The sequence below is a fragment of the Diabrotica virgifera genome, chromosome 1 (assembly GCF_917563875.1).
Source record: "Diabrotica virgifera virgifera chromosome 1, PGI_DIABVI_V3a".
Taxonomy (NCBI): Eukaryota; Metazoa; Arthropoda; class Insecta; order Coleoptera; family Chrysomelidae; genus Diabrotica; species Diabrotica virgifera.
Window position 1 is genome coordinate 79,192,181 of NC_065443.1, and position 121,896 is coordinate 79,314,076.

A 121,896-nucleotide genomic window follows, 5' to 3' on the forward strand; every position below is an offset into this window, starting at 1 on the left:
TTATCTCTATTTTTAAGTATAGGACAAAAATATTAAATTCCTGCCCAGTGTAACGAGCCCAAATTTTTAATCTACGGTATATGAAAGCTCATAAATATCTCGTAGTTTAGCGCTATTTGTATTTTAGTTTCTACAAGATGGGAGGCTAGCTCAACAGTGGTGAAATAGAAGGAAGTTTTTCCGCGTATAAACAATTATTATCAGATAGACGGTACAGTTTTTCTCTAGAAAATTTAGGAAAGCATTTAATAATATATAGTTTTAACTTTAATAATAACATAATAAAGAATGATGATGAATATAAAGAATACATGAATGTAGGTGATAGAAATTTCAGACTGATGTAGGAGAACAGACAACTTGACCAATTTCTATCATACATTAATTCACTTCATAGTAATATTGAGTTCACAATAGAAACAGAACAGAATAATTCCATAAACTTTCTAGATGTAACGATTACCAGACTACACAACAAACATGAGTTCTCCGTATATCATAAACCTACCCATACTGACACAACTATACACAATTCATCAACCCATCCTACACAACACAAATTAGCAGCCTGCCATAGCATGATACATAGACTGACAGAAATTCCTATGACAAAAAATAACTTCGAGACAGAACTAAATATGATTAGACAAATAGCAGTAAACAATGGCTATAACGAACAAACAGTTAACAACATTTTAAACCAAAAACTCCATAAAAAAGCCTTAAAATTAGTGTATCCACCACCACAGAAAAAACCCAGTACCTTCTGCTCTCTCACATATACTGGCAAAATAACAACAAAAATAGCCAGATACATAAAAAAGAAAGGAATAACACCAGCTTTCAGAACTAACAACAACTTAAGCAAACATATTAAAAACAATAAAAGCCGAAAGATAAAGCAACTACAGAGTGGTGTGTACAAACTAACTTGTGGTGACTCTCCGAAAACTTACATCGGTCAAACTGGCGGAACTTTTGACAAACGGATAGCAGAACACAAAAGGGCTTTCAACAATAGAAAAACAGACACTTCTACATACGCACTTCACCTTCTAGATCATAATCATTCTTTCAATGAAAAGTTTCAAATTCTACATATTCAAAATAAAGGCCTTAAGCTATCACTTTTAGAATCAATGGAAATTAATAAATTGAAAAATACAGATATAATTCTGAATGACCAATTCGAGACAAACAGCGCCCCACTCCTCAACCTCTTCAGTTAAAGACTTAAAAAGACAAACACATTGTAAAATATATCACTTGAGAAAGGCACTTTGCCGAAACAGCTGTAGTAATAACATAGTTGTAATAAATTTTGTGGAAGTATAGAAAACAAACGTTTTTCAGTGTTTTATTGTAGCAATCTTTGTATTGAAGGTATTGAATATAATTGAATTTATTTTATGCCAAAGTCCCAAAAATATTTCTTGAAATTTCTATCACCTACATTCATGTATTCTTTATATTCATCATCATTCTTTATTATGTTATTATTAAAGTTAAAACTATATATTATTAAATGCTTTCCTAAATTTTCTAGAGAAAAACTGTACCGTCTATCTGATAATAATTGTTTATACGCGGAAAAACTTCCTTCTATTTCACCACTGTTGAGCTAGCCTCCCATCTTGTAGAAACTAAAATACAAATAGCGCTAAACTACGAGATATTTATGAGCTTTCATATACCGTAGATTAAAAATTTGGGCTCGTTACACTGGGCAGGAATTTAATATTTTTGTCCTATACTTAAAAATAGAGATAATTAGTCGATCTTTGCAGAGGAATTACGAGCTATTTATGAGCTTTCGAAGGGATATAGGTATATAGTTTAGATTTTTGAGCTTACTCCCTTAACCCTCAAATAGCCATTTAGTTGATTCAACTCAAGGGAAAAATGTCGAGAAAAATTAAAATATACCGTATCGCGGATATAATTCGTATACCGTATAAATTCTAAGAATAAACTTTTAAAATACGCGCATTTCGATTATTGAGCTATTACCCCTTAGCAAGAAAACCTCCCCATCTTCCCGGGTTAAGAGAGAGTTGTAATTAGAACTAATAAAATTAATTATTTTGCGGCTACATACTTAGCGTTTACTAATTTATGAGCTTGCAAAATACGCGCATTTCGATTATTGAATTGCAATTTCTTTAATATAGTACGGTCACTGAAGGTAAAAATCAACTATTATCTTTGATTTCGGTAAACCTCCATCGATTTTCACGAAAACTGATGAAAACTTACGTTTTTGCCCTGGGGGTAAATGGCACCCCCTTTTCGTGTGTGAAAATTATTTTATTAAAAATAACCCCATAAATTGATATAGGGACAAATTCTAAGGAAAATTTGTTATAATATAAAGTTATTAAAATAAATCAACGCTTTTTAAGTTATCAAAGATTTTGATTTTTGGTGATAAAATGCATGTTTTAAAGCGATTTTTCCTAAATAACTCAAAATATGCACTTTTAATAAATGCATATGCACTTATAAAATTTATCCAAAATATGCAAATATGCACTTAATATGCATTTTGCATATTTCCCGAGCTCTACAGATTATACATGTGGAATGAAATGTTTTGTGCTGCCTTCCTTGGCTACCCAGTGTCACAGGAATAGTATTTCTTTTCCGAATGCGATGTTTTAAAGTATGACATAAATGGTATAATCGGATTTAAATCTGATCTGGGCTATATTCTATCCAATATAATTTTAAAATTGAATCTAATCAAGGTAAGTATTCACTATCATAGCGACATGAAGACTTACATTAGCGCTAATAAATATCCATATACAAATAAATGGCATATCCAGTAAAAGTAAAAGTAAAGTAAGCACTATGCAGCCACCACCAAAACTAACGTTCTGTATGATGTTACAACTGACATACTGTTCGCCAACTCTTCTGTAGACGATGTTTTGTCAATCTTGCTTCCATATGATGAACGGTATGCCAGATGTAACATCATACAGAGCGTTAGGTTTGGTGGTGGCGGCATAGTGCTATGGAGTGGTATTTCTTGGAAAGGAGATATCGAACTTGTAGGGGTGATTGGGTGAATGACAGCTGATATTTACATTAAAAACATTTTAGAAGATCATGTTTGCCATTTGCCAGCCATATTGGATAACAAATTCGTGTTAATGCACCATAACGCAGGTCTTTATGTCGGTAGAATAGTGAATAGGTACTTACCTTGATAAGAATCAATGTAAAAATTATATTGGCCACCATACAGCCTATATCAAATTTAAATCAGATTATACCATTTATAGCATACTTTAAAACATTGCATTCGGAAAGAAATCCTATTTCTATGACACTGAAGGCGGCACAAAAAATTTCATTTCACACGTTAATTTCAAAATATGCAATATTCTTGTCCATGAGTGTAGAAATAAGTGAAATGCGGTGGCCGGGATCAGGAGTATGTGACGTAGATGGATATCAAGTGTACCAAACCGGAAATACCGATGCCAATCACTATAATGGAGTTGCAATCGTAGTAGCAAAACACTTAGCTCAATCAGTATTAACTTATATCCCCATATCTGACAGTAATGCTAGTGAAATTTAGTTCAAAGCCGTTTATTACCAATGTAATTTAGGTCTATGCCCAACAGATAAATTAGAAGCATTTTACAAAGATCTTACTGATGCTCTAAATCTTGTCAAAGCAGCAGAAATACCATAGTCCTCGGAGATTTTAAAGCTAAAGTCGGCAAAGGACGCTGTTTCAACATTGTGGGGGATTATGGCTTGGGAAACAGAAACGAACGTGTAGATCGACTTGCCCAGTTCTGTCAAGAACACGATTTCATTATATCGAATACTCACTTTAAACTACCACCGAGAAGACTCCTACACCTGGAAGTCAAATGCAGAATCAGAGGACAAAATTATATATATATATATATATATATATATATATATATATATATATATATATATATATATATATATATATATACATATATATACAGTTTTTGGTTATTATATATATATATATATATATATATATATATATATATATATATCGGTTTTAAAACGTTCTCCTACGTCTTCCGATGCCTAGTCGCCATTCACTTCGGTCCATCCAAAGGGCTTCATCCAATTCTCTTTCTCTCATTTCTCGATTTATGCCTTCTCTCCAACTAAGGCGGGGTCTTCCTCTTTTTCGTCTACCATGAGGGGTCCACGTTAGGATTTGTTTCGGGAGTCGTTCTTCGGACATTCTTTGTACGTGTCCATACCATCTAAGCTGTTTGGTACTAATGTCATCTACTATTGTGTGTTTCACATTCATTATTTCCCTAATTCTGTTGTTGGTTACCCTTTCTAATCTTGATTTTCCTGCTGAGCGCCTCCAGAAATCCATTTCTGTTGCTTCAAGTTTTCTCTTGTATCTTTCTTTTATTTGCCATACTTCACTGCTGTAAGTGATTATACTCTTAACAATTGTATTGTATATTCTATGTTTGTTGTTGTTTGATATTGACTGGTCCCACAGGATGCTATTGAGAAGAGTAATTGCTTTTCTTCCCTGGTTGTTTCTTTCTTCTATCATCCGGTCTACGTTTCCTTCTTGTGTGATGGTCATACCCAGGTATTTATATGCGTCGCAATGTTTAATAATTTCGCCATTCCCCAGTGTAAGGTCCTGCTGTGTCCCACCGATACACATATATTCGGTCTTCTTTATGTTTATTTCCAAACCGCCTTTTTTGTACTCCTCTATTAATTTCCTTGTCATATATTCTATATCATCGTAGTCTTGCGCTAGTACAAGTTGGTCGTCTGCAAATGACAAAGTGTATATTGTATTGTTGTTGATCGGTAATCCCATGTTTTTGCATTTGCGTTTCCAAAGTTTTAGAGTTTGCTCGAGGTAGATCTTAAATAATGTCGGTGAAAGGCAGCACCCTTGTTTTAGGCCTTTGCTAATTTGGAATCCTCTCGATAGCCTGCTTCCAACTTTCACCCTTGCTGCAGTTTTGGTATACAATTGTTTCGTCGCTGTTATTAAATTTGCGCTTATATTGGTTTTCTCTAATGCTTCCCATAGTTTGTTTTGTGGGATGCTATCATACGCTTTTCTTAAGTCTACATATAACAGATGCACCTCCTGGTTGACGGCCAGTTTCTTCTCAATAATCTGTGTAATACAAAACAGATGGTCAACCGTTGATCTCCCTGCCCTGAATCCTGCCTGTTCTTCAGCTTCTATATCTTTATATTCGGATAAATTATAGGACAAAATTATTAGGGACCAAATCGACTGCATTCTAATAAAAAATCGATTTAGAAACTGCATCAAATCAGTTCAAACTTATCCAGGTGGTGACATTGGGTCTGATCACAATCCCATAGTAGCTGTAACCCAATTAAAATTAAAATAGGTGATCAAAAAGAAGTCTCACAAAAATATTGATACAGCCCAATTACAAGACGAGAAAGTTAAGGAATCAGTTCAAAGGTTTATGATATACGGAGAACTCATGTTTGTTGTGTAGTCTGGTAATCGTTACATCTAGAAAGTTTATGGAATTATTCTGTTCTGTTTCTATTGTGAACTCAATATTACTATGAAGTGAATTAATGTATGATAGAAATTGGTCAAGTTGTCTGTTCTCCGTATATCATAAACCTACCCATACTGACACAACTATACAAAATTCATCATCCCATCCTACACAACACAAATTAGCAGCCTACCATAGCATGATACATAGACTGACAGAAATTCCTATGACAAAAAATAACTTCGAGACAGAACTAAATATCATTAGACAAATAGCAGTAAACAATGGCTATAACGAACAAACAGTTAACAACATTTTAAACCAAAAACTCCATAAGAATGCCTTGAAATTAGTGTATCCACCACCACTGGCAAAATAACAACAAAAATAGCCAGATACATAAAAAAGAAAGGAATAACACCAGCTTTCAGAACTAACAACAACTTAAGCAAACATATTAAAAACAATAAAAGCCGAAAGAGAAAGCAACTACAGAGTGGTGTGTACAAACTAACTTGTGGTGACTGTCCGAAAACTTACATCGGTCAAACTGGCAGAACTTTTGACAAACGGATAGCAGAACACAAAAGGGCTTTCAACAATAGAAAAACAGACACTTCTACATACGCACTTCACCTTCTAGATCATAATCATTCTTTCAATGAAGAGTTTCAAATTCTACATATTCAAAATAAAGGCCTTAAGCTATCACTTTTAGAATCAATGGAAATTAATAAATTGAAAAATACAGATATAATTCTGAATGACCAACTCGAGACAAACAGCTCCCCACTCCTCAACCTCTTCAGTTAAAAACTTAAAAAGACAAACACATTGTAAAATATATCACTTGAGAAAGACACTTTGCCGAAACAGCTGTAGTAATAACATAGTTGTAATCAATTTTGTGGAAGTATAGAAAACAAACGTTTTTCAGTGTTTTATTGTGAGATAAAATGAACTTCCATCAAGTAACGGTCGAATCCATCAATTATTTAAAGATTGCTGCGTTTTATATTTATATGCATGAAATGTATAAGAGCATATTTTAGTGCATATTTAAACTGTTTTTTGTGCATATTTGCATGCATATTTTAGGGTTTTTTAAGTGCATATTTCCCGAACTCTAATAATCTGCAATATTTTTGTCCGTGAGTATATTTAGGTCTGGATCCCGCGTATGAAAAAAAAGTTGATTAATAGCAAGCTGAAAATTTGTTAATAGCTTAAGGGTGTCTAGTCGAATAAACTTTGATATGTGTGAACACTGGAACAGGGGCAGTTTTAATTGTGGAACAGGTTAAAAATTTGGAACGGTCACAGCACGAAAACGGCACATTTATTTTGTCCGACAGAACAGACTTAAACTCTTCGAACAGAGATTAAACTCTCATGCAAAAATCAGACTGCTATTTATCACCAAATGGGCGTTTTAATGAGTGGAACATGCAGAATATGTCAAATGACAGGAATTATGACAGGTAATAAATAGCAGTCTGATTTTTTCATGAGAGTTTAATCTCTGTTCGGAGAGTTTAAGTCTGTTCTGTCGGACAAAATAAATGTGCCGTTTTCGTGCAGTGACCGTTCCAAATTTTTAACCTGTTCCACAATTAAAACTGCCCCTGTTTCAGTGTTCCCATATATCAAAGTTTATTCCACTAGACTCCCTTAAGCTATTAACAAATTTTCAGCTTGCTATTAATCAACTTTTTTTTCATACGCGGGATCCAGACCTATTAGTCCAATCCACAGGCCATTTTCTCGTGGAATTTTCAGAACCAAGGTCGATTTCCTTGAAAATTTGGATTTAGGTAGTAGGTAATTATAACGTGCCTAATCTACCCTATGCCGAACTGCGCTTTTGCCCTGGGGGTGAAAACCACCCCATCTAGGGGATGAAATTTTTTTAATCAAAATAACTATGGAAATCGATATAGTGACCAATTCTGAGTAAATTTTGTTCGATATTTTTTGCAAAATTGACACTTTCCAAGTTATTTGCGATTGAAACTATGCATTTTTTCATTGAAAAAACTCACGTTTTATAACCGTTGTTCAAGAATAACTAATTTTATAGAAAAAATCATTAAGAACCAAATTGTAGCTAATAAAAAAACAAAGAGATTCGCGTCTGAAAGACCTATGCAAACCCAATAACGACTGAGTTATTGGTTATTGCTCTTTAAAGGATGGTTATTTTCGAAGAACATCGAAATGAAGAACCTTTAATCTCAAATAACTTGAATATGGTGCAATTTTTTGGGAAAACTTAAAAGGCATCTTTTAAACATTATTAAATACTTTTCAAATAAGCTCTGACAAAAGTTTTTTGCGTAAGAACTGACGGACTTATGATGAAAATAAAGTCGCTCTCTGCTTTTTCTTTTTGAAATGTAAAAATTAAACCCTCGTCGATACAATCCTAATAGAAATGAACAGCGTGCCACTTGAAATTAACTTTATTTATAATTTTAATTAGGTATAATTGATACGATCTATGTGATTTGAACGGGTTGGATTGCTTACTTTAGAAACAGTAGTTGATTAAATCGAAAATGATATTTTTTAAATTTTTAAAAAAGAGGATTTTCCTTAAATAAATCTAAAAGTATTCATAATATGAAAAAATGTTTCAAATATTAATTGTACAATTTCTTTTACTGAAAATTTTAATTTTTTTTGTTTTTGTATCATGAACACTTTTAGGTTTATTTAAGAAAAATGCACTTATTTTTAAAATTATAATAATGTTATTTTCGATTTAATCAACTATTTTTTCTCAACTAAGCATTCCTAATCGGTCGAATCAAATGGATATTTTTCTCAACTAAGCATTCCAAATCGGTCGAATCAAATGGATAGTATCAATTATACCTAAATAAAGTGAATTTCAACTGGGAAGCTACTCATTTCTATTAGGATTGTAACGACGCCGACAAGCAGATTGTAAAAAAGCCGAGAGCGACTTTATTTTTGTCATAAGTCAGTCAATTCTTAAGCAAAAAACTTTTGTCAGAGATTATTTGAAAGATTTTTTAATGGTTTTTAAAATATGTCCCATAAGTTTTCCTAAAAAAATTACATCACATTCGAGTTATTTGTGAGATTGAAGGTTCTCCATTTCGAGTTTCTTCGAAAATAACCATCTTTTAAAGTGCAATAACTCAGTCGTTATTGGGTTTACCTAGGTCTTTCCGCCGCGAATCTCTTTGTTTTTTATTAGTCACAATTTGGTTTTTAATGATTTTTCTATAAAATTAATTTTTTTTAAGTTATTTATGAAAAACGGTTATAAAACGTGGGTTTTTCAATGAAAAATGCATAGTTTCAATCGCAAATAACTTGGAAAGTGTCAATTTTGCAAAAAAATGTTATAGAACAAAATTTACTCAGAATTTTCATTAAAATCGGTGTTGATTCTCAAAATTCCACGGTTTTACAGTTTTTTACCGCTGATGAATGGTCTATATACAGTAGAATTCTCGATCAAAAAAGACAAAATTTTATGTTTGAGGTTATATTTGGCTTTTTAAGTGGTTATTTCCTAACATTTCAAACAGCTTACACCAGTATTTACAGCAACTATATGAAAGCTAATAATTCTAATAGCTTCTGCAACCGATTTGGACAAGGTTCGCTGCCACTGAAGACAATCTGCAAAAGTAACACAACAGTTTGAACAAAATCATATAGGTATAATTCAGTCATTTTCGGAGAAGAGAGAGTTACTAATTGAAGACAATAGTGACAAAAATCTATTGACAATCAGAACGATCGGTTTGTAAAATGTAAAATGTAAAATGACAATTTGGTATTAAAACAAAATATTCAAGTACCTACTTCAATTTCTTTCCTTCAGCATAATTTTTAACATTCACTTAAATTTATCCCAAAAAGGTATAACTTAGAAAGTGTAGAAAGTGTACAAGAATTCATCTGTACTCAGTAGATATATCTTAAAAACACCCTGTAATTATCTACGATAATTACTTTCAGTTATTTATGTCATCATAACAATATTACAACCTTCATTCGATTATATAAATATTGTTATCCTAGATCTTGATTCACTAATAATTGCAGAGTCAAGTATAAACACTTTTCATGGTCGATGCTGAATAGGCATTTCTAAATATATAAACAGCAAAACTATAACAAGGGAATTCTTATTATTATATGGGACATTCGTCATTCTATTTTGGTGATCAGACGTAATATTTTCCACATTAAAGATAGTGTCTCTTTTCTTCACGAGACGTTCTTTGGGTGCGGTGCTACCAGCTTATGCTCATGCGAGTGTAAATAAAACAACTCAACAAGTAAAAGCGTATCAATTATTCCACCCCTCGGATAAGGGATAACCACCCTCACCGGGAGAAGATAGCCTTAATGCCAGGGTTGTCATATGGCGATCCAGACCAGACGTGACCTGATGGATCAAGGATGGGAGGAAAGTCATCCAAGGATGAACTCCAGGAGAACGGAGTGGTAAACAGCAACTTTATCGTCAAGAATAAGGACGTCAAACCCGATACGGAGCTGAAGGTGCTGCTTTACGTAATTACGGCTGTTCTGATTCTTAGATTGGCGTGGTCGTTATGGAAGGCCCACAGGAGGAACCTCAAAAGGAACATTCATCGTGGACTGGCGAGATCAACAGCGAACATTGACGTGTAAAAGTGGTAAGTCCATATTAGCTATTTTTATGGTATTTCCTGATTAATATAAAGTATAAAGTATAAACATTATGTGCTACCTTAATTACATTAATATATGTTTCAAGTTTACCTATTTTTACTTAATTATTCTATTCTGTTACCAATATTTATCAATATACAAAGACTTTTTTTACCCTCATATTAAGTTATTATAGGACGCAATGATACAATTTTATATGATTTTTTTACATATTTATCAACGTATACTTTATCCTTGCTGACTTTTATTCATTTATTATTTGACTACTGATTTTTAGTACATTTTTGCAATTTTTATGATTTTAATATTTGCTATCGTAAATATACCTATCAAAATAAATATACGATATATAACAAATATACGCTATATGCATAATACATTTAAATTATTATTCTAACTACTTATTTACAAGGGTTAATATAACGTTATTTATTTTTGAATTTTTTATTACCACTGCAATTTTTACATATTTTTACCATATATTGACGTATTATTTTATCTCCATATTTTTTACTATATATCTATATACTACATATCTATATACACCGTAAGACTATCGAATTTATATTTTCGCTAAGAAGTGCAGAAGCTGGAAAAAAGAAAAAAAATATGTATAAATGAGTAGCAACAAAGTTACTTGGGAAGATTTTGTCAAAATAGTTGAGGAAATTGCACAAGAAATAGACAGGCAAAGCAGAAGAGTCTTAAAGAAAAAAGTTCCGAAATCTAAGGACATAAAGGAAGAAGTGACGACACAGCTAATTAAAGCTTATAACAAGTTCACGCAATTGACTAGGAAAAACTGGGAAGCACTTTCGGACAAACAAAGGGAATCGTGCAACAAATATTTTGGAAAAATCAGAGACAAAGTTATACGATCATTTCAAGCAGTAAATGTGAGAACAGTGGTTCCAAGTTCAATACATCAACCAATCGACAAGGAAGTTGAAGAGGAACAAAGCGATGAGGAAATAGAAGAAGGAAAAAGCGACGAGGAAGGAGAAGAAGAAATAATTAACGACGGAATAAAAGAGGAAAAAGGTGACATAAAACAAGATATAACAATATTAAACATGGCTTTGACAATCAATGAATTTTTGAATATCGCAAGCAAGATATTGCCCAACGAGTTCGATGGAAGCGCAGGGAAATTACAACCATTTTTAGACGCATTAGAACTACTTGGAAAATTGGCAGAAGGTCATGAAGACACAGCTGTAACGCTAATAAAAACGCGACTCACCAATAAGGCTAGGAACCTAATAACCACAGAAGATACGATTCCACGGATAGCTGAAGCACTAAAGAAAGAATTAAAAGGTGATAATCCGAAGAATTTAATAGCCAAATTAGCCAAAAAAAGGCAAGGGCATAGAGATGCAGCAGTGTACGCATCTGAAGTGGAAGAGTTAGCAGAACAATTAAAAGTAGCATACATAGCGGAAGGAATGCCACTTGACTTAGCAAAGAAATATACGACGGAAGCAGTAGTAACAACAATGAAACGAAACGCTAATGCAGAGAAAGCTAAGCTAATACTGGAAGCAGGTAACTTTACATCACCGCAGGAAGTAGTATCTAAATTTTTGTCGATCGATACGACTGAAGAAAATGCACAAGGAAGAGTCTTAAATTATAGGACAAACTACGAGAATAGGAGAGGACAGCAGCAATACAGAAGAGGATACCATAACAAATATGACAGAGGAAGAAGAAATAACTTCGGACAACGGAACGAAGGAGAAGCAACGGACAATCAACGAAATTATTCGAACAGAGGATACAGACAATTTAACAATCAAACATACAGAGGAAACCAGAGAGGCGGACGTAACAGGAACGTAAGGTTACTAGAAATAGAGGACAGTCAAGAAGAGCAAGAAAACCAGCAGTTGGGGTTTTGAATGAACAAGAAGTTGGAAGCACACAGGCAGAAATAAAATATAACATTTACAACTTCGACCTAAACCTAACGAACTTTGTACGAATGAAAACAGGAATTCTTGAAAACACAAGCACTTTTATCATAGACACAGGAGCTGACATTTCAATACTAAAATGTTCACAAGATTTTATGAAGGAACAGGTGAAACCAAACACAAAGGCGAAAATAAAAGGAGTCACTAAAGGAGAGTTGCAAACAATGGGAGAAGTTGAGACAACACTCGAAGTAAAAGGAACTCGATTCGAACACATCTTTCAATTGGTAGAACCTAACTTTCCAATTCCAACAGACGGAATCATTGGGAGAGACTTTATTTCTAACTTTCAATGTATACTAGATTACGCAAACCTTAAAATGCACATTAAAGAGGACAACGATTGTTACATTAGTACGAAAATTCTGGATAATATAGACAATGACACCATAATAATACCGCCTAGATGTGAAATTTACAGAATCGTAAAAATTTTTCAAACGTTAAAGAAAGACAGGATAGTGGAACAGCAAGAAATACAACCAGGAATATTCATAGCAAGAGCAATTATTTCAAGTAATAATCCATACATCAAAATTTTGAACACAACGTACGAAACAGTAAATGTAGACGCAAGCACAATCAGGACGTTGGATATTAAACTATTCAATATATATAGGCTAGTCAACGACAGCAAGGGCAGAAAAAAAGAATTACGAGAATCACTGAAATTAGACATACCAGAATACATACGAGACAACTTAGTATCGTTATGCGAGGAATATTCAGACATATTCGGCCTAAGGCATGATATGTTAACCTGTAACAATTTCTACGAACAAAAACTAAGAGTTAAAGACCAAACTCCGGTATATATCAAGAATTATAGGACACCTCATGCGCAAACAGAGGAATTAAATCGACAAGTACAAAACCTAAGAGACCAAGGAATCATAGAACCATCTACATCCGAGTACAACAGCCCAGTAGTACTGGTACCGAAAAAAGCTATAGATGGAGGAAAAGCATGGAGATTATGCATAGATTTTAGACAACTGAACAAGAAGATAGTTACAGACAAATTTCCATTACCAAGAATAGATTCGATATTAGATCAACTAGGAAGAGCAAAATGGTTTTCAGTTATAGACTTAATGTCAGGCTTTCACCAGATACCATTAGAAAAATCATCGAGAAAATACACATCGTTCAGCACAGAAAATGGAGCATTTCAATTTACCAGATTACCTTTTGGATTAAATGTAAGCCCAAATAGTTTTTCAAGAATGATGTCAATAGCATTTTCAGGATTAACACCAGACAAAGCATTTCTTTACATGGACGATATCGTAGTAATTGGAATATCCGAAAAACATCACTTAGACAACCTGAAAAAGACATTCGAGACATGTCGAAAATTTAATTTGAAACTTAACCCAGGAAAATGTCAATTCTTTAGAAGGGAAGTAACATATTTAGGACATGATCTTTCTCAAGAGGGAGTATCACCAGACAAAGCGAAGTATGCAGCAATTGAACAATATCCGGCACCTAAGACAGCGGAAGAAACAAAGAGATTTGTAGCATTTTGCAACTATTACAGACGTTTTATTAAAAATTTTGCGGAAATATGCAGACCACTCAACAAATTTTCGAGGAAAGGAGTAGAATTTTCGTGGACCGAGGAGTGTGAAAAAGCATTCAAAAAGCTTAAAGCATCTCTGACGAAACCACCAATTTTAAAATATCCTGATTTCAACAAACAGTTTATCTTAACAACAGACGCATCCAATGAGAGTTGTTCAGCAATCCTAAGTCAAGATTATAACGGAATTGACCTACCTATAGCATATGCATCAAGAAGTTTTAGTAAAGGAGAATGTAATAAACCTATAATCGTTAAGGAATTACTAGCGATTCATTGGGGAATTAATTATTTTAAATGTTATCTATATGGAGCACCAACATTCAAAGTAAAAACAGACCATAAACCTTTGACACACCTATTTGCAATGAAAGAACCAACCTCAAAACTCACGAGGATCAGATTAGACCTAGAAGAATATGACTTCGAAATAGAGTATATAACAGGGAAAAGTAACTACGCAGACAGCCTTTCAAGAATAACATTGCATCAACTAAAAAACCTATACATAGACAACGCCCATATACTAGCTATAACAAGAGCTCAAGCAAAAGAAAAGGAGAAAGAAGCAAGACAAACAAAGGCTGAAAGTGAACTCGCACTACAGCCAGAAGCCACCAAACAGACAGTAAGGAAGGTACTAAATAATTTTGGGGCGCATAGACTACCAATTTTGTCCTTTGGAGCAGAACTAATCTCACCAAGACTGAGCATTAGGGCCAAAAACAAAATAAAATGCAGCAAAAGCATAGCCACAGGATTGAATCGTTTCGATTTAAACCAAGCGTTGGTACAGCTTGATAAGCTGGCGGTAGAGAATGCAGTACGTAAAGTAAAAATATACGTAAATGATATTATTTTTAAAATGTGCACAATTGATGAATTTATTAAAGAAGGAAATAAAAAATTGAAGAATATAGAAATATACATATGTGAAGTACCAGAAACAATAAAAGATGACAAAGAAAAACACAGATTAATAGGAGAATACCATAATCACCCGATGTTCGGAGGACACGTAGGGAATAACAGACTAATTAAGAAGCTAAAGGCAAGATTCCGATGGAAAAATTTGGAAAAAGACGTAAGAAAATACGTAAAACAATGCCACAAATGTCAAATTAACAAACCGAAAAGAACACATGTCGAAGAGTTCGTGATATCGGACACATCTTCCAAACCATGGGACATAGTATACATAGATACAATAGGTCCATTCACGAGAAGTAATGAAGGTAATAAATACTGTATCACAATGTTGTGTGAACTGACAAAATACGCGGTCAGCATACCAGTGTGCAATAAAGAAGCAGAGACAATAGCAAGAGGAATCTTTGATCATTTCATACCAACATACGGACTCTTGAAGCAAATAAGAACAGACCAAGGCACAGAGTATAAGAACGAAGTAATGCGGGAATTAACAAAGCTATTAAAAATAGAACACAACTTTTCAACGGCATACCACCCACAGTCCATTGGAAGTTGCGAAAAACTGCACAGAACGTTGAACGAGTACGTAAGAGCATTCATAGACGAAGACAGAGAAAATTGGGATGTGTGTTGCAGAATGTTCACATACTGCTACAATACAACCCCTAACGCGTATCATGGATACACAACGTTCGAACTGTTATATGGCAGGAAGGTTAACCTACCGGAAGACCTTACACATGAGATTCAACCATGTTACAATATAGATGCCTACTACAATGAGTTACGATACAAACTACAAAGCGCACACGAGAGAGCCAGAACCTTCTTATTAAAACACAAAAAAGAGCGGCAAGAAAAGAATAAGCTCAAAGCAACACCACAACACTTTAAAATAGGAGACCTAGTCCTTGTAAAAAGGGAAGAGAATGGTAAGTTTGATAGTCTTTATGTAGGTCCTTTCACGATAACAGAAGTAAATAACGTTAATTGTAAAATCAGAATAGAAAACAATAAAATCAAGGAAATACATAAGAATAGATTATATGCTTACAATCCGAAAACACAGTGAGTGACAAGTGTTACGAAACAATGTTGTTAAACGAACATTTTATATTATTTATCTATTTGCGTAGGCTTAGGAAGTTTGTATATAAAATAAATTTTTTGTATTGATTACAACACAGTATGGGTTGGTAGCACGACTTGCAAATTTCCCTCCCCGTAGTCGGAAAATTCCTAAAAAGGGAAGGTGTACAAGAATTCATCTGTACTCAGTAGATATATCTTAAAAACACCCTGTAATTATCTACGATAATTACTTTCAGTTATTTATGTCATCATAACAATATTACAACCTTCATTCGATTATATAAATATTGTTATCCTAGATTACGATTCACTACTAATTGCAGAGTCAAGTATAAACACTTTTCATGGTCGATGCTGAATAGGCATTTCTAAATATGTAAACAGCAAAACTATAACAAGGGAATTCTTATTATTATATGGGACATTCGTCATTCTATTTTGGTGATCAGACGTAATATTTTCCACATTAAAGATAGTGTCTCTTTTCTTCACGAGACGTTCTTTGGGTGCGGTGCTACCAGCTTATGCTCATGCGAGTGTAAATAAAACAACTCAACAAGTAAAAGCGTATCAATTATTCCACCCCTCGGATAAGGGATAACCACCCTCACCGGGAGAAGATAGCCTTAATGCCAGGGCTGTCATAAAAGTACACAGTTTTATATATAAAAAAAAAAATTCTTCCAGTGATGAGTGCCCGAATAAGCGGCAAAATGACGCAAAGGATGAAAAACATATAAGGTTTGAGATAGTACGAGATAAAGCTACTAGTTCTTATACATAGCTAGTTGACTTCTCATAATTATACGTATGCCATTGAAAAACATTTTATTTTAATGTTCCATGTTATTCGTTTCGGCTGGCACAAATAAACGTTGTATCAAATCAGCCCCTTGCGCGCCTATGTAAGCGTCTATGTAAGGAATGCGTCGGTCGGTAAGGAACCAGTGGGATATATGCCTTTCCGGGAACCGATACTTGTGTGGGGCTAATGCCTTAAAATATGTATCCCTGGAGTGGCGTGTTTTATCTTTAATGTTTTTTTAGTTTAGTTAGCATTCAGAATTTGTACCGTAAAGACAAAAATACACCATTTGTTCGATTATCGTGAGTTTCACTGTAATAAACCCTAAAACTTGAGATATTTACCTAATTTACCTTTACAACGTCAAATATACTTAATTTCAAACTAAAATTGTTGATTGTTAAAGCAGATTGTGTAATGGTTGGCATTTATCCCTCAGCGAGAAAAGTTTTTACCTTTGTTGTATTTGTCCAATATCAACTAAGTTAGGTATAGGTGAATAAGGGTGTTTTGCTTTATTTCGAGACGATGAGCTGGCCAAATACCCAAGTAGGTGGTGGCCAATAAACCAAAGAAGAAGAATAAGACATACATAACCTAATAAAACTAGGTTAGGAAGAACGTCATACGTACAATTATTATGTCTGAAGTCAATTAACTCTTAAACTAACGTCGAAATGTGGAAACTCTCGATAGTGTTAATGTAATTTAATTCAAATTATAGGTTTCTACCGATATTTTCCCACCTTAACTGGTTTCAATCCTTTTTACTTCACAACGTATTATGTTTTCTATCTTTTATGCTTTATGCATATGGGCCATTCCACGAACATACGCCTGTTTTGGATTACTTCGACAACGAATATTTTACTGTGCAACATAAGAAGTACGAAAGTAAATGGCGCTAATAATTATTCCAATAAACAACAATGTAATTTGAAACTTACTTTCGTTCTTCTTATTTTGCACAGTAAAATATTCGTTGTCGAAGTAATCCAAAACAGGCGTATGTTCGTGGAATAGGGTATACGCTGTGAGCTCGTAGGTAGAGTGGATAATTAAAAATTCGCGAGCGCCAGTAGTGACAAGTTTGTAAACCTTTACTGGAAATTTGCTTTTTGACGTTCTGCATTAAGAGTTGCATATTATAGCTTTTAAATGTCTCACGAAAGTTGTTGTATTAAAGAGTGTCGAAATACTGGTTACAATATTTACTGTGTATTCTACAACTTTCCTACAACTAAGGTGATTCAACGACAAAGATGGATTGATGCGATTAGAAAAAAGTAAGTACAGTTGAGTCTGCGAGTCTTTACCCGTGCGTCATCACTTAAAGCATACGAAATAAGTCGGAAATCTATTTCACGCAACAACAACTGACAGAAAGTGGCTACTGTTCCGATTACGGGTTTATTATAAAATTTGACTTTATCAAATATATAGAATGTCAAATGTAAGTTTTGCTTCAAAATTTTTGCGCAGAATTACAGCTACATTTGAAGTAGCTTAATAAATTCTTTTATTATTATTGATTAATAAATAAATAAACAATTTATAAAAAAATCCAATAACATATTTTATTTTTGTTATTTTATTCACTTTGACGGAAATCTAAACACAGTCATTTCTTCACTGTGTGAATGACGTTAGCTTTGTATGTTTTAAATATTAATTGCCTAAATATAATTATTTACCTTAAAATTTCAAAGCCCAATATAAAATTAGTTGTGAAAACAACTGTTTGTGTAATATAAAGAAACTTCAAAACGCAAAAATTCGACAAAAACCGCAAAAAGTTCAACCGACTGACAGCCACAAAATTAAACAAATCAGAAACGTCAAACAAATTGTGCTTAAAATATGAAAACATACTGAATCGTTTTTTTTTGTACCTATCTCTTTTCAATGCACTGAGTCTAGATGGTTCATAAAAATAACATGTGTTGTTACTTAATAACAAACGGCAGCTGGTTTGTCATGAGTTTCATGCATGGAAGAGAATGATGCTAGATAAAAAGTATGTGTTTTATCTCGCCAGGTATAGGGCTTTTCATCGACTGTCATTTGTTTCGAGCTTCTGTCATATGTTGTATAATCTATGTATACTATTAATATACACGGATTATACGACATATGACAGAAGCTCGAAACAAATGACTGTGAATGAAAAGCCCTATTAATGACGCACGGGTAAAGACTCGCGGACTCATCTGTAAACACAATTTTAATTTTAAAACGGTAGAAAAATTTGAGCTAAATGATCAGTTAGCACACTCTCGAATTTTGACGGTTTCAATTTTACAATCCAATCCTGAAACAAAATTTTAATGCGTGAAGATAACGACCAATCACAGCCAACGTAGGATGCCGTTACCTGTCATTCATAAGTTATTATTTAAGAAGTATTATATAGTATTTTTACTACAAAAACGTTATTACGTAGGTTAAAATTTTTGACGTAAGAGAACTGTCAAAACATTAGAATGTGACTTTTCATTATTCCTATGTTTATTATAAACACGGCAATAATGAAAAGTCACATTCTAATGTTTTGACAGTTCTCTTACGTCAAAAATTTTGACCTACGTAATAACGTTTTTGTAGTAAAAATACTATACTATAATTATATATTATATTAAGTTATTATACTTTTTATTAATTTTTTCTAATATTAGTTGTCAACATAAACGTCAAAACGACAGCAAAATCGTAAAAATAATCATAATGAATAATAAATTCTGTGCTTACTGCTATTAATTATCAATTACAATCCAATTACTTCTTTACGTTGTAAATATTACACGATAAAAATTAAATAATAAGTTTGAAACAACTATTATTTGCTTTTCTACTGTCCTCTTTAAAATTCCGGCCGAAATAGGAACACTAGTCAACCGTTTACATGGCGATAGCAGCCATACTAGAGAAACTCACAGAGTATAGGCAACACTTTTTTCTTTCCAGAAAATTTCCGGTAAAAGTTATACTAGTAATCCTGTAGGTAGGTGGCGATACCAGCGAAGCTCGGAGCGGATAGCTAATGCTTTTAATATACAGTCCGTCCAATGTAGGTACTTACCGTTGAACGTCATTATCTACGTCAGAGATCTAAGTTGACATTCATAGAGAAATAACAACAATGTTGTTATTTCTCTATGTTGACATTGTTGCCCAATAGGGCTTTCCATCGATTGTCATTTGTTTCGAGCTTCTGTCATGTGTCACATAATATTAATATATCTACGTCATACGTCTTTGGTTTGTATCATTGGTATGTAGCACGGTTATTAGACTTTATTACGGTTGTCTTGTCCGACGGTGGTGGGGAGACTTATATTTTTGACTTTACGTCACAAGAGTTTACATTCCCATATTTTTAAATGATTTTCGATCATTGAATGTGTGTTATTGTGTATATATGTGTATTATTTGTGTTATTAAGAAATAATTAGACAAACAGTACACATTTTATCTTATACCGGGTGGTGAATCGTAAAAAGGGCCATAGGAAACTCAATGTAAAATTCTGAATTGTTGAATTCCTGCTTCCCTAATTATTTTACATCAAAAGTCATGAGAGAATACTTGTAGAGAATTAAAATCTGCATTAAAATCAAAAGTTAAAATTGTTCTACGATTTAAATGCATTCCAATATTTTGAAAAATATGATACATTTGCAACAATAGATATGCGTGTAAAAGTAAGGCCACACGTTACTATTTAACTGACAGTGCTCACACCATTGACTGAATAAAAAAATCTTTATTATTAATCTTTTCTCCGCAACTGAGGGTATCTTATCAACTGTATTGTTTTTAAACGATAGATGATAAAATAAAAATATTGACAGCTCAAAAATGTGAACATTATTGCATTGTGTGTGGCCTAAGTTTGGGCTGAAAACTAAAATGTATTACATTTTTACAAAATTTTGGAATATGTTTAATTACGTAGACCAATTTTAACAGTTATTTCCAATACAGATTTCAATCCTCTACAAATAGTTTCTAATGTCTTTTGATGTACAATAATTATTAAGGAAGCTGGAATTCAACAGTTCAGAATTTTACATTGAGTTAATCCAAAATTTTGACGCATGTCAAAATTCTCAATGTGTTTTAATTGTATTCATTTTTTTCGAATCCTGAGAAAACTAATAAATATTTTAAAAAAATTTAAACTCAGAATGAAAGACTACATTATTACCGAGGGCTGAAAGTCCCTGAAAACTTCTATAATGTTTATTTTAGTAAGTTACAGGGCTGAATATAAAAGAGAAGTGTGATATTTAATTTCAAATATTTCATTCAATAGAATCTGCTTGTTTATTCTAAGGGGCTTTCCGCCCTCGGTGATAATGTAATATTGCATCCTGCGTTTAAATTTTTCTAAAATACTTGGTTTTCTAAGGATTCGAAAAAAATCATATTACGATTCAAATGAGAGTAAACTCTCGTGACGTAATCTCACCCTTAATGTTCATTGGTTAGTCGATTTAGGCAACCGTAGTAATGTCTAAGAACCGTGGGTATGTAGTATGTACCAATAACGTATGACGTAGATAAATTAATATTATGTGACACATGACAGAAGCTCGAAACAAATGACTGTGAATGAAAAGCCCTATTACAAAAAATTCTTGAATTGGATAGTAAAAAAGTTAGGTACTTTAACAACTAGCCATGTTCTTGATCAATACAGTGTTTTTCTAAATAAGTGTGACAAACTTTAAAGGGTAATTCTGCATGAAAAAATAATTACCGTTTGCTTTATAAACATATGTCCACAAATGCTTCATTTCCGAGATACGGGATGTTGAATTTTTTCTTACAAACTGACGGTTTATTTGTTGCTCTAAAACCGGTTGAGATAAGCAATGAAATTTGGTAGGTTTTAAAACGTAGTTATCGGGCATTTTTTGACATACAATTAAGGTGATACAGTAGCGATCAACAGGTAGCCAAAACGCGTTCCAAGATTGCGGCTGTAATTTTGAATATTTTTTCGAGATGTTTGGCACACGTATTCATAATATAATAAAGAATGGCGGTACAGAGCCCAATTTGAAAAATATATTAATATGTGGAAATTACTCTGTAATTAAATAAAATATTAAAAAACGGGCCTGTACCGCCATTAAGAAGAACAAAAAAATAAACTTTCTTCAAATAAATTTTTTTATCTGATGCCTAGATTTTGTGTCATTTTGGAACTACTAATGAAATAAAAAATTTTAGTAGTTCCAAAATGACACAAAATCTAGGCATCAGATAAAAAAATTTATTTGAAGAAAGTTTATTTTTTTGTTCTTCTTAATGGCGGTACAGGCCCGTTTTTTAATATTGTATTTAATTACAGAGTAATTTCCACATATTAATATATTTTTCAAATTGGGCTCTGTACCGCCATTCTTTATTATATTACGAATACGTGTGCCAAATATCTCGAAAAATATTCAAAATTACAGCCGCAATCTTGGAACGCGTTTTCGCTACCTGTTGATCGCTACTGTTTCCTCTTAAGAATTTTATATTCACCATTGGTGTGCATACGGGATGTATCTAAAATATTTATACAAGTATGCACGCCAATGGTGAATATAAAATTCTTATTTGCATGTCAAAAAATGCGCAATAACTACCTCTTAAAACCTACCAAATTTCATTTGCATATCTCAACCGGTTTTAGAGTAACAAATAAACTGTCAGTTTGTAAGAAAAAATTCAACATCCCGTATCTCGGAAACGAAGCATTTGTGGACATATGTTTATAAAGAAAACAGTCATTATTTTTTCATGCAGAATTTCCCCTTAAAGTTTGTCGCACTTATTTAGAAACATCCTGTATTGATGAAGAACATGGCTAGTTGTTAAAGTACCTAACTTTTTTATTATCCAACATAAGCAAATGAATCAAAAAAGAAAATCTGTTCCACAGAGTGTTCCGAACTTTAAGGAAAAAACGTAGTATGATTGTTACACCCGGTATAAAATGATATTTACCTGTCTAGCAACAATATTAATACATTGAGATTATTAAATAATAAAGCTATAAGATACTAAAAAATCACTCAAATCGGAAAACAGCTTTAGGAAGTTCGAGGCTAAATTTTTTGCCCGCCAGTGTATAATAAAACAAATACTTATAGTAAAGAATAAAAACAAATATGAAGTATTATCACCACAATTGTCAAATAAATGTTACCAATTTATGCCAAAATGTCGCCTTTGTTCGATCGCAGTTAGAATGTAATCCGAACAAGTGTGCTTTATACAAACGCTTTATATTTCACTAATACAAATTAAATGAAACAAGTTAGGGTACAGTCGGAAAAATGAGAGAATACTCATGAACGATCACATCAATCACTTATTTTGTATTTGCTGCCTTTTTCTGCAAATAACAACCGTTTGTTAAAGAAAAAGACAGCAAATACAAAATAAGTGATTGACGTGATCGTTCATGGGTATTCTTTCATTTTTCCGACTGCATGTTTCTTTAAATGTACATTAATAGAAATCTTCCAATACTATTTCTACGCGTATATAATAAAATATGTCTAGTGGCTGTAATTCCCGTGTACCCGGCTAAATGATTCTAAAAAGGAACATACCTACCGCCTAAATATTTCGTGTTGGTATCATGTGACGTCACGGGCTATGACGCGGATGACGTGCAACGGTAAGTATATTGGACGAACTGTACCTACATCCAAAAACAAATTCGACACATTCGAAAGGAAAGTACTGAGGAGAATACTAAGACCTGTGAGGGAAAACGGAATCTTCAGTATTCCACACAATAACGAGCTTTATAAACTTAATAAGGAAACGCCCCTGTCACAGAATACACCCCTGACTTCATTAGAATACAAAGATTCCAATGGGCCGGACATGTGGTAAGAATGGGAAAGGATAGGCTACCAAAAAGAACACTGGAGAACACGGAAAGTGACCGGTTGGAAAGTCAAGAAAGCACTGGGAAGACACAGTATAAGCAGCGACGCACTAGCACTTTTAGGAGTCCGTGTGTGGAGGGGTCTAGGAAAGTTGGTCGAGAACACTTCGTCGACGAAAAATTAGAGGTAACACAGACGGGGCGGCGTACGTCGACTGAACCCCCGCTGAGATGTCGAAAGCGACGCATCCCTTACTATACTTTGATGCAGTAACACACACCAGACGCTCTTAAGATTTTCGATTAAGCGACTTTCTGGCGACATATCCTGGAACCCATCCACCGCCAATCGGTTTTATGACTTCGACGGCATATCATAAATGCCTGTATCGTGCTACAACACAGACGTTTGAGCTGTTTTCTAGCGAATTCTGTAGTGAGTGTTGTCAGATCGTGTTTTTGTGATGGGAAATATAGATGTAGAAAAATTAATTAATGAAATTCAAATGAGACCAGCTATTTGGGATATGCGTATTGATGAATATTCAAACAGAATAATAAAAAAACAGGCCTTATTTATTATTTTATTTATTATGCTCTACAGGCTTTGTATTTACAATTTTAGATAATACAGTTTATGCTAATAATTTATATATAATTGTATTTGATGTCTATGTAAAAATTGCTGAACTATGGTTCTCCACTATATCCTATTTTTCACCTCCTCTTTCCAGTGTGTAATTTCCATCGATACTATACCTTCCTGAATCTTTCTTACCGTCTTTTTCTTGGTCTACCTCGTCTCCTAGTCCCAACTGGTCTTCTGTGCAGTACCATCTTTGGCATTCTTTTCTTATCCATTCCCTCGACATGACTTGCCCACCTGATTATTTATGACTTTGTGTATCTTGTTACACTTGGTTCCTTGTAAAGCATCCTTAATTCTTGATTGGTGCTTCTATGCCAGCCGTCTTCTGTATCTGTATTCTTTCCCCTGAAAATAGCTCTTATTACGTTCCGTTCTCAACTCTATATCATTTTTTCTTCTGTTTTATTTAGCACCCATGTCTCACATCCGTAGGTGACTGTTGCTCTTATTACGGTTTTGTATATTCTAGTTTTCGTCATTCTCGATACGTACTTTGGCTTTAATTTGAATAATTTTTTTGTTAATATTCATTTGTGAAACATCACTATTTCCCAATAGATGGGGTATAATAGAGGGGCATCAATTTAACACCTGTATTTGCTCAGTGGCGTACCATAGAATGGACAGTCTCTTAGCGTTATAAATAGTTTTTCTTAGGTGATATGCTTTTCCTCATAACGGTGTTATTTCTTGAACACGGCTCTTTAATACTCACTAATAACTCCTGAAAAGATTTTTTAGACATTCTTGTAAAATTAAAAAACATCTCTGGGCCTTTATTATATTAATTTCGTTAATATAATGTGTAAACCATCCCTTATAATTTCGTTCCTTTATGATGGGATGTATCCAATATCTGCGTTTCTTTTTTTCTTTAATCTAAGATAAAATAAACTTGTATTTATTACAAAAGACAAATCGTCATAACTTTCAGACATCGTATCGTACAACAGCTAACACGCGACTAAATTTGGCAACAATGAACTACAAATACTTTAAATCGTAGCATAGCTGCCGCTTTTATACCGCGCCATGTGTTTTACGCTGCCTCGACGTCGATTCGACGCGCGCCGCCTGATGTGTCCTTGCTTTAGTCCACAACATTTGGTCGACAAACAGTTAGTCGAATGCACAATTCATCGAATGTACAATTCGTCGACGAACATTTGTTCGAATGGATTTTTCGTCGACAAACTGTTATTTATCTTTAGGATAAAGGGATTAATGGTGACAAACGACGGATTATTGGTTTTTATTTTGATAACTGGAATATTGTATTATACATATGTATCTGATTTTATTTTTTTTGGGGGGCTTTGTTAATTTTTTTTCTAAATCTTAAATATTTTTAAATTTAATGAAAAAATTGGCTGCGGTGGGAGAGTAGACAGCAAATATAAACCGATATTTTAATTAGTGATGTTGTACCATTCTTCTTTTTGGTGTCGGCGCACTTGCGAACGGAGCATTTCCGGACAAGTCAAATTTGGGGGCACTTGCGGACAAGACGATATATGTGAGATGCTGAGGTAAATAAATTGTTAGGGAATCGAGGCATTTCCGTACAATATTTTCGACTGCAATAATCAGTCAATATCAATAAAAAAGTAAAGAAATCGTGAGAATAAACTTCCCTTCACACTTTATCCAAGGCTTAGGACTGGCAATCTATAAAATATTTTTTTTTGGTATGGTACAAAGAAACTAACTTTATATATTGACGCGTTTCCGTCATGTATTCCTTTGGGTCTTTGTCGACGAAAAATCCATTCGACCAAATGTTCGTCGACAAATTGTACATTCGATGAATTGTGCATTCGACCAACTGTTTGACGACCAAATGTTGTCGACTAATTTTCCGTCGACCAAGTGTTATCGACCAACTTTACCACACCGGTGTGGAAAAGAGCAGCCATAGGCAAACAAGAGTGGAGGCAAAAAATAAAGGAGGCCAAGGCTCAATTTGGGTTGTATTGCCGTAGAAGAAGAAGAAGAAGAAGAAGAAGAAGAAGAAGAATGCTTTGAATATGTTTAAGATTTAACACCGTTAAACACATAATTTTTATTATAGAACGTGCTTTAAAAAAGAGTGTTGCGAATTGAATTTACTTCGCTTTGATAACTTAAAACTAGTAACAAACGTCCTATGCGCAATACTAAAACAAATTTTCAATAATTTTATTTGACATAAAAAAAACATTTAAAGAGAAGTACCAGTTAGTGAAGGAATGACAGTAACCAGCAAGGTAGGCTTTTGTATATTTGAACAACAACAGAAAAAAATCCTGAATGGATCACAGCTGAGATAAAAGAAATGGAAAATCGAAAAAAGGTAGGTACCTACCTATATAATACCACTTAGTTAAGAACAAAAGATCCAAAAGGCAGAAAAAATGGTTTCATGACAGAAAAATTATTATGCTTCTTTTCATGAGCATTTTTTCAGTGCGTCACAAATGATAGAAAAAAGGTAAGTCCGTGATAATATACATTTATAACATTTATTCTGACCCCCTCTGTGGCTCAGTGGTAAGAGCACCTAACCTTTGGATCGAAAGTTCCGAATGGTAGTGAGTTCGAATCCCACCAGGGTCAGGATTTTTTTCATTTATTATAAATTAATAAATGAAAATAGTTTCTGTCCTTGTGGGATCGGTACTCACCGGAGGGACCGCAGAAGTTCGGATACAATTAGCGTCTCTTTGCAAAGACAATGACGTCGACTTTGCAAAGTAACAAGACACTTACTCAACACACACACTACACATTACACCTGAGTTAGTGATAAGTTATACAATTACGTGGCTAAAGGTTCTAGTTCTAAACCAAGGCCGGAATCAGAAAAAAAAACATTTATTCTAACCTGACATTTTAGTTTAATCTGACAGTTGTCAAATTTTATTTGCAATTTGGCATAAAAACAAATCAATTGTGTTTATTGCATTTATAAAATGGTATTTTCTTACTTTTCATAATCATTTCTCTATCCAATAATATCCAAATATATTTATTTGTAGTAACTCCATCTTTATGTTGTTCTGAAGCTATTTCCTTGTGGCATTTTTATAATCAACTATTTTCAATGGGAAATAAGCCACAATTTTACCAAAAAATGATTTTATTAACGTTTCGACGCCCAAGTCGGGTGTCGTTGTCAAAATACAAAATAATACTAAATTAAACAAAAATGTTGTTGCTTAGTAAACAATTATTCTAATAATTTATTTAATCTGACTCATTTATATCGGCAATTCAGACATGTATTATACATTTTAAAGTAGAAGACTTTAAAATGATATTGCCCATATTGATGAGTTGCGTTCCTGGGACGACTTTACTAAAAGATAGTTAATTCGATTACATGAAATCAACCCAACTCAAGAATATCCGCCACAAAAAATCATAGCATGTGATCTGTCTTTAAAAAGACAACCAAATGCAACGGTGGCGAAAACCAGGAAAAAACCTCGTGATATTATTAATATTATTTATAATTTAAAATAGCATATATTATACATATATATATATATATATATATATATATATATATATATATTAAAGTCAGAATTTGGTATTAGATATGAGAGTAAACTAAATGTAAGCCCAAATACTTACGATGTCGGGATAGTATCACAAGGTTTTTTCCTGGTTTTCCCTCGTGATTTAGTATGGAATCTTTAGTGCGAGAATTTTACTGCCACCGTTGCATTTGGTTGTCTTTTTAAAGACAGATCACATGCTATGATTTTTTGTGGCGGATATTCTTGAGTTGGGTTGATTTCATGTAATCGAATTAACAATATTTTAGTAAAGTCGTCCCAGGAACGCAACTAATCAATATAGGCAATATCATTTTAAAGTCTTCTACTTTAAAATGTATAATACATGTCTGAATTTCCGATATAAATGAGTCAGATTAAATAAATTATTAGAAGAATTGTTTACTAAGCAACAACATTTTTGTTTATTTTAGTATTATTTTGTATTTTGACAACGACACCCGACTTGGGCGTCGAAACGTTAATAAAATCATTTTTTTGGTAAAATTGTGGCTTATTTCCCATTGAAAATAGTTGATAACTCCATATTTAAATAAACATTCCAAATATGAACTTTATCTTTGACCTACCAAGTTTTAAACCTTTTTCCTCAAGAACTCTTGCATCGACTGTTTCAGTTTTTGTTCTACAGTGGATGATCATATTATTGGAGCCACCTAGTAAAATTCAATGTTTTAGGAGGAAGGGTACATAATTGAGCTGTATCATATATTAATGGATTTGTTTCCATTTGGCTGTCTTGTTACACTTTATGAAAGTGCAATAAATAGTCTGACAATAGTGGCAACACGCATGTGTGACAATGCGTGACCCAGATGCCATTGTTTGTCAGTGCTGCCCAGCCTAGCTTGCAACTCGTGTGCCTATTATTTTGTATTCTTTGTGTTTAGAGTTATAATAAACTTTGCGAGTTTCCATTGCTCTCTAGTGATATAGAATAGAATAGAATAGAATAGAAATATGCTTTATTGTCACTGAAAATTATACAAATTTTATGGATAAAGCTTAATATAAAGTCAGAAAAAATAAATAAATAATATCTAACAATAACAATAACAAATACAATTTTCTGAAATTTGATAAATCGTCAATATAAAAAAAATACAAAAATACAAAATATTACAACAATTTATACTTAGAAATTGCAAAGTGAACATACAACAAAGTAAACTATAGACATAGGAACTAATCAGTTTAAGCTGCTGCATGTGACACCCAAATATAGATAAGTTTGGTTACTTGTACATTACTGTAATTTCTTAGTTAGTCATTAAGAAACTCTTCTACTGAATAATATGGACTTTTAGATAGATGAGCTTTTGTCATTTTACGGAACTTGGGGAAAGATGTTGCAGATTTGAGTTGTAAAGGAAGATAGATGGTTGTATAGTTTTTTTGCGGAATATAATATAGATTTCTTTACTAACTCAGAGGACGGGATCGGTAAATAGACATCAAAATTTGAATTTCTGGTGGAGTAGTCATGATGAGGCCTTGCTGGAAAGACATGCATGTGTTTACGAATTAAGCAAACAGTTTCTAAAATATATAAAGATGTAAGGGATAAAATTCCGTGATCTTTGAAGTAACTTCTGCAATGTGTTGTTCTTCTGAGGCCAAACAGATACATTATTGCTCTTTTTTGTAATTTAAAAATAACATCTAATTGGGCAGCTGTACTAGAACCCCAAAAAGGAAGACCATATCGAAGATGAGACTCGAACAAGGAAAAATATGTTAGTTTAGAAGATGCTAAATTGAGTTCTTTCGAAACAAATCTTATAGCATAGCAGGCTGAGGCGAGTTTTTTACTTAACAAATCGATATGAAGGGACCATTTGAGGTTGCTGTCTAAAAAAATACCAAGAAATTTTACAGAATGAACGGTAGAGATCTGGCTGTTATTAACAAGCAGGGGTTGAAGAGCACTTTTATAGGATAATGCTACCGTCTTATTCACGTTAAAAGAGAGTAAATTAGAGTCAGACCAGGTTTTTATCGTAAGCAAATCAGAAGTTATAGTTGCATGAAGAGATGCAATAGCTGAGTTGCTCCAAGTGATACTGGTATCATCAGCAAAAAGAAAAATTTTTCCATCGATTTTTAAGTTAGTGATGTCATTTATAAAGATAAGGAACAGTAGAGGACCCAATACTGAACCTTGTGGTACTCCACATACAATGTTTTTGAGACTAGAGTCAGCATCATTTGCTCTAACTAGTTGTTTCCTATTATTTAATTAAGATTGGAACCAATTCAAAGAAATACCTCGAATCCCATAGAAATTTAGTTTTTTAATCAAAATGTCGTGATTTACACAATCAAAAGTTTTGGCATAGTCACAGAAAACAGTGGCAGTATAAAGATTATTGTTTAGTGCTTGGTAAACCTCATGAAGCACAGAAAACATGGCATCAGTGGTACATTTATTAGTTAAAAAGCCGAACTGATATTCTGACAGGCCTATACTATTTTTTGTGAATGTAGTAAAAATTGCGCGTTTGTTACACTAGTGGTACCAGAATGTCATGGGAAATCCAAAGACATCTCACCAAGGAAAATAGCAGAAATAAAAACTTTAGTATTCAATACTAATCACTCCAATAGAAACATAGCATCCATTTCTAAAGTTTCAAAGGCAACCTGGACCGTATATAAAGAAAAAACTTACATACCATTATTAAACAAAAGTAAAATTTTCTGAGGTAGCTCTAATAATATGATCACCCACTGTAAATTGCTGTCACTATTTTCCTACTAATACTACATTATCAGCATAGGGAATGTTATATATTATTTCTCAAATTGGGCTCTGTACCGCCATTCTTTACTATATTATGAATATGTGGGCAAAATATCTCGACAAAATATTCAAAATTAAAACCGCAATCTTGGAACGCGTTTTCCGTTTTGACGACGCTCTACTGGAGCCTCTTGAAATCAATGGTTCAAAAGTTATTTAGGGTGGATAGTTTTATCTGAAAAGCACTGTATAATGTCGCTAAAACTAAATTAAAAAACAAACTATATTGTATTAATAATTTATTAACAAATCGAAAAGTTTTGGCTCATTTAATGTCATTGTGTTTTTTATCGGTTTATACTAGCTTTGTGCGGTATCTTGCCTTCCTGCTACCGGCATTATTTTTCCGCATTTCGAATGGGTTAATTGTATCTAGTGATGAGGGTAGTACGACAGGTGCAGGTAGGCAACACGGTATCACATTATATGGAGCTAATCCTGTAATATCAGATCCCAATTCAGGATTTTTATCGAATATAGGAGGATTTGAGTTATTTGCTGTATCCGATACTGCTTTTAAAATTTGAAGAAACATATTATTATTATCCAATTGCTTATTAGTCCACAAGTTATTTGAAACTGGCTTGTAGTTTCCTGGATGATGCTGAGGGCCTGTTATAATTTGGAAAGGGTAAAAGCGTTCATTTATATTGAAATAATTATGAAGATCATTGAAGCCTGGTTTGATAAATTTTCCTAAATCTTTTTTAGATTTAGAATTATCGGATGTTGTCCAAGGTTTCTCATTTTTAGTATTTTCCAAAGTTTTCTTATGTTCACCTTTTTTCAACATTTTGTTTGTTGTATCTTTATAATCAGAAGAAGAAGATGATGAGTGTGCTTTTGTTGAATCTTTTTTCACAGGTTTTTTCAAAGTGTTTTCTGCGCTCTCATTGTGAATAGGATAAGAAGATTCTGCTGTATCTTTTTGGGATATTGAATTTTCAATTTCTGTCGGTGATTTCTTCTTTTTATTATCAATAAAATATTTTTTTTTATGTTTATCTTTTTTCAAAATTTTGAGATTTTCAGATTTTCCCAAAGTTTTATTTGTATCTTTATTAGGAGATTCGTAAAATGATAAGTGAAGTTCTGCTGAATCTTTTTGGGATTTCTTCGGCTTTCCATGTTTTTTCAACTTTTTCTTATTTTTAGAATTTGTCGAAGTTTTCTTATGTTTAGCTTTCTTCAAAATTTTGAGATTTTCAGATTTTTCCTTTGTACCTTTATGAATAGAATGGTCCCCTGATCCTATCCTGTTTTCGGCTGATTCTGACCAATCCTTTTCAGATTGGAAATTGTCAGATTTAGTCAAAATTTTATTTTTAGATTTGGCCAAAGTTTTGTTCTTTGAAAAATGTTTTTTATCACTTAACATTTTTTGCACATTTTTAAAAAAACTTGTTATAACAAAGTTAACATTAGTAGGAGAAAGAGTTGTGTGTCCTAAGCGATATACTAAACTGTCTATACCTGATAGGCTTAGCTGCCGTAACACAAATTGTATAACGTTGTTTGAGTTTTCATTATATTTTACTAAATCAGAATCAGCCAATAGAGATATAATATGACTTAGAGTTTTGAAACGTTTTGGTTTCTGATGGTATAGCTTTAAAACTAGCTGCGGTAGCAAATTATAATCGTTTTTGGAAGACAAATAAGGAGACGGAAGAATTTCTGAAGTAAATCTTTGGTCAGGTGTTAACAGATTTTTAAATATTTGCTCTTGATACGTATTTGGAAGAGTTTCTATAATGGGAATTATAACACCAAGTGGATCTGTAACGTCAGAGTTCTTTTTGCTTAATTCTATAATTTTTAAAATAATATTGCTGATATCTTTTACACTAGCAGATGTTTTAGAAAATTTATACGAAGCATTAAAATTTGAATGCTTCGATAAAATTTTAATAATTTTTAAAATGATGTCCACCAAATTTTCAGAAGGTGGCGAATGATTAAATGCTTTTAATATTGTATACATCGTTGATAATTTACTATTATTGTCTACACTTTCTGATTGACAAATCTTTAAAAGTACTTTTAGAAGTTTCTTAAAATTTTCGGGATATTTTCGTATTTTAGAAATTTCTAAAGCAGAAATCAGATTGAAAACATTTTCAGGTCTGACTTGATAAGCAGAAGCAATACTTTTATCTATACTGCCGTAACTTGAAGACGGATATTTGAAAGGCACGTAATGAGCATTCCAATTTACTGGTTTATATAAACTTTTAACATGTTCAGGATTTTGGAAAACAAATTCTGAAATTTCAACTTCTTCTGAACTTTCCAAAAATGGCTCATCCGATGAAATCCAGTCTTCAATTGGGTCCGCTTCCTTTGGTATGTAGTTAATTTTGGATATTATTTTTTTCTAAAAAATAAATTATTTATATTATTTATGACATTTATATAGGGTGTCCCAAAAGTAGAGGAACGGTCGAATATTTACCGAAATAAACATCGCATCGAAAAACTGAAAAACACGTGTTCAATAATTTTCAAAAATCTATCGAATGACAGCAAACACGACCCCCACTCCACCCCCTGGAGGTGGGATGGGGGTAACTTTAAACTCTTAAATGGAAACCCCCAGCTTTTATTGCAGATTTGGATTGCTTACATAAAAGTAAGTAACTTCTATTCAATATATTTTTTCGAATTGTGGATAGATGATAAACGGGCTAATATCTTGAGGAATGCACTTCGAAATCAAAAACCAAAAAACACGTGTTTAATATTTTTCAAAAACCTATCGAACGACACTAAAACGACCCACCACTCCCCGCCCTGGAGGGGGGTGGGGGGTAACTCTAAAAGTCTTAAATAGGAACCGGCATTTTTTATTGCAGTTTTGGATTCCACATGAAAGAATAAGTAACATTTATTCAAAATATTTTTCAGAATTGTTGATAGATAGCGCTAATAAATCCTAAATTTCCGATTATAGCGCCATCTATCAACAATTATAAAAAAATGTTTCGAATAAATGTTACTTACTTTTTTATGGGGAATCCAAATCTGCAATAAAAAATGGGAGTACTGATTTAATATTTTAAAATTACCCCCCACCTTACCTCCAGGGGATGGTTGGAAGATTATGTTTGATGTTATTCGATAGTTTTTTGAAAAATATTAACAAATGTTTTTTGGTTTGTCATTTCGAAGTGTATTTCTCGAGATGTTAGACCGTTTCTATAATTTAACAATGGTATCAGGAAAAATCGTTTTTTCCGATTATAGCGCCATCTGTTCACAATTCGAAAAAATATCTCGAATAAAAGTTGCTTACTTTCACGTAGGGAATGCAAATCTGCAATAAAAACTGGGGTTTCCATATAAGACTTTAAAGTTACCCCCACCCCACCTCCAGGGGATGGAGTGGAGGGTCGTGTTTGCTGTCATTCAATAGATTTTTGAAAATTATTGAAAACGTGTTTTTCAGTTTTTCGATCCGATGTTTATTTCGCGAAATATTAGACCGTTCCACTACTTTTGGGACACTCTGTATATTATTTTTGCTTATAATTAAGGATTTTTAGTAAACATGCTTACTTTACAAATTTTTGCTGTCTTACTTATTTTAATAAACTAGTGAAATTCTTTTCGAATGGAATACAAAAAATAGTTCCCGTCGATAAACGGCCATTACAAATTTTAATTCATCTACAGCAGGGGTTCCCAAACTTTTTTGTACCTCGCTCCCTTTTGTTGAAATGAAAGCTTCTCGTGCCCCCCCTTTTCAATAAATTGTATACGCCTAAATAGGAACAAAACAAAAACAAATACGTATTAGCTTGAAAACAAAACATTTATTTATTCTGCCATAAGATACAACAATATCAGTTTCCATAAAATACAAAAATTATTAATAAAAGAAAAATAGATTAGGTTGGTTAGTGAGATGGATGTGCTTGCATTTTATTTACTCGTATGCCTATTCGTGGCTGAGTTTTAGTAAGTGCACAGCACAAGTCACTAGCAACATCAAGTTTATTCCGATCTTCTTCTTTTGCCCTTTAATTCGTCCAATTCTGAACATAGGCTTCCCCCAGTTTCCTCCATTCGCTTCTGTTTAGTGCTTTCTGTTTCCAGTGCGTTCCTCCTATCTTTTTAATGTCGTCTCCCCATCTCATCTGGGGTCGTCCTCTTGCTCTCTTTCCTGTCCATGGTCTCCATTATTGTATCGTGCTATTCCACCTATTGTCCGTTTGTCTAGCGTTATGACCTGCGAAGCTCCATTTTAGCCTGGTTATATGTTGGCCTGCGTCTTTGACTTTTGTTCTATTTCTGACCCAGTTGTTTTGCTTTTTGTCTGTCAATTTTACTCCTAACATTGCTCTCTCCATGGCTCTTTGTGTCTTTATTATTTTATCCATGTTTGCCTTGGTCAAGGTCCATGTTTGGCATGCGTATGTGAGAATTGGGAGTATGCACTAGTCAAACACTCTTGTTTTTAAGTATTGTTGTATTTTTTTTATTCTTTAGGACCCATTTTAATTTTCCAAATCCTGCTCAGGCTAATCTGACCCTTATTTTTACCTCCGCTGTTTGGTTTTCCTTATTTATTTTAATAATCTGTCCCAAATATATATAATCATTAACCGCTTCTATTGTGGTGTCGTTTAGTATTACGTTTCTATTGTCTTGTGTGTTTGTCATTGTTTTTGTTTTGGCAAAATTAATTTTTAGACCTATTTGTTCGGATTCATTTGCTAGTTCGGTTAGCATGGTTTGTAGTTCTTCAAAACTTGATGCTATGACTACTACATCGTCTGCATATCTTAGGTGGTTTAGTTTCTTTCCATTTATGTTTATTCCCATGTTTGTCCATTGCATTGTTTTGAAAACATCTTCCAGTGCTAATGTAAATAGTTTAGGAGAAATAACATCTCCCTGTCGCACTCCTCTGTTAATTGGCATGGGTTTTGTGGTTTCCTCCAATTGTACTGTCATTGTTGCTTTCTTATATATATTATGTACTAGCATTCTGTATCTGGAATCTATTCGACAGTTGTTTATAGCTTTTTCTATTGCCCACATTTCCACGCTGTCAAATGCTTTTTCGTAGTCAACGAACGCTAAGTGCAGATCTATATGGTATCCGTTAGCTTTTTCTATTAGTGTCCTAATTGTTAGAAGAGGGTCATTGGTGCTATATCCCTTTCGGAATCCTGCCTGCTCTACTGGTTGATACGAGTCCAATTTGTGTGTTAGTCTGTTGTTGATAATCCTCATGAATAGTTTATACGTTTGCGACAGCAGTGAGATGGGTCTGTAATTTTTTATGTCCTTTCTGTCGCCTTTCTTAAATAACAGGATTGTAAGACTTTCGTTCCATTCGTCGGGTATTTCTCCTTTATGTAGACACTGATTAAACAGATTTCTTAATGTTTGTAAGATTTCTTCTTTCCCTTCTTTCAACATTTCAGCAAGGATTCGATCTGGTCCTGGTGCTTTGTTGTTCTTTAATTGTGATAGTGCTGCTTCTATTTCATAATTTTCTATTTTTGGTAGTGTTTCTGAGTTTACATTCGTGATTGTTTTCTTGATATATTCCTGAGTGTTGAAGTTTGCGTCTTTCTTTGAGGTGTATAGTTCTTTATAAAACCTTTCTACTTCTTTTGATATCTTATCTTTTCTCCTCTCTTCCCGTCCTGTTTCATCCTTTATTGAAATGAGTAGTGGTTTCCCTAAATTTGGTCGTAAGCATTTTAGGCCCTTATTTCTCTCAATTACTTTCTCGATTTCATTTTCAGTGTGTTTTCTTAGATCCTCTCTGGTTTTTCTTCTAATAAGTTTGTTTAGTTCTACGTATCCTACTGTGTTTCTTTTGTTTTCGCTTATTAGTTTTCGTCTACTTTCCATTAATTTAACTGTCCCGCTACTTAATCTATTTTCTTTTGTTGTTAGTTTTTTGGCAGTTTTCATTCCCGCTTCCAAGAGTTTTTCTTTCATTTCTTCATTGATCTTATTAAATTCTGACTCTTCCTTTGCTACTTGTTGATTATAGTTTTCCCTTAAAGTCTGTCTATATTCTTCTGCGTTTTGTCTTATTCTGCTATGGTCAATAGCCGTTGGTTTTCTTCTAGATTTCTGCGTCGCTAGTTTGCTTATTTCTATTTTGGCTCGTAGTATGCGGTGGTCGTTGCCAGTTGAGAATTTATTAAGTGCAGTTACGTCTTCGAAGATTTGTTTATTTTGGCAGAGGAAGTAGTCTATTTCATTTTTTGTAACCCCATTTTGGGAGAACCATGTCCATTTTCGGTTTGGCTTCTTATTAAAGTATGTATTTATTGCATGAAGGTTTTGTTGTTCCAAATATTCTAGTAGTCTTTCGCCCCTAATATTCCTTGATCCAAGTCCGTAGTTTCCTATCTTGTTTTCTGAGTCTTCCATTTTCTTTCCGATTTTTGCGTTAAAATCTCCCATAACGATTGTTGTTTTTATATTTTTGTCTTCCATTGCTGTGATGATGTCATCACAAAAGTTATCAATTTCTTCCTCATCATGTGTTGTTGTTGGAGCATATACTTGTATTAGTTTCATTCTTGTCTTCCTGTTAATTTCTAGTATGATATATCCTACTCTATCTGATATGCTCTTATACTCGATTACGTTTTGTTTAATTTTCTCTTTGATCAGAAATCCTATTCCTCCATATGTTTCGTCCTCCTTTCCTTTGTAATAGAGGCGATTTCCTGATTCTAGGTCTATACACATTTCTCCTCTTCTTTTGACCTCTGACAATCCTACAATGTCCCATTTGATTTTAGTTAATTCCTCTTCGAGTTCGTACAACTTTTCATCTTGAGCCATGGATCTGATATTATATGTCGCTATATGTATTCTGTTGCATTCCTTCTTTTTCCGTTTTCTCTGATTCGTTCTTGTCGAGCTTTTGCCTCCCCCAGAATCCATGAGGCTGATCGGTTTCCCGATGTGGGACTCCGGATTTCTCCTACCCACCTGGGGTCCAGTTCCGCTTTGTTGTAAGTTCGACATTGCTAGTTTGGGGAAAATAGCCATAAAACACCACGCTGGCCAGGCGGGTTGGTGAGTTGTAGGGATCACATTTCCTTGACTCCCTGTAACTGTTGTATGGTTATCCCGCTCATACTCGGTCGCCAGAGCCTCGTCTGTTATGTAGCAGGAGGCACCAGGTAATTTTAGACTACCACTCGTGCAGGTGAGGTTGACTTTTGGATCGATTGATGTATTGTTGTTAAGTCCGATCCCTTACCTCCCTTTTATTCCGATACTTTGTTTTAATTGCCACGAGTGTTGAAAATCGCACAAATAGTTATTTGAAAAAGGCAAATATAAATGAAGAGCTTCCCATGATACACTAAGATACACTTTGAAATATTTTAACCAAAATGAAGGTTTGTCCAGTATAACAAAGTATTTGGCAGAGGAATCATGCAAAAAATCATTTGGATTTATTTGCAAAGCATCTTCTTGAAGTGATTCAGGCAGGAAGTCCATGTTGACATGGAATGGATCAGTTGACATTCTGTAAATAAAATTGTCACTAGTGTTTGGGAAGTATTTCTGGAACTCTTCAATTAATAGAAAAAGACTGTTTGACTTGTACACACTTCTATATAAATCTAAACGGGAACTGGTGTATGTTTTCAAAAGACTGATAGTGTGTAAATAAATTTATTAAATCAGCTAAGTACTTTCAGCATATTAATGCCATCATCAGAGCTATCCTATAAAAAGACTAAGTTGAAAAATCTTATTCATAAAAAATTATAAAGTGAAACTTACGTCTTATAGGTGTAAAAACCTCAAAAGAAGAGAAAACTTCGAACAAACACATTCTATAGTTTAAAATAAACCCAGGGATATAACCACTGGTTAGGGTAAAAACCCCTTAAATGTTTAAAAAAATCACATTTAATGTGTTTTTATAAAATGGCTACTATTTTTATAAAATATTCAAAAACGACAGGCTGCTGACGGAAACAATAGTTCTTAGCGACATTTGTGTTATTAAAATTATTTAAAATTTTTGAAAATGACTAAGTTGTCATATGTAGGTTACTAATTGGTATGAAGTTAAAGTTTTTTTTTTTTTCTTTTTTTCTTTTTTGGCTTGGACTATGGTCATTCAGCCAGTCTCAATCAAAAGTAAATGTATTAAAGATATTGCCAATTAGTGAAACTTGGTTATTATAATATTATTACAATTTTTTACTTCTTATTTACCTACTCATTACAGCTAATGTACATACTATGTTAATAAATATAAATATATTATATTACTTAATGTTTATCAAGAACACATAGTGTATACATTTTACAAATAAAAATATTAATCTTAATATTAAAATAAATGCATTCTTTTTTGTATTTTATTTTAGTTTTTTTTGTTTTGTTTTTTGTTTTGTTTTTTTTGTCACTACGATAGGATGTCAACCCGGTTCATCCCCGCGGAGGTTTAAATCCTCTTAGTGATTTTTTCTTTAACATTTTTTTTTTATTTATTTTTTTTGTTTCATGTTTTTTTTTTAATTTTTTTTAAATTTTTTTTTCTTTTTATTTTTTTTATATTTTTATAAACATATTTTACAAATACTTATAACTAATTACAATAATATTTTACTATCCGACAAGAAAGATACCAAACAGTCAAAAATTTTCTTTTTATTCAGTGACAGAATAAAGAGAATATTTACAGGGAGTGGGATGTTCAGGTCTATAATTCTTTTAATTAGGTGATTGGTTAGGTGTTTATGCTTTTTGCATTCAAAAAATATGTGGTTCAAGTCACTTTTAACCTCACATTCTTGACAAATATTCGAATCTAATATGTTTATTTTAAATAAATGTGCAGGATAACATGCATGTTCAAATCTAATTCTACTGATGGTGGATATGTCTTTGCGAGGGAGGGTGAAATTCTTATACCAAGGTTTTTCTGGAATAATCGGTTGTATCAAACTGTAATTGTGTTGTTGAAATGTTACAGTACCTTTCCCAGTGTGTTTTCCAGCTCTTCATCTGTTCAGTTCTTAAACAAGCAAAAGCATCTAGAATGCAGGGCTGATATTTGGTTACTGTTCCATGGATGAGGGAATTTTTAGCTAATTGGTCTACATGCTCATTATGTGTAAGTCCTGAATGTGCTTTGATCCACATAAGTTTTATTTTTGGGGTGTGTTTATTAATTTCAAATAAGATTTTTTTTATTAAAAAAATGTATGGATTAGAAGTACTACAAGGTAGGTGAGGTGTTTGAATAGCAGTAAGCACAGATATGAATCAGATAAAATTACTGCGGAATTATAGGATGCCAACTTGAAATAAATTAAAGCCTCATATACCGCCGCAGCCTCGGCAGTAAAAATGGAGAAATTTGAGGGCAGTTTAAACATTTTTTCTATAAATTTATCTGGAATATAAAAGGCACAACCAGTACCATTTGAACTTTTGGATGCATCTGTATAAATACAAATAGATTTTGACCAATTTGTAAGGTAGTTGTTTAAAACAATACTGTTTAATAAAGAGTGCTCATGATAACTGGGTTGTATAATATCTACTTGATTTAGTAACTCAAAGAAATCTTCGAAATCTACCACTTTATTTGCAACTGCAAGTTCAGTATTATTATCCGCAGTGTTTCGAAATGCGTCACATAACGGTGGCGAGTTTTTGTGAGCCCAATATTTATTTGTTAAATCAAAATAATTTAAACTACTAATTTCTTTATATAAACAAATGTTGTAACATCGGATCTTAAGAAGAAATTTTTGACTGAGATATTCCCTTCTGAATTTAGTCGGCGGTCCCATTGTTTCAACATAGAGTGGTTCAATAGGGGTAGATCTCATATCACCTAGGCAACAGCCCAATACTGTGTTTAGAAAAACATCTATGCGACCTAAAATATTTTTACTAGCCGATCCATACAGTACTGAGCCATAATCTATAATTGATCTGATATATGAACGATAAAATAAAAGACATGTTTCAACATCTGCACTCCACCAAGTTTTTGCAATTGATTTAAGAAAATTTAGTGCTTTACTGTATCTATCAAGCATAAAATCAACGTGCAGTTTCCAGGTCAGTTTGGTATCCAGAATCATACCCAGATATTTTACTGATTTACAAACAGGAAAGTAATCATCATTTAATTGTATTTGTTCTCTTTGAGGTACATTGTGTCTAGTGAATATATAAATGTTAGACTTGTTGTTTGCTAACTCAAAACCATTTTTTTAAACCACTCATTATGTTTAAGCCATCATTATATTTTTTAGATTCAGTATAAATACAAAAGTTATCAGCATATTGTATTATATTAAACGAAATATTGTCGATACTAATATTATGAAAATCAGCTGTGTAAAGATTAAATAGAAAAGGACTTAAAACTGACCCCTGTGGGAGACCTGAGCTATTAAAACGTGGTCCAATGAGTTTATTATTTTCAACCCTGATATATATTTTCCTGTTTTTGTAGAAATTGACAATATTTTGAGCTAGAAGAGAAGGTATTTCGAATCGATGAATCATTTTGTCTTTTAGCATATCTAAATTAACACAGTCATATGCACCTTCAATATCCAAACATAACATTGGTACATACGTATTTCGAGAATATGCATTTTGAATATGAGTTACAATAGTAGCGAGGGCATCCATAGTACCACATCCTTGTCTGTAGCCGTACTGAGAATTTGGAAGTAGTCTTTTCTCATTTATCCACCATTCAAGTCTTACTTTCAGTATCCTTTCTAAAACTTTGAGAACACAAGACATAAGTGAAATTGGTCTGTATGATTGTGCCAGATTCGGATCTTTGTTTGGTTTTAAAATTGGAACGACAATGACTTTAAATTCTTCGATACCTGCATATAGGACTTCATTAAATATTTCCAATAAAAGATCTTTAGCGATTGCAGGAAGCATATTAATCATAGGGTACATAATATGGTCATAGCCAGGACTTGTGCTAGGACGATTATTTAAGGTATAACTTAGTTCAGTTAGTCTAATAGGTTGAAATAAAAAATGATTTTTGTCAGTATCGATTTTCTTAGGTTCATTAGGCATAGATGTTGCTGTTGGTGGGGCTATTTTGTAAAAAAACTCTTCTATCCAATCATCCTCAAAAGATTTTGATTTTATTGGTGATTTTCTGTATAACTTCCTAGCTTGAGTCCAGAGTACTGATGATGGAATTGATTTATTGAGAGAAGAAACCCAATTGACCCAGCTTTGTTTTGCAATACTTTTTAGTTGTTTTTTGGTACTTGCCATAATTGATTGACATTTTATATAGTTCTCAAAATTACGTTCTTTTTTATAATCGTTGAGTGATAATTGACGCTTTTTAATAATCATGTCACATTCAGTATTCCACCACGGTGACGGATTTCGGGTTCTTGGCTTAAAAGTTCTATACTGTGGTATTGCAATCTCAGCAGCATAATTTATACTATTTATTAAATATTCATATTTGCTTGATACATTATTTTGAACATTACCATTTTTATTAAAAAAGTTTTGTACCAAAGAAGTATATAAAGGCCAATTCGCTTTTTTGATGTTCCATTTATTTTTCGGTAAAATTGTTTCCGTTTCGTCTTTAATGCAAATATCCACATGTATAACGAAGTGATTCGATCCAAGAGTGTCTGAAGAGACATACCATTCAGTCTTACTAACAAGATCAGGACTGCAGAGAGTAACATCAATCATTGAGTAATTCTGATTAAGTTGAGTTAGTAAAGTTGGATTTTCATTATTTAAAACTGTAAATTCAAGATCATCTGCCATTTTAATCAGTTGTATTCCAATTTCATCATTTGTATTTGAACCCCAAACAGAATGATGGGCATTAAAATCACCTCCAATTATAACTGGTTTTTGTACCTGGGAAAATATGTTCATCCAATCATTTAGTGTGCATCTAATTTTAGGTGCTCTATACAGTGATATAAAACTAATTTGTCTATTTCCATATTTAATTTTTATAGCACATAACTGTATTTCATTATTGTACTTATTATTTTCTATTTTTAGTTCAGTAAAACAAATTGATTTATTTATAGGTATTGCAACTCCACCATAACCATCTGACCTATCATTACGAACCAGATTATATCCATTCAAATTATATAACACATTTTTTTTAAACCATGTTTCACTAATAAGAGCTATGTCTATTTTTTTACTTACTAAGTAATGCATTAAACTATTTTTATTTAAGACAACAGAACGAGCATTCCATTGTATTATTTTTAATTTAGGTTGACAGGGCATTATTTATTTAATATTAATCAAAGTACCCTCCAATACCTGTTCAATGCTACTGACTATTAATTTTTTATCGATTGATCGTATATCATCAAAATTTTGTATACCTTGTAAAAGTTGCAATATAAAAGTAGAAAGAATCTCTGTTACATTTTTCTTAATTTCAATATTACCATAATTTGGTACGGTTGTATTAACAGGTAAAGGCTTATCAGGCCCGAAAACAAAAGGGAACATCGGTTTCTCAGCAGTCGTCTGTGCACTTGGTGAATTAAATTTTCTTTTTTTATTAGTATTATTTATTTCAGGTTGAGTAAAAGCAAAAGAAGTTGGGTTTTTAGAAACTGGTTTAGATATCGAAATATTTTTACTAGTGGAAGGCAGACTAGGAAAATTCCTTTCATTATCTGCTAAACATTCAAAGGAATTATTGCTTACAAAATTTGAAAAAGATTTGTCACAGTAATTACGTGCCTCTAGAAAGGACATCTTGTGCTCAACCATTATATTTTTAATTTGTTTTTGTTTCTCAAATTGAGGACATTTTTTTGATATTGAAATATGTTCCTTACTCTTACAATGCATACAAAATATGAGTTCTTTACTACAATTGTGATATTTTTCTTTAATTTGACTGCATTGCATAAATCGTTCTTGTGTGCTTTTGCACTGACCGGATACGTGCCCAAATAAAAGACATTTGTAACACTGAACGACCCTTGTAATATACTGTTCTACGGGGCAAAATACCTTATTAAAGGAAACATAATTTGGCAAAACGTTGCCTTCAAAGGTGACTATTATCATTTTTTTATTGACAAATTCAACTTTATTGTCATTTATAATTTTACGTTTGGTTCTGTATATATTAGTGACTTTAGAAGAACATTCTATATTTTCCATTAAATAATCTACATTAAATTTCGTATCTACATCGCGTACTATGCCCTTAATTTCCAACAAATGATTTGGTATGTAAGCCTTAAGGTTTTCCAATTTCAATGACTTATTATTTACCAAATTATTTGCCTCCAATAAGGACTTCAACATAACTTTTATGCGATTTTTTCCTAAACTTTTGATTTCTACAATGTTAGTGAGTTTAAGTTTCTTAAATAAAATATCAGCGACACACATAGGATGCAATTTGCCCAGTCTACCCCATGATGCACTACCTTCATTATTAAGTCTCTCAATATAAACCCAAATATTTTGTATATTATACTTATGTGAAAGCAGGTTAAAGGTTTTCTTTGCTGGTTCCATGTAAGCATTTTTGTCCAGAGAGGCCTCACTATTATCTACTGACATTTTCGTCAACGGAGACGTCCCTACACTTGTTTCCCCCATGGGGGAACAAAATAATGTTATACCCGTATAACACACAAAACAGAAACTTTTAGTAAACCAATACACTTGAAAATAAGCCCGGAATATACCAAAAAACTGCCAAAATTAATATTTTTTTGGATAAATTCAAGAAAAACGAGCACGACTTTGACAGTTATTTTGACAATGAAGTTAAAGTTAATATGAAAAACTAAAGTTAAATTTAAATGACAATTGTTAAGTTTAAAGTAAAGTTAAATGTGAAAATAATCAAATTATCGAAATATTATTAATTAATACATTAATATATACAGAGAGAGTCTGTAAAGTGGAATAAATTCAATATCTCAAATACTAATTGTTTTTTTGGAAAATGCTCAGACCCGTCGATTAGTATTTCAAATTGTCCTTTTTGACATTCAATAAAAATGTATACAGGATGTCCCAATTTAGAGATATGACGTCATCGTCGATTTTCTTAAATGGCAACACTGTCATTTTGATAGCTAATTTGATAGGGTTTGTAAAGTTATACATAACTGCAAAATATCAAATTTTTATTCTCTACCATTTACAAGATAATAGAAAATAACAAAGTTATATCTGTAATTTGGAATATATTCAATAATTAAAATACTAACTGTTTTTTTGAAAAATGCTCAGACCCGTCGATTAGTATATCAAATTGTCATTTTTGACATATAATAATAATGTATACAGGGTGTCCCAATTTAGAGATATGACGTCATCGTTGATTTTCTTAAATGGCAACACTATCATTTTGATAGCTATTTTGATAGCGTGTGTAAAGTTATACACATCTGAAAAATTTCAAAATTTTATTCCCTACCATTTACAAGATAATAAAAAATAACAAAGTTATGAAGAACAAGAAGTAATCAAATAATAATTGAATTTATTTATTTCAATTAAGCAAATGCTCATAACGTTGCCCATTGACAATTTGACAATAATTGAGGGCAACATTATGAGTTTTTGCTTAATTTATTGAAATAATTAAATTCAATTATTACTTGATTACTTCTTTTTCATAACTTTGTTATTTTTTATTATCATCTAAATGGTAGAGAATACAAATTTGAAATTTTGCAGTTGTGTATAACTTTACACACCCTATCAAAATAGCTATCAAAATGACAGTGTTGCCATTTAAGAAAATCAACGATGACGTCATATCTCTAAATTGGGACACCCTGTATACATTATTATTATATGTCAAAAAGGACAATTTGATATACTAATCGACGGGTCTGAGCATTTTTCAAAAAAACAGTTAGTATTTTAATTATTGAATATATTCCAAATTACAGATATAACTTTGTTATTTTCTATTATCTTGTAAATGGTAGAGAATAAAAATTTGATATTTTGCAGTTATGTATAACTTTACAAACCCTATCAAATTAGCTATCAAAATGACAGTGTTGCCATTTAAGAAAATCGACGATGACGTCATATCTCTAAATTGGGACACCCTGTATACATTATTATTGAATGTCAAAAAGGACAATTTGAAATACTAATCGACGGGTCTGAGCATTTTCCAAAAAAACAATTAGTATTGGAGATATTGAATTTATTCCACTTTACAGACTCTCTCTGTATTTATAATATACAGTGCTAGTCAAAAGTCCGTACCCCCCTCGTATCTTTTGAACGGTTATACCTATAATAGTAAAATTTGAAGGGAGGAAATAAACAGACGTAAGCTTCTGAACTAGTCATGACAGGTGACGTAATAGTGACAGATGACTTTACAGCGCCACTGTGACAGATAATTTTAAATGAGACCTTATGGCAAGTGATACCTCGTTTGAAAGGTATTGAAAATACCTATTCAGTCAAACTAATTTTGTTTGAGTTTAAGCTAATTTTGATGAATAAATGAAATAATAAAAGATTGTAGTTTAGCATTTAATTAAAAAAATTCAAAATTCCGCCTATGATTACTTGTCAAAAAGGTTGACGTTGACGTAAAAACTACTAGAGAATTGAAAAACGTCAACTTTTTGACAAAAAACCCATAGGTGGACATTTGAATTTTCATTAATTAAATGCGAAACTACACTATTATATTTATTTAATTTATTCACCAAAATCAAAATCAACTTAAGCCCAAAAAAATTAGTATGACTGAATAGGTATTTTGAATACCTTTCAAACGATGTATCACTTGCCATAAGGTCCCATTTAAAATTATTGGTCACAGTGGCTCTGTAACGTCATCTGTCAGTATTACGTCACCTGTCATGACTAGTTAAGAAGCTTACGTCCGTTTATTTCCTCCCTCCAAATTTCACTATTATAGGTATAACCGTTCAAAAAATAAGAGGGGGTACGGACTTTTGACTAGCACTGTATAGATTAAGTAGCGGGACAGTTAAATTAATGGAAAGTAGACGAAAACTAATAAGCGAAAACAAAAGAAACACAGTAGAATACGTAGAACTAAACAAACTTATTAGAAGAAAAACCAGAGAGGATCTAAGAAAACACACTGAAAATGAAATCGAGAAAGTAATTGAGAGAAATAAGGGCCTAAAATGCTTACGACCAAATTTAGGGAAACCACTACTCATTTCAATAAAGGATGAAACAGGACGGAAAGAGAGGAGAAAAGATAAGATATCAGAAGAAGTAGAAAGGTTTTATAAAGAACTATACACCTCAAAGAAAGACGCAAACTTCAACACTCAGGAATATATCAAGAAAACAATCACGAATGTAAACTCAGAAACACTACCAAAAATAGAAAATTATGAAATAGAAGCAGCACTATGACAATTAAAGAACAACAAAGCACCAGGACCAGATGGAATCCTTGCTGAAATGTTGAAAGAAGGGAAAGAAGAAATCTTACAAACATGAAGAAATCTGTTTAATCAGTGTCTACATAAAGGAGAAATACCCGACGAATGGAACTCCGACGAATATTAAATGGTGCTCAAGTTTGGGGATTGGCGGAATTTAAGGAAGTTGAGGAGGTAATAAGGTTTTTTATAAAAAAAAATGTTGAATATTCCGAGTTACTGTCTAAACTACATGTTGGATTTAGAAACCAACATTGAGCATGCGTATCTATTTACGATGAATTTGCATAAAAAAATATGTTAAGAGAGTGTTAGAGTATGAGGAAGGACGTCTGCCTAAATTTTTGCTTCAGGAAATGATAAGAGCTAACTGTGGTTGGAGAAGAGATTGGGAAAACTTGGGAGAGAGATGGGGAGTGGAATTTAACACAGAGTGGGAAAATAGGAATTTTTGGGAGGATAAGTTGGAACAGGTGATAGGAGCCATTCGTGTTGGGATACGAGAAAGAGCATTGGAAAGAGCAACTAGATCAAATTTCTGCAAAAATTATAGAGAGTTAATGGGACTCGGCGTTGACATGGGTTATATGAGGGATGAGGTGAGTTTCAATGATATAAAGTGGATATTCAAGATTAGATGTGGAGTATTGTATCTCAATGATAGACCTGGTAGGGCTGATGATAAGAAAAAGTGTGCTTTGTGTAATGAGAGGGAGGTGGAAGATATTTTGCATTTCATGGAACGATGTCCTATACTACGTGAATACAGAATGAAGTGGTTCAGAAAAAGTAGATTAGATAGGGAAGAATTGTTGGAACTTATGGGAGGTTTGGGCTGGAGGGAACTGGTTGGATATGCAAGGGATGCATGGAAGCATAGATACAATCTAGTGTTGGAATATAACTATTAGACTCATAACACTATATTCTTCTTCTTCATGTATTGTGCCTCTTCACCAGTCCTTAACCGATTTTGAGCTTGTATTCACGACATCCTAAGAGTAAAATTTAATCTATATTTTTTACTGCAGTTAATACTTATCAATTAAAGAGTAACCTTTTATTCTTTATTAAATCTTAATTAATATTTAATTGAATTGTGTTTATATGTTTATTTTAGTACATAATACTTTATAAAATTTCATTATGTATTCTGATGCCTGGTGTAAGCTTATCCCAGCTAGGGAATTTCAATGGAAACTAGGATAGTTATCATTTTTTTTCATACTCATTAGTTTTATTATTTATTAGTTATTGTTAATTTTATTGTTATTTATAGAAAAAAAATGTTGATTTATATTTTGGCCAACCCCCCAAACGACCAATGGTCATGGGGAAAATGTTTTATTAGGAGAGATATTACTGTATTACTGTATTTAAAAGAAATAAACATTTCTGAATCTGAATCTGAAATCAGACACGCCAGTAGCGCACTACATTTAGCATGTAGCTCTTTTGAATGTCCAAGTTTGACATCCTTATGTCCATAAGAACGGATTGAATGTTTTAGTTTTTAGATATAGACTCTATATCTATATTATAGAGGATACTTTTTACTTTAAAACCATACATACGGTGGAGTAGGTTTCTTAATCAACAAGAAGAGAAAGTCGAAAATTCAAATAATTCATAGCATCTGAGACAGGGTTGCACACATAATCTAAAAACTATCAAGATATAAAGTGAAATATACGAAAGAAGAAAAACGAGATTAAAATATTCATAGTAAAAAGACTACTTTTGATTTAAAACAGTAGTTATAGAGAAAGTACGGCGAGCAGAAAAGATACAAACAGCAGAAATACATTTGGTATTTATAAATCTTGCGAATGCGTACGACACAGTCCTAGATAAGACCTATGGAGATATACGAAAGAAAAATGGGTTCCTGAGAAGTAAGTAAGGCTAGAGGGAACACCAAAGTAAGGGAACATTATAATGCTAAAGAATCAGTAGGGTCACACCTCGAAAAATTCTTTGTTTTCTATGTTGAATTTTGGTGAAAACGTCACCAAATTCATCAAAAATTTTATTCCTTCACGAAAATAAATCACAGTTAACGGAATCCTACGTTTGCCGTGATTGGTCGTTATCGTCGCGAATTTGCCGTGATTGGTCTGAAAGTTTTCCAGTGACGTATTCTGCCCAACGTTGTACTTTCTCATCGGTCTCTGTTATAGCAACCCCGTGCATATCCAGAAGTGCACCAGTGAGATTTTGTTTTCTTAGTCCAGCCATTTCTTTGACTTTCTTATGTAGGTTAAATAGATCGTATCTTTTTTGGAGGTCCTCGATCTCTTTGCATTTCTCTTCAGTGTTTTTTTTGCCTGCTTTATCTTCTTCCTTATCTCGTGGGTAATCTCTCTATATTTATTGTCATCTTTGTTCTTATATTGTCTCCGTTGTACCAAGTAAAAATATATGCAAGCGGTTAGCTTTCGTTGGCATACGGTGGTAAAGTAAGACCTGTAAATGGGGTTAAGGCCAGGCGCAAAGTGAACCTAAGCGAGACACAACCTGCGTCGGCGGGACGGGTGACCCGTGCATTTATTTTTCTAGCGCACCGCATATTGAACACAAGCCAACCCAACCGTTGGCCATCGACGTGGCGAATAGAGACGGGCAAAATCAGTGCGGACATGTAACGGTTACTTTTGATACCGGTTGTAAGTGATACTGAGTACAAATACTGATTACAAAATACAGATGTATCTGATCCTTGTACTGAATTGAGTAGGCAACTTAAAATCGGCATTTCCGTACTTGTAACTAGTAACGTTTTAAAAATATCTTACACGTCCCTAGTAGTCGTAGCGGTATGACTTTCGAAAACATCGAATTTGATCATAAGCGGGTGCATAAAAAAATATCTTACACTGATTAGTTTATTTCTGCACATAATACCTACATATTTAAAATAGTCTCTCCCCTACTGCTCGGCCATAACTCATATTCCTCAATTTACTGTTGGGATCACAATAATTTACAATTACTGCAGGATCGCAATCATTTACAATTACTGCAGGTCATAATTCATAATCCCTCCGTTACTGATCGGTTTTGCATCGCACTATCTGCATATTTTGTTTTTAATTTTTAAGCATAAACAAAAATGATGTAATAAACAAAAAAATGTAATATGCCGACAAGTTGAATTTGAGGGTAATACGATATTTTTATCGATCACGGTTTTAAGTAACATGAATCATTTTTCACCTTATTTTTCTAATAATGTGATTTTGTAAAGGCATAACTTTGAGTATTAATTTCGTATCGCCGCTTATTTAGTCTACCAAAAGTTATCAGAATTTAATAACAAAAACAACGCAGTTGTCACTCGGGGTGTTGACTATGCTAATATTTTTATTTGATCATAATAAATTGTACTTAGGTACAATCCGTATTCATTTCAGATACTTCTTACGATACTTCTTGCGATACCATCTCGCAAAAAAACACGTAAAAATAAACATCTGGCGGTGAGTCACGCGTCCCACGGCCCAAGAAAACTGTACGCCGATGACAAACGTTCCCAAGCGAGACCTGCGAACGGATAAACTGATAGTAGGATGCGCAATACTGTACGCAGTTCGCCGACGCAGGTTATGTCTCGCTTAGGTTCAATTTGCGCCGGGCCTAAGGAGGTAACTGAAATGCAAATGTTACATTGGATGTCGGGTAAGACTAGAAGGGACAAGATCGGGAACGACGTATACAGAGAAATAACAGGACTGAATACAGTATCAAAAAAAGTCCAAAAATAAAGAATATAATAGTATAGTCACATCAGACATGGAACTGAGAACTATGCAAAATGAAGAATACAGCTGTTAGAGGATAATGGAAAGAGAAGTAGAATAAAACCGACAAGAAGATGGAAGGATTGTTTGGAAGAGGACTTAAGAAAGGTTTAAATGAAGAAGGCATGATGGACAGAAATAAGCGGCTAAGAAGAGTAAGTAACAGCAGTGTATAGTTGACTTTGTTACGTGTACTAGGGTTTACTAGTTACAAAAAGAAAAAAAAAATAGAAAACTGTAATAAAAATGAGTCATTTTAACACTTACCAAATTTTTGATTTTTCGTCCTCTAATAAATGCACATTGGCAAACAAGATAAATTATTATTAGCACATTAAACTTCATTATGATTTCCCGCAACTCAACAAAACTGATATTTTATCGAAATTTCCACATGAGGCAATACATTTTTGAGTGGGACGTTTTTAATGAATTCTGATTAAGAATGTTTTATATTATTATATAAAAATCAAATTACTCTAAATGACACCGATGGAAACCAATATCGAAATAAATAATAATTGTCACCATAATTAAAATGTACTTTTATGTGTTTTCGTAAGAATGTTGTTGAGTTTTTCTGTGTTGCGCTTGGTGTGTAGATTGGTAGCCCAGTAGTACATAAGGGAGTCAATAGAGAACGAAAATATGCATTGTTTCGGAAAAAAAATTCAAACAAACTTATATTTTTCTAAACCTTTTTTTTTTGTTAGTTTATATACATGTTAAGATAAAAAGTTCTACTCGCAGATTTAGTCGCTAATTGTTTATTAATAGTTTAAACAATAACAATTATTATTTTGTATAAATAATTATGAAAATATCGTTGAATTCATCATTTTACTTTGATAAAATATGTTCCTATTTTGTTTTTGATAATGCTAAATCCGAATATGACATTACAATTTGAGAATTCAAACATTTTGAGCTCTTATACGTATGTCTGCGTAACTAGGAACCATATGGGAGACCATATGGGAACCATTTTTATTATCAATTCTAAGAAAAAAAGTTATTCTTCATAAAACGTTCTGTACCAGATATCAAATTTTATCAATTTTATAAGAGGTATGTCAAAAATATGAATTTCGTTAAAGAGTAAAGTACCTACCTTTATATTTCAGAATATCAAAAATTGTTATTATGAAAAGTTGTTTGGAATTAAAAACTATGGTTTAATATGCAATTACATCCTTCTAATTGGAAAAAAATTAAAATTTTTCTCAAATTACGGATACCCAATATTTATCATTTTATTACAATTATTATAACTATTGTATTACCAATTTTACGAAAAAAAGTTATTCCTCATAAAATGCTCTACCTGGTCTAAAATCTAAGATGCAATCATCATCTATCAAACTAATTGGTGGATTCGACCGTTACTTGATGGAAGTTCGTTTTATCTCACAATAAAACACTGAAAACTTTTGTTTTCTATACTTCCACAAAATTTATTATTTACAACTATGTGACTAGAGCTGTTTCGGCAGAGTGCCTTTCTCAAGTTATATAATTTACAATGTGTTTGCCTTTTTAAGTCTCTAACTGAAGAGTTTGAGGAGTGGAGAACTGTTTGTCTCGAGTTGGTCATTTAGAATTAAATCTGTATTTTTCAGTTTATTAATTTCCATAGATTCTAAAAAAGATAGCTTAAGGCCTTTATTTTGGATATGCAGAATTTGAAACTCTTCATTGAAAGAATGATTATGATCTAGAAGGTGAAGTGCGTATGTAGGAGTGTCTGTTTTTCTACTGTTGAAAGCCCTTTTGTGTTCTGCTATCCGTTTGTCAAAAGTTCTGCCAGTTTGGCCGATGTACGTTTTCGGACAGTCACCACAAGTTAGTTTGTACACACCACTCTGTAGTTGCTTTCTCTTTCGGCTTTTATTGTTCTTAATATATTTGCTTAAGTTGTTGTTAGTTCTGAAAGCTGGTATTATTCCTTTCTTTTTTATGTATCTGGCTATTTTTGTTGCTATCTTGCCAGTATATGTGAGAGAGCAGAAGGTACTGGGTTCTTTCTGTGGTGGTGGATACACTAATTTCGGGGCTTTCTTATGGAGTTTTTGATTTAAAATTTTGTTAACTGTTTGTTCGTTATAGCCGTTGTTTACTGCTATTTGTTTAATGATGTTTAGTTCTATCTCGAAGTTATTTTTTGTCATGGGAATTTCTGTCAGTCTATGTATCATGCTATGGTATGCTGCTAATTTGTGTTGCGTAGGATGGGATGATGAATTGTGTATAGTTGTGTCAGTATGGGTAGGTTTATGATATACGGAGAACTCATGTTTGTTGTGTAGTCTGGTAATCGTTACATCTAGAAAGTTTATGGAATTATTCTGTTCTGTTTCTATTGTAAACTCAATATTACTATGAAGTGAATTAATGTATGATAGAAATTGGTCAAGTTGTCTGTTAGTTCCTGTAAAGCATACTAGTATATCATCCACGTATCTCCACCAATATAAGAACTGTTTAAATACGGGATGTTTAGAAATTGTTGTTTCAAGTTGGTTCATAAATACATCTGATAGTAATGGGCTTAGAGGTTTACCCATAATAAGTCCTGCACTGTTGTTTGTATATATCAAGACTATTTTGAATTCAATAATCAAATATATCACTTGAGAAAGGCACTCTGCCGAAACAGCTGTAGTCTTTTTCAACTTTTTCAATTTTATACGAGGTAACTATGTAAAAAAATATGAATTTCGCTTAGTTAAAAACCTTTGTAGTTCACAATATTTCAATTAGAAGGATGTAATTGAATATTGAAATATAGTTTTTAATTCCAAACAACTTTTTTTAATAACAATTTTCGATTTTGTGAAATATAAAGGTACTTTACTTTTGACCGAAATTCATGTTTTGACATACCTCGTATAAAATTAATAAAACTTGATATCTGATGGTTGAATTTTAGATTCTATACGATGAAAACCATTTTGGAAGGATTAACTTTTTTTCGTAAAACTGATAATAAAAAAGTTATCAATTGGTTCCAAGTTACGCAAACATAGATACTGTATAAGAGCTCAAAAATTTTTTTTAACATTTATTATTTTTTAAGCTTGTTATTAAATATATTTTAGGTAAGATATACAAAAAAAGTTTTAATGACTTTGTACAAACATTTTTTTAACTGATATCTTTCGGCTTTTGTATTACACTTTATGTCTTTCTCAATTTTCTAAAAAAAAGTTGTTTATTTTATGTCTAAAGTCAAATAATGTAGTGCATTTCGAAGATTGCATGTTAAGCTTTAAAAAGCACCTATAAAATTGTAGTATATCTGTAAAACTACAAAGTCTTCAAAAATTACATTTTTTGGGACATCCTATCATTCCAATTAAATTTTTGATTTTTTTTTAATGAAACATCATCTTTGAAAAGTAAATTGTGCAAATGTGAGAGTTATATAAGTAAAATTGTATTAGTTACACATTTTTAAATCATTTTTAAACAATATTCATGTAAGTCTCATATTCCGCCCTCACCGTACTTATCCCCATACATTTTATTTATTTTTATTATAACTATAAGATAGCTTAGTTGCTCTTCTTTTATGTACAATTTTTAAAATTTCATTTGATCCATTAGTTAAAGAATTATATTAAAATAACTCAATCGTGCGCTTCGCCGAACGCTAGTATACACTTATACAGTGCGCTAATGTTTGTGAGAAGGGTGACTGCATTATAAAGAAAAAATTATAGAAGCTATAGATTTAGTTTTAGAAAAATCTTTATACAGTCGAACCCGCTTATTGAAATAGCCTTCGTGCCAAGCAAAAGTATTCCTATAACCGGGATATTCTAATAACAGATGTTTGGTGGCTAGTAGGACGGTTTCAGGACCTCAAATATCTATTCCTTAAAGCGGGATATTCCTTTAAAAGTTATTCTAATAAGCGGGTTCGACTGTATAGGGTTTTTTGTGTAAAGTTTTCTGAATTTTTCAATGGTCAAATCAGTTTTTCCTGAGATTTATATTTTTGTAGTTATTAAAAAAGAACAACTTATATCGCAGTGAATTTGTTTAATAAAAAATGAAGCACCCACTTCTAGAGTAGAACTTTTTGATATGTTGTTTATTAAACATTTCTTAATCAAATTACAAATAGTTCTAGCTTGTTTGATTTTTTCCGAAGTCAAAATCTTTATTGACTCCCCTAATATAATAAAATCAAAATGTAATTCTGTACAAGTTGGAGCTAATTTTATCAAAGTTTATGTGATAATTAATGAATATAATATTGCAAAAAATGCCATGCAGATGTTATTTTGTTTGTTATGCCACCCCAAATTAAAACAAAAAACATTGAAATTGGTGAATTATTAACGGAGATATTGCAAACTGCTCCTCCACCACTTTTCATGAAATAAGTTTTCATTTAAGGTCGCTACGAAAATTTCAATGTATTATCCTGGCTAAAGTATAATTATAAAAACTAATATCAATTATTATCTTTCCATTATATCCAAGAGATATTACAGATGGAGCCAGATGAATGGATTGAATCCGATGCCAAACTTACAAAAAACTGGTGTAGTAATTATAGTTATTGATTAATCACATCATGTATGTATAATTAATTAAAATATAATGTTAAAATTTTTCATTTATTCCTGGAAAGAACAAAAACATGTGGGAACGATATTAGTAACTATGTAAATATGTAACTACATCAATAGTGGGCAGAAAGGAAGGAATTATTAATACAATGTAAATATAAGTACTTATAGTTGGCTTCTATTTATAGCAGAAAACTTTCATTTTCCGTCATAAGTGGGAAGAAAACTCATTATCATTCTTATTTATAGCTTTAGAGCTAATAAAATATAAATCGTATTGTAAAGCTTAATTAATAACTAAGATGTCAATTAATCACTAACCAAATAATATGTAATTGGAAAATTAATCTATTTTATGAACTGAAGATATTTTTTATCAATGATATCATAACATACAGTTATTCCAACAAATATTTGCACAGTTGATTGATCTGGAAACAAGATAAAACAAAACATTAAGTGAATTGTAAGTGATCGTAAGTCGGCATGTACTGCCACTGTAGGTACTTAATTATTAGGAAATGGCTATTATCCGATTTACGTATTTATAAAGGTACTGACTATTACTTATATAAAGATAAAAATATGGAACAATAATAAATAATAATAATAATAATTTTCTCCCGTTTGCATGACTCAGTGGGAAAGATCCTTCATCAAGAGATGACCAAACTGGGACCTCTGCAAACGGACCATCTTCCATATATTGTGTACGTCCCATACGTCCCTGAGAGTATGCTTGAGAATGACAACTACAAGCTATACTGGGGCCGCACTGTACTCACAGATCAAACAGTGGCACATATTAGAGCAGATCTTGTACTAGTTAATAAATTAATAAGACAAACAAAACTTATTGATGTGGCGATACCTAACAACAATAAACTACGATCTACGTACTAAATATACTGAAAAGATCGCCAAGTACAGAGATCTGGAAATTCTAATAACGAAGACAATGGAGAATGCAAAGTACCCAGGCGATACCGATTATTATGTCTACTACTGGAGTTATTCCGAAGAACCTCCTCGAAAACATAAAAAAGCTGGGTCTAAATGAACATCTGTATAAGACCATGCAGAAAGCTGTATGTACTACTCGCAACGGCCAGATGTGTACTAAAATTTTTGGGAGATACACCTGGATACCATGTCATCTAGGGCTCGATAACACGGAATGAGTCCCATCAGAGCTCAATCCTTTTGATACCTTAGGTATATGGGATGAGTCAATTTGCCCCTTAGAAGGAGCGTGAGCCGTATGACTAAATCTGGGTCTCCCGTTTTATACCGCTAACGCAGCTTTGGGATTATAGCAGGGTAGTCTACGCTTCCGTTGATTTTCTCTATCTTACATAATGTAGCTATAGCCCGATCAAAGAACATAAAACTTTACGAAAACCTCAAAAAGAAATAAAGGAAGGTAGAAAATTTGGGAATAGGTAGTTGAAATTGTCTATTATTATACAGTGCATTCATAAAGTGTGGAAACGGTCTATTATCTCATGACTTAATTATTTTCAGAGTTAAAGCTCTGACATGTCGATTTTTATTTTTAAGTTATGATTTTTTAACGTATAGTACATAATAGTGACGTCATCGATTTGAACGTAATGACGTCATCGATGATTTTTTAAATGGTAATAGGGGTCGTGTGGTAGCTCATGTGAAAGGTTATTCAATTCTCTATTTATTAATATAAACATTAACATCATTATTTATACAGGGTGGCCAAAAAATAATTTTTAAATTAAAATAATTGATAAAGTATTTTTTTTTTATTTTGAAAAAAATTTCCATTTTTTTAGTCTGGCGTTCGAAAACTGTAAGCTGTTCCACAATTAAAACTTCCCCTGTTCCACTGTTTAAGCCTGCTATTAATAAACTTTTTTTGGTACGCAGGATCCAGGGCTATAATGAAATCGGGGTGCGATATGTTGTTAGGTATTTTATCAAAAAGATATTTGTCAATACAAATAATTTATTGAGTACTTAATATACAATATTTCAATGTATCTAATATTTAGTTAAATTTATTGTAGTAAATCCAAATCTGATGCTTCTTTGATCAATTCTTCGGCTTCTCTCTAAAAAAAAAATATTAACTTAAATACAATGTGCAACGAACCAAATTCATAATAATGATATATTAATTCTAGTACCTATCATTTTTAATTAATAAGTTTTATTAAAATTTTACATCGATGAATAGTAATGAGCAGGCTAAACAATTACATTTCTCTTTTTAATATGAAAAGTATTTAAGAAAAAAAATTAGTCAAATAATACCGTATGGAAAAAGAAAGCAATAATTCACTTCATTTTCTGGATTGCTAATTACAAAAGAGAATACAGGATATGCAACCAAAGTTTGTTTACATTGGTGTTACCATGTTACACATCATCGAAAACAGATTAAAAACCTATCTACATTACCAAATAACTCAGGAACAAGCGGGGTTTGTAAAGGGTAAAGGTACAAGGAAACAAATCCTGAACCTGAGACAACTCATTGAAAAGTCTAGAGAATTTCAAGTACCTATGATTATATGCTTCGTTGACTACCAAAAGGCATTTAATTGTGTAAGCTGGAAAAATCTGTGGTCAATTTTAATAGAAATGGGCGCACCAATGCACCTGGTGACACTTATTAAAAATCTGTACCAGTCCAATATAGCGACAGTACGACTAGATCATAAGTTCTAAAACAATTCAAAACCGAGAGAGGCGTTAGACAAGGATGCGTGTTGTCACCTGACTTATTTAACATTTATGGTGAAGATGTCATGAGGATGGTTTTAAAAAGATGGGCAGGTGGAGTAACAGTAGCTGGCAGGAAAATCTCCAATTTAAGATTTGCTGATGACACTACACTTATAGCAGCAAATGAGCAAGAAATGTTTGATCTCCTGCGAACAGTTGAGTACGAAAGCAAAAAAGTTGGTCTAAAAATCAATAAAGCTAAGCCAAAAATAATGGTGGTCGACAGATTCGACACTATTCAACCGACTAACATGTTACAAGAATACCAGATAGTAAACACCTTTGTCTATCTCGGGTCTAGTATAACTAAAGATGGTAACTGTGAAGCAGAAGTTCGAATATGTATTGGTATGGCAAAAAATGCGATGAGTCGCCTAACTAAAATTTGGAAAGACAGATCTATGTCTCAAAATATCAAGATGAGACTGGTGAATGCCCTTGTATTCTCAATATTTCTATACGGAGTAGAGACTTGGATTCTTCGCGCATGCGAGCGCCAAAAAATTTATGCCTTTGAGATGTGGTACTGGAGAAGAATGCTGCCCATACCTTGAACAGCTCCTAGGACGCACGTTTCCATTCTAAACCAACTCAAGATTAAAAAAAGGCTGTCCACAATATGTCTGCAACGAATTCTGCAATTCTTTGGTCACGTGGTACGCAGAGGTGACGACAGTTTGGAGAGATTAATTGTTTCTCGAGACGTTTCGGGGAGAAGATAAAGAGGACAATCACCAACTAGATGGTCCGACCAAATAAAGAATTAAGCTGGAAACTCATTCTGCGAAGCTCTTAGAGCAGCTGAAGATAGAGACCAATGGAGAAACACTGTTAGGAATATTGGAAGAAATCACGATCCTCAGTAATGGAGAAACGACAAGAGAGAGAGAACCAAAGTTTACAGAAAACCAACACACTCCAACAGATATTTCAATTACCGCTAAAATCACAACGTAAACATCAAAAAGGCATTATCAAATCATTATATGATAGAGTTTTGGAGAGGAAGGAAGATTGTCGGAGCTCTACACAAACTAGTTACTGTTGGAATTCAACTTTATTATTTTTGTTAAGTGTTATAATACACATGTGGGGTCTTCCTTCATGGGTGGGCCAATTCTCCGAATGCATTAGGGCGATAAACTCTTACCTAAGGTTGCACATGTTACAAGGGATGTGAATGTCAGAACTGTATGTTAGTGTTAGTTCTGCGTTCGATACAGTAGTCTAGAAGAATATCTCGTTGTAGAAACACGTATCTTAATTTCTTTGTATATTATTATAATACGTTTCGGTTAAAATAAATAGTTTGTTTACTATTATTTGTACCCTTTATTATCTACTATTTCTAATAGGTTCTGGGCTCAGTTACGTTGTTAGCTCACCTGTATTAAGATAATAATTAAAAGTGTACAGTCGCGAAATTTTCGTGTTAACCGAATACATAATGGCGGAGAGTGCGAAATATAACGTCGAAAAGTTGAACGGCAAGAACTATCAATCTTGGAGTTATTTAGTGAAAATGTTACTCATCAATGCTGATCTATGGGAAATAGTTTCGAGTGAGTTACCATTAGAAGCAGATCGAAGCAGTTCTTGGAAAAAACAAAATGATAATGCTTTGTCAACTATAGCCTTACTTGTTGACGTTAATCAATTAGTGCATATCCGGAACAGGGAATTCGCGCGCGATGCGTGGATAGCGCTAAGGGAGTATCATCAGAAATCAAGTTTGTCTAGTATGGTGTTTTTGTTAAAGCAAATCTGTAGGCTATCGCTAGAGGAGAATGGTGATATGGAAGCACACATTAGTTTATTCCTAGAATCGTTGAATAAACTGGCCGCCTTAGGGGAAGAAATTAAGGACAGGTTCTCAGCAGGAATTTTGCTGGGAAGTCTTCCAGACTCATACAGTTTTTTGATTACAGCGCTGGAAAGTAGGCCATCGAGTGAATTTACTCTAGAATTTGTTACGAGTAAATTAATAGATGAGTACAGGAGACGTCAGGGAGCTTTGGGAAGAAATCAGGAGGAGTCGGTGATGAAGTCAGTATACGAGGGTAACAAAAATAATGATACTGTAAGGGCAGAAGCAAGGCAGTGTTATTATTGTAACCGGAAGGGCCATTTTAAACGAGATTGCTTTAAGTACAAAGCGTTTAAGAAGGAAAAGGCCAATAAAGTCACTGAAGGTACTGATGATGCATGTTTTACGGTCAATTATAGCTCAAGGGACGGAAAAAGGGATTCTGCTTCGTGGTATGTGGACTCAGGAGCTTCGAGCCACATGGTTAATTACAAAGGATTCTATACCCAATTTGACGGTAGCAGAAAAGGCGTTGTAAGTTTGGCGGAGAAAGGGCAATACTCCGAGGTTCAGGGTATAGGAACAGGACTTATTGAGTGCGTGACTGGATCGGGAGTGGAAAATTTAAAAATCGACGAAGTGTTGTATGTGCCGGGATTAGACTCAAATCTGCTTTCGGTGAAAAAGCTAACAAGTGCGGGACATAATGTGCAATTTGATAAAAACGAGTGTAAAATCGCTTTACACGGAAAAGTCGTCGCGAGTGCGGTGCCTTCACCGGACTTATACAAACTTTCAACTGTGGACCATGGATTGAGTGCTGTGGAGCACTCCAGCAACTGTCAACATGCATGGCATAGACGGTTTGGACACAGGGACATGGATGCAGTCAAACACTTAATGGAAAAGAAAATGGCAGTCGGGATTGATATGACTGACTGTAGGATTAGGGAAACTTGTGAATGCTGTATGAAAGGTAAAATTTTACGTAAGAGTTTTCCAAAATTTTCTCATAGCAATACATTTAATATTCTTGACTTATTACATTCGGATATTTGCGGGCCCATGAAGACTGTTACTCCAGGGGGTAAACGTTATATTTTGACTTTAATTGATGATTTTTCTAGATATACAACTATATATTTATTAAATCATAAAAATGAAGCGGTAAAATGTATAAAAGAGTTTATAGAATTTGCGAGTAATCAGTTAGGTAGGGTTCCAAAAGTAATTAGGTCGGATAGGGGGTGGCGAGTACGTAAATAATAATTTAAGGGAATTTTTAAAGGGTAAAGGTATAAAAATTCAATATACAGCGGGGTACTCTCCAGAACAAAACGGGGTTGCAGAAAGAAAGAATCGATCTCTAGTTGAAATGGCTAGGTGCATGTTAATCGATGCGGGTTTAGCAAAGAAATTTTGGGGGGAAGCGATAGTGACAGCCAATTATTTGCAAAATCGATTACCTACTAAGTCGAAAGAAAAAACGCCCTATGAATTGTGGCATAAAGTAACACCGAATGTGTCGAATTTGCAAATATTTGGGTCTACGGTTTATAGCCACATTCCCAAAGAAAAAATGAAGGATAAATTTGATCCAAAAGGTGAGTCACTGATATTTGTAGGTTACTCTGATGAATCAAAAGCGTATAGATTGTTAAATGTAGATACAGTCCGTATTACAATTAGCCGTAGTGTGGTGTTTTCCAAGAGAAATATATGCGTCGAGAAAAAGGAGGCAAAAAGTGAGGAAATATCCATTGGGTCCATGATGGAAGGGGAAAAAATAGAGCCAAACGACGTAGAAGACAGAGAGGTTGCAAATTTTGAAAACACGGAGGAAATAGAAAATTCTACGGACACATCTAACACGTATGAGAGCTTAAGTTGGGAAGAATCCCATGACGATGACGGTGATTCTAACTATCAATTAGATACAGATCTCGATATAGAGAATTCAGGTGATCGTAGATCTAGCAGAATAAATAAAGGTATTCCACCTGAGCGCTACATAGCAAAGTTGACAGAACTCGAAGAAGTAGAACCTAGAAACTTTAAAGAAGCGCTTAAAAGAAGTGATAGTGAAAAATGGAAGCAAGCTATGGAAGAGGAAATCACGTCATTAAGGAAAAATAAAACTTGGGATTTAATACAAGCACCAAAGGGAAAGAATATAGTCTCATGTAAATGGGTATTCAAGTTAAAAACAGGCGAAGATCAAAGCTCGAAGAAGTACAAAGCACGGCTGGTAGCAAGGGGTTTTAGCCAAAAGTTCGGCGTAGACTACGATGAAGTGTTCGCTCCGGTTGCGCGGCAAGCTACTCTTCGAATTTTATTGACAGAGGCATGGAGAAAAAATCTCATAGTAAGGCATATAGATGCAAAAACAGCCTTTCTAAATGGAGAACTGTCAGAAGAAATTTTTATGAAACAGCCTGAGGGATTTGAAGAAAAGGATACAAGTTGTGTTTGCAAATGAAATAAAAGTTTATATGGTTTGAAACAATCTGCCAGAACTTGGAACAAAAAGCTTGATGAAGTTTTATCTAAAGAGAATTTTTGTAAAAGCAATATTGATACATGTTTATATATCAAGGTAATAAATAATGAAAAGGTTTACGTACTTATATACGTGGATGACATTTTAATAGCAGCAAAGGATTCACAGGTAATAATTGATATATTTGAAGAGAAACTAAAATGTAATTTTTATATAAGGAGTTTGGGATTATTACAAGATTATTTAGGTATGAAGATTGAAATGTGCGGTAAAGGGATATGTAGTTTAAATCAGGCCAGTTGTATTGACAAATTGCTGAACAAGTTTATGATGAAAGGTGGAAAAGAGTTCAATATACCGCTAGATGTTGGATACTATAAGCCTAGCAGAGAAAAGCCGGTGAAAAACAGTGAAATATATCAACAATTGATTGGTGGTTTATTATATATTGCGGTAAATACTAGACCGGATATATTGGCAAGCGTCACCATACTAAGCCAACAGAATAAAAATCCAAATGAAGTAGATTGGAACGAAGCAAAGAAGGCGTTAAGATATTTAAATAAAAGTAAATATAAAAAGCTTATTTTAGGACAAGAAGGGACAGATAGTGCATTATACGGCTATGCAGACGCTGACTGGGCAGAAGACAAGGGGAACAGAAAATCAAATAGCGGGTATATATTTTTATTACGGGGTTCGCCTATAAATTGGGGATGTAGAAAACAGAATTGCGTGTCTCTATCATCAACTGAAGCAGAGTCATAACATTGGCTGAAGGATGTCAGGAAGCAATTTGGTTAAAACAGGTTATAAAGGAATTTGTGGGTTTAGAGCCGGAATTAGTTATATAGAAAAAGGGGTTGTTAACTTTAGGTATTGTCCTACCGAGGATATGATAGACTATATGTTGACTAAGCCGCTGAATAGGGTTAAGTTAGAGTACTTAAGTAGTAAAGGGGGTCTGTTTGACTAATTCAAAAATAATTTTAGTTGCGAGGGCATGTTGGAATTCAACTTTATTATTTTTGTTAAGTGTTATAATACACATGTGGGGTCTTCCTTCATGGGTGGGCCAATTCTCCGAATGCATTAGGGCGATAAACTCTTACCTAAGGTTGCACATGTTACAAGGGATGTGAATGTCAGAACTGTATGTTAGTGTTAGTTCTGCGTTCGATAAAGTAGTCTGGAAGTATACGTTGTAGAAGACACATCTTAATTTCTTTGTTTGTATATTATTATAATACGGTTCGGTTATAAAATAAATAGTTCCTTTAGTATTATTTGTACCTTTTATTATCTACTATTTCTAATAGTTACACCCTCAAAAATGAACTTTTAAAGGGTCGAAATATTTAATAAATATAGTTAGAGTATTAGACAATCATTATATAATACATCTGAACAAATTTCATTCTTTTTAAGCTTTTTGATAGGTTTTAGCAATAAGGGGTAGTTTTCACCCTTCAAAATTAAATTTTTAAGGGTTTAAATAATCAGAAATTATATTAAGAATATGAAACCATTATTAGATAAATCATCCGAATCAAATGTAATCCTCCTTAAGCATTTTTGAGCAATTTTGAGCAAATTTGAGCAATTAGGGGTAGTTTTCACCTTTAAAAATGAACTGTTAAAGGGTCTAAATAGTCAATAAATATAGTTAGAGTATTAGACAATCATTATGTAATGCATCTGAACAAGTTTCACCCTTTTTAAGCTTTTTTATAGGTTTTAGCAATAAGGGGTAGTTTTCACCCTTAAAAGATAAAAAGCGCCCATCACAATATGGATTTTAAAGTAGAGGGTAAGGTAAACTTAATTCCAAATTTTCATGCAAATCGATCCATTCTGTAAAAATTGCGAGGTTTTGTCCTATTTTAAACTTCATTACTTCTATGTACATTATGTACTTTGTTTTTTTTTTCGTATTGAGATCAAGTCCATGTTTTCTACTTATATTTGATAACCAGTTGTTATTATTGATAATAATTATTTTAAAAACAATTTGGGTTATTTTGGCTTACCTCATCCAACATTACATCAGCACTTATATTTTCGTCTCCCATATCCAACTGCACATTACCTGAATCCTAAAAAATATAAGCTTAATATGAGCTTTTTAACTTCATTTGCAGTTGGTTTCTAATCTATTTACAAGCGTTGGTACAATGAGTATCTTACATCGTATTCATTTGGTTTTCAATTTTCTCTTCTTTAGCCAGTATTTCTGTCTTTAGCTTTGCTGCTCATGAAAATGTTAAAAATGAAAATGGAGAACTGATGATAAACTTCTGCACCAATAACAAACTTACAATAAACAACACATTTTTTGACCACAAAGACCAACACAAATATACATTCAATAATACCCGTGGACAAATATCAATGATAAATTATGTTGTAACCAACAGAGATATACAAAATATACATCCATCAAAAATAATCGACGTAAGATGCCTCAACTCAGCAGATGTAGGTAGCGACCACAGCCCAGTATTATGTAAAATAGGAATCATTATGAAATACTTCACACCCAAGAGGCAGCACCAACACAAACAAAAATCAAAGTCGAAGGACTAAATACGGAATCCACAAAAGAATACAAAAGAATATCAGAGAAGATTGCTGAGAATATAATATTAGAAAACGATAACATCGATGAAAGCTGGCAAAACTCAAAGATAACATAATTAACGCTGCACAGAGTCACTTGGAGAGAGAAAAGTAACGAATACTCACATATTAAAGAAGAAAATCCTGTGGCTTAGAGAGGAAGTGAAGATAAAATGTGAAAAAAAGAAGAAAGCCTTTTTACAATACAGAACAAAACAAACACAACCACTACAAACGAATCAGAAACGAAACGAATACTTTAATTTAGTGAGACAAATAAAAAGAGAGCACTGGCAGAGTTTCTCAAAACAGATGGAACACGACTTCTACTAAACGCAAAAAGAAGTATGGAGAATGGTCAAAGGGCAAAAAAGGAGATGCACGAGTTAATAAAAGCGAAACATTCAAAAGGAAACATGGGCAGACTACTTCCGATCTCTATTTGCTAAAGGCGACGATAATGAACCACCAACACCTGAAGTTACGACAAACGAAGAAATAAACATCGAAGAGGGAGAGGTAAAGGAAGCTTTAAGAAAATTAAAAAATAGAAAATCTCCAGGAGAGGACAGAATATCGAACGAACTCCCAAAGTACGGAGGACAAGATCTAACTAAACTAATACAAAAAATAATAGCACAAAAGAGAATACCACAAGAATAGAGCTCAAGCATCCTAATACCTCTCTTCAAAAAAGGAGACAAATCGGACTCGGAGAATTACAGAGGAATTAAGATATTAAACACAAAATTAAAATTAACAACCAAAGTGATAACAAACAAATTGAATGAAATTAAACCACTAGCAGAAGAACAACAAGGTTTTAGGTTGGGTAGGTCGTGTACTGACGCTATATTTATAATGAGGCAAGTTCAAGAGAAATCGTTGGAATACAACAAACCGGCATATTTATGTTTCGTGGACTTTAAGAAAACATTTGACAGGGGCACATTAAAGGACATTATTCATTTGTTATACTCGAGAGAGGCACATCGAGAAATAATTAAAACGATCGAAAACATCTACCAGAACAACACAATAAAAGTAAAAGTGGAAGATGAACTAAGTGACCCAATTGAAGCCGGCAATGGGATAAGACAGGGGGATTCCTTGAGTCCTTTATTGTTCAACCTGATCATGGACGAAATAATAAAAAAGTAAGAACTAAAAAATGATACTAAGTGGGAGAAAAACAATTTAAAATAGTCTGCTATGCAGACGATGCAATACTAATCTCTCAAAGTGAAGATGATTTACAACGTATGCTGCACCAATTTAACATAACCGCCAGAAAATTTAACATGTTAATTTCCTCAAAAAAGAGAAAATGTATGGTTATAAAAGCAGATCCAATAAGATGTAAATTGAACTGGAAGGTCAGACAATAGAACAAGTGATGGAGTTTAAATACCTAGGTATCACACCATCTAGCTACGGAAGAGTCGAAACAGAAGTGGAAGATCAATTGAATAGAGCAAACAGAGGTTGCCTGCAGGTTGCAGGAATGACATAATATGGAGAAATAAAAATATCGGAAAAGAAATGAAAGGCAGAATTTACAAAACAGTCATTAGACCAATGATGACATACGCGGCAGAAACACGACCCGACACAGAGAGGACAACAAGATTGCTCGAAACAGCGGAGATGAAAACCCTTTGAAAAATCGATGGTAAGACTCTATGGGACAGAGGTAGAAGTACAGATATATGACGGAGATGCAAGGTGGATAACATTAATAACTGGGTAAGAAACAGAAGAATAGAATGGAATGACCACATAAGCCGAATGACAACAAATAGGGTAGTCAGGATATCGACAGACGGTTCCCAATAGTAAGACGGACAGTGTGGGAAGACCACGAAAACGATGGAACGACAACTTACTAGAGGCACATTGAAAAAATAGACATATTCATGTCTATACAAAAAGAAGAAGAAGCTTTGCTGTTCGGAACCTGTGTCATTACAAAGATAGGATCTACTACAGTGTAACTCTGTATTGCTTGCCGTCTCATTTAGTACTTTATTGAAAAAAGACCAGAAATCTTATATTTTAACAATGTATTTTATAAATATTTATATACAATGATGAGTGCTCTAATTACCGGAAAAATAACGCAAAATAACGAAAATATAATACGTTGGAGTATAAAAAGGAATGAAACTAGTATAGGTGGGAAATTATCAATAGAAACCTATAAATTTATATTATATTGATAGTTTGCCCACCTTTAGACTTATCGGAAGAGTTTGACAGCTGCCACTGTGACAGGAAAATTTTATAAAATTTTACAGTTTTGACAATCTTGACAGTTTGACTCCGATACGTCTAAAGGTGGGTAAACTATCAATATAATATAAATGTATAGGTTTCTATTGATAATTTCCTACCTCTACAAGTTTCATCTCTTTTTATTTCACAACGTATTGTGTTTTCCGTCTTTTGCGTTATTTTGTCGGTTATTAGCGCATTTATCACTGTATATAAATATTTATAAAATAAATTGTTAAAATTTAAGATTTTTGTTTTTAAATGCTCTGGAAAAGATAAGCAAGTACTAATATACAGACTACTTGCATAGTTTTTTAATATAGTACTAAATCATATTTAATATAGTGCTGACACAGGTTTCGAGCAGCAGAGCTAAAGACAAAAATACTGGCCAAAGAAGAGAAACTTGAAAACCAAATTAATAATATGTAAGATACTCATTGTACCAACGCAACGCTTATTTAAATGGATTAGAAACCAACTATTTCTAAAACAGAGATACAAATATACTACTAATATTCAAACGAAAACTATTATGTAACTTTTGCCTTAGTTTCTTCCTAGTCCTTAGCTGCATTCCTCCAGTTTAAATTGCTATTCCACTCACCAATCTCACCAATATTGATAAAGTGTGTAAAACCTTGTTTTAAATTTAGTATTTTTGGTGGGAATAAGTCACAATTTTTGGACTTCCACTTCGAAAATCGAAATGTCGAATAAACTTTATTTTGTAACATTGTGGCTTATTTTCACCTAAGATCAGACCATTTCCTTCTACTTTGTGCAATTGAAGCCTTTATTTGAAAAACAATACATGCCCATTTTTCTCAAATTTGACTTTATGTACTTTTCTCATAGTAATCTTCTCGTAGTTTATTTATCCGTCATAACACACAGTGGCGTAGCTAGGGTGGGTGACACCCGGGGCGGTAATCGATGGTGTCACCCCAAATCCTAAAAATCCGATAACCGTATGTTTTGAATAATGAAAAAATTAAGAATTATAGTTAACGAAACTGCAGTAAATAGTATATCATCGTCGTCGTCTAACCGCTATCGTCCACTGCTGAACATAGGCCTCTTTTAAGTTTCTGCATGTCTCCTATCTCGAGCTACCACTACCTAGTTCCCGGCAGTTCTATATAATAGTTTATTTACTTTTTTGTTTTACACTATGTGAATGAATTAAAATATTTTTTTAGCTTTACTAGCGAAAAGTTCTGAAATCACATTTTCTATATTTATGTTTTGTGTTGCTTCATGTTCGATAGTTAATCATCATCATCCAGCCTCAATAGTCCACTGCTGAACATAGGCCTCCTCCCCTCGTTTCCATCTCCATCTATCCTGCGCCGCTCTGATCCAGTTTTTTTAGCTTTCTTAAGTCGTCAGTCCATCTTGTAGGCGGTCGACCGACGCTTCTCTTGTCTTCTCCTGACCTCCATTCCAGTAACCTCTTCGTCCATCGCCCATCTGTCGTTCTGGCTATGTGTCCTGCCCATCTCCACTTCAACCTGGCTATCCTTTCGATGACGTTAGTCACCTTTGTTCTTCTGCTAATTTCTTCGTTTTTGATTTTGTCTCGCATTGTTATTCCTAACATTGACCGCTCCATTCTCCTAACATTAATTGCTCCGTTCGATAGTTAATAAACCGAGGTTATTAAGCCTTGTTGACGTCATTGTTTCTCACAAGTAATTCTTGATTGATTTTAGCTTCCCAAAACTTCTCTCACATGAAGCAACCGATGCAAAAATGGTCATAAACAAGTTTAAGGCGACCAAGTTTGGGAGAGATTCCATAAAATCGCATTCCACCATGAATTTTAAAAAGTCTACAGCTAACCATTTAGATACTGTAATATTGGCCGCTTGTAAAAGTCTTCTAAGCCTTGGTATTTCTAGCAGGAGGTCTTCTTCTGATACCTCTTCATGGTAAAAGTCACAAAATGTTTTACTGTTCGTGGAAAAGTAAAGTGTGTGTCTGCACAGCCTCGAACAAAAAAGCCATATGGATGGACTGATCTGGTTTCGAGTTCAACATTGAATGTCAAAACATTTCAACATAATATTATCTTTTTGAAGTTCGGCTCGAAGTGTAGAGTTTTTAGGTAGAAATGTCGTCGTCTTCATATTTTGTCGTTGCAAAATATATGTATTACTTTATTTTATAATATGATTATGTTTTTCTTCAATATAAAGACGAAGTACCCCTATTTTGGTCGCTGATTGATCAATGCCTTTAATTATACAAAGCGGGCATAAGGTTATGTGTGGAACCTCTGGTGTATACATTTTCTTGTTGATGAGAGACTTTGTAAATTGAAGGAACAACACTATAAAAATGTTCTGCCAATACTTTAACTGCAGCCAGCATAGTGCGCAGTGACTGAGAACTCCAACGCGTTGTGGAAAGTCGCTTAACAGATGTTTTGCTGTGTTTAATAAGCACTTCCTAGCAGCTAATGGAAACACATAAAAAACTTAAAAATTGCTTCTTCAGTTCTGAAAAATGTTATACAAGATGTGTTTTGTGCAAAAGAGTGCTGGCCACATAAATTAATTAAATGATCAATAGATCCGAGGAAAATGGCCTTTTTGATTTTTGCTTTAATAATAGCTTGTATTCCTCCATGTACGCCGCTCATAACAGATGCATTATCGTATCCCTGTGAACGGTATTTCATAATATTTCTATACCATCAATTTCAAGCTTCTTGAGAATTTCGTTACTTAGATTAACTGCTTTTTTCCATTTAACGGAAAAAAATCCAAGAAATGCTTCTTACACCTCGACTTCTCTCGGTTTCGTCACAGTATAAAGAGGAACAGTAAAATTTCTTCTATGTAGGCACTTTGATCTCAAGAAGTACTACCGGAAGTTAACCGGTACGTAGCAATGCGAAAGTGGTACTCTAGCGGTCTAGCGACTGGGAACCTTGCGCGGTCGCCATGCGCCTTTTTTACTTCTTACTTCTTTACTTCTTTTTACGATTTTACTTCCAATTTTTCTCAGAGCAGTTCTAGTGTCCCTATTTATACTGTGGTTTCGTGTGTTCACAAAATAATATCGAACTTTAGATTGATACGTGAGTAAAGTCACAAATTAATGATTTATTCTTTTGTGATCGGGTCTCTCGGGTGTCACCCCTGAAGGGGTGACACCCGGGGCGGACCGCCCCCCCCCGCCCCACCCTAGCTACGCCACTGATAACACATTCAGTTGTGTAAAAATCTCAGATGTCCGGAGTAAACTACATAAAACATTTGGATAGTTTTAGAAAAACAACAGATGTCCATGTATTCTGTTGTAAATAGTAATAGGTAAAGTCCGGATTATAAGCATTTTGTTTTTTTTGCTTTTTTGCTTATAATTAGTATTTTTAGTAAAAATGCTTATTTTGAAGATATTATATTACTTATCTTTGTTTATTTTACTTCGTATGATGAACTATAGTTAAATTTCATTTGTACTTCCTGTCTTAAGCAAAATTCTATGAAGTAGCTATAAAACTCTAATAATTCAATAAACCATAAGAATTTCAATCCCTTAGGCCTAGGAGATAAACGGGAAAACCCATCGTTATACCTGTTTACGTAACAAACTATTTGTTTGCAGAAAGCCCAACATTATTATATCGTTGTAAAATACTTCTCTCACGAGACTATTCTCGGAGAATATTCTAATCATTCAGTATCGGCACATTTGTCTAAATTTAAATACGAACCGATCACATCTGAAGATGTTGAAAGAACTTTTTCTACGTATAAATATATGTATACAGATAGAAAACATAGTTTTTTACAAGAAAATTTTGAAAAACATATTATCAAAGTCAGGCAAATATGCAGGCTGAAAAGGAAGATATATGCGCATATATACCTATGCATATTATTTGTGTCAAATATGCATGTACATGCATTTATTTATGTCAAATATGCATGTATATGCATGTATTATTTGTGTAATGTACATAATATTTTAAGTATGAAAGTTGCTGTCATCATCATCATCATCATCCAGCCTCAAAAGTCCACTGCTGAACATAGGCCTCCTCCCCTCGTTTCCAACCCCATCTATCCTGCGCCGCCCTCATCCAGTTTTTATTTACCTTTCTTAAGTCGTCAGTCCATCTTGTAGGCGGTCGACCGACGCTTCTCTTGTCTTCTCTTGGCCTCCATTCCAATAACCTCTTCGTCCATCGCCCATCTGTCATTCTGGCTACGTGTCCTGCCCATCTCCACTTCAACCTGGCTACCCTCTCGATGACGTCAGTCACCTTTGTTCTTCTCCTGATTTCTTCGTTTCTGATTTTGTCTCGCAGAGTTATTCCTAACATTGACCGCTCCATTCTTCTCTGCGTGACTCTTAGTTTGGTAGCCGAGGCTTTAGTTAAGGTAAGTGTTTCTGATCCGTACGTCAAGACTGGGAGGACGCACTGATCGAATACCTTTCTCTTTAGACATGTGGGTAACTCACTTTTAAAAGTTTCTCTCAGTTTTCCAAATGCTGCCCACCCAAGACCGATTCTTCTCTTCAGCTCATGAGTCTGGTTATCCCTGCCAATCGTAATTTCATGTCCCAGGTATTTATATCTATCTACGAGTTCTATTTCCTTCCCACCAATACTGATGTTCTGGTTGGGTACCAAATTTGTCATTATTTTTGTTTTTGAGATGTTTATATTTAAACCAACATTTTCTGTAGCTACAACGAGTTCTTGTACCATCTCTCTTGCCATACCTAGATCCTCAGCTACTATGACTATATCATCGGCGAAACGTAAGTTGTTTAGGTATTCTCCATCTATTTTTATTCCCTTTGTCATCCAATCCAAACTCTTGAAAGCATGTTCTAAGACCGTATTAAAAAGTTTAGGTGACATTGGGTCTCCTTGTCTAACCCCCCGTTCTATTTTTATGCGATTACTGTTAGTATGTAATTTGACAGTGGTTGTTACCTGTAAGTATATTTTGTGTAATAATTTTGTATACCTATAATCTAGCCTGCATTCTTTAAGCGCCTGTAATATTTTGCTAAGTTCAACTGTATCAAAGGCTTTATGAAAATCGATAAAAACTAGAACTAGGGGTTTATTGTATTCCACTACTTTCTCTATCAGGGTTTTTATACTTTGTAGATGGTCATTTGTTCCGTAATTTTTTCGGAATCCTGCCTGTTCTCTTGGTTGATAAGTCTCTAACTTTCTTTCCATTCTCTTAATTTTCTTAAGGAAAGTTGCTGTGGTACTATTTTATTTTTCACCAATTCTTTGAAAAGTATAAGTGGTTCGGAAGAATATATTGGCTTCAATTCAGCAAAAATTTTTGCATAAAACATTGCAGCCTCTAATCAAGTTCTGATCTAGTAACAATAGGTTTTGGTGGAAGAGGAAGATTCGGCAAATGTTCTTTATACAACTGATATCTTATAGGTGCTTTAAGAAATATTTTGTTCATATTTAAAATAAAATTATTAACAAATGGAAATTTATTTCTAATTTCTTCTGCGACCCTATTTAAACCATGTGCTAGGCAAGTTGTATGTACTAAACGTGGATAACAAAATTGTTTCCTACTTTAACCTTGTAAGGTGCAGCATCTGAAAGAAAATAAAATTTTTTCGTTGGGGACAGTTAAAGGAAGAAAAAATGGCTAAACTGTCTTGCAAAAACCTTAAAACTGTTACCTATTGCGTTGGTTTTATTCAACTGCTTGGAAGCAATTAAATGCGATTTGCAGCTTGCTCATTTTTAAGAGATTCGATTAATAAATGTTCGATGTAACGTCCAAAAGAATGAATTGCTTCATCCACACATACATAAAAATAATTGTTTCCTATATCTAATTTTATTTTACTCAGTACCTCTGAATCTACCACAGAATCGACCTCGTTTCTTCTTAAGCTTCTTTTACTTGGAATATTCCATTTGCAGTATTTTCCAAGAAACATTCGCAAATTTTTATTTGATAATTTGGACAAAGATATATTTTAGCTTAACAATGCTTCGAACAAATCATGGTTAAATGTCTCTTGCTCACTTGATTTCCGATTAGTTGATTTTAAGCACCTAGATATCGAATCTTGCCTTTTCTCTCCCGATTCTAATTTCTTTTTTTTTACCGGTGTGTAAAGCAGTTTTGCAATGCTGGACTATTTGGAATTTTTTCGAATGGAATATCCAAAAAAATTCCTACAGTAAACTAAATAATTTTTAGATCGGGGGTTATTTAAAGCATTTTAAATTAAAAATGTATCTTTTTGGTTTTCTGATTATTTTTATGCAATTTAAAATATTTAGGTTTACCTACTTTGTATTTACTTATTGAATGCTGAGCATAATAATTTTCCCATAGCAATGACTAATTCTGGATGCCTTGATCCACACAGAAATATCAGGTACGAAGGTATTTCATCATCATCATCCAGCCTTCTGCATCCAAAGTTGAACATAGGCCTCCCCTAATTTCTTCCAGTTTTGTCGATCTTGGGCTTTCTGCAATCAATTCCCAGCAATCCTTTTGACGTCATCTGTCCATCGTGTAGGTGGTCTACCTCTACTTCTTCTGTCTTCTCTTGGTCTCCACACTGTAATTTTTTGGGTCCACCTCCCGTCCTTCATTCTGGCTACATGCGAAGGTATTTGAACCATGAATAAACAAATAAATTCGCTTTGAAAACCTATTATATGCACTTTATTTTTAAATATTCCAGTTTATGCAAAATTCGAAAAAAACTACCAAAACATGCAAATGCATATGCATATGCACTGTTGCATATTTGCCTGACTCTGCATATTATTGTTCATTGTTTTTATGCTAATGGCCACGAATAAAAAATATATTAATATGTTAATTATTTTTATATTTTTTATTATATTAAGTTTAACACTTTTGTAATTTTTTATTTATGTATTGTTATCTAATAATACGATAATTAAAAATAAATGTAATTTAATATTAATGTCCTTTATTCATATTTATATCATTATATCCATGTTTACTTATAGGTTTTTTTTCTTGAACCTTGCTTATTTCATAAAAAATTTGCTTATTTTGCGACATTTTTTGCTTATATAAGTGCTTATTTTCGGCGTTATCGAAATGCCTCCCACTTTTTCAGGTACATATTTTCATACATGAAATGCCTCCCAGGTACAATCGAAATGCCTCCGTTTCGTTAATCATTTAAGCTGATATTTTGTCTATTTAATCTCTGTATAATGACACAATGTTGCCAAATCATAATTTAAATAGGTAGTATCTATTTATTTTGATTTTTCTAATTCTTAATGCAGTGTACATAAAATTTGTTTCATATAAATATTTCACAGTACGATATACATATTTCTTTTTAGAAAATAAAGTTGTTACCCGACAATCTAAGATCCAGCTTTTCTGGGTAATTCCAATCCCAATTCCGATTCTAATCTCTTCTTAACGATTACATGAATAGGTATTTTTACCTTAATCTTTTTGTTTTTTATATTCTCTTTTGTAAATTGTGCTAATGGGCTAAATGTTGTATAAATACTTGAAAGTTTATTAGTTCCGGCATCAGTCAGTTTGTCTATTTCAAGCTTGTCAGTTCGTCGATTTCAAGATCAAATTGTGTTTAAGTCATAACATCCGAAATAATGGAATCAACAATAAGTGTCAGTCAAAAGGGTAAACCTTTACTATCAATTGATGGTTTTACATTCGGGATTCAAAAAATGTTGGCAAAGATACAGTAAAACGGTGGACATGTACTAAAAAATCTGCAAAGCATTTGTGAAAACACAGGGATGTGAAAATACGATAATTGAATCAATATTAGATCATAACCACGAGAAGTTGTCTGCCGAAGTTTACAATAGAAAAGCCGTAAGCAATTCAATAAAAAGCGCAGCCGTGGAAGATCTCAGTGAAAAACCAATGAAGCTCATCTGTAAAGAACTTAAGAAGACAAATATAGAGACATTTACTATCAATGATATCAATAGGGTGAGACAAAATTTATATTATGCTAGAACCACAAATTCTTTAATTAAACTTCCCAAAAATATACCTACCTATCTGAATTTCATAAAGCTCGATTCATCTTCTATTATTACAAATAGAAATGAAAATTTTATAATTAAAAATGACAAAGATATTTTTAATAAAATTGGAAAGAAATCCTTTGTAAAAGGTATAAATTTTTTTTTATTAAAATCCCTTAAAAGGGCTACATCACAACAAAACGTTTTCGATTTTTATAAAAATCATCATCATTGTTTGATAAACTGGATGCTAGCTGAGCCACAAAAGAAAAATATCCGGGTAAAAACCCTTTACATATAATGTAGATGCCTTAAAAGTGCATACTTCAATAAAAAGCCCTGTGATGGTCACATGGCAACCAGGATAATGCCCTAAGGTAATGTATTGAGATTTCCCAACACGTGGGATCAAAATTGAGTTGATTACATTTCAATGACTTAATGGACTTAATGGCGACTTAATGGAAAAACATTTTCTTTTCCTTGTGGATATTTTTAATAATCATATTGTTATTTTAACATGTTTTTCAAATCTTCGTTTTCTTTCGACTGTTTCCAATTGGTATGTTGACGGAACTTTTGAATACTGTCCTCGTTTTTTCACTCAATTTTTTAGTATACATGGCTTGAAAACTGGACATTATATTCCTCTTGTCTTTTGTTTACTTCAAGATAAAAAGTCATCTTCATATTATCTCGCTTATAAATATATCATAGAAGAATGTTTTAAAATTAATTGTCCTGTATCCCCTAAAGTAATAACTTCAGACTTTGAAATTTTGATTCATAATGGTATTCGTATGGCATTTCCTGAATATCTCCATGGATATCGTTTTCATTTGGGTCAGACATGGTATAAGAAGGTTCAAGCACTGGGATTAGCTCCAGAATACCAGACTCAACCGAAATTACGCATTTTCTTATTTATATTTTTGTTCTTTCATTGTTACATCCTAAATGTTAACGATTTTTTTGCTATAGACTTGGCAGAAATTAAACCAGTCGATGAAAGAGTCACGTCACCCAGTTTTGTGATTATCTTGTTGATAATTACATATCTGAAAATTCGACATTTCCTCCACATCTTTGGGTTGAGCACTCTTCATCTTTACAAAGAACCACAAACCCATGCGAAGGTTTTCATTCCAAGTATAATTCTTCTTTCTACTGCCCTCATCCTAACATTAATAATTTTATTGATGTAATTTTACAATTTCAAATAAATACCTACATTAAAATGAATTCTGTTTCGACACCAAAAAAATTTGTTGCGGAAAGTACAGCAAAAATAAATTTTCTAAATGAAAAAATTTTAGAATTAAGAGAATGTAAAATAAATAGATTAGAATTTGTCAAAGTAGTATCATATAAATTTAGGAAAAATATTTTGTAATTTTATATTTCTATACACAATTTGTAATATTTTCCAAATAAGTTTTTTTGTGATGTTATTTTTAATAAATCTGTAAAATTCTTAATATGTTTTTGTATTTTTTGTTAAATAATGGTTAATAGAACTAATTATATATGTATAGGTTAGTTAAAATTGATAAATACCGCCTAGTGTCAATAATGTTTAATACATAAAGGTTGAAAATAAAATAAATAACAAAATACCAATTTTGCCAAAAATTAACAAAGGGACGAAGATATGCGGCAACGTCTCACCTTCACATAAAGATTAGAAGCATGTAATTTATTTAAAGCTTGGGAGGCAATTCGTATGTGACCATTTTAGCGACAGGTAAGAAATCCTATTTCGGGAGGCATTTCATATGCGGCCCTTATTTTGATCTTTCTGTCATGCTTATAATCCGGACTTTGTTTCTTTTGTATTAGAAATATCAGCATGGCGGAAAGGGTTCAACACAAAATACCTCTATATTGTCCAATATATTTTGCGAAGTTTGTACCCATTTTTTACTTAAAATATCAATAAAAATATAAAACCAACTTGTGCAATTAATTTAAAATGCAAATTCCTTCCAATAAATATCTTATTTAAAGTGGATTTGAAATAAATTGAAGCTGGGTAGTTTTTCTTGATTTGCCCAAATTTTAATTTTTGGACAAGTGTTATTTTTCAAATAAACGTTTCAATTTCTTTCCTATCTCTAGCTCTTGGCCTCCCACTGACGTTTTCAAACGTCATCAAAATTTCTTTACCTATTCTCTTCATTTAGTTATGCACATTTTACTTAGCTACTGTTATTATTTTTGCAAATACATCGAGTATTTACTATAATACTACTATATAATTTTCCGGTGGCGCCCAAAATCCCGACAGCCAAAATCCCGACGGCCAAAACACCGACACGCCAGAATCCCGACACGCTAGAATCCCGACATGCAACAATCCTCGCATAAGTAAAAAATCCCGACCACTACATTTTGAATATTTATTGTTTCCTTTTCAAATGCAATACCAAATCATATTATAGAGTATTGAAATTGAAAAATTAATTACTTACTTATAAGTACGGGTACTAAATTATAATGTATTTTAAAAGAAAAAAATATTGAAGACTTCATTTTATAATATAAAAGCTATACTTACTGAAATGCAAGGTTGTAAGTGACATGAGAATATCTATTAAGTATATGAAAGTAAAATTGAATTCAGAATTTTATTATACATATTATATTATTGGATTATATATTGGCAAAAAAAATAATTTTATTCATATACCCATGTTAGAAATTTTATTTAGAAAATTAGTTCATATTAAATGGTACACTTTCGTTTAGAAACAAAAAATAAAAAACATATGGCCATAAACAAAAAACCAGAAATAAATGTAATTATATTTTAAAAAGGAACTTATCAAACCTGTCGGGATTCTGGCGTGTCGGGATTTTGGCCTGTAGGGATTCTGGCGTGTCGGTATTTTGGCCGTCGGGATTTTGGCTGTCGGGATTTTGACTGTCGAAATTTTGGGGTAGACTCATAATTTTCTAATACTATAATACTATACAAACTTTAATATTCTTTTTTTTTTTCTCTAGACATCACACATATTATATCCTTCTGTTTTCTTCTTCCCTTTGCATGGCTTTCCCAGTTTTATAGCTTCTTTTGATTCATTCGTTTCCCACTTAGATGTTTTGATTTGATGTCTTTATGTCCGTTTTCTTTTCTCATCTATTCGATTATTTATATAACCATAAATATGTTGCATTGGTAAGAATATTGACATTAATTCTTCTACGTTGTCAACAGTCTGCTTACCGCCTACCGCTATTTTAATTTGGTTTAATGTTATCTTTTGTATTGTGAGGTCGACTAGATTTTTGGACTTCATTCTTCTTCTTTCAGTACCTTTTTCGATTATCGAACATTGGCGATAATATTGGCAATAATAACTTTATTTACGGCAGCTCTAACAGATTAGCGGTGGTCTCTTGATACTTGATACCACTCCCAGAGATTTCGGAGCCAGGATATTCTTCTTCCGCCTAGGCCTCTTCTTCCGCCTGGGCATCTTCTTCCGGCGATCTTGCCCTGTAATATGAAGTGTAGAGGTGTAGAATGGATTCCACTGGTATTAACCAAATGCTTTATTATTTTGTAAAAAATTATATAAAATTGCCAAAAAATTCTTAGTTTTGTTAACAATTCTGAATGCTATATATGGTAAATATTTTTATTAAATGGAAAAGTTGTGTTTTTGATCTTCGAATTATTGGTGAACTCATTGATTGGTGATCAGTTCTCACTTGTATTTAGTTCAGGTGTAGTGTTTGAATTTTTCTCTTCACAGCGCCATCAAACCATCAAATAAATAAGTTTATGTGACGGTATTCTACTAGAAAAATTAAAGATTATCTTACCGAAAACATTCGTGGTCTTATTAAACTCTGAATTAGGGAAGAAGCAATTAAATGAGCCAGTTCTTTAGGAGTCAAGGACACCTTTTTCTTTCCCTAAAATAAAGAAGATTTTAAAATTATATCAAAAAATAAAAGAAACCTATCGCTCACCTCCGCTCAAAGAGTGTCATAAGTCAAAAAACCAAAGTTTCGAGAAAACGACGTTTAAACGTTTAAAGTTTGTCCTACAACATTTTCAGTTTTAATTCAAAAACTATTAAAATTAGAATAATAACTATTTTTAGTCCATTCTTTCACGGTTTTTGCTCTATATTTTAAAGAACCGCTTGGATTGCCATGAAATTTGGCATACGTATAGCTTATATGCCAAAGAAAAAAAGTGATATTGTGCCGATGTGTGCTTTTGATCTAGGGGTGACTTTCACCCTCTTTTGGGGGTGAAAAAATATATGTCCAAAATAAGTCCGCAAATGGGTTAACTGACTAATTTTAAGTAACTTTTGTTCTATAGAGCTTTTTCGCCAAGTCAACACTTTTCGAGTTATTTGCGAGTGAATATGTTCATTTTTCAACAAAATAACCACATTTTTAGACGATTTTTTTTTTGGCAATTACCCCAAAAAGTAAGTATTTTGTCGAAAAAAACGTTCTTATGGTGTTCGCGTTAGGTCTCTGGATCTCGTAGAACCAGAGTTATAGCCAATGAAAAATAGATTCATATTCACCAAATTTCAAATAGAATATTTCGATGTGAAATATCCAAAAAATTAAGCACTCTTTGGGGAAAATCCATTATAACTTTTTTAAAGTGGTTAAAAAAAGCTTTATTTCTGTTTTTACAAAAAGTTTCTAGCATTAAATTTAAGCAAGTTACGCTCAAAATAAAGTTGGTCCCTTTTGTTTTTGCAAAAAAAAAAAAAAATCGGGAAGACCACCCCCTAATTAGCAACTTAAATGAAATTAATCGTTACCGCTCCACAAATTATTTTACTTATGTTGTGTTTATATGATCTGTAAGTTTCATCGATTCAAAGTACTTATTTTTGAAAAAATTTGGTTTCAAAGTAAAATTTTTAAAAATTTAAATTTTGAAAAATATGCTTTTTTTTTAAAATAACTCAAAATTTTTTAGAGATACCAAAAATCAAGAAAAACAAAAAAAGTCAGATTTGCCTTTCTGAATATCATGTATTTTTTTGTTTTTCTGTTAGACAAAAATTGATTAAGGTTTGGTGTTTCTAAATTTGCATACATTCATGATCAGTGACTCGTTCAACCCTTTTCAACTACAGCCCTTTCAATAATAAGGACTTTGAACCGATGAAACTTACAGATCATATAAACAATATATACACGAGTCAAGAAACTTGTGAAGTCGTAACGATTAAGTTCATTTAAGATACTAATTAGGGGGTGATTTTCTCGATTTTTTTACCAAAACCAAAAGGGACTAACTTTATTTTGAGCGTAACTTGTTTAATTTTGATGCTAGAATTTTTTTTTTATAAAATAAAAATGAAGCTTTTTTTAAACATTTTAAATAAGTTGTAATGAGTTTTCCCCTAAATGTGCTTCATTTTTGGTTATTTCACGTTAAAGTGTTCCATTTGGAATTTGACGAATATGAACCTATTTTTCATTAGCTATAACTCTGCTTCTACTAGGTGTAGATACGTGATATATACACCGTTTTTTTTTTAATTTTTTACAGGCTATATTTTTGCCAAGAATGTTTTTTCGACAAAATTCTTACTACTTATTTGAGTTATTTGCAAAAAAACCGTCTAAAAGCGTGGTTATTTTGTTGAAAAAATGAACATATTCACTGCCAAATAACTTGAAAAGTATTGACTTAGTGAAAAAACTCTATAGAACAAAAGCTACTTAAAATTAGTCAGTTTATCCATTTCCTGACTTTTTTTGGACGAATATTTTTCACCCAAAAGGGGGTGAAAACCACCCCCAGGGCAAAAGCACATATCGGCACAATATCACCTTTTTTCTTTGACTTGTTAGCTATGTGTATGTCAAATTTCATGTCGATCCAAACGGTTCTTTAAAATTTAGAGGTTTTGCAATATTTTACCGTTAAAGAACGGACTATTTAGTCAGTTACAATGGTTTTGAAGCTCTATAAAATAGCGTATTAAGTATATTAAAAATACTGAAACATTTTTTTGCGTTGTGACACTATACAGATAAAATAACGAAAAATTTACAAAATATTATTTATCAAAAGTGACACTTGCAGTACAGTAGGTATATAATATCATTATTATTTTCTGGTTAACAGACTTATACTTTTTAATGATGTAACTCTAAATACAAGTAATAACATTAAACACAAAATACTGCACAAAGAAAGATAAATAAGTGATAAATGTGTCACTTTTCTTGAGCACATACGCAGATTGTTTTGAATAAAGTATGTAATCACATATACTGTCTTAACTCGACAAAGGACGCTTTATACACATCTTAGACGGACAAATGCTTTGCACAAGTCGATATGTGACACTGACTGTGTTCGGTGCGTCGTTGATTTTGGATAATCGTATAATGACACTAGTGTCATCTAACGATAAATACTTTGATGTTATCCATTGATGTGACACTTTGTGAGATAGGAGTTTATAGTTTTATTAAACTGTTGGTGCAATAAAACCGATTTTAATTTTTTTTTTGAGTTATGACACTCTTTGAGCGGAGGTGCCATATGTATTCGCTTTAAGCCAATTCATTTCTCCTTGTAAAAAAATGTTTACTGCACAAGTTCACAGTCTGGTGATAATAAGTGAAACAATAATTTTTAAATATATACCGTCTACAAATTATTTGCATCTTTATATTTTTCCTATTTTTACGGTAGGTATTTCGTTTTTCTAGTATTCCAAGAATAGCCCAGTCGGGATACCATTTGACCTTGCATTAGGAGCTGCCCCAAATTGTATTTTTCCAATCTTTATGGGGGGTCAATAGTAGTATAAATTTAAAATCTCGACTGAATTTGACCGTTGCGTTAGCCGCCATCTTGATTTTAAATGAGAACTGTTTTTGCTCAATATCTCCGCCATTTTCAACTTTTCGACAAAAAATATACAAACTAAAATTGTTGAAAATGTGATTTTCTATAATTTCGTTTATTATAATTTTTTTTGTGCGGTCCATATTTTCCGAGTTATGGGGAAAAACAGTGACAGTTAAATCATAATTATTGATTTATTGAATTATCCCGTTTATTACTACTTTTACAACAAATTTTAACCTATACAAAAATGAAGAGAATTAAATTTTGTACAATTTTGATCTCTCTCATTTTTCTGATAAAATCAATATTTAAGGTAGTATGTATGCGGTAAAGGCGCGAGCGTAAGACCCGATTGATTTTAAAACAATTGTTTTTGTTCATTATCTTCCAAATTTTCAACTTTTCGACAAAAAGTGTAAGAACTGAAATTGTTGCAATTACGAATTACTACAATTTTTCGAGAGAACCAGTTGCGGGTCTAAGAGGGGGAATGAGAAAATTCCCCTCAACGGTGTCCAAAATTTAAAAAAAATTGTTGAAATATTAAAATATGTTAGCTGAGATGAAACTTAATTATCGACAGACAAATTCAACCAATAAAACACGCTAGTTAATAAAATTAAGTGAACTTAATGCATATAAGTTATTATTTATGTCTGTTACCTACTTAGTTTGGTTGGTGTTTCATTGGACGTTTCAAAAATTGTATAAAATATAATTCTCTTTATTTTTGTTTATGTACAATATGTCGTAAAGTTAATAATAAATGAGACAATTCAATAATTATGCTTCCCCTCCGCTTCCACTATTTTCCTCCTTAACTCGGAGAATATTGATCGCATAAAAAAATTGTAGGAAATTGCGTTTCCAACAATTTTAGTTCCTACCGTTTTTGTCGAAAAGTTGAAAATGGCGGAGATATTAAGCAACAACGGTTCTCCTTTAAAATCAATATGGCGGCTAATGCAACCGCGGAATTTAGTCAAGATTTTAAATTTACACTACTATTGATCTCCCCTAAAGTGGCCTAAAGGATAGAATTATAAAATTTGGGGCAGCTCGGAAAAAAGATTAAATTCAGTAATTATGCACTTTTTACTATTTTCCCTCTTAACTCTGAAAATATCAACCGCATGAAAAAAAAATTGTTAAAAAGAAATTGTAGGAAATCATATTTGGAACAATTTAAGTTGAAAATGGCGTAGATATTGAACAAAAACAATTGCTACAAAATCAATCAGGTCTTACGCTCGCGCCATTATCGCATACATACTACCTTAAATATTACCTTTAGCAAAAAAATGAAAGCAACTAAAATTGTGTAGAATTCAATTCTCTCTATTTTTGTATAGGAACATTTTTGTCGTAAAACTAACAAAAAACTAGATAATTCAATAATTAAGCTCTATTTATATATAACAATCACTATTTTCCGCTATAACTCGGAAAATATCGATGTCACGAAAAAATTGTAAAAATAGAAATGATAGAAAATTACATTTTCAACAATTTTGGTTGTTATACTTTTTGTCGAAAAGTTGAAAATGGCAGAGATATTGAGCAAAAACGGTTCTCGTTTAAAATCAAGATGGCGGCTAACTTAATGGCGGAATTCAGTCGAGATTTTAAATTTATACTACTATTGACCACCCCTAAATATTAGAAAAATACAATTTGGGGCAGCTCCTAATACAAGGTCAAATGGTATCCCGACTGGGCTATTCTTGGAATACTAGAAAAACGAAATACTGGACTAGAAAGAAAATAATATGAATAAAGTGAAATTTGCTAATCATTTTAGCCACGATAAGACTCTATAACTTAAATAGAAGAACCTAAAAGAAAACGTATGAACACAAAACACTGTGCCGTCACTTTTTAGTGGCACATACGTCGACAGTGGCGCATCAAACTTTTTATGGACAAATAAATAGATTAAAAGGTACCCTGGCAGGCTTCCAGAATTCAATTTTATTCATTTTTTATTAAGTTCTATGTGATTAGCAAATAAGACACAGTGTAATTTTAACCCTCCACCCCCTTTCCCCGTCCCCCAACATCAAAAACTTCATTTTTCGTTTTTATTTTTTTTAGGTACTATGAAATCAATTTTACAATTTCAAAAAATTCATAGGCATAGTTGAGGCTTTACAAAACACTTTTATTTTTTATAGATCCGTACGTTGAGTGTATAATAATCTCAAAAAATTTTTGGAAAAAATTATATAACTTTTTTTTGGAGATGGTTGGAGATCTAATTTTGTTCTATTTTGTGTATTTTATCAAACACTATGTTTTTAATTTTTTTAGATTTTTCCATAAGGTTCGTCACCTTCAAAGATCCAAAAAACTGTTTTTATGGGGGTTTTGGGGGTTTGAACGCGTTTATCCCATTTTTAAATGTTATAAAGGACTTAATTATTTCAATTTACATATAACCTATAAAAAGAACATTGATTTGATCTCTTTTCAAGTCTACGAATTACTAAAAAGATCCTTCTTTAAATGCAATAACATTGGTGTAAAACCCTTAAGAGCGTAGGCGCAAATATCTTACGGCTATCCCTACTTTTTCTTTCTTTATACGGCAAATTCCGTGTAGTAAAATTCTCACTGGCATGGAGATCTAGGCAAATATTATTTGACAATGACATTGTCATCATTAACTTAGAGATGGCTTTTGAATGTTCTTGGATAATCGTTACTTGTTTAATCGCTTAAATTATTAATTCAGTTAATTAATATGATTATTTTTCACTAACTATGTCTTCAGTGATTACAATAATTTATATATACTATACCATAAAAACTAATACTTAATCGAGAAAAGAGGAAAAGTGATAAAGAGTGATTTTTTAAAAATGTTTAACTATGGAACGCTTAGATATATTTTGAACATCTTTAACAATAAAATACTTGGATCACAGAATATACCCTGGTATATTCTATGCTTGGATCTTCCATAAATAATTCTTCTTCTTGTAGTGCCTATCCGTTTCGGATGTTGGCAACCATCGTGGCAATCTGTACTTTGCACACTGCTGCTCTGAAAAGATTTGTAGTGGTTGTGTTGAACCACGTACGTAGATTTTTCAACAACGAAATCCTTCGCCTTCCTGGTTCTCGCTTTCCCTCTACTTTTCCCTGTAAGACCAGTTGCAGCAGTCCATATCTTTCACTGTTCCTCATGATGTGACCGAGGTATTCGATGTTGGCTGTTTTTATTTTGATTAACATCTTTTTCATATCTTTTTCTATTTTCATTCTCAGTAAAACACCTTTATTATTAATGTGGTCGGTATAAGATATCTTCAGGATTCGACGATAAAGCCACATCTCAAAAGCCTCAATTTTCTTGCAGGTGGCGTCTGTGAGAGTCCGCGACTCAACTCCGTACAACAGTATAGGAAAGATATAACATCGTAGTAATCTGACTTTTATGGGTATCAACAAATCATGACATTTGAACAACTTTGCCATTTTTTGAAATGCAGATCTTGCTTTCTCTATCCTACATTTGATTTCTACAGAATGGTCCCAGTTTTCATTGACGTTCGTACAAAGGTAGGTATATGCTTTTACTCTTTCTATTTGTTGACCATTCACACTGATTCGTCCAAATTGCTGTTTGTTCTTAGAGTTCTTAGATAAAGTTCTCATAAATAATTAACAATAAATAACTTTTTATTAATTTCACGTCCTAAATCAATTATTTATCAAATACACTATCAATATTATTTAATAAACAACTCAAAATACTCCTGAAGCCATCAAATATTTAGTAGCCTTGTTTGTCACTATCTTGTCACCACACTATGTTCGACTGAGGGCGTTGTATGACAAAGATAGCGAATGTTCATGGCGTTCATTTTCGAATCCTGAAAAAACTAATAAATATTTTTGAAAAATTTAAACGCAGAATGAGAGATTTCATCATTACCGAGGGTAGAAAGTCCCTTAGAATAAACACAAAGTTTCTTTTAAATGAGATATTTGAAATTAAAAATTAAACTAAATTTTCTCTTTTTCTACCCCTGTAACTTATGAAAATAAACACTATAGAAGTTTTTAGGGACTTTCTACCCTCGGTAATTATGTAATGTTTCATTGTGCGTTTAAATTATTCAAAAATACTTATCAGTTTTCTCAGGATTAAAAAAACGAATGCATTTAAATAGCATTGGAACCGAAGGTTTGCGCCTATCCCCTTAAGGCAAAATAAGTAGATTGACAAAACAGAGCGGCATAGAAAATTTGAATACAATTTACAAAAACTTTCTGGGTATTCAAGTTGTTTTGAGAGCCTTTAAAACTAAATTTATTGCCTTACCTGATTATTAGAATTAAGAAGAGCTGATAATGAATCGTTAGTCGTTTTAGTAGGTTTATCTCGCTAAAAATAAAATAATTTATAAATACATACAGTCCGTACAATATAGATACCGTTGCACGTCATCAGCGTCATAGCACGTGACGTTACATGATACCAACACGAAATAGTGTGCAACATATGAAGTACGAAAGTAAATGGCTCTAATAATTATTCCAATAAACAACAATGTAATTTGCAATTTACTTTCGTTCTTTATATTTTACACAGTAAAATATTCGTTGTTGAGATAATCCAAATCAGTCGTATATTCGTGGACTAGGGTATAGGTGTGTTTCTTTTTAGAATCGTTTAGCCGAGTACACTAGAATTAATTTAAAGAATCATAACCTAACTTGTTTCATTTAATTTGTGTAAGTGGAATATAAAGCGTTTTTTTAACAAACTTGTTCGGATTACACTCTAACTGCGATCGAACAAAGGCATTATGCGACTTTGGCATAAATTGGTAACATTTAGTTGACAGTTGCGGCATTGCCACTGTAGATTTGTTTTAATTCTTTACTATAAGTATTTGTTTTACTATATTTATTGTTTTAATTATTTATTTTAACGTTAGATTATAACTTAATTCTTCTTTTCTAATACTAATGTTTTTATTTATTTACTGAGCAAGACCATGCACTCTGGATACAAACAGGGGAATAGACTGATGATAATGATCATTAAACAACGAAAAATTTCCTATTTGGGACATACATAATGTGAGGTCATAGAGATATACAGTTTGGTGCATGATCCGAATGGTCTAAGAGCTTGCAACGTTTTCGAGAAATCATTTTAAGACGGCTGATTCTTTCATATATTGTTCCCTATGCTTCCTCGAACACCGTACCGGCCATCTGGCTGCTGATACAGGTTGCGTTCATTACTGCGCAGCACACCTGTACAGGTAAACACAAAATCAGGGTGATTGATTAGTGTGAAAAGGCTTAGTAGATCCGCTATAGTAGTAGATAGCAATAAAAGTTATTAACAAAAATTGTAGCTAACTTTGCGCTTCATATTACAAAATTAGTGAGAATGTTACAGGGTGTTCGATAACATAGTAGCAGAGCAAACTTTTGTTTTTTTTTTAATGGAACACCCCATATTTTATTTTATATTCGAAATTTTCTTAACTTCCCCATCACAAAAATATAAAGGTTTGTTATGTTATACAGGGTATTTACAAAGTTATAACCAATGTTCTATGAAAATCGTAACAAGTTCAGCTCCCTGTATAAATAAAAATAAGCACAACAGCAATGGTTTATTGGTGCCATATTTTTTTGTTGATTGTCAAAATTTGTAAAAATGGTTGATATTGCTAATTTTCTTTATATCGAATACAGGGTGAGTCAAAACGCAAGTACATTATTTTCACAGTAATTTTAAATAGAACACCCTAATTAATAACTTGCTCTGAAAAATGAAAATATCTCGAAAACTGACAAATTTAGGCATAGGGAATATTATACAAAAATTAAAGTACGGGAATGATATTTTTCGATAGTAATATAAAATACAGGGTGTTCCATTTAAAATTTCTGAGAAAAGAATGTACTTGCGTTTTGACTCACCCTGTATTCGATATAAGGAAAATTAGCAATATCAACAATTCTTAAAAAATTTTTACAATCAACAAAAAATATGGCACCAATAAACCATCGCTATTGTGCTTTTTTTATTTATACAGGGAGCTGAACTTGTTACGATTTTCATATAAAAATTGGTTATACCTTTGTAAAAGCCCTATATAACATAACAAACCTTTATATTTTTGTGATGGGGTAGTTAAGAGGATTTCGAATATAAAATAAAATATAGGGTGTTCCATTTAAAAAACATAAGTTTGGTCTGCCACTATGTTATCGAACACCCTGTAACAATCTAACTAATTTCGTAATGTGAAGCTAAAAGTTGGCCACAATTTTTATTATTAACTTTTATTGCTATCTATTACTATAGCGGATCTACTGAGCTTTATCACACTCATCAATCACCCTGTATATTGAATTTAAATTATTTTAGGACGAAAAATTTTTTTGTCATTACTTTTTAAAGCACAGAAATGTCTATCAATTACAGTTCATATTTCTAATAATGTTTAAAAAGTAATGACAAAAAAATTTTTCGTCTTACAATAATTTTAAATTCGATATGTTTACCTGTACAAGTGTGCTGCGCAGTAATGAACGCAAGCTGTATCAGTAGCGATATGGCCGGTACGGTGTTCGAGGAAGCATAGGGAACAATATATGAAAGAATCAGCCGTCTTAAAATGATTTTTTTACAGACGTTGCTAGTCCAGAAATACAGATGAAATTTTTACGCTGGCCAGAGAGGGACTATTTAATTTAAAAAGTACGTTGTTTTTTAACTTAGTATTGTATTGGAAACAATAATCAGAATTAGCTGAGTTAAAATGACCGAATCCCGGTATGTTCGCACGCATGGAAGGCGAACGCGTGACGTCATATGGGAACCTTAATTTTCATCCGGCAATGCTAAATGAAGCGGTAATATTGTTCGAATTTTAAAATTATGTACCTATCATCGCTTTTAAATAAGAAATTTTATTTTATATTCTTTTTACTGTCATTTTCCAATATGCATTTAATTTAAACATTAATTTCAATTGAAAAATAAAGATTTTAAGTATATGTTGTCCAATATACATTTACCATAGTATATGAAAAAAATAAAGCAGAAATAATATAAACATTCAATTTACTTCTGGGTCTGTAAAAATGTTTCACATAAAATTATGTCTCCTTACTGTTATTCTATATTGTTGAAACATATTTGACTAAAAAAAAACACAAATCAATTAAGAAATTTTAAGTTTTAGATGAAGTACTTGATGACTTTCAAATTTTATTTACAAAATAGAAAAATGTTGATTTTAAGTTAAACCAGTAGCCCAATAAATGACCGTTTTGGAGTGTAATTTCCAGGGGCAACTCCGAATTGCATGAAAATTTGGATTTAGGTTCCACTTACCCTCCACTTCAAAGTCGAATTTGTGCCGTTGGTTGCTTTTACTTGGAGGGTGACATTTACCCCTTTTCGGGGGGTGAAAAACGCGTGTTTAAAATGAGGCTGGAAATGGATAAATTGACTTATTTTATGCACCTTTTGTTATATAAAGTTTTTTACGTAAGTCAATCCTTTTTGAGTTATTCGCGATTTAAAATGTTGATTTTTCGACAAAAAAACTACGTTTTTAGACGGTTTTTTACAAATAAATCCAAAAGTAAATATTTTATCGAAAAAAATATTTTTTTCAAAAGTGTAGCCTATAAAAAAACGAAAAAAATGGTTTACAGTAAAGTCTACAAATTGAGTAGAAGCAAAGTTGTAGCTCATGAAAAATACGTTCTTATGCGTCTAATTCCAAATCGAATAATTCAACGCGAAATCACCGAAGAAAGAAGCGTTTTTCGGGAAAACCTTATTAACATTTTTAAAGTATCGAAAAAAAGCTTATTATTTATTTTTTACAAAAGTTTACAGCATCAAAAATAAACGAGTTACACTGAAAAAAAAAGTTGGCCCCTTTTTTTTGGTAAAAAAAATCGTGAAAACCTCCCTCTATTTAGCACCCTAAATGAAATTAATCGTTTGGCTTTACCATCTATTTTAACTGTATGTGTATTGTTTACATGATCTGTAAGTTTGATTGGTTTGAAGTGCTTATTTTTGAAAACATTTGGTTTTATAATAAAAAATAATTTTTGAAAAATTTCATTTTTTCAAAATAACTTAAAAAGTATTAGTGATAAGAAAAATCTTAAGGAGTAAACAAATGTAGGTTTTGCTATTATAATATGCTAGTTTCATTTTGTTTCTCCGCAAGACAAAAATTGGTTAAGATATGGCTGTTCAAAATTTGCATACACTTGTGATTAGTGACCCATTCAAGCTTTCTCAATTATAACCATTTCAAAAATAAACACTTTAAACCGGTGAGACTGACAGATCATATAAAAAATAGATAGGTAAGTAAATTGTTTGTAAAGCGGTAGCGATTAATTTCATTTGGGGAGCTAAACACGGCGAGATTTTCATGATTTTTTTTTCAAAAAAAAAGAGGGCCAACTTTATTTTGAGCGTAATTCCCTTATTTTTAATGCTAAAACTTTTGTTAACAATTAAAACAAAGCTTTTTATAAACACTTTAAAAAAGTTTAAATGGGTTTTTCCCGAAAAGTGCTTAATTTTTCGGTGATTTCACCTTGAAATATTCGATTTGGAATTAGACGAATAAGAACGTATTTTTCATGAGCTACAACTTTGTTTTTATTTAATTGATAGACTTTACTGATACACCATTTTTTTTTTGGGTTTTTATAAGCTACACTTTTGCTAAGGATATTTTTTTCGATAAAATATTTACTTTTTGAGTTATTTGCGAAAGACCGTCTGAAAACGTAGTTTTTTTGTCGAAAAATCAACATTTTCAATGGCAAATAACTCAAAAAGTATTGACTTACGTAAAAAACTCTATAGAACAAAAGTTGCTTAAAATGAGGCAATTTATCTATTTCCGGTCCTATCTTGAACGTATGTTTTTTCACCCCCGAGTAGGGGTGACTGTCACCCCCCAAGTAAAAGCAACCAACGGCACAATTTCAACTTTGAAGTGGAGGGTAAGTAGAACCTAAATCCAAATTTTCATGCAATTCGGAGTTGCCCCTGAAAATTACACGATATCGCCGAATTTCCCGTTCATTTACTGGGCTACAGATTAGGAATCTAAAAATTTCAACTGCGAACATTTTATTAGACTGTAATATAACATACATATACAGAGTGGGCCAAAGAAAACAGTCCACCTCGATATTTGGCAGTATTTATTAAATTTTAAGGAAATGACGAAACAGTTCGATTTTTGATCTAAGTGGGACACATTTGTACGGTACATACATTTGTCAACCCCTCCCTTCCACTTTCCCCACCCTTTATTCTTAAATAGGGAATAGGGGTCGTGTGCTAGCTCATTTAAAAGGTTACTCGATTCTCTATTCAGTAATATAAACATTAACATAATTATTTATACAGAGTGTCCAAGAAAACAATATTTTAATTAAATTAATTGACACAAAAAGAAGAATGTATGTAATTTATTTAATTCAAAATACATTCTGCTGTGTCACAAAACAGAAAAAAATGTTTTTTGATAAATAAACATTGCTCTTCGCTTAATTTCAATTTTCAAGCTGCCACCATCTGCCTCTTGGTAGGTTGAATATTTAATGTAAGCGAAAAACAATATTTATTTGTCAAATATACATTTTTCTCTGTTTTCTGTCAGTAGTAGAATGTATGTTGATTTAAATAAATTGCATACATTCTTCTTTTTGTGTCAATTAATTTAATTCAAAATAATTTTTCTTGGACACCCTGTATAAATAATTATGTCAATGTTATTATTACTGAATAAAGATTAAATAACCTTTCAAATGAGGTAGCACACGACCCGTATTCGCTATTTAAAAATAATGGGTGGGGGAAATGGAAGGGAGGGGGTTGACAAATTACAAATGTATGTAGCGTAAAAAAATCCCCCTTAGATAAAAAATTGACCTGTTTCTTCATTTCCTTAAAATTTAATAAATACTGCCAAATATCGAGGTGGACTGTTTTCTTTGGCCCACTCTGTATATGTATGTATAAAATGTTCGCACTTTAAATTTTTAGATTCCTAATTTGGTTTAACTTTAAATCAATTATGCATATTAATACATATTATGAATATTAATAAAAAACAAATTTGCGGGAAAAGTTTTATTTAATATTAGAATTAGTATCCATAATTAAAATCATTTTTTAAAATTAGAAAATTTAGATATCTCTTTGTCAAGTGCTCTCTGGCAGTTTTTAAAACTTATTTTTCTGTTAATATCCCTCATTCTAATATATGTTCGTGTTCTGCACATGCATAATATCACCTCAAATGGCATTATAGTCTCGGTTTTAATAAATTACTATAAAACTAATATTTATATTATAATAGTTATTCTAATAAACAGCAATTTGTATCTAAAATAATATAGAATTACTTAAATCGTTGATAGCTTAATATTTTAAAACCGCCTCAATCTATTCACTTTCAACGCCACCACATACGAAATAATGCATCCAAACAATAAGCAAATATCTGTTAGGTTCCCACGTGACGTGCTGCGCAGCCGAACCAAATTTAGCGACGACAATCGGCATACCGGTTCTCTGTGTATCGTGACCGGATCCTTCAACAATGTCTGACCTTCGCTTAGGGATGGGAAAAACCTACCGGTTTTAACCTAAAACCGGTTTTTTTACTTCGCAATAACCGGTTTTACCGGTTTTTTTTGTCCCGGTTATAACCGGTTTTTTCTTTTTAAAGTAAAAACCGGTTATCAGGTTTTTACGGTGATTAGGAATAGGTTAGGCATTATTTTGGATCCCAATCATAATTATTATTCTCAAGTAATTATTCCAAACAAAGCCATAATTCAAATTTTATTTTATAAATACACAAGAAAACTGAAAATGCAAACTCATATCAGCCAGAAACAATTAATTTTATTATAATATTTCGTTGAAAAGGTATTTGTAATCATAATATTTACATAAGAAGTGATCTGGTTGAAGTAGACGCAAACATCATCTATGTTTCACACTTGACTCTTGACATTGAAAGTGGGCGAATGACTTTTTCTTATTTCCAAAAATAATGTTCTGACTATGAATATCGAAGTATCGATTACAAATACGAATCTCCAAGGATTTCCCTACGTTTTCAAAACGATACACCCATACAGGAAGTATTAAATGAGTTAAAATGTACCTATTATACAAATATAGAAACGTTTTAAAAGAAATACATGATAAATTTTTTTTGATGGTAGTAAAAATATAAGATAAATTTCATTATCCAATTTATTTTTAAGTAAAATATTTATGTTGATATTATTTTTTTTTAAATCCCATTTGAAAGAGACTGGAAAATTTTTTAAGTTGAAATGGTTGGGTGAAATTGTATTTTATTGCAAGATGTATATATTAATCTTACGCTATATTGCATTTAATAATAATCAATAAATATATAATAATAATAAAATAATAAATAAATATAATAATTAATAGACTAAAATGGTTTTATTAAAAATTGTGTTTTATTTATATGGATGTTGATGTTCTTTCGATAGTACTAATTTTGATCATATTGATATCGAGTATCGAGTCGAGTGGAGTATCGCAAACTAAAGTGCATTGTAAATGTAACATTGTAACCTATTGGATTAAAAAAACCGAAAACCGGTTTTTGGAAAAACCGGTTTTTTTTTTGGCCGGTTTTAACCGCCAGGTTAAACCGTATGAAAAAAAAAGCGGTATAACCGAAAACCGGTGTTTTGTCAAAAACCGCCATCCCTACATTCGCTGATAATCTTACTGTTCTACCGAAAACAAGAAAAGAATTAAGAAACATTATGAAAAGATTAGAAAAGGAGTCAAAATTTTTTGACCTCGAAATAAACCAGGAAAAGTCAAAGTACATGATACTCGGAAAAACAGAGCAAAAAGGAGACGGATAGTTTACTTTAATATCTCTAATGAAGCAAGGGAATATAACTTTGAGAGACTAGTCCATTTTACGTATCTGGAGGTTATTATATATGAGAGAAGTCAGAAAGAATGGGTACTGAATGCCAGATTAGCAAAAGGAAATAAAAAGATGGGAAGCCTAAGACCACTGATAAAATCCAAATATACAGAGTGTTCCAACGAAAATTTGACCCCCCTCCCAGTAACTCAGAAACCAAGAGTTTCTTCAGAATTAAAAAAAAAACATGTCGTTTGTATCGAAAGGGGGACGAATTTTCATGCAAAATTCGTCCCCCTTTCCCTTCTCCGCATCAACCCCCAGTTTTTTAATGGCAAGTGTAGTCGAGTGGCACATCATTTGAAAGGTATTTTTTTTCTCTACAAGACCCTCTAATTTTTTTTAAATTGGCGGAATAACTTTAAAGATAATTTTGGATTTAACTAATTTATAATAAATTTTATAAGTCCAAAATTTTCTTCAAACTTATTACGTAAATTAAAAAAAAATAGAGCATCGTTTAGAGAAAAAATTACCTTGCAAATGATGTACAACTCGACTACACTTGCAATTTAAAAAAAAAGTGGGGGTCGATGCGGGGCAGTAGGGGGTTACATTTGAGGGCATGTAGGTATTTTGAAGAAGCTCTTGGTTTCTGAGTTTCTGGGGGGGGGGGGAGTCAAATTTTCGTTGGAACGGACTGTATATATCGAGAAGAACAAAGCTAAGGATACAAAAAACAGTAAACCCACAGTGACCTATGATAGTGAAATATGAAAATGAAAAAAGCAAATATGGTGAAATTGGAAAGATGGGAAAGGAAAATGCTCAAAGATATATATGGAGGCAAAAACACGAGAAAGGTTGAACAACAAGGAACTACAGGAACTGTATAACGAACCAAAGATCAAAGAAGGAAAGGAAGACCCAGAAAAAGATGGTTGGACAGCGTACAGGAAGATCTCAGAAATGAAGGAATTATTGGTTGGGAAGAAGTAGTAAAAAACAGGGACGAATGGAAGAGAACAGTAAGTCAATTTAGTAGGCAAGGAGCATAATTGGACAAAAATCCACCCAACTTAATACAAGTTTTGTATATTATTATATTATTGTATTATATTAATTGTATTTTTAGCCATAGGCCTTTTAGGCCTGTTGAGTTTTAACACAAAATAAACAAATATACAGTCGAACCCGCTTATTGGAATAGCATTCGTGCCAAGCAAAAATATTCCTATAACCGGGATATTCTAATAACCGATCAGTGGTGGCTAGTAGAAATAAATGTACTGAATATAGGTACGTCATAATAGTACAACCCACTTTGTACATGTACATACTATGTATATACACGTACATAGTTTGTATGTACATGTACATACATACGTGGTGTACATATGTGTCAATAATACAGTATCTAGTATAACTATTGCTTATTTTATTAAAACACCAAACTAGATTATCTGTGCATACATACACAAATAAGCATACATTCAACAGACTAAGTTCTTTTTTGAAAAATAATCGGTAATCTGAGACTATTTTTTTTTTGTTACCTAAAATATTAGTCATTGTTGCTTTCAAATATAATAATTAAAAAATTGACATTAGTTTTACCCTCCAGAAAACTTCTTATAATACATATTATACAGCGGTTATTATATTATTTACAAGCAGTCATGACTTCTAAATTAGCTGTTTCTAAAAATCCAAACAGAGAACGACGTGGGTGGTGGGTGAGCTATAAGAATATTTACACAAATGAAAAAGTACCTACTTTATGATCGGTAAATGTTTGGCGGAGGTTTGGTGCCCATAATAAAGTAAGTAATAAAGTGTTTATTATCGACAGGTCCTATAAACCAGAAATCATTTTTTGTAGGAAATTGTACATAAAAAGTTTTTGGTTACTTGAAAAATATATTCTAATAAGTGGTACCATTTTACAAAAACGTATTCCTATAAGCAGTTAAATTTATTAAGGAGTAAATGGAAACATTTCGGGACATCAAAATTCTATTCTTTAAACCGGGATATTTCTATAAGCGGTACTCTAATAAGCGGGTTTGACTGTAGCTATTTAACCGTCTAGGATATATACTCTGTAGTAAAATGTTGCGTTTTACAATTATTGTTTCTACGACATTAATAATTAAATAAAAGTTTAATGCCTGGTCACACCAACAGATTTTAAGCTCCAGCTTAGCTAAGCCCAGCTTATACTTTAATGCTGAGGCCATACTAGCGTCAAATGTCGTTAATTATTGCATTATTTGCATTAGAGATAATATGTCAAATAATGCGATCATTTTAACGGTATTAGACGCTAGTGTGGCCCCAGCATAAGGATTTACATTTATATTTAAGCTTAAAGTAGATAAGTCTTAAACTTAATAGCTGTTGGTGCAACCAGGCATAAGAAGTTTTATTTATATGATACTACTATTAAACGGTTTTATAGTTATTAGGGTACCAAGGGTATTATAAGGATAATAACGGTTGAGGTCAATGGTGTATAAACCGAGGGCCTTTGGCCCGAGGGATATACGTTGACCGAAAGCGTTATTATCTATAATACTCGTGGTGCCTTCAAAGTTTAATGTCCGACTAAATATTATTTATATGCAAAAGATTTGAATGAATTTTGAATTAATTAGTTTTCAAATAAGTAGGTACATTTACCAGCAATAGTCGTAACGTAATTGTAGTAACCATAGTTTTACTTAGGTTGAAATTTGTCAACTTGACAGTATTTAACTAATTATTTAAATTTAATACCCCAGGGCGTTATTTTTCAAAATAACGCCCTAGGGCATTAAATAATACTTAACTGACTTCGAAATCATGTCATTATTTTTGTCAAATAATATACCAGTCGAGCATTAAAAATGATTTAATACAAACTTAGATAATAAGATATTAATAATTATTAATATTTTCGTAAATTTTTACAAAATAATTGAAATCGTATTTACCATTTCCAGGTTATATGGTATAAGTCCTTCGGTTTCTTCAGAACCTTGGTAAGCGTAAATACCAGCCGCAGCTAGAAAAAAAATTTGAATTTTGATTAAAACGACCATCTTGTTTAACAAACCTAAGGCAATATTAAACAATCGCAATCAATTTATCTGACATTACTTATATTAATTTATAAGTGGGAAGCCATTATTTTTTCTGGTTTATAGCTGTAAACGTTTATTAAAGAACTATATTTAAAGTAAGATAATTTTTATATACAATAACTCTATAATTGAAACATACTTTTTTTATATTTTTTTCTGGCAAAGTCTAAGGCCGGTTACTCACTATCAGGTAGACCTGTCCGGTGTACCTCATATTGTGTGGCGGGAATAACGAGCCTCTCAGGCGACCTGATCTCCCACATATTATCAGGTACACAGGACAGGTCTACCTGTTCAGGTGTACCTGATGGTGAGTGGCCGTCCTAAATTAATAAAGTCACGTTTAATTTCCTAATCACTATAGATCTGTCATTTTGTTTTTTTTTTTAATATAGCGGTTCATTTAAATTGGAACAACATAGCATGTGGAAGGGGGAAAAGACAATTTTTGTTTTTATTTGATTCAGAGTTGGACCACCATCTCCAGATAGCTATTTCTGCCTCCTCAGGCTTTATCAATGGAGCTATGTAGTCACAACTCTGAACCAAATACTAACGAACTGCCTTATTTAAGGGAAATTACCACGAACGCAATAATTCCACTTTTTAGACTCAAATCAGCGACATCTCTCGTAAAACGAGGAAGACGAAAAGCCCCAGATACAAAGTTTACTATAATTAAATAATTAAAATAACTGAAATAAAAATAATAAACAATATTTTAAATCTAAGACTTTTCGTTAAGAAACTGCTTTCTGGCAGCATCCTATTGTTTATTATTTTTTTTTGCACGATTGATCATTTTTGACTGTTTACCGTGACAGATTTTACGTCAGTAGGTGACATTTACTAGCAACTCGACGGTAAGTAATCCAACTCGACGGTAAGTACTCCAACTCGACGGTAAGTAATTCACTTACCGTCGAGTTAAAAAATTTCTTAATTTTAATTTATTTTTTGAAAGAATAAAGAAAACTAACGAATTATTTATTAATATTGAAACTTATGGTACAATTTGTTAAATTATTTAATGAAATCCCACTTGTTTGGGCTGTGGTTTCACTTCTAACAGAAACTCCTGCAGAATCGCATACATTAGTAGTATCCAACATTTTTTCTCTTCAAATACGCGATCAAAGTTGAAAACTTGGAAATATCAATGCCATCATAAAGAAAAACGGTGGATTTAATCATTGAATATTCTGCCCAGAGGCTTCCAGGAGCTTTCAACTGCATATGTCTTTGAACGAAATATGCCAATAGAGTCTTTTCTTCGATTCTTAAATAATTCTTGCCTTCGCACCATTTTTTAAAATTTTGGTAGGTATTTTGATAACGGATTTTGGATTTTTCGGGAATAATTGCGGAACACCCTTCTTCCCAAGCCCGTTCAATTTCTTCAAATTCACTTTCGCTCATATTTTAATTTATAATAATCAAAATAATTGTACTTAAAATTATTGACAACTAAATAAAAACTCAATTCTCCATTGTTGTTATGCACCCTAGTTACTACCTAACAACCAAAGTATCTATCTTGATAAAATGAATGAAACTAGTCAATATGACGAAAATGTTTAAAACCCTTACCGTTCTCCATACTTAATATACTATATTTTAGTTATTTATATATATATATATATATATATATATATATATATATATATATATATATATATATATATATATAATCGGTTCATAACGTTCTACGACGTCTTCCGATTCCCAATCGCCATTGCTCTCGATCGTAGCACATGTCTTCGTTCAAGCCTCTTTCTCCGATTTCCCTATGGATTCCTTCTATCCAGCTTTTCCTAAGTCTTCCTCTCTTCCGCCGTCCTTTTGGTGCCCATCGTAGCACTTGCTTGGGTAATCTGTCTTCTTCCATACGTTGTACGTGGCCAAACCATCTTAGTTGCTTTGTTTTTATATCGTCCATTATTGTATGCTTTACATCCATTATCTCCAATATTCTTGTATTTCTGATTTTTTGTATTCTTGATATACCAGCAGATCTTCTCCAGAAGTCCATTTCAGTTGTTCTGAGCATATTTTCGGATTTTTCTTTAAGTGGCCAAACTTCGCTGCTGTATGTTATAATGCTCTTAACAATGCTGTTATAGATGTTACGTTTATTTTCTTTGGAGATACTTTGGTCCCATAGGATTTTGTTCAATAATGCGATAGCTTTCCTTCCTTGTGTGCACCTTTCTTGGATATTCTTGTCCAACGTTCCATCTTGTGTAATTGTAAGACCCAAGTATTTATATTCCTGACAGTGATTAATAGTTATTTCATTTTCCAACGCTAGATCCTGCTGTATACCTCCAACGCACATATATTCCGTTTTCTTGGTATTCACTTCTAAACCCCAGTTCCGGTACTCTTCTATGATTTTTCGGGTCATATATTCAATATCGTGATAATCCTGGGCCATAAGAATCTGATCATCCGCAAAACATAGAGTGTATAGCATGTTATCATCATTTAGCGGTATACCCATATTCTTACATTTCCTTTTCCAGGATTTCAAAACTTGCTCTAAATATATTTTAAATAGTGTCGGCGATAGACAGCAGCCCTGTTTAAGACCCTTATTCACTTCAAATCCTGACGAGATTTCCTTGCCTAGCTTAACTTTTGCTATATTATGTTGGTATAGATTTTTTACAGCTTTAATGAGGTTCAGACTGATGTTAGTTTTTTCGAGGGCTTCCCAAAGTTTACTTTGTGGTACAGTATCGTATGTTTTTTTTAAGTCCATGTACACTAAATGCAGTTCTTGATTGTAGGCTATTTGTTTGTCTATTAACTGTGTTACACAATATAGGTGGTCAGTGGTGGATCTGCCAGCGCGGAAACCGGCTTGCTCTTCGGCCTCTAAGTCCTTGTATTCTTCTTCTATTTTATTTTTGATAATTTTTCCGTAAACTCTGCTGATGGTGCTTGTGACAGATATTCCCCGGTAATTATCGCATATATTTTTTTTTATTTATTTTATTTATTTATTTTATTTATTTATTTTATTTATTTATTTTATTTATTTATTTTATTTATTTATTTATTTTATTTTTATTTTAGTTATTTTAATTATTTAATTATATTAAACTTTGTATCTAGGGTCTTTCGTCTTCCTCGTTTTACGAGATGTCGCTGATTTAGGTCTCAAAAGTGGAATTATTGCGTTCGTGGTAATTTCCCTTAAATAAGGTAGTTCGTTAGTGTTTGGTTCAGAGTTGTGACTACATAGCTCCGTTGATAAAGCCTTAGGAGGCAGAAATGGATATCTGTAGATGGTGGTCCAACTCTGAATCAAATAAAAATAAAAACTGTCTTTTCTCTCTTTCATCTTTACTCGGATTTTGAGTACTCGAAACTGTCTTTCGGTCCTTTTCCTAGACGAAAAGAAAGTAGATACGTGACGTAGAAAGTGGACTAGAACGAAAAGTCTTAGATTTAAAATATTCTTTATTATTTTTATTTCAGTTATTTTAATTGTTTAATTAGAGTAAACTTTGTATCTGGGGCTTTTCGTCTTATTCGTAAACATGTAGAATTTGACGTAATAAACAGATTTCAATAATTTTTTATCCTAAAATAAAAATACCTATTGGGACCGTGCAATTTCGGCAAAGCGACCCCTATTTCTACGCTCTGTACTATTATTCGCACTTTTAATTATATTGGCCAATTATATTAGTCCTAGTTACTGGATAATTGTCAAGGCCATAGTCCAAAAAAATAATAAGAAGAAAAAATAAGATTCAGGTTATGTTATGAAAACATCAACAATAGTATGTGGTAAATAAAATTAGTTATTAAAATGCAGTACGTCAAGCAAAATACAATTAATTAAATTTACCTTTATATAATAATTGCATATCATATCAATATTGTGGAGCAATATATAATTTTTCTGCTTCATTGACAGAAGGTATGAAATATACGTCAATTTGACAATTTCAATTGACAATATGAATTATTTAAGATAGTTGCAATATTTCTCCGCGACTCGCGCAGGGTCGTTTCTCGTTTCCCTTTCCAAGTACTTGCACACCGCGAATACATAGTTCGAAATAAAATTTAAAATATTTGTTCCAATTTTTGGAAAATTCTACGAAACTTTTTCTTACTTCATAATGCTGTATTAGAGATTTATGTGAGACCAAAATGTCATCAAAATAGTTTTCTTTACACTAAAATGCCCTCCTGATGGACTGTCGTGTAACTGACGAAGTACTTCGGCTACTCTGCTCTTTGGAATCACCAACTGTGTTTTCCTCGCTGAACCATCATCATTTTCCATTACTCGTTTAAGCAAGCTGTCTTCCAAGATAAATGCATCCCACTGGGCCCAATACGTCTTAAATACTGATCCTAGATTTGATATTTCTTGCCAAGATGGTCGACGATTTTCTTCTTTCCATTTTCGAATCTTCTGTAAAACTGGATCTTTCTCTTGTTCTTCCTTAATCTTGGTAGGCGTTCACTCGTCGTTGACTACTGTTGTTCTTAGTACTGCTGCTTCTTTGATTCTGTTTTGTTGCAATGGGAACACTCTGCTGGGCACGGTCTTCCAGTTAGAGAATCAGCGTTCCTGTGGCTAACTCCGGCTCGATGCTCGATCTTGAAATGATATTCTTGAAGTCGTTCAATCCATCTGGCTATCTGATCCTCTGGATTCTTAAACTGCATTAACCATTTAAGGGCGGCATGGTCGGTTCGGATTAGAAACTTTCTTCCATAGAGGTATTGATAAAAGTGTTCCACTGATTTCACTACTGCTAGAAGTTCTCTTCTCGTGACGCAGTAATTTTGTTCAGGTTTTGAAAGCACTTTACTAAAATATCAGAGAACTCGTTCCTGTCCTCCTTGAATCTGAGACAGCACTCCTTCAATTCCCACATTACTTTCATCCGTATCTAATATGAACTCTCCTTCTGGCTGTGGATACCCTAGTATTGGCGCTGTAATTAAATGCTTCTTCAAAGTTTCAAAGGCCGTTTGGCAGTCTCCATCCCAGCAATATTCCCTTGCTTCTTCTGTAAGTCGCGTTAATGGCTTAGCGATATTTGCAAACTTCTTAATGAACCTCCGGTAGTAAGTACATAGTCCCAGAAAACTTCTCACTTGATGTTTATCAGTTGGTTCAGGCCATTCCTTAATGGAATCGATTTTTCCTTTATCCACGGCCACTCCTTCTTTACTGACTATGTGACCTAAATAATTGACTTTACTTTGAAATAGGGGTTTAACCCTTATTTCTTGGGGTTTAACATTAACTGGGCAGCTTTAAGTCGATTAAAAACGTCTTTTAAATTTTTCAGGTGGTCTTCAAACGTCTCCCCCAAAACGATTATGTCATCTAAATACACCAGGCACGTTTTCCAAGATAACCCTCTCAACACATTTTCCATAAGCCTCTCAAATGCCGCAGGAGCATTACAGAGTCCAAACGGCATAACGTTGAATTCCCATAATCCACATCCTGTAGTGAAAGCCGTCTTCTACTTGTCCACTGGATCAATTTCTACCTGCCAATATCCAGACTTCAAGTCCAACGTAGAAAACTTACTTCCTCTAGGTGGAAGATTTACTTCCACCCAATGTGTCCAACGTGTCGTCGATGCGAGGCAGAGAATAACTATCTTTCTTGGTAACATTATTCAACAAACGGTAGTCCACACAGAACCTCGTAGTTCCATATTTCTTCTTGACCAGAACCACCGGAGAGACCCATGGGCTCGTAGAAGGTACTATCACCCCGTCTTTCTTCATTTCTTGAACAATCCTTTCAGCTTCCTCTCCCTTTGCCTGTGGTAATCGTCGCGCTGTTTGACGAATTGGCCTAGCGGCACCAGTGTCAATTTTATGTTTGACAACTGTCGTTCTTCCTGTCTTTCCTCCTTTCGGTATGAATATGTCACGATATTGCCAAAGAAATTCCCTTAATTTCCTTTTCTCCGCTTGATTTAGAGATTGGCCTGCAACTGCACGAATTTGATCGAACTTGTCGTTGGAGTTGTCGTCGACATGTTGTCGTCTGACGGATTATGGACGTCACGGATACACAAGTTCCTACTTTTGTCTCCTTCTTGATGGTCACCGGGTAGTCATTGACAGTAATCAATCTCACGGGAACTTCTTTAGCAGAAGTAACCAATTCCTTTCCAATTATGATTCCTCGGCCAACCACCTCGTCGTGGTTCCATGGCTCCATCATAACAGGTGTTCCTTCTTCTACAATTCCTTGTAGCCGCGCTACGATGATCGTTTCACTCCTCGCAGGCACAACTGTATTTTCTTTAATGGCTGCTAGCACAGTGCTGTCATCATATGGATGAAGAAATACCTCCTCGTTGCCAACTTTGATTACCCTATCCTTAAAATCCAATTCCTAATATAACATCTTCTTCGATGTCTGCAACTATGACAGTATGAACGAATTTTTCTGCTCCAATCCCTAATTGTATCTGGATTTCTCCGTGGGTGTTGGCATTTTCACCTGTGGCAGTCCGCAGTCGCTGTTTAAAACTGACGGTCGTATAATGGTCCTGGTCGCTCCGGTATCCACCAGCAATGTATAATCTTCACGACATTTCAAAGAAGCTATTAGTATGAGAGGGCCTTTGTAAAAGTTGCGGGTCGAAGCTGCTCCCCTAAGGCCGACCCGTTCTAGTTTTCCTGCTTGCGAGTCTCTTGATTGCTATCGTACCTAGGGTACTTACATTAACTCCGGGTCCTATTTCACCACAATTCCAGCACCTTATGGACTTCATTTTCTTGGGTACAATGTCTTTCATCATATTAACAAGCTGGTCAAGTTTGTCCTCATCCTGTTCCTCTTTCACAGTCCTAACTTTACTGTACCCACCAGAGGCTTGGGTAGGTGATTCGTATTCGAGGGCTGCGGACAAGACATCGACCAGCATCTTGTGACGAGCTAATCGCAGTGTTCTTTGCATTTCATGATCACGAAGGGCATCAATGAATGTTTGAACAGCCAACTTTTCCATCATGTCTTCGGGAGCTGTTGGATATGCATATCGTACTAATCTGGCAATATATACCTCGTATTGTTGAAGAGCTTCATCTTTTTTTTGTCTTCGATTTTTAAACTGCGACTGATAGACATGCTCTAAATGTTCGTGCCCGTATCGCATATTCAGTCTCTTTTTGAGCTGTTCGAAGTTATCTGTCTCCTTTACGGCTATAGTCTGGAGGACATCCAAAGCGTCGCCTCGAAGAGCAATAGTGAGGTTTACAGCCTTTTCTTTTTCGGACCATCCGTTCGCTATGGCCGCCGATTCGAACTGTTTCATGTAGTTGTTCCATGATGACTTTCCGTCGAAATTTGGCACCTTAACATGAGCATGACTTACACTCCCTTCAACTATTGGCCGTGGCTCCAATTTGTATTTGGTTTCATCATCTTTAATGTCTGTTAAGGTGGGTTCCATCCCTTTGTCTACTTTTTCGGTTTCCTCCATTTTCTTTTCATTTCCTTGTATCCTATCTTTTCTTCAAAAGTAGATTTTAGGGATGATATCTTGTCGTCAAAATCGGAGGTGACTTTAGATATGCTAGCAGAGATCTCGTTAGTCATCTTGCTTTCAAGGGATGAAATATCACCCGAAACTTTCGAAATGTCACTAGAAACTTTATGTTCTAATGATGTTATATCCGCCGAAACTTAAGAGATTTCACCAGAAACTTTTTTCTCTAACGATGTAATGTCTCCAGAAACTTTGTTCTCTAACGATGTAATGTCTGTCGAAATTTGGGAAATTTCACCAGAAACTTTCGAGATCAAAGCAGCATGCTTGTCTTCAAACAAATAGGTTTCTGGATCTTGACCCTCTTCCTGCAGAGCGTTCTTTAGACGTTCGACTAGATCAGCCTTTTTGCCAGTAGTATCCATGTCTCTCTCCTCTAATTCGTTGCGTAGCTCCTTAACGAGCAGATCAGTAATGTTCTGCTTATGCTGTGAAGACATGGTCACACACTTTATTTATTACGGTTTATATTTAATTATTATTAAAGATTCCACACTGTATTTTAACGCGAAAATTTATGTTGATTTAAAATATCCCCACATCTGACCACCAATGTTATGAAACTGACTTTTTACGCGGTTGACTTTAATATTTTATTATTTATGTTTTTTTTTAGGCACTAAGTTTAATTTTAGTTGACTTTATTTATTTTTAGTAACTTACAACTAAACAAATGAAAAACAATGAATTTATACCTTTTATTTTACAAACTACGATAAACACTTAACATTAATTAATTTATTAGAAAATACTACACTAATTTTATACGTTACAAAATAACCACGGCTTTATTATAATTTATTTACAATTTATTTCGCGATGGCTACAAATTTATGACTAACTCCTAATTTCAAAATCCCTCTTATTTATACAATGCTGAATCATCTCGAATACAAAAGAATGATCCAGAATAAACGAGTATTTACATAATAACTTAAAGCACGTAAAATCGATTTTTCTAGTACCAAAAAGGTTTGTAAACAAATCCGATCGAGATGTTTCTTTAAATTAGGTCGCTCATAAGTCAATCAACCACAGGTGCATTGTATATAAAAAAAGGTTTTTGATAAACACCTTCGTTTAGTATTGTTAGTCCGGAAGCTGAAAATAGTTGAGTGACATAATTGTGTCACAGTTGTACTTATGTATTTTTTAATTCTACATCATATAAAATTAAGGTAGATAATTTTGTTCAAAAAAATAAAAAAAAATGTCAGGGGGACAACCACTCTTATAACTTATGGGTATAAAAAATAGATTAAAACCTTTTCAACGTCCTACAGGATAAACGTGTGAAATTTTATAAAAATCGGCCAAGCCCTTTCGGAGTAGTATGGTAACAAACACTGCTACAGGAGAATTTTGATGTATATAGAAGTAACTGCGAATTAAATAATAAAAGTGGCTAACTTTGAACCTAATTAACCTAGGGAAAAAGTTTTTTTCTGAAAATTCGTATAAAAATACCAGCTTTTGAAATCCTAAAGTAGATTTACTCTAAGTCAATATTAACAAAGTTATTCAAATTGTTTAGAAGCCAAAAATGACTCTATTTTACTAAACTTTTTTCGGAGTGATAAAAACGACCTTTTAATGATTTTTTTCAATACTTTAAAGATATAACTATTATTCTTGCATGTGGTTTCCACATAATTGCTATGTCATTATTATTTTCTGAACAATAACATTGCATTGCAAAAAAAATCTCTCTGCGATAAACAGATTGAATAAAATATAAACTAATTGACGAATCGTCTTAAAATTTTTTGTGCATTATATGGAATGTTTGACTCACCTTTTCGTGCAATATGAAAGTCTTAAGGCCATTTTCGCAAAAGTTATAGCACATTTGTTACTTTTGAAATTGTAGTCTTATTTTGCACTTTCCGAAACAAAAAAGGATCGGACCAAAATTGAAAAAGTGCCATTTTAAACCTTCGCTCATCTACAAAAAGAAGAATATTATAAATAAGATATTTAATTTACCTGTAGCGATTTAAACGAAAAAACTGCACATTGTTGACCCTTACTTGTTAATAACTAAGTTTCTTGTCCGAACTGTGACGGTCATTTTTGTATTTATAATGTATTAGGTATATAGTACCCAAAAAATCCATTTGCAACCTGGCTGCTCAAGTGTCCCGACAAAAAAATTATTTCTCTGGACTAATGACGACTGGTGTTAATTTTGTTCAGGGGCGCTGATTCAAGGATATTAAACAATAGTCAATGAGTACGTACCTAAAAAGTTGGAATAAAATAATTTTTCATGAATGGGCGATTTTGAAAATAAATCTCGAAAGAGGTCGATTTTTATTCTTAAATTACGATTTTTTGGCATATATAACATACTACTGAGGTCATTCATTTGGACGTGATGACGTGACGGATGATTTTTTTTTAATATGAATAGGGGTAGTGTGGTAACTCATTTGGAAGGTTATTCAATTCTCTATTATTAACATAATTATTTATTTATTTTATCTTTGAGCTGTCTCATGCTCTGGTTCCTAGTCCGTCTCTGAACCCACACTAGCTATATTCTATTCCTTCTTCTAGTGTATTATTTTTGCGACTATGTATTATTTTCAAGAAAATTTGCAACCATGATTAGTGATATTGTTCTGTATTCCCTGCAATATTTAGCGTTTGTATTTTTAGGGACAGCATAAAAGTTGGAGAGTAACCGTTGTTTTGCTATGTTTCCTGTTTTGTATATTGTGTTAAACAAGACTACTATAATGTCCAAGGTTTCATCATTTATGCATTTAAGCTTTTTACTGGGCTTTGGTCTGGACCTACTGCTTTACCATTTTTGTTGTTTTTTAATGTCGTTTTAATTTCTTCTTTTAATATCTTTAAAACCATATCATCTTCTACTTCTACTTTCATCTGCTCTATTCTATTGTCTTAAAAATTAAATTTATTTATGTATTTTGTTCATCTCTTTAATTTTTCGTTAGTACTCAACACAAGTCTCCCATTATCCTTCAGTATTCCCGGTTTTCTTTTTCTGTTGTTCTGAGTTAATTCTTTAATTTTTTATGTGTGTTAAAACTGTCATGTCTTTTCTGGTATTCTTTTATTCCTACACATTCTTTTCAGTACTTTTAACCATTTTTCTTTCGCCCACTTAATTTCGTATTATACCTGTTTGTCCACATTTTTGTGGTTTTCTGGTTATTTTTGCTTTTATAGTGACGTCTTTCTTCCATTCAATCTAAGAATTCATCCCTCATCCATTGTTTCTATTTGTATCTGGTTGGTGTCAGATTTTTTTTTACTTTTATCTACGTCTGTCTCTATTAATAACCATTGTGTCTCCGTTTAAGTATTTTGCAGAATTTGTTCTTTAACATTCATTAATCGGTTATTCATTTCATCTGTCAGGCGTTGTCTTATAAGTGGATTCCTTAGTTTACTTGTATCGATTTTTACATCTGTTGTTCTACTTTTATCATTTTCAGTTTGAGCCTAATGTTGGTCACTACTGGATTATGATCTAATTGTATGTCGGCACTTGGATATGTTTTTGCAAATAGCTATAATTGCGTTCCTGCATCTTTGTCTAATTAATACATAATCTATTTGGTTTCTTATACATAGTTCTCTCTTCTTGATCTGCTGGTGAATTCCAGGTATATAGTCTTCTCTTTGGTATTTTAAAGTGTATTAGCTATGATAAAATTATTGTTGTTTTTTCACTTCTTTCATCCTGTAGGTATATATTAATTTTTCAAAAAGGTAATACCGGCATTGAAAAGATCGTAAACATATTTTTTAGGAAATATTTTGAACTTTTTTTAGTTATATTAATTACCATTTAATAAATGCATAACGTATCTTCACCATGTACTATGTGCGGCAGATTTATTTTGAAGGCCTGCCATTTTTGTAAAAGACAAAATCTGAGATGGCATCATATCTAAATTTGAACTTTTGGATGTGTACATAGTATGTGTGGTCCAAATTATATGCTTCTACCATTAAACTCACAATAATTCTTATACTATTTGCACAAATCTGCCGCACATAGGTTCATAGGTACATGTTGTGTGTGAGATCCTGGCATCAGACAAAATCTATTTGCCACAAAACATGTAAATTCTTAATTACATTAAATGATTTCATATTGTCTATTTCTAAACTATACCGCTATTTTTGAATTTCTGATAAAATTAATGATGGAATCTAGTATCGCTTTATCTGAGGAAGAAAGGAGAGCTGTAATATTTAGTGGCAATGGACACTCGTGATGAATTAGTTCTTGATACAGAATTGAAGAATATTGAGAGTTCAGAGAACATTCTAGAAATATATGATTTAGATCACCAATGGATATATTGTCACAACTACAGACAGGGGAGTTAAGTATTCCAATTTTATATAAGTGAGATGGAAAGCGAGCATGGTTCAATTTTAAACGAGTCAATACTGACATGTGTGCTCTATTATAATTAAAGGTGAAATGAGGAATGTTTTTTGGAAGTGTAGGGTGAATTCTGAAATAATGATTTGTAGATTTACTTGCAATTCTTTTGTAATCAGTTTCCCATTTCCTTCTGATATTAGGTTTGAGAGCATTATTAAAATCTTTTAAATTAAATACTTTGTCAATATGGTGGCAACTGTGACTACTTTTTGCGGCTATATCCGCAATTTCATTACCTTCGACTCCGCAATGTCCTTTCGTCCAAATAAACGAAACAGTTACTTTATTTTGTTTAAGATCCATAATTAATTTTTTAATGTTCAAAATTAAGGCATTTCGGAATTGGTTTATTGGGTGACCGCTAATAGCTTGTAATGCTGATTTTGAGTCTGAAATTATTGCCACATTCGTGCATGTTTGAGTTGCACACCATTTTAGTGCCTTTTCAATAGCAAAGGACTCGGCGGTAAAAATGGAACAATAATTTGAGATTCTGTACTTTTCAATATGATTTATGTTTGAAACAAAAAATGCCGAACCTGTATTTAGCTCCGTTTTTGAGCCATCTGTATATATTTTAGTTAAGTTCGACCCGAGACCATTCACAATGGATTTTATCATGGCTTGGTTTAAGATATTACAATCTGAATACCGAGGGAATATGGTGATAGGTTTGTCAATTATAGAATCGAAACTGTGTGCATACAATGGTATTTTATTAAGTTTAACAATATCATTTTGAAATAAGTTTGTATCAATAAATGCATCTGCCAAAGGAGGAGAGTTTTTCTTTTTCCAATAATGATTTGTCAAATTCTGAATTACAAGAAAGTTAATTTTTGCGATCAAATCACTGTTGTAACATTCATATTTTAATAGACTTTTATTTGCTAAAAACTGTCTTCGAAAACTAAGAGGAAGTTCTTGAGACTCTGCCAGAATGGCATGATTTGGTGAAGATGCCATGGCTCCCAAACATATTTTCAGAGCTCTATATTGTATTCGATCAAGAGTAAGTTGGTTCGTATTGGAGGTAGAACCATAGAGATTACACCCATAATCCAAAATCGAGCGAATATAAGACTTGTAGAACGTTAAGGAAATTTGTTGATCCGCGCCCCAGCTCTGTTTGGAGAGGAAGCGCAGAAGATTAATTCCCTTTTCACATATTTGTTTGACATACTTAATGTGACTGGTCCATAGAAGTTTACTATCTGTAATTATACCTAAATATTTATATTCTTTTACGATAGGAATAGTGTATTTACCTATAGAGAAATTATCGACTAACTGATATCTGTGCCTTGTGAAACACATCACAGCTGTCTTTTCTGGTGAAACACTAAAACCCATATCGTCGAACCAGTTTTGTAACCTGTCAAAAGTACGTCTTAAGTCTATCATGCAGCGATCGTAGGTATTATGGGTGACATAAATGCATAAATCGTCCGCGTATTGAATAATTTGTATGTCATCGCTCATCAAATCATGCAAGTCTGCAGTGTTAAACAAAAGGGGACTTAAAATAGAGCCTTGTGGAAGCCCGTTGTAAAGTACTCTTGGACCATGTAAAACGTTATGACTATCTCGCAAAAATATTTTTCTATTAGCAAACAAATTTAAAATATTTATAGAGACTCTTTTATTGATACCAAACGTTACCATTTTTGAATATAATATTTCCAAATCTACCACATTATAAGCCCCTTTAAGATCCACAAAAAGACACAACATGTAATTATTTTTTGATATTATATTTTGATAGACACAATTGAGCATCTGTAACTAAATGGGAGATTGCATCAATTGAACCTATACCTCTACGAAATCCATACTGATTTTTTGGTAAAATTGATCTTTTTCGACAAAATGTTCGAGTCTAAATTTTATAAGCCTTTCGAAAGTTTTTGTAATACACGATAACAATGAAATAGGTCGGTAGGACGAAGGTAAGTCAGGTGGTTTCTTAGGTTTCGCTAGAAGACACACAATTATATTTTTAAGACTATCTGAATACTTTTGTTTCTACCACCAATCATTAAAAATTTCTAATAGAAAAAGTTTACCACTTTCAGGCAATTTATTTATTATCGTATAAGTAAACCCGTCAAGTCCAGGTGCAGTATTTTGTGATTTTTTTAAGGCTAATTCAAATTCCGAAAAGCTAAAATTTTTTGAAAGGGTGTCTGAGTCTTGATGGAAGTGAAATTGATTAATGTTGTCGTTAAAAATTGGACCTGCAGCAGATGAAGGAGCCAATGTATCAAGAACTTTTTGAATAAGGCTTTCGTCTAATTGTGGTTTTCTTTTTTGATGGTGTTTATTGCAAATAGATCTTACAGTGTCAGTCAGAGGAGTGTTTTTATTTAGTTTATTCAAAAACATTTTCCAACTGTTTTTTTTTTGTTTAAGTTTAAACGTACGTTTGACATTAGCAGAAATGTTTTGATATTGTAGATAATTGATAAAATTACCTTGCTTTTTAAACTCGCTGAGAGCTTCTTTTCGTTTTTTAACAATCGCAGAACATTCCTCATCCCACCAATAAGGTCTTGGTACAGAAGGTGTGAAAGATTTCTTAATAGGCATAGATTTCGATGCTGCGATTATGATTGCATTGAGGAAAAATTCGATTTTGTCTACTGAATTTGAATTCCTATCTAAATTATTGAGCTCACTAATTTCTAATTCAAAAATATTTCCAAAACAGACCAGTCAGCATGAGAGTCATTCCATTTTGTTGATAGGTTGATGACAAAGGAGGAGGGATTGATTTGAATTTCTATATGATTGGGTAGTGAGCTGAACCTAATGGATCTGACTGAATCTACTGACCAAGCTATACGGTCGGCTAAGAAGGGAGATGTTAGAGTTAAGTCAACGGCTGAATGATTACTAGTTGGGGATATTCTTGTTGGTGTTCCGTCATTTAATATAATTATTTCAAAATAATCCATGGCCTCCACTAATATTCTACCATTTCTGTCGTCTGCAATTGGCCCCTACATGCCGTGGTGAGCATTAAAATCTCCCAGAAAAATAGTTTTTGCAATATTAAACTGAAGCAATAGGTTGATCCAGTCATTTATTTCTATTCTAACATCTGATGATCTATAGATTGATACTAATGAGAGATTAATTTTGTTCAAAAAAACTGCGCATGCTTCTATACTGTCATCGAAATTATTATTAATTTCGGATTCTTGGTAATCTATTCCCTGTCTGATGAAAATACCTACGCCACCGTAACCATCTTCACGACATTTATTGATAAAGTTATATCCTTTAAGTCTAAAATGATGACCGGATGTGAGCCATATTTCTGATAGAACTATTATATCTGTATGGTAGTTGTTAATATGATGCATAAGACTGCCTTTGTTACTATAAATGAATCTACAATTCCATTGTAATATGGTTAGTTTTTCTGTAATATTTTTAATAGCCATTTTCACTATCTGTGAGAATGGATTCTAAATTATCTTCATTATTATCGAATATTGTAATGATATTGTCCCTGATCTTATTTAATTCAAATTTTCCTTGATTATTAATTATATTTGTAATTAATGAATATATCTGTGAGATAAGTTTATCTCGACAAAACATGAAATTATTCTGTTGTGGAGCGGGTGTATATGGGGGAAGAGAAATTTGTCTTTCTTGATGGGAATTTTCTAAATCTGAATTACTAGTGCTTGGAGTCTGAGAAGAAGTCTCAGTTCTTCGCCTTTTAATTATTTTTGATTCTAATGCGGTTGAATTTGATTTTGGTTTATTTAAAGGAGCATAATAAATTGTTTTGTTTGCTGGTGCTAAATCGGGAAAGTTTTCAAGATTATTTAATATATCAAACCTATTGTTGGTATTAATTTTGGCATAAGCTGGATTGTTAATCGATAATTCGGCATCCTTAAAACTTTTATTTTCGAAAGCCATTACTTTTTTTATGTCTTGTTGTTTTTTAAACATTGGGCAGTCTCTTGAAATTGAAGGATGATCAGAAGATTTACAGTGAACGCACATTTGCAACTCGGAATTACATTCAGCGGAAGAATGCTCATTTGCACATCGAGAACAACGTGATTTGCCTTTACATTGAACGATATTGTGACCGTAACGTAAACATTTTACATATTGAACAACGGGATGGATGTATGGTTCTACAGGAAAATTAACCATATTTATATTAATAAAGGACGGAATTTTATTACATTTAAAATTTATTACTACCAATTGTCTATTGACAAATTCTTCTTTTTTGGTTTCAGCGTTTATAATTTTTCGTTTAATTCTTCTCACTTCCGCCACTGGAACTATGGAATTAATTGCTCCTTTCAGGTATTCTTCAGTAAGAAAGGTATCAACGCCGCGTATTATGCCTCGTTTATGCGTGAAAAATTTTGGAATATAAGCAATCAACTTATTTTTTGTTAATATTTCGTGATTAATTAATAAATTAGCGATTTTGTATGTTCTAAAAATTACCTTAACACGTTTTAAACCTACAGAATGAATATCAATAACATCATTTCTAAATTCAATTACTTGTTGTAAATAAAAGCCAATTCTGATAGGAAAAAGACGACCAAGATTCTTATCGGTATGTTCCAAAAATACCTGATACCGACCTGCATCCGTCGGTTGATATTTATTATCAAAGTCATATTTTTCGAAATTTGAAGATACTGTATCCATTGAAGAAACATTAATTTGACTATCATTATTATTCATTTGATTATTAGTATTTAAATTAACCGAGGGCGGGCCAGGACCGCCCCCGTTACCTGACATTTTCTGTAAAACAAAGCTGTCTTCTAGTTTTCCACAAAGTACCACAAAACAGAAACTATTGATAACACTCTGCACGTGGAAACAAGGCCGGAATGTACCAAAACACTGCCAAAATTAATAATTCTTTGGGACGAACTCCAAAAAACGAACACGACTTTGACAGTTATTTTGACGTTGTACGTAGGTACATGTTAATAAATACATATGCATTTATTAATTGATAATTAACATAACTAAAGAGTTCAATCTATTTCTTAAAAAATATTTTTACGCCCTTTTCAACGCCGGTATTACCTTTTTAAAAATCTATATATACAAGGTGAAAGAAATGAAAAAATAAGCAACATATTTTTACATCAAAAATCAGGGAAAACACAACTTCTGGTAAATCGACTCTTCTGGTTCAAGAACTCGATCTTATACATCAAAAAAAGAACCTATATACCAAATTTGGTTGACATCCGACTTTTCGTTCAAAAGTTATCGTGCTATTAGTCATATATGTATAGTCGCCATTTTGAATGCCCACCATTTTGAATGCCCGCCATTTTTGTAAAAGGCAAAATCTGAGATGGCCTCATATCTAAATTTGAACCTTTGTATGCGTAGTAGGTATATGTGTTCCCAATTATATGCTTCTACCATTAAATGTACAATAATTCTTATAATATTTGCACGAGTCTGCCGCACATGGGTACATGTGAAGATAAGTTATTCACTTATTACGCTCTTTTCAATGCCGGTATTACCTTTTTGAAAAATTAATATACAGGGTGAGGCAGATAAAGGGCCTATTAGAAATATCTCGAGAATTAAAGGCAACAGACTCATGAAAATTGGCATGAAGGGGTTTTGAAGAGTGATCTATTTAATGAAAATATTTTCATCTATTTGCTACTTCCGGTTATACCGGAAGTTGCTTATAACTTCGTTTTTTTAAATGGGTATATTTTTACATTTTTGGATTCTACTCGAAGTCTTGTTTCTTAAAATATGAGGTTTTGTATTGTTATACAGGGTAGTTTAAAAGATAATTACGTTTTTTTATTAATTTCGTAGCAAGTTTCACACCCTGTAGAATTGGAGTAGTTTGACATCAAAAACTTAATTTATGTTCAAATGATTTTTAATATAGTCTATTATTGTCAGAAATTATTAGTATAGCTAATTGTTAAATTTTAGTATACAGGGTTGGTCGAAACTCGGAATGAGTATTTTCTGAGTTTTCTTAAATGGAACACCCTGTATTTTAGTATTGTACTGAAATGATATTTATGTTACTTTTTTATTTCTTAAGCATTCCCTATACCTAACTGCTTTAATTTGTGCTTAATTGTTAATCGCACCAACAATCTTAACTACGTAAGTATTTTGATAGCTCAACCATTATTAAGAATTTTAACGATCAGTCTAGATTAATATGTAGTTATTTTCGAAAAATTGTTTGTGACTGAATATTTTCAAGGCCAACCTAATAAAAATTCACGTATTTTTTGTTGCAATTAATGTTTGGCTTCAATCACCAATAACTCACAAATTAAAGCAGTTAGGTATAGGGAATTCTTATAAAATAAAAAAATACCATAAAATATCATTTCATTACAATACTAAAATACAGGGTGTTCCATTTAAGAAAACTCAGAAAATATTCATTCCGTGTTTTGACCAACCCTGTATAATAAAATTCAATATATAGCTATACTAATAATGTTTAACAATAATAGACTATATTAGAAATCATCTGAACGTAAACAGAGTTTTTGATGTCGAAGTACTATAATTCTACAGGGTGTGAAAATTGCTACGAAATTAATAAAAACATGTAATTATCTTTAAACTACCCTGTATAATGATATAAAACCTCATATGTTAAGAAAGGAGACATCAAAGAAAATCCAAAAATATAAAAATATACAGGTTGTCCCATCTAAAAAGACGAAGTTATAAGCAACTTCCGGTATAACCGGAAGTAGAAAATAGATGAAAATATTTTCATGTAATAGATCATCCTTCAAAACCCCTTCATTCCAATTTTCATGATTTTGTTGCCTTTAGTTCGCGAGATACTTCTAATAGGCCCTTTATCTGCTTCACCCTATACAGGGTGTTTCATTGGGAAAGTAACATACGTTAACTGCAGAAAGGCGGTCTCAAAAATACCATACTTAATGGGTCTTACTCCATTAATAACAAAGATACTGAGTGTTTTATCTATTTTGCCATTTTCTTAACTGCTTCATAACTTTTTAACCACACTGTATATTTATTTTATATTTGGCATGCAGATATCGTTTAAGGTGTACAATAAATTAAATTATTTACAATTGTAAAAAATCCAGGTCCGGATTAAAAAAAATTGGAAAAATATTCCAACCCAAAATCAACACCCCGTACATTAAATTTTTTTAAAATGGATTTTTCAGTTGAAAAGAGGATGAAAAACTAAATTTAGTGGTATACTTTGAGTTTTTGGCAAAATGATTTTTCTGGTCAAATTTTGAATTTAAATTCTGAAATTATGTGAATTTCGAGAGCTCTAAGTAGAAAAAAATTGAAATACAGCTTACAACTTGTCAACCGCAATTAATTTACAAATAAAAAAATCCAGGTCCGGATTAAAAAATATTGTATAAATGTTCCGACCCAAAAAACACCCTGTATATTAAATTTTTTAAAATTGATTTTGCATTTGAAAAGAGGCTGAAAAACTAAATTTAATAGTATACTTTGAATTTTCGACAAAATAATTTTTCTGGTAAAATTTTGAATTTGAATTCTGAAATTATGTGAATTGCGAAGCTCAAAGTAAAAAAAATTAAAATATGATTTAATTTTAATTAATACCATTATTTAATATAAATTGGTTAAATATTAACATTTTGACACATAACAATAATTTTTGATGGTGGTAATTTTGAATAAGTACTTTAGTTTTGAATAGTTATGCTGCACATTTTCTCTGTTTTGTTATAATTTTTAGATACTTTGTTGATTAAAGTGATGTATTCTTTATTGACTTTTTATTATTTATTCATTATTTAAAGATGAATATTCGCCATAAACTATTTGTCACAGATAATAAAAAAAAAACACTGAAATGTTTTAACATTTTACCAATTTAGATTAAATAATGGTATCAATTAAAATTAAGTCGCATTTTAATTTTTTCAACTTAGAGCTCTCGCAATTGACATAATTTCAGAATTCAAATTCAAAATTTTATCAGAAAAATCATTTTGCCGAAAATTCAAAGTACACCACTAAATTTAGTTTTTCAACTTCTTTTCAAATGCAAAATCCATTTTAAAAAAATTTAATATACAGGGTGTTTTTTTGTCGGAACATTTTTACAATATTTTTTAATCCTGACCTGAATTTTTTATAATTGTAAATAAAATAATTGATTGGACACCTAAAAGTATATTCGCGTGTTAGATATAAAATAAATATACAGTGCGGTTAACAAGTTGTAAGTTGTATTTAATTGTTTTCTACTTAGAGCTCTCGCAATTCACATAATTTCAGAATTCAAATTCAAAATTTGACCAGAAAAATCATTTTGCCGAAAATTCAAAGTATACCACTAAATTTAGTTTTTCATCCTCTTTTCAACTAAAAATTCCATTTTAAAAAAATTTAAAGTACAGGGTGTTGTTTTTGGGTCGGAAAATTTTTCTAATATTTTTTAATGCGGGCCTTGATTTTTTACATTTGTAAATAAATTAATTTATTGTACACCTTAAAGGATATTTGCATGCCAAATATAAAATAAATATACAGTGTGGTTAAAAAGTTATGAACCAAATAAGAAAATGGCAAAATAGATAAAACACCCAGTATCTCTGTTATTAATGGAGTAAGACCCATTAAGTATGGTATTTTTGAGACCGCCTAAGTGTCCTCTTTCTACAGTTAACGTATGTTACTTTCCCAATGAAACACCCTGTATACAAAGTGAAAGAATTGAAAAAAGAACAACATATTTTTACATGAATAATCAGGAAAAACACAACTTCTGGTAAACCGATTCTTCCGGTTCAAGAGCTCGATCTTATACACCAAAAAAAGAACCTATTTACCAAATTTGATTGAAGGCGGACTTTCTGTTCAAAAGTTATCGTGCTATTAGTCACATATATATCGTCGCCATTTTGAATGCCCGCCATTCTTGTAAAAGGTAAAATCTGAGATGGCCTCGTATCTAATTTTAAACCTTTATATGTTATGTGTAGTATATGTGGTCCAAATTATATGCTTCTATCATAAAATGCACAATTCTTATAATATTTTCACGAATCTGCCGCACTACTTTATTTATTTTAAAAATTTTCAATAATTATTCTTTTTTTAATGAAACTTTATTTGAGCTGTTAATATTGTAGGCAAGGAAATTTTGTATTGTACGTGTCCTACTCTGAATCTGTCAAAATGCGTTGAGCGAAAGGAGTTTGATTATTATTTACACGTAATTTGGTTTGACTAAGTATACAGTGCGTGCATAAGTTAACGCATAAATTCATTATTTCGTAAACCTTTCGAATACCCTTTCAAATAAGCTATCAAATGCCCCTATTCTCATTTAAAAAAAAATCATCAATTACGTCATCACGACTAGGCTGATGACGTCGCTAGTATAGCATGTATGCCATAAAATCGTAATTTAAAAATAAAAATCGACATGTTTCGGGAACTTTCCAAGTAGCCGTTTTACGCAATCGAAGAAAAAACTAAGGATCACCATTATACTAACGAAGCCCCTGGACCGTCGTCACTAGTTGTCAATCAGTTCAGATTACTTCTTCAGATGTGGTTTGTTGTATTTGCCAAAAAAAGAGCTCTGACGCACATACGTGCATAATTTGTAATCAGGTGGTACATGTTGTGTGCACTAACAGAACACTTGGTAGTGTGCACTTACTGCAACATTTTAATGTTTAATTACGACAATATAAAAATAATAAACATTAAAATTAAAAAATGACGTTTTATTAAACCTAATCTAAAAAATTACGACATTTTAATAACTGATCGAGGTTTGACCAGTCAAACCCCGATTTCATAAAATTAAATTTCGACCTTTGCCTGACCAACTTGGTCTCTCCTAGGTTTGACTAGTCAAATAGCCCAGGGCGCATCTGTTTAGAGATGGACGTTGAGAGGTGACTCAAATTTTTTGCAGAAATTGCTTGAAAATAACTCAAATAATAATATTTGAGTTATCCTCCCACTCAAAATGGCCCGGAACATTGTTTAAATAATCAAAATGTCAAAATATAAAGGAAAAATTCAATTTTTTTATTGGTTTTTTGATTATAACTTTAAAACTATTTATTTCTGTGAAAAGTTGTACTGACGTAAAAGTTGCATAATTAAATTTCCTACAATATAGAATTAGTTACAAATTTAAAAAATAGTCAACCTTGTTGCAAAATAGCAATAATTGCGAAAAAAACTATGCAAAAAGAAGTATTCGCATTTTACGTTTTTCAACCATTTATACTACACTTAGAACCTTCATATTTTACCCAGAAAAACTTTAGGATATAATAAAACAATACTGTAAATTTCATTAAGATCGGTTTAACAGATTTTGCAAAATAAATTTTGCAATCCAGCTTTCGCAAATAAAAATAATTTTTTTAAAATATTGCAGGACTGAAAATAAAGCAGATAGGGGAGTGCAATTAGAATGAAAAGATACAATGTTTCGGAAAAAATCAAACAAGGTTATATTTTTCTAAAACTATTTTTGTTAGTTTATAAATATGTTAAAGTAAAAAGTTCTACTCACAAATTTCGCCGCTAATTGTTTATTAATTGTTTAAACAATAACAATTGTTTTTTATAAATAATGTTAAGAATATGGGTGAAATCAACATTTTATTTTGACAAAAAATGTTTTTATTTTAGTTTTCATTATGCTGAACCCGAATCTGACATTACAATTTGCAAATTCAAAATGGCGGATTCAAAATGGCGGATTTTTTCCTAAAAATCCTTAAAAAGTAGTTGTAAGATCCGAATTTTTTTTATAAAACGTGTTTATTTACATATATGTGGATATTTTTGAGAGGTTGCTGAACCTGAATCAAATTTTGATAATTTAAATTATAAAATGGCAGATCCAAAATGGCGGATAACTTAAAAAATAGTTGTAAAATAATAATTTCTTTACAAAATGTATTTATTTCTACATATGTATATTTATTTTTGAGAGCTTTGATAAACCTAACTTAAATGTTAACATTATAAACTATAAAATGGCGGATCCAAAATGCGGATTTTCTAAAAAGAACATAAAAAAGAACATTTTTCTAAAACATTTATTGTCTTTATTTTTAACAGGTTGTTGAATCTGAATTAAAGATTAAAAATTTAAATTTCAAAATGGCAGATCCAAAATGGCGGATATTTAAATGAAAAAGAAGTAGAACCCAATCAAACAAATTTCAGTTATGAGTAAAATACCTATATTTTTCATAATACTGAAAATTGTTATTATGGAAAGTTGTTCAGAATTAAAAACGATGTGTCAATATGCAATTACACTCTTCTAATCGAAATATTGTGAACTATAAAGGTACATATTTATTGCGCGAAATATAATTTTTTTACATACCTCGTATAATATTGATAAAATATAATATTTTATATTTGCATATTAAGTGTTAGACCATGCACAGCTATTTATGACGAATAACTTTCTTCATAAAATTAATAATAAAACAGTTATCATAAATAATAAGTGAAAATTTAATGATGTTGGGTATAATTAATTTGAAACAATATTAAGAAAAACAAATTTTCGATTAGAAGGATATAATTACATATTGGAACATAATTTTTAATTCCAAACAACTTTTCATTATAAAAATTTTTGATATTGTGAAATATAAAGGTACTTTACTCTTGAGTGAAATTCATATTTTTTGACATACCTCGTACAAAATTAACAAAATTTGATATTTGATGGTTGCATCTTATGTTATATACGATGCAGAGTATTTTATAAAGAATAACTTTTTTTCGTAAAACTGATATTAAAAAAGTTATCAATAGGTTCCAAGTTACGCAGACATACTGTATAAGAGCTAAAAAAATTTTTTTTGTTAAACATTTATTATTGTTGAAGCTTATTATTAAATGTATTTTAAGTAAGTTTTACACAAAAAAGTTTTGATCGCTCTGTATATACATTTTTTCATCTGGTAATTTTCGGTTTTTGTATTACATTTTTGTTATCTTTCTTAGTTTTCTCAAAAAAAAATTGTTTATTTCATTTTTAAACTAAAATAATTCAGTGTTTTTGAAGATTATATCCTAAGATTTAAAAAAATATCAAAAAAATTGTATTAGCTTTATTCAAACTTGAGTAATACCGTCTTAAAGTGGTGGGAATTCTGTAAAACTACGAAGTTTTCAAAAATTACATTTTTTGAGACATCGTATCATTTGAATTAAATTTTTGAGATTTTTTTTGAACAAAACATCGTTTAGTAAGATTATTGAGAGGTAAGTTGTGCAAATTTGAGAGTTTTATAAGTAAAATTGTATTAGTTACACATTTTTAAATCATTTTTAAACAAAGTTCATGTAAGGCTCACTTTCCGCCCACACCGTACTTATGTCCATACATTTTATTTCTTTTTATTACAACCATAAGATAGCTTATTTGATCTTCTTTCATGTCCAATTTGTAAATTTTCTTTTGATCCATTAGTTAAAGAATTACATTAAAAAAACTCAACCGTGCACTTCTTCCAACGCTAGTTTACAGTGCGCCAATGTGTGTGAGAAGGGTGACTTTAGCGTTATAA

General features: G+C 32.5%; 2 protein-coding genes across 2 annotated transcripts; both read right to left on the minus strand.

Moving 5' to 3' along the window:
• Window positions 1-30,768: 30,768 nt before the first annotated feature.
• On the minus strand, window positions 30,769-51,218 carry LOC126878936 (MATH and LRR domain-containing protein PFE0570w-like). Its single transcript, XM_050641819.1, has 2 exons — window positions 51,052-51,218; window positions 30,769-32,919 (listed from the first exon to the last, which is right to left on the minus strand). Exons 1-2 carry the CDS (start codon window positions 51,127-51,129, stop codon window positions 30,838-30,840), a joined length of 2,160 nt encoding a protein of 719 aa, XP_050497776.1. The 5' UTR covers window positions 51,130-51,218; the 3' UTR covers window positions 30,769-30,837.
• A 6,109-nt stretch (window positions 51,219-57,327) lies between these two features.
• LOC126878958 (uncharacterized) lies at window positions 57,328-97,350 on the minus strand. The gene is made up of 5 exons (XM_050641827.1): window positions 97,148-97,350; window positions 86,540-86,602; window positions 79,182-79,274; window positions 64,465-64,530; window positions 57,328-57,451 (listed from the first exon to the last, which is right to left on the minus strand). Exons 1-5 carry the CDS (start codon window positions 97,253-97,255, stop codon window positions 57,398-57,400), a joined length of 384 nt encoding a protein of 127 aa, XP_050497784.1. The 5' UTR covers window positions 97,256-97,350; the 3' UTR covers window positions 57,328-57,397.
• Window positions 97,351-121,896: the final 24,546 nt, after the last annotated feature.

Excerpts from the sequence above, each read along its gene's own strand:
- LOC126878936 (XM_050641819.1), bottom strand. The coding sequence starts at position 51,129 with ATGAAGTTTAATGTGCTAATAATAATTTATCTTGTTTGCCAATGTGCA. Across the intron at positions 32,920-51,051 it reads GACGAAAAATCAAAAATTTG|AAAAAAATAATATCCAAAAT; the intron begins GTAAGTGTTAAA and ends TTTATTTTTTAG.
- LOC126878958 (XM_050641827.1), bottom strand. The coding sequence starts at position 97,255 with ATGGTCGTTTTAATCAAAATTCAAATTTTTTTTCTAGCTGCGGCTGGT. Across the intron at positions 79,275-86,539 it reads TTCTTAATTCTAATAATCAG|GGAAAGAAAAAGGTGTCCTT; the intron begins GTAAGGCAATAA and ends TCTTTATTTTAG. Across the intron at positions 64,531-79,181 it reads TAAGACCACGAATGTTTTCG|GATTCAGGTAATGTGCAGTT; the intron begins GTAAGATAATCT and ends TATATTTTTTAG.